Source organism: Suillus discolor, assembly GCF_016758755.1.
Source record: "Suillus discolor strain FC423 chromosome Unknown F5147scaffold_27, whole genome shotgun sequence".
NCBI lineage: Eukaryota > Fungi > Basidiomycota > Agaricomycetes > Boletales > Suillaceae > Suillus > Suillus discolor.
This window is the reverse complement of record NW_024541274.1, coordinates 1-111,629: the sequence shown is the minus strand read 5'-3', so window position 1 is coordinate 111,629 and position 111,629 is coordinate 1. Positions and strand designations below refer to the sequence as shown.

The 111,629-nt window shown below is 47.0% G+C and overlaps 40 protein-coding genes across 40 annotated transcripts; 22 read left to right on the top strand and 18 right to left on the bottom strand.

Annotated features, from left to right (window-relative positions):
• Nucleotides 1-1,037: 1,037 nt before the first annotated feature.
• F5147DRAFT_524150 (uncharacterized protein) lies at nt 1,038-1,451 on the top strand (the record flags this gene model as incomplete). The annotated part of the gene is made up of 1 exon (XM_041429959.1): nt 1,038-1,451. A coding segment is annotated over one exon (414 nt), but the record flags the coding sequence as incomplete, so codon positions are not given.
• Nucleotides 1,452-4,860: 3,409 nt separating this feature from the next.
• Nucleotides 4,861-8,436, top strand: F5147DRAFT_652772 (uncharacterized protein; the record flags this gene model as incomplete). The annotated part of the gene is made up of 15 exons (XM_041433677.1): nt 4,861-4,871; nt 4,922-4,966; nt 5,160-5,302; nt 5,442-5,573; nt 5,630-5,639; nt 5,673-5,801; nt 6,965-7,103; nt 7,178-7,225; nt 7,382-7,431; nt 7,700-7,830; nt 7,911-8,080; nt 8,154-8,160; nt 8,214-8,230; nt 8,289-8,324; nt 8,353-8,436. 15 exons carry the CDS (start codon nt 4,861-4,863, stop codon nt 8,434-8,436), a joined length of 1,152 nt encoding a protein of 383 aa, XP_041292837.1.
• A 3,931-nt stretch (nt 8,437-12,367) lies between these two features.
• F5147DRAFT_576953 (uncharacterized protein) lies at nt 12,368-13,634 on the top strand (the record flags this gene model as incomplete). Its single annotated transcript, XM_041431362.1, has 2 exons — nt 12,368-12,825; nt 13,181-13,634. The coding sequence occupies 2 exons, from the start codon at nt 12,368-12,370 to the stop codon at nt 13,632-13,634; spliced, it is 912 nt and encodes a 303-aa protein (XP_041292836.1).
• A 217-nt stretch (nt 13,635-13,851) lies between these two features.
• On the bottom strand, nt 13,852-14,855 carry F5147DRAFT_652770 (uncharacterized protein; the record flags this gene model as incomplete). The annotated part of the gene is made up of 5 exons (XM_041433676.1): nt 13,852-13,965; nt 14,016-14,078; nt 14,205-14,591; nt 14,766-14,794; nt 14,843-14,855. 5 exons carry the CDS (start codon nt 14,853-14,855, stop codon nt 13,852-13,854), a joined length of 606 nt encoding a protein of 201 aa, XP_041292835.1.
• A 5,270-nt stretch (nt 14,856-20,125) lies between these two features.
• F5147DRAFT_652769 (uncharacterized protein) lies at nt 20,126-21,143 on the top strand (the record flags this gene model as incomplete). The annotated part of the gene is made up of 6 exons (XM_041433675.1): nt 20,126-20,133; nt 20,202-20,225; nt 20,289-20,422; nt 20,474-20,710; nt 20,762-20,809; nt 20,995-21,143. 6 exons carry the CDS (start codon nt 20,126-20,128, stop codon nt 21,141-21,143), a joined length of 600 nt encoding a protein of 199 aa, XP_041292834.1.
• A 522-nt stretch (nt 21,144-21,665) lies between these two features.
• On the top strand, nt 21,666-21,863 carry F5147DRAFT_576896 (uncharacterized protein; the record flags this gene model as incomplete). The annotated part of the gene is made up of 1 exon (XM_041431356.1): nt 21,666-21,863. A coding segment is annotated over one exon (198 nt), but the record flags the coding sequence as incomplete, so codon positions are not given.
• Nucleotides 21,864-23,451: 1,588 nt separating this feature from the next.
• Nucleotides 23,452-24,033, bottom strand: F5147DRAFT_576725 (uncharacterized protein; the record flags this gene model as incomplete). The annotated part of the gene is made up of 1 exon (XM_041431343.1): nt 23,452-24,033. One exon carries the CDS (start codon nt 24,031-24,033, stop codon nt 23,452-23,454), a length of 582 nt encoding a protein of 193 aa, XP_041292832.1.
• Nucleotides 24,034-25,784: 1,751 nt separating this feature from the next.
• F5147DRAFT_652766 (uncharacterized protein) lies at nt 25,785-26,780 on the top strand (the record flags this gene model as incomplete). The annotated part of the gene is made up of 5 exons (XM_041433674.1): nt 25,785-25,806; nt 25,954-25,979; nt 26,037-26,303; nt 26,324-26,483; nt 26,527-26,780. The coding sequence occupies 5 exons, from the start codon at nt 25,785-25,787 to the stop codon at nt 26,778-26,780; spliced, it is 729 nt and encodes a 242-aa protein (XP_041292831.1).
• Nucleotides 26,781-27,487: 707 nt separating this feature from the next.
• Nucleotides 27,488-29,127, top strand: F5147DRAFT_652765 (uncharacterized protein; the record flags this gene model as incomplete). The annotated part of the gene is made up of 3 exons (XM_041433673.1): nt 27,488-27,796; nt 27,847-28,279; nt 28,328-29,127. 3 exons carry the CDS (start codon nt 27,488-27,490, stop codon nt 29,125-29,127), a joined length of 1,542 nt encoding a protein of 513 aa, XP_041292830.1.
• Nucleotides 29,128-29,899: 772 nt separating this feature from the next.
• On the bottom strand, nt 29,900-31,240 carry F5147DRAFT_694785 (uncharacterized protein). The gene is made up of 6 exons (XM_041437328.1): nt 31,071-31,240; nt 30,963-31,025; nt 30,690-30,902; nt 30,534-30,575; nt 30,236-30,426; nt 29,900-30,178 (listed from the first exon to the last, which is right to left on the bottom strand). Exons 3-5 carry the CDS (start codon nt 30,742-30,744, stop codon nt 30,239-30,241), a joined length of 285 nt encoding a protein of 94 aa, XP_041292829.1. The 5' UTR covers nt 30,745-30,902; nt 30,963-31,025; nt 31,071-31,240; the 3' UTR covers nt 29,900-30,178; nt 30,236-30,238.
• Nucleotides 31,241-32,105: 865 nt separating this feature from the next.
• F5147DRAFT_652764 (uncharacterized protein) lies at nt 32,106-33,935 on the bottom strand (the record flags this gene model as incomplete). Its single annotated transcript, XM_041433672.1, has 11 exons — nt 32,106-32,195; nt 32,313-32,398; nt 32,515-32,568; nt 32,891-32,993; nt 33,028-33,183; nt 33,240-33,292; nt 33,402-33,409; nt 33,485-33,521; nt 33,567-33,600; nt 33,662-33,745; nt 33,780-33,935. The coding sequence occupies 11 exons, from the start codon at nt 33,933-33,935 to the stop codon at nt 32,106-32,108; spliced, it is 861 nt and encodes a 286-aa protein (XP_041292828.1).
• Nucleotides 33,936-35,569: 1,634 nt separating this feature from the next.
• F5147DRAFT_635815 (hydrophobin) lies at nt 35,570-36,188 on the bottom strand (the record flags this gene model as incomplete). The annotated part of the gene is made up of 3 exons (XM_041432901.1): nt 35,970-36,188; nt 35,714-35,918; nt 35,570-35,654 (listed from the first exon to the last, which is right to left on the bottom strand). Exons 1-3 carry the CDS (start codon nt 36,094-36,096, stop codon nt 35,570-35,572), a joined length of 417 nt encoding a protein of 138 aa, XP_041292827.1. The 5' UTR covers nt 36,097-36,188.
• Nucleotides 36,189-38,319: 2,131 nt separating this feature from the next.
• On the bottom strand, nt 38,320-39,187 carry F5147DRAFT_694755 (uncharacterized protein). The gene is made up of 5 exons (XM_041437327.1): nt 39,146-39,187; nt 38,873-39,027; nt 38,769-38,814; nt 38,675-38,715; nt 38,320-38,613 (listed from the first exon to the last, which is right to left on the bottom strand). The coding sequence occupies exons 1-5, from the start codon at nt 39,146-39,148 to the stop codon at nt 38,484-38,486; spliced, it is 375 nt and encodes a 124-aa protein (XP_041292826.1). The 5' UTR covers nt 39,149-39,187; the 3' UTR covers nt 38,320-38,483.
• A 16-nt stretch (nt 39,188-39,203) lies between these two features.
• On the top strand, nt 39,204-41,369 carry F5147DRAFT_694745 (glycosyltransferase family 22 protein). The gene is made up of 9 exons (XM_041437326.1): nt 39,204-39,285; nt 39,340-39,459; nt 39,519-39,641; nt 39,694-39,777; nt 39,830-40,014; nt 40,070-40,520; nt 40,575-40,720; nt 40,769-40,955; nt 41,009-41,369. The coding sequence occupies exons 1-9, from the start codon at nt 39,279-39,281 to the stop codon at nt 41,287-41,289; spliced, it is 1,584 nt and encodes a 527-aa protein (XP_041292825.1). The 5' UTR covers nt 39,204-39,278; the 3' UTR covers nt 41,290-41,369.
• Nucleotides 41,370-43,247: 1,878 nt separating this feature from the next.
• F5147DRAFT_576740 (uncharacterized protein) lies at nt 43,248-44,181 on the top strand (the record flags this gene model as incomplete). The annotated part of the gene is made up of 3 exons (XM_041431344.1): nt 43,248-43,475; nt 43,538-43,722; nt 43,773-44,181. 3 exons carry the CDS (start codon nt 43,248-43,250, stop codon nt 44,179-44,181), a joined length of 822 nt encoding a protein of 273 aa, XP_041292824.1.
• Nucleotides 44,182-44,371: 190 nt separating this feature from the next.
• F5147DRAFT_773589 (uncharacterized protein) lies at nt 44,372-44,963 on the bottom strand (the record flags this gene model as incomplete). The annotated part of the gene is made up of 4 exons (XM_041441484.1): nt 44,372-44,395; nt 44,446-44,540; nt 44,599-44,700; nt 44,750-44,963. 4 exons carry the CDS (start codon nt 44,961-44,963, stop codon nt 44,372-44,374), a joined length of 435 nt encoding a protein of 144 aa, XP_041292823.1.
• Nucleotides 44,964-45,427: 464 nt separating this feature from the next.
• On the top strand, nt 45,428-49,920 carry F5147DRAFT_694726 (DNase I-like protein). Its single transcript, XM_041437325.1, has 25 exons — nt 45,428-45,701; nt 45,848-46,020; nt 46,071-46,193; nt 46,254-46,319; nt 46,373-46,547; nt 46,606-46,763; nt 46,826-47,043; nt 47,097-47,213; nt 47,266-47,539; nt 47,643-47,743; nt 47,798-47,865; nt 47,919-47,972; nt 48,027-48,162; nt 48,218-48,351; nt 48,401-48,449; nt 48,499-48,547; nt 48,598-48,629; nt 48,689-48,851; nt 48,904-49,067; nt 49,114-49,167; nt 49,220-49,396; nt 49,446-49,478; nt 49,526-49,622; nt 49,682-49,806; nt 49,870-49,920. Exons 1-24 carry the CDS (start codon nt 45,508-45,510, stop codon nt 49,783-49,785), a joined length of 2,913 nt encoding a protein of 970 aa, XP_041292822.1. The 5' UTR covers nt 45,428-45,507; the 3' UTR covers nt 49,786-49,806; nt 49,870-49,920.
• A 970-nt stretch (nt 49,921-50,890) lies between these two features.
• F5147DRAFT_773587 (amidase signature domain-containing protein) lies at nt 50,891-52,816 on the top strand (the record flags this gene model as incomplete). The annotated part of the gene is made up of 6 exons (XM_041441483.1): nt 50,891-51,001; nt 51,055-51,244; nt 51,304-51,321; nt 51,380-51,745; nt 51,796-52,524; nt 52,578-52,816. 6 exons carry the CDS (start codon nt 50,891-50,893, stop codon nt 52,814-52,816), a joined length of 1,653 nt encoding a protein of 550 aa, XP_041292821.1.
• A 240-nt stretch (nt 52,817-53,056) lies between these two features.
• Nucleotides 53,057-53,617, top strand: F5147DRAFT_169515 (uncharacterized protein). The gene is made up of 2 exons (XM_041428375.1): nt 53,057-53,185; nt 53,249-53,617. Exon 2 carries the CDS (start codon nt 53,274-53,276, stop codon nt 53,538-53,540), a length of 267 nt encoding a protein of 88 aa, XP_041292820.1. The 5' UTR covers nt 53,057-53,185; nt 53,249-53,273; the 3' UTR covers nt 53,541-53,617.
• A 4,290-nt stretch (nt 53,618-57,907) lies between these two features.
• F5147DRAFT_635797 (Metallo-dependent hydrolase) lies at nt 57,908-60,426 on the top strand (the record flags this gene model as incomplete). Its single annotated transcript, XM_041432900.1, has 13 exons — nt 57,908-58,127; nt 58,177-58,223; nt 58,286-58,642; nt 58,700-58,738; nt 58,791-58,900; nt 58,950-59,082; nt 59,135-59,234; nt 59,295-59,493; nt 59,543-59,620; nt 59,673-59,685; nt 59,736-59,861; nt 59,919-59,984; nt 60,041-60,426. The coding sequence occupies 13 exons, from the start codon at nt 57,908-57,910 to the stop codon at nt 60,137-60,139; spliced, it is 1,587 nt and encodes a 528-aa protein (XP_041292819.1). The 3' UTR covers nt 60,140-60,426.
• A 1,706-nt stretch (nt 60,427-62,132) lies between these two features.
• F5147DRAFT_168989 (amidase signature domain-containing protein) lies at nt 62,133-64,431 on the bottom strand. The gene is made up of 8 exons (XM_041428372.1): nt 64,077-64,431; nt 63,832-64,021; nt 63,767-63,784; nt 63,371-63,715; nt 62,829-63,321; nt 62,638-62,777; nt 62,539-62,586; nt 62,133-62,487 (listed from the first exon to the last, which is right to left on the bottom strand). The coding sequence occupies exons 1-8, from the start codon at nt 64,215-64,217 to the stop codon at nt 62,252-62,254; spliced, it is 1,611 nt and encodes a 536-aa protein (XP_041292818.1). The 5' UTR covers nt 64,218-64,431; the 3' UTR covers nt 62,133-62,251.
• A 692-nt stretch (nt 64,432-65,123) lies between these two features.
• On the bottom strand, nt 65,124-66,022 carry F5147DRAFT_169044 (uncharacterized protein). Its single transcript, XM_041428373.1, has 2 exons — nt 65,364-66,022; nt 65,124-65,307 (listed from the first exon to the last, which is right to left on the bottom strand). Exons 1-2 carry the CDS (start codon nt 65,850-65,852, stop codon nt 65,206-65,208), a joined length of 591 nt encoding a protein of 196 aa, XP_041292817.1. The 5' UTR covers nt 65,853-66,022; the 3' UTR covers nt 65,124-65,205.
• A 4,992-nt stretch (nt 66,023-71,014) lies between these two features.
• Nucleotides 71,015-71,626, top strand: F5147DRAFT_773583 (uncharacterized protein; the record flags this gene model as incomplete). The annotated part of the gene is made up of 1 exon (XM_041441482.1): nt 71,015-71,626. The coding sequence occupies one exon, from the start codon at nt 71,015-71,017 to the stop codon at nt 71,624-71,626; it is 612 nt and encodes a 203-aa protein (XP_041292816.1).
• Nucleotides 71,607-72,948, bottom strand: F5147DRAFT_694687 (uncharacterized protein). Its single transcript, XM_041437324.1, has 2 exons — nt 72,267-72,948; nt 71,607-72,207 (listed from the first exon to the last, which is right to left on the bottom strand). The coding sequence occupies exons 1-2, from the start codon at nt 72,565-72,567 to the stop codon at nt 71,636-71,638; spliced, it is 873 nt and encodes a 290-aa protein (XP_041292815.1). The 5' UTR covers nt 72,568-72,948; the 3' UTR covers nt 71,607-71,635.
• F5147DRAFT_694679 (peptidyl-prolyl cis-trans isomerase) lies at nt 72,949-74,625 on the top strand. Its single transcript, XM_041437323.1, has 7 exons — nt 72,949-73,185; nt 73,236-73,323; nt 73,373-73,410; nt 73,460-73,545; nt 73,600-73,714; nt 73,778-74,047; nt 74,098-74,625. Exons 1-7 carry the CDS (start codon nt 73,062-73,064, stop codon nt 74,493-74,495), a joined length of 1,119 nt encoding a protein of 372 aa, XP_041292814.1. The 5' UTR covers nt 72,949-73,061; the 3' UTR covers nt 74,496-74,625.
• Nucleotides 74,626-77,821: 3,196 nt separating this feature from the next.
• Nucleotides 77,822-79,308, top strand: F5147DRAFT_612533 (Chloroperoxidase). Its single transcript, XM_041432465.1, has 4 exons — nt 77,822-78,317; nt 78,374-78,577; nt 78,633-78,846; nt 78,902-79,308. The coding sequence occupies exons 1-4, from the start codon at nt 78,095-78,097 to the stop codon at nt 79,128-79,130; spliced, it is 870 nt and encodes a 289-aa protein (XP_041292813.1). The 5' UTR covers nt 77,822-78,094; the 3' UTR covers nt 79,131-79,308.
• Nucleotides 79,309-80,539, bottom strand: F5147DRAFT_694668 (uncharacterized protein). The gene is made up of 6 exons (XM_041437322.1): nt 80,433-80,539; nt 80,345-80,381; nt 80,230-80,295; nt 79,738-80,183; nt 79,580-79,687; nt 79,309-79,530 (listed from the first exon to the last, which is right to left on the bottom strand). The coding sequence occupies exons 1-6, from the start codon at nt 80,460-80,462 to the stop codon at nt 79,384-79,386; spliced, it is 834 nt and encodes a 277-aa protein (XP_041292812.1). The 5' UTR covers nt 80,463-80,539; the 3' UTR covers nt 79,309-79,383.
• A 924-nt stretch (nt 80,540-81,463) lies between these two features.
• Nucleotides 81,464-82,778, bottom strand: F5147DRAFT_745710 (ClpP/crotonase-like domain-containing protein; the record flags this gene model as incomplete). The annotated part of the gene is made up of 9 exons (XM_041439776.1): nt 81,464-81,719; nt 81,771-81,852; nt 81,900-81,944; nt 82,000-82,071; nt 82,193-82,244; nt 82,304-82,436; nt 82,491-82,512; nt 82,560-82,631; nt 82,685-82,778. 9 exons carry the CDS (start codon nt 82,776-82,778, stop codon nt 81,464-81,466), a joined length of 828 nt encoding a protein of 275 aa, XP_041292811.1.
• A 771-nt stretch (nt 82,779-83,549) lies between these two features.
• F5147DRAFT_694657 (uncharacterized protein) lies at nt 83,550-84,535 on the bottom strand. Its single transcript, XM_041437321.1, has 6 exons — nt 84,469-84,535; nt 84,408-84,420; nt 84,333-84,354; nt 84,231-84,280; nt 83,764-84,179; nt 83,550-83,698 (listed from the first exon to the last, which is right to left on the bottom strand). Exons 1-5 carry the CDS (start codon nt 84,514-84,516, stop codon nt 84,049-84,051), a joined length of 264 nt encoding a protein of 87 aa, XP_041292809.1. The 5' UTR covers nt 84,517-84,535; the 3' UTR covers nt 83,550-83,698; nt 83,764-84,048.
• On the top strand, nt 83,620-83,903 carry F5147DRAFT_773577 (uncharacterized protein; the record flags this gene model as incomplete). The annotated part of the gene is made up of 2 exons (XM_041441481.1): nt 83,620-83,698; nt 83,764-83,903. 2 exons carry the CDS (start codon nt 83,620-83,622, stop codon nt 83,901-83,903), a joined length of 219 nt encoding a protein of 72 aa, XP_041292810.1.
• A 118-nt stretch (nt 84,536-84,653) lies between the features above and the next one.
• F5147DRAFT_168701 (BRO1-like domain-containing protein) lies at nt 84,654-87,936 on the top strand. Its single transcript, XM_041428371.1, has 5 exons — nt 84,654-84,938; nt 84,992-85,503; nt 85,552-86,700; nt 86,753-87,054; nt 87,102-87,936. The coding sequence occupies exons 1-5, from the start codon at nt 84,752-84,754 to the stop codon at nt 87,832-87,834; spliced, it is 2,883 nt and encodes a 960-aa protein (XP_041292808.1). The 5' UTR covers nt 84,654-84,751; the 3' UTR covers nt 87,835-87,936.
• Nucleotides 87,937-88,037: 101 nt separating this feature from the next.
• On the bottom strand, nt 88,038-88,516 carry F5147DRAFT_576845 (uncharacterized protein; the record flags this gene model as incomplete). Its single annotated transcript, XM_041431349.1, has 4 exons — nt 88,038-88,248; nt 88,303-88,323; nt 88,383-88,417; nt 88,469-88,516. The coding sequence occupies 4 exons, from the start codon at nt 88,514-88,516 to the stop codon at nt 88,038-88,040; spliced, it is 315 nt and encodes a 104-aa protein (XP_041292807.1).
• Nucleotides 88,517-89,696: 1,180 nt separating this feature from the next.
• F5147DRAFT_745706 (amino acid permease-domain-containing protein) lies at nt 89,697-92,349 on the bottom strand (the record flags this gene model as incomplete). The annotated part of the gene is made up of 13 exons (XM_041439775.1): nt 89,697-89,846; nt 89,896-89,933; nt 89,966-90,107; nt 90,157-90,364; nt 90,420-90,599; nt 90,645-90,822; nt 90,870-90,942; nt 90,996-91,168; nt 91,216-91,390; nt 91,446-91,680; nt 91,732-91,839; nt 91,892-92,110; nt 92,294-92,349. The coding sequence occupies 13 exons, from the start codon at nt 92,347-92,349 to the stop codon at nt 89,697-89,699; spliced, it is 1,935 nt and encodes a 644-aa protein (XP_041292806.1).
• Nucleotides 92,350-93,289: 940 nt separating this feature from the next.
• F5147DRAFT_612514 (uncharacterized protein) lies at nt 93,290-95,140 on the top strand. The gene is made up of 7 exons (XM_041432464.1): nt 93,290-93,518; nt 93,570-93,633; nt 93,691-94,034; nt 94,087-94,263; nt 94,317-94,664; nt 94,718-94,891; nt 94,944-95,140. Exons 1-7 carry the CDS (start codon nt 93,339-93,341, stop codon nt 95,055-95,057), a joined length of 1,401 nt encoding a protein of 466 aa, XP_041292805.1. The 5' UTR covers nt 93,290-93,338; the 3' UTR covers nt 95,058-95,140.
• A 262-nt stretch (nt 95,141-95,402) lies between these two features.
• Nucleotides 95,403-96,053, bottom strand: F5147DRAFT_576834 (uncharacterized protein; the record flags this gene model as incomplete). Its single annotated transcript, XM_041431346.1, has 2 exons — nt 95,403-95,789; nt 95,844-96,053. 2 exons carry the CDS (start codon nt 96,051-96,053, stop codon nt 95,403-95,405), a joined length of 597 nt encoding a protein of 198 aa, XP_041292804.1.
• A 1,291-nt stretch (nt 96,054-97,344) lies between these two features.
• F5147DRAFT_168611 (uncharacterized protein) lies at nt 97,345-98,885 on the bottom strand. The gene is made up of 7 exons (XM_041428370.1): nt 98,727-98,885; nt 98,548-98,674; nt 98,308-98,499; nt 98,014-98,257; nt 97,791-97,963; nt 97,616-97,741; nt 97,345-97,529 (listed from the first exon to the last, which is right to left on the bottom strand). The coding sequence occupies exons 1-7, from the start codon at nt 98,808-98,810 to the stop codon at nt 97,465-97,467; spliced, it is 1,011 nt and encodes a 336-aa protein (XP_041292803.1). The 5' UTR covers nt 98,811-98,885; the 3' UTR covers nt 97,345-97,464.
• Nucleotides 98,886-99,735: 850 nt separating this feature from the next.
• On the top strand, nt 99,736-101,702 carry F5147DRAFT_612507 (uncharacterized protein). The gene is made up of 9 exons (XM_041432463.1): nt 99,736-99,844; nt 99,893-99,978; nt 100,030-100,241; nt 100,293-100,723; nt 100,776-100,793; nt 100,852-101,025; nt 101,080-101,169; nt 101,224-101,274; nt 101,322-101,702. Exons 2-9 carry the CDS (start codon nt 99,935-99,937, stop codon nt 101,640-101,642), a joined length of 1,341 nt encoding a protein of 446 aa, XP_041292802.1. The 5' UTR covers nt 99,736-99,844; nt 99,893-99,934; the 3' UTR covers nt 101,643-101,702.
• Nucleotides 101,703-103,234: 1,532 nt separating this feature from the next.
• On the top strand, nt 103,235-103,543 carry F5147DRAFT_547935 (uncharacterized protein; the record flags this gene model as incomplete). The annotated part of the gene is made up of 1 exon (XM_041430354.1): nt 103,235-103,543. A coding segment is annotated over one exon (309 nt), but the record flags the coding sequence as incomplete, so codon positions are not given.
• Nucleotides 103,544-106,033: 2,490 nt separating this feature from the next.
• F5147DRAFT_773568 (uncharacterized protein) lies at nt 106,034-109,117 on the bottom strand (the record flags this gene model as incomplete). The annotated part of the gene is made up of 9 exons (XM_041441480.1): nt 106,034-106,602; nt 106,818-106,931; nt 106,983-107,439; nt 107,495-107,519; nt 107,641-107,816; nt 107,866-107,995; nt 108,047-108,275; nt 108,325-108,526; nt 108,584-109,117. 9 exons carry the CDS (start codon nt 109,115-109,117, stop codon nt 106,034-106,036), a joined length of 2,436 nt encoding a protein of 811 aa, XP_041292800.1.
• Nucleotides 109,118-109,693: 576 nt separating this feature from the next.
• Nucleotides 109,694-111,536, top strand: F5147DRAFT_652739 (uncharacterized protein; the record flags this gene model as incomplete). The annotated part of the gene is made up of 9 exons (XM_041433671.1): nt 109,694-109,880; nt 109,987-110,233; nt 110,311-110,398; nt 110,502-110,641; nt 110,694-110,753; nt 110,834-111,025; nt 111,071-111,218; nt 111,308-111,437; nt 111,487-111,536. The coding sequence occupies 9 exons, from the start codon at nt 109,694-109,696 to the stop codon at nt 111,534-111,536; spliced, it is 1,242 nt and encodes a 413-aa protein (XP_041292799.1).
• Nucleotides 111,537-111,629: the final 93 nt, after the last annotated feature.

Here is a 111,629-nt window from a genome sequence, read left to right as displayed (position 1 = left end):
TTCGGTTTGACTAAATGATAGCAAGGCTTATTACATGTATCTGCATATTCTGTTCCACACATATTTTCATTACATATTACTTATCTGCTTTGTTTTCATTGCTACAGTTCTCGCCTACAGGTTCTGGATGCTCACACAGTAGGATAAAATCTCATGCTGTAGAGATACAACAATTGCTGGGCACTACACAAAGTAAATGACCAGCAATATAAAAATGTGTTGTGGTCGTGCACAGCCTAGTCTGCTATACTTGTAAGACAAGTGTGTTCGACCTGAGGGGCTTGCTGTTTGGTATTAGAATAATCAGTTATATGAAAAGGAAGATAGTCCGAAGCACGGGAAACAAAGTCCGAAGGTATAATTACGAGTCTGATGTCAAAAACGTCGGGTCCGATGTTTTCGGGTTAGCGTGTTTCGTCGGGGTTGTGTCGGGTTTGCATCAGGAATATAGCAAATGTTGGGGATAGCAAATGTTGGATGTTTCAGAGTGTTTCGGATAAAGAAAGGATGATATTTGTGGAATTCAGCTAAGAACTACTAAATATTGGATGACCTCCTCCTACTCGGAGGTAGAAAGGTAAGTAATAGGTAGGAGGTATGCAAAATATATAGTGTCTATGTAGAATTTCGGAGTGCTATAGGCGAAAGTAGTAGCACTGATTTTCGGGTCTGATGTCCTATGTAATAAGACATGATGTACTGCGGACATGTAATAATGTGTTCTACGATGTTAGTGATGTGAAAACAAGTAACTGCGCACCTAGTGGGGATAGATATGACAGGACAGAACATAGGGAGGAAAAGTGTGCGGGAAAATATTGGGTCCGATGCGGCCAAAATGTTGGGTTCGTCGGACTAGCGTTGGGTTTCGTTGGATTAGCATTGGATTAGTGGATTAGTGTCAGGTTTAGTGGATAAACATCGGATTGAGCGAGTAAGTGTCAGATAACATTGGAAGTGATTCGTGTGCAATGGGTGTTTGACATGCATGGGAAAATAGCTGAATATGAGCCTAGTGCGAGCTCAAGTGCTACAGCGGGATATGTTATTGCTGCACAGCTCTCCATGCTCGTGGTCGGGTTACATGTAGCACCATAGCATGTCTAGTGTGCGACCTCCCAGCAGTGAGAAAGGCCGCCCAGCTAGCAGGGCCAACAAGCCATTTTTATTGCACTGCCTGCCATTGCTGGCACAAGTCGACTTCCAGTAGAACAGATATTGAATCTGAGGATTGGGGACTTCAAGACAAGAGTGAAGTGCGCCAGTATGCCAAGCTCTGGAAGAACACCAGAACTTTGGCTGAGTGTAACAAGTTATTCATATCACATGGGGTGTGGTGGTCTACACTCTGGAGGTTATCTTACTGGGATCCCTTTCATCAAATTGTTGTCAACATTATGCATTGTCTACTGGAAGGCCTTGTGCACACTCATTTTCGTGAATTCTTGGGTCTCACAGCTGATTCTGCACATCGCAAGTCTGACACCATCTCTGCTTTTGATCATCCATCCTTCAACATTGATCTCAACAAACCTGAAACATTTACTGAGAAAGATGTTAGGGCTGTCAAGTCAATTCAGAGCCTCCTTACAGAAGCAGTTCCCTACCTCAAAGGAAATGACACCGAGCTTATTGAGCACCACATTTTTGAGTTAGAGAAGAAACTGATGTCAAAGAAGGTCGTATATCTTTGGTTCATGTCGGAAGGCTTGGGCATCAGGCCAGATGTCGCACACCCTGGCAAAAAGGTCTACAAAGCACACTGGGTTAATTGCTTATTGGCTGGGTAGATATTTTATTTATTGGTGTTCTTTTACCCTCTCAAATTGCACTTTGTAGCGTTGAACACAGCCTTTTATTCCTAGGCTGTCAAAATTGCACATTGCTACCTCAGAAGTCATGCGACGTATTGCTGATGTTATTCGGGACACTGATATGGTACCATTCCAACCTGCCTGTCAATGATAGAATTCTTACACTGCCTCCTTGCAGGTCAGCAAGAGTTGACTCTCCTCCACTCATACATCAAGGCTGCAAAGCTCAAATACTGGCTGAACTGACCTTCTTGTCCTCCTGTGTTTAGGGAGGTGAAGTTGCTATTTGACAGATTCGTGTCTCTCCCAATCAATGCGACTCCTAGTGATGTATCTGAATGTCGCCCAACATCACTCAGACCAAAAGGTGTGATTCCAGAAGACCTCTCTCAGCTCATTAAAGTTCAGTGGGCAGTCTTACATGCTCGCATACTCCACAATGACTCAACCTACACTTGCAACTCTACCCATGCAGGCAACAGCCTAATTCTCTATTATCCTGGCAGTGTCAAGAGCATGCAACCAACACCAGGTATTATCAAGTTTATTTTTGAGACTCAGCAAGGAGTAGCTTTTGCCATGCAATGTCACCTTCCCCTGCACTCTTACCCAGATTCTTTCCGCCACTATCCTCACTTCCCAGCTCATTTATATTCATCAGTGCTCTCTGACCATCTTGAAATTGTCATGCCTGAGTGGGTTGTATCTCATTTCGTGCAGTGGAACTTCTCTGTGCAGCATATTGTTGCAGGTGTCTTTGTGCCGGGTGTGTCCTCCCCTCTTTGACATGTTATAACAATGGTCTGTCTCACAATGAATAGGATTGAGTTGCATCATTTGCAAACATTCCGAAACTTTGTTATGTAGTCATTCACCATATGAGATGGTGTAGGACTTGGAGTCCTTGTGGCCTCATAGAGGTCTATTTTCCGATGCATGTTGAAATGCTAATCATTGCCCAAATCATTCCCTATCATATCCGACTCAATATGCACCAAACCCGAAAAACATTGGACATCAGGTATCAGACATCAGGTTTCGCATCTGCCTATCGGATATTGCGCACACTCATCCTACCTATGTCCAGTCTCATTGCGCTAGCCCCACTAGGTGCGTAGTTACTTGTTTTCACATCCCTAACATTGTCAACCGCATTATTACATGTATTCCCATAGTCCGCAGTACATCATGTCTTATTACATAGGACATCGGACCCAAAATATTGCGCTACTACTCTCGCCTATAGGGTTCCAGATTTCTATGTATCTACATAAATATTGGACTCCTGTTAAGACCATGCACAAAGGGTAGGACTGATTCCGAAGGGCTTGGCTTCAGCTCGTGCGCTGCGCCCCTTACCCGAGTATGTGCCCTTGATTGCAGATGACATCCGGAGGAAGTCCAAGGAAGTCCTGTAGGACTTCCGAAGGAGCGTGGGAAAGTCTGGAAGGACTGTCCGGATCCGGATGAGTGCGAGAAACTTCCGGAGGGGTGCGGAAAAGTTCTGGAGGAACTTCCGGAAATTACTATGAGGTTTTGTCCTGGTACAGATATGTGTAATGGCTACTCAGGATGAATCCTGAGTAGAATGGAGACAGAGGAAAGGCTGCAGGGACAATGTCCGAAGCAGAATCGGTCTGGAGGACCACGGGAAAGTTCTGGAGGAACTTCTGGAAACTCAGAGGAATGGAGGATCGGAGGAGTGGAGCTCTGGCCTAGGGAATTCCTCCCTAGGCCTGAGATAGATATTGACTAAGTCGGAGGACTAGAACTAGTATGAGGACTTAGTGTGAGGTCTAGTGCGAGGACTAATATGTGTAATATTCAGACTAAGGAAATACAGGAGTTTCTACAGGGTTTATATACTATGGAGGACATAATGGAGAATCAGTCAGTGCAGTCTGAAGCTATGTGAGGCTGTGGACGGAGGATGTAGAAAAGTCAAACACTAGTCTATCAGAAAATAGTACATTAAGACGGAAATGAGAACATAGGAAAATAAAGGCGGAAATGAAATGAGGTACGGAAAATGAGTATAGACTAACTCGAGAAGGAACATACAAAGGGAAGAGGCACGGAAGATAGACACGGGTCGGATCCGGATGTCCAGAGATGTTTGGATATGAGGGAGTGATTGGTCCGGGTCCGGAAACAGGTAATTACCATAAGGGGATGAGCGCTGATTTAAGGTTTGGGTTCGGATATGAAGCATAGGTCGGATCTGGAGATCCTGAGAAGTGGATATGAAATCAGGTGTCCGGATATCAGATCTGGATGTGTGGATATGCAAAGGTACAGGGATTCGGGTGTATAGACATCTGAACAGATAAAGAACATGGACAGGGGATCCGGAGGTCCGGATGAGGCGTGGGAACATTGTTGGATGTAGGTCCGGAATATGGGATATGACAACTCCCCATAGCATCATCATCATCTGAGTAGAGGAGAATCATCTCCAATGCTTAGGGGTCAAACCCAATATTTCATAGTTCTTAGTTGACATTGCGAATATCATTGTTCTTTCACCATCCATATCCGTCATTGTTATTATTGCGCACACCGCTCGCTTTCCTGACACTCACTATCATGTTACTATCAGTTTCTGATACACTGAACCCAAACCTGATAACCTGAAAAACATCGGACCTGACACTTTTGCATTGGACATCGTAATTATACCTTCGGACATTGTTTCCCGCACTCAGATTATTGACCTCACATCACTCACCGACCCCCAAAACTATTACCAGACTGCAGACCCCTGGGTCGAACGCACTTGTCCCGCAAGTATAGCAGATAGGCAGTGCAAGACCACAACATAAAGATATCATTTTGGAGCCATCTTTGTATAGCCCTACTCTGTGTTGTATACCTACAACGGAACAATACCCTTTGGAATAACCCTACTCTATAATGTAACTTGATGTTCAATTGTAAGTTTAGGAGCTTTGAATAAAGCAATGTAAAGTCGACCTGCATAGCAGCATCTTGAATGAGCTTCTGCTCATTCAATTAAGAGTTAGTACTGTTGTGTGCCCGCAGTGCAATGGCACTTCGGTAAGCATGCCCTTGATTAGCAAATATTGTAATTTACTTACGTGCTTCAGGTTCAGTTCGGCCCTGTCATCTACATCCAACGTGCGGTTCATCCTGTAAGTGCCGACCATCATTACTTCCATGTACTAACTACTTTGACATGACCTGTAGTTTTATCTATTGAGGAACACATGTGAAGCATCGTGCCTGCTTGATGTGGAGGCATCTAACTAGGTACATCCATCTTGGATAATGACACTGAGAACTAACAATAGAAAACTAGCATAAATATTTGAACCCAACAACCAGTGATTGCTACTCCGGTCTCAAGACTTCTCCCTCGCATCCAGCTACATATGCGCCAGGTGCTATCACTCATTGTTTTTGGCATCAGGAGGACACGCCTGGTAACAGAGATGAGATGCGAGCCTCACCAGATGTCCTTACTCCAGGTTCATCATTGCCTGCAGTCTACTCCGATATCTGCTTTGTGCTCACTTTTCAAATCAATCATTCTTGGTGTACCTTAACCATCCATGGCTTGTGAATTTGCATGATTGGTACTGCAAGTGCATTGCGACCAACTTATAGCAATGCCCAGTGAACACACTGAGCTTTTCCCTTACTTTGAGGGTTATTGTGGCACCCCCATCTCGGCATTAGCACCGTCGCAGCAAGGTGGTGCTGTCCATAACATTGCATATTGTTGTTGTCCAGTCTCAGGTAAGCCTTTGAAAAAACCTTGAACATGGTTAATACAAGTACTAATTCTATTGTAGCTGTGAATATGTGTCAATAATGCATAACCCACTATCTCCACAGGCAGCCCACCCCTCCTGTTGATGAGTTTGCAAGTCTGTCGTTGACAGAACAGAAAGCACTGTGTTTGCTTGCTGATGGCAAAGGTATCCGCATGTCATCTGACGAATGGCAACATCGAAGCTGGTGTTCGTAAGTTTTACTTTTTTCTGTTCCTTCAGTTAACACTCATGATGGTCAATGTTACAGGGATCTGTAACACCTACTAGAGCCCCAGCTCTCCCTACGCCTGCCCCCGCTCTGCTAGACTCCCCGCGCGGCGGTGCGCCGCCCGCGCCCAGAAAGACAGTGGTCTGGACCGCTATGACCCCGCCTGGCGCTATGACCCCGCCCCTGGCCTAGAAGGCCTTGTACCTGTTCTATGGAGGCTGTACGCCTCATGGACACCCTAGATCAGCGCATGTATACCACATGTCGCTTCATGAAGATCCGGAGCGCGCTTGGCGCTTCCTGTACCTGCCTGTACCTATGCGCAGCTGCCCTTGGCGCAGCATGCTTGATCAGAGGTTAAGCCTCATGTACTTATCTACACCTCATGTCTGGTTATCATAGATTCACGATATACTATTGATTACAGACTGAGCTAGAATACTTGTAGTACTTCCCTATAAGTAGACACAGATTATTGTACTTAGACTTTACTTTAATCTACTAGGTTCATCCCCAGAACTTGCTCATCTAAGCTTAACTGCTTCCTTGTGTGAGACCGCACTTCTAAGTCGCCCCCATACGACTTAGCACGTATCCGCTAGCCCTGCATCTCGACGAGCGCCGTCTTACCGAGATCGCCGGAGGAATCCTTGACGTTCCGTCAAGGCCAGACCACGCTCAGCTTCAGTAGACTCACTCGAGTCGTCGCTGAGAAGACCTATCCTAGTTCGCACACGCCGACCTACAGTCGACGTAACAGTCAATAGATTTCACGGATGTGTCTCACTTTGTCCACCCGGAGACTGCAATGGATAGCAAGGCTGCTGCTCGTGGATCTATGGTCTACCTTGTTGACAAGCACATTGACATGTTACCCACACTTCTTGGCACGAACCTGTGCTCCCTTCAGACCGCATGTTGAGCAATTAGTGTTCTCAGTTTTTCTATGTTGGGCTTATCTAACTGATTTTGTAATAGGAAATGACTGAAAATACTGAAATAGTAGACCTTAAGAAAATTTTATGAAATCTGTTATCACATCCAAAGCTGCATTTGAGTATGGAGAGGCGCAACTCCAAAAAGATGACTCATAAGTGAGACATCTCTCAACCTATTTTCCTATAACGCTAATGACTCAACTGCAGAAAAATAAATGATAAGCGCATTCGACTGTTGAACTCCCTTGCGCAGCAACTGAAAGCCAAACTGATAGCAGCTGGCATGCTCAACCTCGCATTGCCTGAGGTCAAAATTCACCTCGATAGCTCCAAGTCATCCGATCTGGTAGGTGTGGAACAAAAGGCGTTATATGAGACAAACTCTCTGGTTGAAGAATTCATGTTGCTGGCCAATACCAGCATAGCAAGAAAGACTTGAGAATATTTCCTGCAAACATCAGTACTGAGGTATGCTTCTCTTGTCTGCTACATGTATTTTCTCAGCCTTTCACAGACGGCATCTACCATAACTTGACATCTTCAGCTCGGGTGCACTAGCAGAATCCCTCGATAAATGCTTGGTACATTGTTTGTGCGATCCTGCTGATCATTCCACTGCCTCAGGATCCAACAGAACCCGCTTTCAACACATTAGTGCGCATCATGGCGACAAGGTGCATGCTGTTTGTGGAATACTCCAGCTCCAGCAGTATCTCACAAGATACATTTGGACATTACAGTCTTGCAGGGCCAATTTTACCAGTCCTATTTGTCGCTACATGGGTACATGGCCTGTACAACACTTGACAGAATCCCTTGTATTACATTTACATTTCTCAGATGTCCTTGTGTGCCATCAGCTCGCTGCCGCCATTAATTATACACCACTACATCCATCTCTTCCCAAATGCACGTTGAGCGCATCATGGAAGTTGTTAACAGGCATCACTGGATGGCACAGATGGCAGGTCACGCTAGCATCAAGTTCTATGTTGAACTTGTGCTAAAAGGTCGAAATGAGAGGGAAAAGAAAGTGACCGAGGATGCCTTTGTCATTAGGACATTCCGGAATGGTCTTGGGGTGTACATATCTAAGTAAGTTCCCATTCATTGTTAGTCATTGAAGGCGTCCGGAACTGACTTACTGTTCCAGTGATGTTCAAGTGGGACACTCAGTTTGACGCAGAGAACTACACCATCAGTGTCCCTTTGTCCAATACTGGGCGACCGGATGTGACAATATCTGTTTTCGACAAGGTCATTGTGAGGATTGAGGTTGATAAAGATAAGAATACTCAGAGAGGGCAGGTTAAGATGACGCTTGTCAGTCCTGTAGATTCAAGGGCATTATAATATTAAATGTCTGAGTTGATAACCTCGCTTATTTGATGAATAGCTTGCATGTGAGTATTTCTGGTCTATTGCTATGATACTCACCCTATGTTATGTGGTGTAGATCCACCACTGTCCGGTGTAGGTTTACAACTCAGAGTGGTGCTATAGGCTCCAAACTGATATCTTTATGTTGTAGGTCATGCACTGCCTATCTGCTATACTTGTGAAACAAGTGCGTTCAACCCTAAAGGGGAAGCTAGTGCAGCAAAGGTCTAGAAATGGATGCAGAAGGTGCCACTTATTGGCCGATGCAGCGCGGGAAAGCGGCGGGTGCACACGCATAGTGCAGGAACATAGCAGCGGGTGAAAGCCGAAAGTGTGGGAATAAATGCGGCTGTGAAGCGGCCGATGCACGAGGGGTTCGGATGATAATAGAGATCAAGGACAATAGAAATAGATGTAGAGTGAGGCGATAATGGATACGATAAGAGCGATAAACGGATACTGATTGCCAATAGCTACCAACTGTAGGCTAATGGGAGTTGCTACTGGAAGGTCTGGAAAACAAGCTACTGAATGATATATCCTGCTAGTGCTTAAGTATTGTGCTAAGCGCTGTCACATGGAACCGAGCTGACGCACTACCGAGTTAGTTATGTAAAGCTATATGTAAATAAAGGTGGTGCGATGCGAAAATGGTCTGATATGTAAATATAATCATGAAATAACGTACCATTGGGTTGGTTTTGGACTACGGATGGTGTGGAATGTCGGCTGATGAAGCGCGAGAAAAGCGGCCGCTAAGTGCGGCTGTGCGGGCACACAGGAATCTTGTGGCCATCGTGGGAAAGTAGTGGCCACTATGTGCGACTCATGGGAAAGCTGCGCTTCATGTAGGAAAGTAATAGGGTGCTGAGGGATACCACAAAAATAGCCTCTATGAGGCTGTAAGGACTTCCAGTCCTACACCGGCTATAGGATGCAGCAATGGGGAAGCCATTGGGTGAGCCCTTCCAGAGGCACACACATTGGGTTTTTTTAATCTTGTTCTCGCTGGATGGTACTCGCATCAAAAACCTACGGTGTTTGGGAACCCATACTACATAACACCTTAACCACGTTAAGAGAACACACTATCTACATTCTTCATAATCTGGCGCAGACACTGTGTTTCAGATATGCTCTAAACCTAGGAGGCGCTCAATGTCATTCAGCTCCTGCCATAGTCAGACCAGTACATCACATTTATCTGCCACCATTAGAGCAAGGAGGCATTTGTCACGATGCGACATTAGGATGGCGGGGTGATGGGGGCACGGAGTGTGTGGCTGAGTCTGCATATGCTCTAGATTATCTTGCACAGTTTGATATGCATAGTTCCAAAGAGCCTAGTACATATTGTAGTTAATGCGCAACTATGACGGTCACGGACTTGCCATCACGGATGTCATTACTGCAAAACTTTTCCCTTGAGCTTGATCAGCCTGCTGCCCCTGACAGATGATGCTGTCAGTTCCTGTACATCTAGTGGACCATTCTGATGCACGATGTCGGCTTCAGCGATCTGATGTTTTAACATTAGGATATGCGCAATTCAGATGATATGTACTATGACTTACATTGTTTAAGTTGCCATTAACTTGCTGCACAGACGGCTTTGTCAATCCTCATGAGAATGCACGGACTATCGACAGCAACTTACATTGTTCATGTTCTAATTGGCTTCAGTCATAGTGTTTGATCAATGAGATGCTCAAAGTTGTATTCCTAACCCTAGATTATTCTGTGCCAGGCTCACACACTGTGAGAAGTTTGCTGGTCATTATAAATACTAGTAAATATGTCCCATTGCCCAGTGAATACCCACTGAATGCCCAACCAGTGCCCATATTATTGTATGCTTGCTAAGACTTCACATTTTTTATTCACATTTTGCCTTAGGCAAAATTTGAATTTCCCTGAGGTGAGAAAATGTTTGTCATTACATAATATTTTGCAGAAGATTTTTCTGCAGGCAAAATGTTGTATTTACTATTGGACAAAATTGTATTACAAAATGTCATATTTGTTACATCATTGTTCATATCAAAAAAATTCCAAGTATTTTATACATTCCCCGAGGCCCAAAATTTGTATCAAAATGTGTTATTTCGCTTTGTCATTGTACCACACGTCTAAATATGACATTCTTCCAGTGTCAAAATTGCAAGTGAAAATACCTAATTTGTCAACCACATTTCAATTCAAATCTTGCCTAGGGGAAACTTCGAAACTGCCGCTGTGTTAGTGCATAATGGCCAAACATCAGCAAACTATTAATTTTGTGACAGGTGTCACAGGTCTATGGAGGGAGCGACTGGACAATTAAATTAAATCAAATTTTTCATGAAAACTTTGCTCATGGCACAAAACATTTGGCTGTGTGACAAAAACATTTGCCATGCGCCGAAAAACTTTACTGGTATGACAACTTATTGGGTTTAATTTTATCTATACTAAGCTAATGGGCTGCGTGATATCTAGCATCGTTGCGAGCAACGTGTTCTTCTGTTTGAGCTTGACTCAAATATTCACTCTCAGTGGGTGTGCTCGGTGCTTGTTTTGGTGGTCGCACCTTTCACGTGTGCTTAGGATTAAGTCAATCCTTTTTCAGGCACCGTCCTCCTATGGTGGAGCTATGCTTACTTAGCAGGCGGTGCTGTGTTAGATTGAGCTTGCCCTCTTTCTTACCTTTTCCGTCACCTTGCTTGGTGAGCTCATTCTTAGTTTGTGTGAATACCTCTTTCTTACCTTTACTGTCACCTCGCTAGCTATATTATGACATCGTAGCGGTGCCAAGTGCCAGTCACAGTTGACTTGCAAAATCCACACTTTCTTTGTCTCACAGAGTGCACACACGAGAGAAGGAGTATAATGTGCACCATTTGTTTGATCCTGGATCAATCATCATATGACACACTACCGATCAAATGACCTTCACAGCTCACAGAATTCCCATGACCCCCATAACTTGCAAAGTTCTTATGAGCCTTGCAATTCTCAGAACTCCTATGACCACCGCACTCACCACAGCTCACAACCATCATCTTCCTCGTTTAATCCAGTGTCATGTGCGTCACACTCGCACTCCAATTCTCGTCTCTCCACCGTGTCTCAAGCCCACACAAATGAAGAGTCTGCCTGGGTTGATCATTAGCAACATACCCTTTGCACTCGATCCCCCACTTGAAGCCTGTCATCATTCGCTATGTTTGATGAGGAGCGGGAAGATAATGACAGAGACCGGGGGCGTGGCCAGCAGAGGTGACCAAGCCTAAAAAGTAAGATCACAGATACATTCCGGCCATCACACCACAGGACGCGATCAAGTTCTGTCAGAGCCTCAGAGTTCTGAGCTCACTGGCACCAAGTTAGGAGCCTGTCTTCTCTCCCCATGAGCAACACCAAATTAATAGGTATGTCTTACCTCATGCTTGTACGATCCACCTTAATTTGATTCTCACAGTGTGCGGATCCTTCTAGCGGATGGAGTAGCCAAGATCTGAGTCATCGAACTCAAGCTCTCCCGTGCGGAACATATTTCTCAACTTGGGAGTGACCAGGTATGCCTTATGTATCCAATCCAACCATTGGTAAAATCTTGTTTCACATGCCTTCCTGCAGCCACGCTGGAAAATAATGCCCTGGATCCTCTGTCAACTTGCAATGTCGTGTCCTCGCACTTGCTGGCTTCGGTAACCATAGATGGAGTAGAGGCTAGCCAAAGCGATAGGAGCTAGATATACTGAGATGTGCAGAGCCTAGGTGGTGTATCAATAGCTCACACCATAGAAGGAAGACTGTATCGCATCTCTCCTTCAACCACTGTTACTTGTAAATTAACAATGGCCCATGTTAATGCTGAACTACCTCTTCCATTCCAAACAATTGTGACAGCCTTTTCGCATCTTAAAGAAGCAGTGCATATTGCCCTACAAACACCACTCGGCGATGAAGCGTGATTGCAGGAGCAGATACAAGTCTGCCTGCAGTTACAGCAAAGCATCACACAGGTGCATAATCTGATTTTCAGAAGTAACCATGTAATGGAATTCTTGTTTGTCCTAGCACCATGCTATTATTCCACCCATGGATAGAGATATAATGGAGCAAAGTATTCAAGATATGATTGCTGACCTGGGGGCAGCTAAAACTGTGTCTTCAGATGTCCCTGATGTCGAACCAATGGCTCACACTTATGTTGTGCATGGGATTGGTTGAGGGCGTCCAAGAATGATGATAGACCCAGAGGTGCTTGCAGTGTCTTATCAGCTCCAAGGGCCCACGGAGCTTGGTGAGATATTTGGTGTTTCTGCTCGAACTGTCCGATGCAGGGCCCTAGAACAGAAGTTAGTGCAACCAGGGGAACCTGTTTATATCACATATGTCGATGAAGATGGTCAAGCTCATCGAGTGTACCAGTCATCAACTGGTTCACAGTCTACACTCTCAGACGAGGAGCTTGATGCTACTGTATTGCACATTCTTAATCTCTTTCCAACATTTGGTAGACGTATGATTGATGGGCACTTGCTGCACCTCAGGCAACATGTCCCCCGCAGCCATGTCCAAGCTTCTTATGCTCGTGTCAATGGACCCCCTGTGGCAGCATTTGGAGTGTGCCGTATCTCACGTAGGGTGTACAACGTTGCTGGATATAATTCCTTGGCACATCATGATGGCCAGCATGGTGAGTATAATATATATATATAGGGTGACCATACTGTGCCTATACTTATTTTAATTGCTTTCTAGGCCTGATCTGCTACAAAATTGTCATTCATGCCTTTATAGATGGTTTTGCTAGGTTTATCACTGGGATTCGAGCCAGCAACAATAATCATGCGGCAACTGTATTTGACTTGTTTCTTTCATTGATTGAAAACCATGATCTACCATCTCGAGTACGCGGTGATCATGGTGGCAATAATGTTCTTGTTGCTAGATATGTGGAGGAACAGCGAGGTCAAGACAGAGGGTCATATATCTGGGGGAGGTAAGACTCAAATTCATTTCACTCTGAATCAACGTAGTTCAACATTACTGCAGAAGTGTGCATATTATCCGCATCAAGTGGTTGTGGGTGGACTGGACCAGCATGGTCGGGTCCAAATGGAAGTCATTCTTCCAAGATCTTGAAGTGACTGGTGGACTCAATCCCGATAACACGGCCCATATTTGGCTCCTACATCACCTTTTCTTACCTTTGATTAACCACAAGGCGATACAATGGGCCAATGCATGGAACATGCATAAGATGGCCTTACCAGATGGACAGCAAAGTTGTTCACCCGCTGATCTTCGGTGGTTTAGCATTCTACAAAGTGGAGCACATGGATTTGATGCTGCAAGCTTTCAGCCGCCCGAAGAAGATCTTGATGTTGATGAAATTGATGAATATGGTATCAACTGGGAGGCATATGAAGATCAGCACATACAGGCACATCATACAGAGGGTAACCAGCCAGACCACCTAGGTCACAATCCCTTTGTTGCTCACTGACCTGATCATTTCAACATTGTCCCCTGTCCCCCCAGCATCTCACTATCTTACATCAGTATATTGTAAATATCCCCGACTCTACCATGACAGAGAGGAAGATACTTTGGATGGAGTCGATGCAAGTGTGCACACAGTTTGTTTCATAAATAGAACTTTTGTACTTCAAATGTTGAGGTGTATCTACTATGCTCATAATGTGCAATGAAACATTTAAAAATTATTTTTGCTTGAGTATATCCATCATAGCGGAGCTTGCGCACCAGTCCCTGACTCCTGATACCGGGCCACTCTGTATTGCTACCCATTGCTCTAGCGCCAGATGCAAGGAATCCTTCAAGTGATATGAGTGAAATTTCAGATAGTACATGACCAGACACACACCTGACCCTTGCATTCAGAGTCAATAGCATTAATTGCAATACTGGCTTGCAATGCATTGTAAGACTTTGATTGAGATCCATGTAAATGGGTGTATGCAGCATGGGAGCTTCTTCCTCAACATCTTCAATCCTGGATAAGATAAGCCTTATGGTCTCTAGCAATATACAATGTGGCTAACCTGTGACAGACCATGACCATATCCATGATCTGACTCAGTACTTTGACTGCGCCTACGCGAGGCCCATGAGGATCGCAAAGAGGTGAAGAGACATGGCTACCAGACAGTTTCAGATCAGAATCAAACTGGGGAACGGCAAGAAAGTCACTAATCATTGCCCCGAGTTTTCGCAAGTTGACGTAGTCATACGTCCCCCATTCCCTGACTATGTTCCTCATGCTGCTATCAGAAATTGAAGAGGTAGCGGATGCAGAGCAATCTGTCATAGGAGGTAATGAGTAAGTGCTGTCAATGCTAATGTCATTTTCTATGTCCTCATCCTGCTTGCGGCCCAAGCCCAACCCTAGTATATTTGATGTCGGTGTTCCAGTTACAATCCATTTACGCTCAATGCTTAGCTTACGAACGAAGTAATTTAATGTGGCAGCCAAGTTTCCTGAGGTATGAAGCCTCTTTCAGAGGATTTGAAGAAGAGGTAAGGCAGCTGGATTGCTGGGACAACAACAGTTTAGTATACGGCTGCCAGTAAATGGAGCACAAGTGCAGGGTTTAAGTTTATGCAAATGAGCAACTTTGTTGTTCACCAACTCCCTGCGAAAACCTGAATGTAATAAATAAGCACTGAAAAACATGAAGTATTGAAACGCACGACTATCCATCATAATAATGATCAACTTGCATATTTACAAATTAGCAATCCAGTGTCGGTGCAGATACAATGCTGCGTACATCATAATCAGATGCCAAAGCCTTTGAACTTGGGATTTTTATTGTCTGTTGGATGATAAGATATCTCAACGTGCTACGACGATGTTTCAGAATTTTGCTTTCCCATTGTCAAAGTGAATTAATGGGCATAACAAGTGTTGCTGTTGTTAGGTGCATTAATTTGAATTGATACCTCGTAAGATGTTCATCGCTCGACTGTCCTCTCAATGGACGTGGCATGGGCAATGAGGAGAGTTGGCGCGCACAGTTGTCGCCTTTCTGTGGGTAATCAAAGGATGAGTCCATGTCAGGTGAATGCTCTCCAAAGAGAGGTGATCCTGGCGAGCTGGTCAAGTTGGGGGAGAATAGTCCTATGGAAATGCTTGAAAGACTCGTTGGATTTGATGGTGTGCGCGTTCGACCGAGCACACTGGGACTGGAGGAGAAAGACAACTAATTGTGGTTAAGTTCAACGGGTGAATATACATAGAAGGAGTTGTGCACTTCTGAGTCACTAAGAGCAGGCTAAGATCCACTATCAATACTTTTGCATCTGCTGGCAGGCGCAGGGCGCTTTGACCAGCTTGAAGGGGGCTGTGTGTCCAGCGGGATTGTGTCAGTTATCATTGGTTTGGAGCATGCTTGCTGAACCGGTGATGGCGAACTGCCCTGTATCTTGGGCATCTATGAAAATGAGGAAGGTTAGAACTTAGCATAGTGAAGCAACATAAAAGCACACGATACATGCACCTCTGTAACTTAGAAAAAGACGCCCACAACCCCTCGGCCATGCGCAACACCATCAACCTCCAATAAAATGTCAGGCTCATTTTGGCAAGCACCACACTCATTCGAACTTTTGAAGATCATGAGGGGCACATAGGGGCAGTCGCAGTGTTCCCCAATAAGTGTCGACCTTGATGTGGCATAGCGTGTGGATGTTGATATTAGTACAGAGAATGTGAAGATGTTTAAGAAGAACTTGTCATGGTGTGAGTGGGACTTGACCTAGCCTAAACAAGGCTTGACGTGGTGGTGCAGAGTATAGAAAGTGGATCAAACTTGACAGGGTGAGGTTATGGCTTGATATGGTGAGACTGTGTCTGAAAACCAACATAGATGAATGAATCAGAGGTAATACAACAATACAGGACGCGCATGAGACAATGTTCAGAAGTTGTTTCAATTGAAAGTAAAGATATCGGAGACATAGGGTAAACATGTTCAAGCCCTGACATGAGCGAGCACCAAGGACTATACAGCCGTCAAGGTACAAATGGAAACTACTCGAGAATCTCTGCATTTCAACCTATATGAGCAACCGCTCACTGCATGCGTGCCAGTTCCATGGGAAGCATAGAGCATGTTTCAATCTTACCCGATGTAAGACCTATGGTCTTTGCAGCCTCATATAGGCCTTTTTGTGTCGTCCCTCTGGTTCTAATTGCAGTGCGTGCAACCTTTGGTATAGCACGCATGTCTTATATCGTCGGCCGATGGCCGCGGCTCCCGCGCGTGCTTCAGCTAGCGTCGGCTTCTCTTTGGATCCGTCGCACGTCCTCCAACCATCCTATCCATATCCTCTGCTGGTTCATTGGTGCGTATATTACTTAAATTCCCACTAGACTAACAACAATTCCCAAGCTATTCCAATTATATTTTCATTAAATGTGTCATGGACCCTATTTACATACATCTCGCTACCTACTCGGCTCCGAATATCGCTTATGTGCACATACATATATTGGATACTTAGAATTTTCATGTAACTACTCTCTCCCATCAGAATTTATCACCCGTTTACATGCAAAAGTTATAAGCCTTGACTAAAAGTCTAAAATCTTCGGTACTCTCTCACGCGTGCACTTCTATCAGCGGCAATTGTCTTGCATTCACGTATCTATAATATCCAATGCTCTCGGCACTCCTCATTGCCCGGCTCCGCCCTTGCACCTTCAGTACCTCTTCGCAACTCACCTTCAACTAAACCGCATGCTTTCGCATTTCGTCACATTGCGGCCGCTCGCGCTCGCATCGCATCGCATTTTATCGCATCTTATTGGCGCTTCATCTATGCATATATCACATCACATTCCCAACGGCTCGCTCACGCTCGCATCACGTCAGCTTCGGCTTTTGTGTTTTCTTTTAGTCTCAGTCACCCCTTATTAGTTTCTATGTTTCCCCTCACACTTTTACTTAGAGGAATCATTCTCAGTAGCAATCCCCTCGGGCCGAATCTATACTCGCGTCCAGAGGTCTATTTGAGTTTTTACCCCACTTCCCCCTTTCTCCCCATTTCACCCCTTCTCATCTAGCTATCATTCCTCACACACACCGAGAGCTGAGTGAAGTGCAGTTGATGGTTGTAGACGGAGAGACAGGGAGATATTATTGAACTTACCAGTGAACCAAGCACACAAGTCAGCCTTCATATCCTCATCAATCTTATCCATCATGGACTGATACAATTCGACGGCTTCTCCAAAACTACCTGCTCGAAAGAATGCGCAACACTGTTGTTGGTTCGCAGTTTACCACAAGGACTTGAGGTCCCAGCCAAAGAGCTGTGGAAAAGACATAGTAGAGCTCGAAAAAATATTCAATTAAGTCATATCAGCTCACCATGACAAATTCATTGTACGTCAAATGAATTGGTGATTTGTAAAAGAAAGTGCTAGCATTGACAAACAGCAGTGAAGCATTCAACAGCTTCATTATGGTGTGTGCCATCCAAGGCAATGTCTCCCAGTTGGACGCGTAGATGGGCCTGGTGTATGGAAGGCAATAATCAATGACCACACATGAACCTGGTGTGATTGAGCTTATCTCCACGATATGACAGGATCGACATTGGGACACGCAGCTAGCTCTCAGATGCGCAGCATTGCTTCTTGATGTTCATTTGCATTGAACAATGCAATGGCCTGAAAACTGCAATGAAGCACAGAGTATGTTGAAAAATATTACCTGCTTAATCAAGAAAAGGAAGTGGTCAGTCTTTAAATTTCGGTTCATGAACATGGATGCGAGGTCAAATGATATCCTCACAGCCAGAACCTGCTATTTTCCAGAGAGGGCAATATTAATGCCCTTGGAGATATGGCCTGCCAACAATGGCTGAATGCTGAAGCACGGACAGACTATGCCATCATCAACGTTAACTTTTGTAAGGATGTCATGATGGGTCGAGTCAGTCTCACCTGAATTGTGTCTTGAAATGCTTGGTTCCAGTCGCATTTGCGTGCCATAACAAATGCACAATTGGCATAGGTGGTGTGATTGTCAGCGTCAGCATCAATATCTGTATTCAGCATTTTTAGCAGTATGCCAGTCCCCAATTATGCATGCGTTGCGGACTGTCGAGTTCATAGTGAGGATCATGAGGGGCACATAAGGGCGATGAAAAGGAACACTGTTAGAATATCAATTATTATGACAGATCTAACATAAAATATACCTACTAAGTTATATGGACAGAGTAACAGTTGAAGTGGTGAGGTTTGATGCAGCATGTGACAGTTGTGACGCAGCACAAATGAAGTTTGACATGGCACTGATAGTAGACCTTGATGCAGCATAGAGTGTGGATGTTGGTATTAGTACAGAGAATGCGAAGATGTTTGGGAGAAGTTGTCATGGTGAGTGGTACTTGACCCAGCCTAAACAAGGCTTCTGATGTTACGACACACGGTCGTGTGCGACTAGGATGATCTAAACAGCGACAACCACGACAGTGGTACCGAGTGCTGAGAGTCATCGGCCTTTACAGACAAGCAAAGGTTGCGTACTCGAACGTAGCTCGTGGTGGTTAACGAGGGGTTATGCTGAGATGATAGTGGTTTACAGACAGTGAGAGGCGTCACTGAAGGTACGAGTCGATGTCGAGCAGGTAGCTTTAGCGGGACAAGGAGTTCAAGGGTAAACCTAGTAAGATTAAAGTAAGGAACATCTACTTTAATCTTCGACCTTATATAAGGCTACTCTTCGTATCTAAGCTCAGCCTAAAGCTGGGTTCTAATCTGCTTATCTACATGAGTCAGAGATAGCGTCCATGAGGCGGGCTTCTATCGTAGATAGGGTCTATGCTGGCACCCTTCTATCAGTACATGAGGCAACACGAGGCTTGCCTTCTATCTTGATAACATAAATAGGTCTTCTAGACCTATGTCGTCATGTGTCGTCATATGCGGTCCAGACCGCTTATCTAAGCCGGCAGTTGCCACTTATCGTCTATCATCATCTATCGTCATCTATCGTCATAGAGCTGGTGAGACTCCGGTATCGTCTATAGCCGTGCGGTGGCAGAGGGCTGTTCTGGTGGCAGGGGACTCATGCCATGTTACTGTAACATCTGACATGCCATGGTTGGGGCTTGACGTGGTAGTGCAGAGTATAGGAAGTGGATCAAACTTGACAGGGTGAGGTTGAGGGACATGGTCATGGTCACGTGATTATCGAAACCAAAATTTCACTCTTTTGTTCCTTAGTTAGTACTTACCATTGGGTGCCCACCCATTCCAGAGGCCAATACGAGCACAATGCACGGCTCCCCCTAGTGGGACACTTTCAACTGCTTAGGCATTGATCCATGACCATCCGCCGTTAAGTTGTGCCACTTAGGTCCCTGGGAACACTCAATTATTTTATTTGACTGCTGCAGGTGAGGGCTCTGCTATGGCTGGAGGTCTCCATGTGGGCTCAATGACCCTGTGGCAGTCAATGTACTAATCATATGCTTTTATTCTAGTGTTATCTTTGACTTGGGTGCTCTCATGGGGTGTTAGCACCTTGCATGTGCACATGTTCATGTGCTCCACTTCTCCGTCTTTTTTTGGTGAGCATCCTTTTCTTTTTGGTTTGATTATACTCCCCTCCCTACGAAGTCTGGTATGGCCCACTCCCTCCCTGAGACTGAGTGGTGGAGCACCACTTCCCCTTCCACCACATCCACATATTTTGACCATTTTTTTGCTCACTCTCTATCTAATTTACGTCCTGACCAGCGACTGCTGCTACCCAGGTCACGAGGTGAAATCATCCCTTCAATTCATCTGCATCACCAACACTAACATTGTCTTCTCTTTCAGTGTCATTCCAGCGCCAAGAACGTGTTCTGTTCATATCCGACTAACACTGTTTTCCCTCTCTTTCCCTCCCTCACTTGTTCTCAGTTCTTCTCTTCTCTCCCTCTCGTCCTAGAGCCATTTCTTTCAGAATACTAATGAAGCTGTAAGTAAATGATCTTGTCCTGATCCGTTTGGTTTTGCTCAGATTGTATTAGCATGTCCCGGCCCCAGGTACACTGGTACCCTTGCATACACGTAAGTTTCTAAGTTTCTGCAGCTCAGGGATGAATTCAGACTGACAATAATTTCTTATTTCAGTCCTCTCACCACCACCGAACCCGCATCCTACTACTGGGGTATCAATGAGAGCATCACTTATGGCACCACGACCACCTTGGCCGAGATGGCTGGTATCGTTGACACTGGCACCACCCTCATCCTCCTTGCCAGCAGTACATATCTCGACTTACTCTCCTTAATGGTCTAATAACTTCTTCCCATAGGTCATGAACTATCCATCTATCATCTCATTTGCGATCAGCCACAATGCTACAGGGAGCCTCAAAGACATGACTGCAAACCTGAAGAACAGCCAAGGATGGGTCTTGATTTGATCCCTTCGCCTCGCTTCACGGTCGACCATGTCACCCGCGCCGATTGCTGGCAATGGCTTCTGACACCAGTCTTGACTCCTCTGCCAATACCTCTGATTGTCAAATTTCACCATCCCATTTTTGCAAGTATGTGATTGTTTTTTATTACTACTAAATGACCTGATGTACTCTTCAAAGCACGGACACGACGATTCAGAGCTACATCAATATTCTGGATGGTCTCATGTGAGCAGCTCATGACACCATTGTGATTGTCCACTATGGGTAAGAGAAGCTTTCGGGTATATTTGAGCTTGATCTGACATTCCACGACTCCTGGCATAGCTGAGAGTCTGGACCTCACAGGGATGGAGTACGCAATGGACGCCAGATTGAATACATCTAAATGCTGTTTGCCAAATACTCGGAAGACCTTTTGAAGGACATTCAGAATTGGATCAGCAGCACCGAGGAGGGTGCTCCACACCTTTCATGGTTGTCTGGCACAGCAGACAAGGGTAAATCGGCCGTTGCCCATACAAATGCCGACTGGTATATTAGTGGTAGTCAGAGTGGATAATTTTGAGGTGATTCAGTGTGTGATTCAGAAAACGATTTTGGATGCTGAGAATCAGATTTTGTGTTGAATCATGCTGAATCGTCGAAGTGCCTCTGGAGGTGCTTCTTGCGATTCTGAATCGGATTTCAGACTGTAAACAGCTGTATTTCTCTCATTTAAAAATACAAATATCTAATTAAATATACTTGTCCTGCGTGCAAGCAACTGTGAGCACCCTCTCTGCACTAGAGCAGCATGGCACCCAAAGGAAAAGGTGTCCAATCTTCGCCGAAAGCTCATAAGAAAACACCCATCAAAAAAGTCAAAAAAGCGCAGCAAGTGGGTACCAAAGTCGAAGTCGGAGATACCACGAAGGCTATTGAGAAGGCTGAGAACGAGAAAAATGATGAGGAAGTCCCTGACATCGAGTGCATGAAAAATATCAGAAAACAGATGAAACATAACTCACCTTGAGCTGTCAGTTGGACAGATACTTTGACCTGGTCCCTTGTCAGTGCCGTGACATCTGATGACACCATCTGAAAGGGCTTGTACCCTGAACCAGGTGCAAATGCATCAACTAAAAATGGAGGAGGTGCGAAGAAAACAGAACACCACTGGGCACTCTGTAAGGTTCTGTTTGATGGCCATGAGGAGTATGGCAGTGCGTTCAAAATCGTACTTGGCAACCCAAAAGAAAAAGCCTTACGACAAGCATGGGTGCAAAAGATCAAAAACTGAATGCAGACGTATGTCATCGTTTTGTTCTGTGATGTTTTAATACTGACCCTTTTGGCAGTTTAGAATGAAAAACACTCACATATGTCAAGGAGATGGGAACAACAGGAGCTGGCATTGAGCGTGAGGAAGATATCGACATGAGTCAGGTTAACAGCTTCACTACAAGATGAGGTAAGTGCCACTAACTCAGTCATCATTTTCCGTCCTGACACAACTTTACCAGCGCAAATTAAAGAAGAATTTCCGTGGTTCTTCGAGATGTGAGCTCTTGTGGCTAATCATCCTAGTCGGATTCCTACAGGTGTTGGTAACATGGATTCAGCTGCCGACCTTTCAATTCTGTTACTGAATGATAGTGAAGAGTTCTATGAGTCACAGAGTGAGCCTGCAGGATTGTCTGATGTAGAGCATGATGAAGAAGACTCTAGTGTTGATGACACAAAACCTCCAAAATGTCGGCATCCAACAAAGGTTGAAGATCCCGCCGATGAAGATTGCAAGCCTGCAAAGAAGTTAAATGTTGCAATGAGCACTAAACCATCCAAGACAAAATCATTCCTAGACAGGTATGCCGAAGTGGCTGAGCAGGAAAAGCTGACTGTGCAGAAACTGGGCTGATGCACTCATGGCCAAGGCATCACTTGCTGTTGTCAAAGCAAAAGCCAAGGCTCAGATCAAGCTGGAGAAGGAGAGACGCGAGACTGGAGAAGGAGAGGAGGAAGACTGAGTATGCTTTGAGGAAGCTGGAGCTTGAGCATCAATTTTGCATGGCTCAATTGCCTCGCATTGACCAGGCTGGCCCTTCACAAACACACTATCGAACAAATGATGATGATCCATATGAACTTCCAATTCTCCCACAACCAGAGTACTCCAATGGTGGAAGTTCAACTAGCTATCATAATTACTAGACTTGTGACCGATGTTGAGCTCTTTTTTGTTTATATTTGAGTAATGCACCTTTCAGCTGCTCTCAAAACCTTTTGGCTGATTTTAAACGTTGCTGCCATCCATTTTGTGCAACTTCAAAAGAGTTATCTTCTGAGTCCGAAGATGATAAGAGACCTTCCTCAATGAATGGATCATGTGTTGGTGTGTCGTAATCACCATCCTCCATCTCATCTGCCTCGCACATCATTGCAAAGGCATGCAAAGTAATGCAGGCCACAGTCCAGTATGTGGCAATCCGGTGAGTTGCTTTGTCCTGTATTTTGACACGAATACCTTTGAGTGAGTGAAAATGCCCCTTCAAGTAGCCAATGGCATGTTCCGATTGGATATGAACCATGGAAACATGGTTGTTAAACATCCAATTATCAGGCTCCTCCCGTTCCAGCATCTTATAAGGTGCAACCACCCAAGTTTGTATCTGGAGCTTTATGGTTAGTCTACTCAGGCTTCAGCGAATAAAAACTCTTACTGGGTATGCAGAATCTGCCCAAATGAATTCCCCATCTTCGAGTATGTCATCGTGGTTCTGAGCAATGAATGTCTCTTGCCAAGCGCTTGCATCATGAGTGCTCCCAGTATGCCCATAGCTAAAATCAATAATCTGGAGATTTGGGAGTGAGACGATCTATTAAAATCATCAGCTCAAATATACTGAGTTGCAGATAAAATATATAAATATAAATACTTGGACATTCAATGAATAATTTGACTTTCGGTCAAAGTAGCTTTCTCCATACCAATGAGGTCGGTCATAAAGAGGAATGAGTGTGCCATCAACTAGGCACCACCCGTTCCTCCATGCATGACAGGAGTGAGCTTCAACCCAGGACTTTGCAAGTTCTTTTTCATCTGCAGTGGGAAATTGAACAGCAGATTCACGGAAAGATGGGCGAAGGACAGCTGTCATGACTCTGCGGGTGATGAGGTGAACAGTTCCCTTGCCAAGCCCAGCCCAATCTGCAACTGCCTGCATGCTGGCTCCATTACCATCATGTCCAAAATGATATAGTGCAACTGCGAGTTGGTCAGCAAGGGGAATTTGTTCATTCTGGGAGTTGTTGGAGAACACAGGATCAGGTGCAAGTTTGGTGCAGATTTTGTCGAAGGTACATGGGGATACTCGAAAACTCTCACGAAACTTGTCAGAACGTTGTGGCTTCAGGACATCTAGCACATGGCGCATTTGCGATGGGCCACGAGGAAGCTGATTGCGAGCCATCTGGTAGCGGTGTGAATAAGAATCACGAATGAATTCACACACAAGCCGGCCCAGGTGTGCCTCCGCTATTACAGTGGGTGAACTGGGAGCAATATTGTCATCGTCGTCGAGCTCATCATCAGCCTCAGTGCCTGAGTCAGGGTGCAATACTGCAGATTCCAAGTCAGAGCCCATGTCCAAGTCAGTACTTGAGTCTAGCCCTGACACTGTACTGAAGCTGGATGGATCCAAGTATACTGATGAGTCGTCCAAAAATTCGTTGGTGTCTGACTTGGAGGCAGAAGACGAGGATACTATGGTGCCAGTGAAGGAACTCAAATGGTCAGAACTCATGGACATGCTGGTATCAAGGTCCGAGTCTGAACCGGATGTTAATACTGAGTCTCCATCCTCGAGAACATCATCTGAACTGTTGAATTCATGTCCTGTCAGGCTTTCAAGCCTCAGTTGGTGACGCAAGCGGATTTGCGCTCATTTTTTCTTTACCTGCAATGCAAACATAATTAGATTCTGTACTTGCACTTGCCTTTGTGTCCGTCATGGCATCTTAAGTGTGTGTAGCAGCAGTCTGCGTCACTGGTGTGCTTGAAAGAGATATCTGGTAATTGCATGTATAACCTGTGAGGTAGCTTAGCATACATATATAAATAATTTACGAATCCGACGAGAATCGCATTGAGAATCTGTTCTGGTTGTGGGGTGTTCAAAGTGGATGGTGATTTTCACGTGATTTTGAATTTTGAATCATCTCGTAATCACACACTGAATCACCTCAAAATTGTCCACTCTGACTACCACTATTGAAAATGGTGGTCTTGGCTCATGCTTCTGCTTCGATTGTACAGCTGCTTTTTGTATATTAGCAAAGTCTTTCAGAATGATGAGGTGTGCAAGATACCTGTGAGACCTTGCGAAGTTAGTGAGCCAAATGCGCAGATGTTTCATTGTGGCATCTATGATGAAGACCAGGATCCTTGCGATGGGTTACGGTTGATGCTCAACTCAGTTTGAGTTGTATGGTCAAGATCTTGGCACTGTACCATGATAAGATGGCATTTTATGTGGAACAGGCCTCCTTTAGTCTGCCTTCACCTCAATGATGACACTAACATAGACTGACAGGTACATGGATGAACCTGTTGTCGAGGAAGAAGGCACCCAAAATGATTTATTGAAGAGAAGGTACCGGTGGGAGTACACTCATATTTGGAATTTGGGTCGCCTCCAAGAGGCATTGCCATCTCATACACCTTCATACCATATGGTTCACTTGCTTCTCATCTTCTCTGCTTGGTTCCACTGCATGTTAATCCTCCAGCATGTCACCCGATCACCTTGGTACTGTTTTTGCAACTCTACTGAGGTGTGTACTACATCCATTGTATCTTGTACCATTTTGTACTGACTCATACCCTAGCCTCTGCCAGGTGCTTGATTGTATAGTATTGTTCATGCAACTCTACTGAGCCTCTGCTAGTGTACACAAATGGGTGCTTGAAGCTTTATCACAGTGCATATTAAGGAACTTGTCAGTTTTATAAAGAACTAAGAAGGTAATACCAATCTGGCACCAACCCTTCCGATCGCTCACTGGCACTAGAAACTGGCGGGCAGGTGAGCAGCATCTCTTGTCTCTTTTCCCCCCACCTCCACATGCCCACCTGCCTACAGCCCCTTTCACTAATGTCTACTAATTCTGTTGTCCCTGCCAGATGCTGTGTGTGCGGTGATGATTGCGCTGTCTATACACCATGTACACCATCAGATTCACAGGTAAGCTATGCCTTGGAGGTTGATGCCCGCTCACTGGTGTTTTCTAGTCTGATTGCTATTGTGGTCATAGACTTACCCAGCATCTGCTGCCAGCTCCCAATTTCCCTCCCCATGGGGGTCTTCAAATCAACAATATTATGTGCCTAGGTTACCGAACTGTATGCAATGCTCCAGTGAGTTTCCCACTTTCTTGCCAGAACGCTTCAATCCTAAAATTGGGCGGTCACTAGATATCAGATTTCCGTCAGCCCTGCACTGGCTGTACAATGGGCTATAACGCACACAGCCCATTAGCTTCTACACCTCCTGCTGTTCTATCCACCATGTCCAGACCCCCATCTGCCAGTACTCCAAATTCTCATAGCACTTCTGCATTTTATCAGCCTCCATCTGCATCTTCACAGCCACATAGAGCCCTTCTGTTAAGACCATGCACAAAGGGTAGGACTGGTTCTGAAGGGCTTGGCTTCAGCTCATGCACTGCGCCCCTTACCCGAGTATGTGCCCTTAATTGCAGATGACATCCGGAGGAAGTCCAAGGAAGTCTGTAGGACTTCTGAAGGAGCGCGGGAAAGTCCGGAAGGACTATCCGGATCCGGATGAGTGTGAGAAACTTCCGGAGGGGTGCGGGAAAGTTCCGGAGGAACTTCCGGAAATTACTATGAGGTTTCGTCCTGGTACAGATATGTGTAATGGCTACTCAGGATGAATCCTGAGTAGAATGGATACAGAGGAAAGGCTGCAGGGACAAAGTCCGAAGCAGAATAGGTCCGGAGGACCACGGGAAAGTTCCGGAGGAACTTCCGGAAACTCGGAGGAGTGTAGGATCAGAGGATCGGAGGAGCGGAGGAGCAGAGGAGCAGAGGAGCAGAGGAGCAGAGGAGCAGAGGAGCAGAGGAGCAGAGGAGCAGAGCTCCGGCCTAGGGAATTCCTCCCTAGGCCTGAGACGGATATTGACTAAGTCGGAGGACTAGAACTAGTATGAGGACTTAGTGTGAGGTCTAGTGCGAGGACTAATATGTGTAATATTCAGACTAAGGAAATACAGGAGTTTCTACAGGGTTTATATACTATGGAGGACATAACGGAGAATCAGTCAGCGCAGTCCGAAGCTATGCGAGGCTGTGGACGGAGGATGTAGAAAAGTCAAACACTAGTCTATCGGAAAATAGTAAATGAAGACGGAAATGAGAACATAGGAAAATAAAGGTGGAAATGAAATGAGGTACGGAAAATGAGTATAGACTAACTCGAGAAGGAACATACAAAGGGAAAAGGCATGGAAGATAGACGCGGGTCGGATCTGGATGTCCGGAGATGTTTGGATATGAGGGAGTGATTGGTCCGGGTCCGGAAACAGGTGATTACCATAAGGGGATGAGCGCTGATTTAAGGTTTGGGTTCGGATATGAAGCATAGGTCGGATCCGGAGATCCTGGCAAGTGGATATCAGATTTGAGTGTCCGGGTTTCGGATCTGGATGTGTGGATATGCAAAGGTACAGGCATCCGGGTGTACAGGCATCTGGACAGATAAAGGACATGGACAGGGGGTCCGGAGGTCCGGATGAGGCGTGGGAACATTGTCGGATGTAGGTCCGGAATATGGGATATGACACCTTCACTTTCCCCCTATTACTGGGTCACCTCTGGCACAATTTTCTCGTCCTGCACCTCTACTCATGACTCGCATGCCTGCTACTTCATCATCTTCCCAGCCTGCTATATCTTCTTTGTCACCACCTGCATGTTCTTGGCCATCTCTTCCGCATTACACCCCAATCACTACTCCATATTCTCATAATCCACGCTTCAGTGCCACTCAAGTTTCACCCAGTTTTGGTGTACCTCATGCAGGCATTCCGATGTCTACTACAGCTGGTCACAGTCATGTTCATTCTAATAGGAAAACTGCCATGCCATGCCATATCACCAGATCAGTGAAGCAGGTCTCCAAGAAACAGGTCAACATTGTCATTTTCCCTAATGAGGTGAGTCTGCCGGCAAGCAGTAGTTAATGCACACTGACTTGTATATCTAGATTCATGCTGCACCTGCCACTCCTGACAGTGTTGATGACATCTTTGAGGATACTTACCTTTGTTTTCCCCGCTGCATTCATGTTGGGGAGCGACTTGCCTCTGATCTAAATGGCCTGCAAGATTTTGGCCTTGTCCACTGCATAACTCTTACTGCATCCTCACGCAATGAAATCATAATGAACCAAGTGTATTTTCCACCAGAGCCTGAATGCTCTTTTGATCTTGATGCATCTGCACCCAACCGCGAGTTTCGGATCCAGTTTCAACATCTTCCATTTCGCCTTCTCAAGATCAGTTACCAGATGCCTAAAGGGCACTATCTGTCCTTCAATGCTACTGAAACATGGCAAGACTACGCCTTTCATGCACTATCCAAATGTGTCAATCAAATCCAGCATCCCACTGATCCCAATGTCGGACTGCTTATTATTTGTATGTATAATGCTGTTCGCTCCACGTGCACTTACTGACTTTATGTAGGTCCTAAGTATGGGCCTCTCATTGGACCTATCCAGCAGCACAGCACCCAACATCACATGTGTTTTGCTGATCGAGCATTCAAAATCCTCATTGATGCAGATGAGGAGGAGTTAGAGTATCAAGGCTTGGAACCTGGCGACACTGTTTCTGTTGAGTGTAAGGCATTCTGCCCATTGATGGCTGGCACAAGCCGACGTTCTCAATGGGCTCCTGCTTCAGTCCCGAGTCCAATTGATAGTGATGGAGATTTTTATGCACCTCCAACAATTCTCAGTACTCCTGACAATCAGCCCTATGCGCTTCCCAATCTATCCTCTCCAGCTACCTCGCTTTTGTCTATCTCAAGTCCTTCACTTAATTCTCTGCCGGCCCTTGCAAACCCTCAAACCTCTTTCCCTACTGTCATCGACCTGACCATGTCATCTCCCAATAATTCCTCACGCCTCCCACACTCACCCCTGCACTCGCCCATCATTCGCCGTGATTCCCCACACCTTCCGCTCCCACCCCTGCAATTGCCTATCGTTTGCCATCAATCTGTCTACACATCACCTACTCCACCTCCTTATGAGACCTTACTCGAGGTTGATGATGCCATAATGAGGGCCTTTGGCAGTGAAGTTGAGCATGGCATGGTCCATGTCCGTGGTCCAACTGTCAAAGCCTGTGCAGAGGGCTTGATAGATTTTTATGTCAGTAGCGATGCAATTCCGACACTCCATATGCACATTCCTACCATGTCAATGAGCGATTTTCTATCCGGCCCCATACTCAGAAGCTGTCTGACAAGATCTATTTGACTCTGAGTGAAATAGGACATGTGTTAAATAAATTAGTTCATCATTCTATTGCAATTATGTGATGTTACTGATGTAGTTGTAAATAGAATGGTAGTGTTGTGGTGATAATAACTTGACTAGATTGACTTGATGAAATTTTCGCATTTTTGATATGTGATATTGGGATATATTGGTATTATTGTTATGATATATAAAAGGTCTTGTGGCCTAGTGGTAATGATGATGCAGTTATAATTGCTGCAGGTTCTTTGGTTCAATCCTCACCAATTGCAAAATATCCTGTGTACCACAAATTATCTGATGTGACATGTGACATAACATGGTGCCATATCTTTTGGTATTTGTGCTTCGAAATCCACAAGCTTTACAAGGTGCCTTGTACAAGCCTGCACAAGGGGGACTTAGCTGTAGGTTCTGTGAGTCTGTACAAGCTTGTACAATGCTGTACAGACCCCCAGTAGTTTGCTGATGAAGTCAATGTATTATCTAGGATATGCATAACTGGGATGTGCATTATTGGGATATGTACTGTATATTGTATCATAGTAACACTTAGACAACACAATCATTCAAAAATAAAAGACATAGAACTACTTGTTAACAATGCAGGACCATTTAATTACAATAGACAAAAATGATTCGTGATAATTTGCATGTGCTAGCTCAAAAGCACGAACTCGTGGGTATCTCATTCCATGCAAGGCAAGGTTGCCAACAGATCTCTCTCTATAGGGTAGATCTTAGGTGGCGGTCTGCTGGCATTGCAGACGTTATCTGTTCGAAATGCAATTTCAGGTGGATAAATTCTCACTACATTGTCATGAAGATCAATACTCGGCACATAAAAGCAAGTCGTCTTCCCACTATCACCTTCAGACTTACTCGATCTCATACCACATCCTCACAAAAAATGCGTCTCTCCTTTGTCCTCGCAACTGCAGTTGCTTTGACAGCAGTAATATCTGTCAACGGGGATGAAGACTATCCTCATTGTCCTTGGTTTTGCCGGCATAGTCACGAATGCAAGGGCTGCTACTTGGCACATCACTGCGTGAGTATGAGAAGTTCGTGTCCTGGCATCTATCCACATGACTCACCGGCATTGTAGATCCTATTTACGTGCTGCGATTAGCGTGGCAGTGGTTCGTGTTTCTGCCCTCACATCAGTGCAGTATGGTCGATGGCACGCTGCGTGGAGCCTCGATCGGTTGCCCGACAGTTGGGGTGGACAAGGACTGTCGAAGCAGCGGAGGAGGCGTAGTTTGGGGCGACCGAGTAGTGAATTATTTGGAAAGGAAGCTAGAGAAATCATGTGGTATCAGAGCCATAGCTAGCATATTGTACAGAGCCGGTTCTCTATGAGCTTGCTTGGCGAATTATGATTGTGAAGGGATAGGATTGCTTACCATAAATAAATATGGGTGCAATGGGGACAGGTTGTCGAGCGGCTGTACGATTTCATCAGTTCGGCTTTGAAAGAGCGGGATGCCCTGTGGCCTAGTAATTACTTCAAGTTGAAGCATCGAGGCACATAGTGCGAATAGGATAATTGGGCTACATACAAAGAGCCGCATAAGTAACAATTTGTACGAGGTGCGCGCACCATGCTAGTGGCATACGTCTGTGTTCCTATCGCCTCCTACCATTGCTAAGCAATGCAAAGGAACACGTGGTAAGGGTTGTACAACTGTGATACAAGACTGATGCCAAACGGACAACACCGAATACATGGTGCAGTTGATGGCGTCGGGGTTTGCATGGTCAGGAGATACATTCTAAATCTGTAGTCGGTCTGGTAAATATATGATGCCATCCGTGATTCCTACATAGCTCACCATGTCCTCCGAATTGTATAACGTTCTATACCGCTATGCAATCAGTCGGATGTCTGCACGTAACTGCGCGAAATGGATAATGGGTGAGCAACAACCCAGACACATTACCTTCGGTGTCGGGAGCAGGGTGCGAGGTGCTCGCTTGCTTGCAGTAATCGATCGTGTTTCACCATCTATTGGACTTCAGGTTGCAGTTCAAGAAATGGAATGGAGTAGCATATAGAAAGAAAAAACAAGAAATTCAGGTAGCTCTAGCCAATGCTGATGCTGATGAGCGAAGGACCTGGATGATTTGGTTCGATGTGTGCCGCCGCACGCGGCCTTTTTCAATGATGACTAATCGCAGACCCTCCTGCTAATATTAAAGGCCTAGTGACTGTGTCTATTTGCAGAGACGAATGAAGGACGAGATGTTCATGTTAGGCTCGAGACCAGGATGGTTTATACACCACGGACGACTCAAGTTGCGAAGCCAGGCTCGGTGGTAGGGCAAAGCGAGGAGTTTGAATTTTAGCAGGTGCCGGTCGAGCCGACCGTGACATATCCGATCGCCGTACAACTTCAAGTTGGCCATTGTGCCTATATATGTTAACATCTAACCTTTTGTCATTAATACTGTCCCACCTTCTTTGTATGCCACTATCGACAATCTAACATTTTACGAGCGCCCTCTTGACGAAACAAAACCAGTAAACGTAAACTTCCGAGGCTTTCGCACAACTCAATTTTATTTCGCGAGGAGTCCATCTAACTTGAAGCATCGAGCAGTCATTAATATCTTCCTGCATGACTTTGATCCTGCAGTACGTGTATGCAGGAGCTTTTCGTAACCTCCGATTGTTGCACCCGACTCGAAGCGGATCATTATTTTCCCCGAAGGACATATTCCACGTCTCACGCTGACTCGAATTCGAAGTTCGTCATACAAATAGTGTTCTTCTTTATTGACGAAACATTTATTGTCACAGTTGTATGTATCAATATTCGGTACTGCTTCTCGATGCATTATGATGTTTGAGAGGCATATCATACAGCAATTTGCACGATGTAAACGAAGAACGTTATGTTGTCGACCGCTGTACGATTATCCAAAGCAACGCGACTGACATGTGGCAGATTTCAAACGCCTCTCACGCGACTCCGTCAGACGCTAAGCACTTTATCAGCATCTCCGAGACATAGTAAGACTGGTGACGAGTCTGTGCTAATACTGTATTTCCTGATCATGAGTTGCTACTGTACAATATCATATATCGTCGAGGAGGAGTGATATTTTGCTAAGAAAATACAACAATGATGTGTTTGAATACTCTCTGTAGCCGTCGGAATCCTCCTCTTTATCGATAGCACCTTCCCCGTCTCATGATCAACCTCGCTATCATCGTCATTTTCATCCTCCTTCAAATCTTTCGCGCACTCGTCCTCTAATTCTGAACCTGCATCTTTATCAGCTTCATCATCCAAGAAACAAACTGATCAGTCCTTGCGAGCTGGGATTATTGAACTTACTTTGCAAGGTAATGTCTCATTCCATGCAAGATTACCAACAGACCTTGCTCCTTAGGGTAGATCGTAGGTGGCGATCTGCTGGCATTGCAGACGTCACCTGTTCGAAATGAAATTTCAGGTTGATAAATTATCACTACATTGCCATGAAGATCATTACTCGGCGCATAAAAGCAAGGCGTCTTGCTACTCTCACCTTCAGATTGATTTGATCCCATAGTACCACATCCTCACAAAAAATGCGTCTCTCCTTTGTCCTCGCCACTGTTGTTGCTTTGACCGCATCAATATCTGTCGACGGTGCTGACAGTGAGAACTGCCCTTATTTCTGCAGGCATACTAGAGAATGCAGAGAGTGCGAATTTGCAAACCAGTGCGTGAGTATGAGTGGTTTGTGTCCTGGATCTATCTACATAACTTACCGACATGGTAGATCCTCTTTGTATGCGACAGTTGGTGAACAGGTAGCTGGATGATATGCAGATCGTACAGAGCCTGTTTTAGTATGTGGGCTTGTTTTGCGAACTAGAATTGGGAAGGGAGGGGACGGGATACTTACCATAGATAAATCTGGGTGTGATGTAGACAGGTTGTCGAGCCACCATGTAATTTCATCAAATGGGCTTTGAAAAAGCGGGACGCCCTGTGACCTGGTGCTTATTTCAAGTTGAAGCATTGCGACACAGTGGCACACAGTGCGAATGGCAGAATTGGACTATATACTATAAAAAGCCGCATTGATCAGTAACGATTCATATGAGATGCGCGCACCATGCACGGTAGCGTGTATGTTCTATCTGTGTTCCTATCGCCTTCTCCCATTACTGAGCAGAATGCAAATGAATACGTGAAGGTTGTGCAACTTGGAGTTGACTTAGAGTGTAGTTGTCCTGAGTCTTGACGCGGCATGCATGTGACGCAGTTGTGACGTACCAGCTAAGCTTCATAATTAGGTAAACTAGCAGTGATGTGAAATTCGAACTGTTTGTTTTCAAAATAGGCGTCGCGGAGCTCACATAGTGCCAAACACAACCGACAGTACTTCCTCTTCGCCTCAGTGTGAACGAGTGCACAGTTGTCTTACTAGTATCGACGTACCAAATTGGTTATTTCCCGTCGAGAATGCATACAGCTACAGCAACATGATTGCCGACGAGTGGCTCTCTCCTCAAACACCGCAAGATAAAACTCACTAATTCAATCATACAACACCTGCCAGTGTAGCACGGTGCACCGTCATACGATCCGAGTCCCATCCATGGTTTGCAGTAGTGGTCCTAGCCCACCCACGCAGGAAATGGCAGCACTCACTACTCTGTGGACCCATCCTGCTGCCCATGGACCGTACTTCTTGCTACTGGTACGTTTCTCAGCTTGCGATGCAAGTCCAGCAATTGCAAGGTCAATGAATTCGTCCTCGGCATATGAAAGCTGACTAATAGCCAAGCCTTCAAGCTCGAAAGCCATATGTGTTTGAAGGGCGGAACTTCAAAGCTTCACGACGGAGGCGAGTCTAGACTCCAGATTTTAGCGCTTTAGCGTTCAAAAACTAAGGGCAGCGGCACGAACTCGGCATGTTTTCTATTTCAAACTCCGGCCTAGAGGACGGACGAACTCAATTTGTTTCTCGGACGCTGTTTGTTTGACAGTTCGTGAGAATTCGTACATGAAATGGACGAAATAAACTGCAAACCACCTCCGCCCATACCGAGTGCTTGCATGGCACAAAGGCACGCAATCTTTTGGTGTTGATATTGTTGTCCATGGGAGCAACGTGCAACCATTTGCAAGGCACAAAGGCACCCAATTTCCTGGTGTTGATATCATTGTACATGGAGCAACGTGCAACGGATGTTCATCACAGTTTGTCTATAACGGGAGAGAAATTAGTTGGACCTGCAGGGCAGTAGTCAACTCATCACCGAGGGACCGATCGTTGATCTGATCCGGGCCAATCTGCCCGACCCGGTTGTTCTGGCGATACATAGTGAGTACGACTCATCTAACAAAATGACTGGGTAGATTGCAATGCGGCGGCCTGACGGCAAGCGCCACGGTTCAACAACAACTGGGCCGGAACGCCTTGAGAGTATTGATACCTAATGCAACCGCTCGGCCATGGCACGCACAAGGCAACCTTGACTGCGTGCTACTAACCGAGGATTCTCAGAATCGAACCACGCGGTTTGATGGTACTGGCCTCCTCGCAGAGTAGCACGCTGTCAGTGGCGACTTTGACGCGGTTCCTCTTGAGTTCTTAATATGGGCTGCACGTCATGATTGTTCTCATGAACATGCACATCTGTTATGTAAATTCCACATTCTTCCATTGCGGCTTATTGAATCCAGGCTAATCCAGGCCGCCTTACAATGGCATATTTGTTTGATGTATTGAGTGATCCAACTATTTATGTCAATATTGTCGGCTCCATCGATATTATCCTTTCCCACTCAACAAGAATTTCCATCAGGTTAGCCCTTCGGACCTCTTCGTCATCATATCTGAATGATAGATATGGAATGCGTGGCTAACTTGATGGGTTGGACCGCCCTAGGTGCGATTCGGCGATTCTCGCCCTAACCCGCATGGACACAAGTTTGAGCATGAAAGAATATTAATCTCATCAAAGTACTGTTCGGATTAGCGACACGCAGGATCTGAGCAGTCCGTGATACTGTTACAACGCTTTGCGAATTAGCGTGATCGACTCGGAATTTCTCGTGACGCTTCAATTGGCACCTGTCATGATCGTGGATCATGATCACCGTTGATTAGTAAAATAGCGGAAGAAATAACAATGTTTGCAGTCACCACACCAGCTAGCGTTTGATCCCAGTCACTGTACCAGTCCATTACAGGAAAAGCATAGCCATAAGCGACCACTGCACAAGGTAACAAAAACGCAACAAAACAATAACGTAGGCTATGCCTTGTGAAGGTGAAAAAAGTCCAAAGCCGCGGACAAGCGACTTATATGCGTATCAAACGGAAAAACGAGTGGAACGTGTGTAGGCATGGAACCGAACACCAAGCGCGGTGATTGTTTTACCAGTTGCTGTTGACTGATGGTTGCAGGGGTAAGCACATGGATACAAGGGCATCAGGGAACAAACGTACTGGGCGAGCAACCAACATTCACGAGGCCATTGTAAGAATTGTCTTCACAACAAACGGGTTGTTGGTTGCTGGTGGTTACAATGAACGTTAATTCTAGCACGATGAAACGCGCACCGTAAGAACTTACCAGTTACCGCCCTGGCCACCCCCGAAACCGCTGAAGGGGGAGCAGTTTTGACCACAAGGGGTATTATGAGGGACTTCAATTTTCATGAGAGACAACAAGTCGTCGAGGGAGGTGCCATAGCCAGAGTTCGTAACAGAATCGCAACACTGGGTAGAGCCAGTGTTGCACTGGCCACCACCTCCCGAGGGGGTGGTGCGCTTGGCGCCTTCGGAAATAATCAGAACGCGTCAAGCTACAGGAAAAATAATATGCTTACCCTCGACGGGCGTAGCGCGACGAGCGGGGGCCATAGGGGGAAGACCACGCGCCATTCTTCCAGCATTGGTCTCCGCGCTTACAACAGTAGCGGCCACGGCAAGAGCAAGGACAGACGCGAACCTCATTATGTTCTTTGTGTCTTTGGGGATCTAAACAAGACAAAGAAACTTAAGGAAAGTTGAGGAAGGACAGGACGGTTTGAGAATAAGAGAGTTTTATAGGGAGTGAAGCCAAATTGCATTATATATGAAAAGAACCACCGGTTACCAGCGGTTACCAAATTCAGCACTACCAGATTTGAGTTTCCGATCACCTCTCTAGGATAACTAAAAGTCTTACTCAGATCAGAGTTTTCCATGCGATCCTTGTACACGATATGTATAACAACAAAACCTGTGGTGAATGCAAGGATCACAAACCCTCCACAGTACTGTCTCACCCGACGATGATATCCAGTAAATATATATTCAAAATCATCTTTATTCGAATAATTACCCGATAAATTGCCTGGACCCGTTCTATCTCCTTTCGAGTTTTCAGGGACTCTGTGACTTGTGCCGTCAAGAGTCCACTAAGATAGTTTCCAAAATGGCGCCCATGCAGGGAATGAAGGGGAGTCTAAGGATGCCGTTGACTCTGTCTGATGTCACTATCCCTAGCCAGCGTAAGTCCGTGGCGCACTTGCGCCGAACATCATGTAACCTCGACCGGGGACGGCTATTCGGCAATCTATGATTCATGGAGGATGTGGCAGATACATAGAAGCTTCTCTACAGCATGCACATCACACACGTTTCTGATCTGGTCAGGTCAATCTGATTCGAGTTGGGGTGAATGATCAAGTGCCCGTCGGGTTGTCAGGAGCAGCTTCACGTCTCTACTATGGCCCGGGGTCACGGGATTCCTGAGGTCTCCGTTCATGTCGCGGTACTATAATAATCCTGCACCATACAGGCTACTACTTCCCTTAACGATGGATTCATCAATCACAAAGCAGGGGTCTTCGGTTTCTAAGTACCTTGCCCTGTCGCGTTCATAGTTCTCGGGCCTTGAGGTAACATTATTGCCAATATGGTTTGACCATAGGCGGCCCTCCGAAACGGACGCTTCCTCGCCAAAACTAAGGTGCATGGCAAAGCGCCATAGTGGACGAGATGAAGGGGAGCACAAGGACACGTACCCTGAAGACGTGAAGTCCGATTGCCCGTCCTATAGTTATCTCCGGTCGGTATCGGTGCACGGTGTCCCGCACGACGTCTGGCGTCCCTTTGTCAGCCACCGATTCCCTTTGCAGTTCACAGCCTTCCATCAGCATCTATCATCAGGTTCAAATATAATCACATAATAAGCCACTATCGGGGTTTTCCTTGGGGCCCTTGTGCGAGTTATGGGCGCTGCAACTAATGGTCAGGAGTAAACATTGACAGTTCACTGTTCGGGTACGTACTAGCTGCTGATTCACCAACATAGCAAGATGCCGGCACCAGGTCAGGGTCGTGGTCGTCATGTTTGAATACAGGGCGCGTCAACGGGGTTGGCGGGGAAAATGAAAGAAGTCGAAAATGGAACAGAGGACACGTAACGTTTCTTCGATAAAGTGCCGCGGCTTGACGCTGACTCCACATGCAGATCACATCGCGCGACGTTCAAAGGTGGGCGCTTGTCTCTGGTTGACGAGTAGCACATTAAATTACGCCCGTCGTGACTTCTTTGAGGGCCTCGAAGACTGTGTTGTTCTCTTCCCTTCACGAAACACTTCTACGGGTAGTACTTACTCCTCGAGGATGGTGTATCTTTTAGTCAATATAAAATGAGCCAACGAGCAGCGAGGAGTGAATATGCCCTTACGTCGATTGCAGCAACGTAATGTTTCTCGGTTGCCACGAAAGACTTCTACAAGCCTCGAGGACGGTATTATCTCATCAATTCACTTTCCGATATGAAACGGGCAAGTAATTCCAAACCTCAGGTCGTACGTCCTCAATTCGATCGTAGGTTAGTCTCTTCGCCGAGCGATGAAACATTCCTACAAGTACAAGAAATGTAGTCATGAAAGGGCGATGGTGCACCAAATTTGCTGGCTGAGGGAGATGACCATCGGCATTGCGGGACCGAACTGAATCAGCGATAGGAGATGCCCGCAGCCAGTCGGGCTGCCTGCTCCAAAGCCCCGAGTGCATGACGATTAGGAAAGACCGCATGGTAGTGGGAAATGATTGTGTGGAGAAGACCACACGGGGCCCGCATGGCCCGCATTCCGTCATTTTATCTAACATCTCTCAGCGATCGTTTGGAGCGTCGAGATAGTCAAGGTACAACTTTGGAAACCATCCAGGGCACACCATGGAGGCAGTAGGACATTTGATTTAAATCTGAAAATACTAGACTGGCCCCTGGGCCTAGGTCATGGCGTCACAATGGTTGATGATGGTAGGAAATAACCGATTATGAAGGGAGATAAATTACAGATTGTGCGAAATGCATGCAATTGATAACGATTTAGCTGTAAGTGTCAGGAGGTGTCAGGTCGATTGTCCTGCGGGAGCGAAGGATCCGTGAAACTGTGGTTACACTTGGTACACACGAAGAACAGAATCATGCGGGTTTCCTTCCGTTTTGACTGATCCTGGTAGAAAACGGCGCTAGAGTGGAGTAGGAGGTATGGTTAGCAAGGGTAAGCTGTATCGTATTGACATCGCGTACTCGTCTTGGCCACAATGCGGACATGTAATATTTGAGTGCGCCTGATATCAGAATTAGATAGGGTAATGTAAGATGACGCGGAGCGGTGACGAACCAATGTGGGATCCGATCCGAGGTCGGTAGTAATTCCCACCTGTTCTCTGTTTGATTTAAAGGTTAGTAAGATGGCACAAAAATATTTCAGCTTCAAGCACTTACTTGGTGACCGTTAGTAAATCATTCCTGTAGACACACTTGTTCTCGCCGATCTCCTCTTCGCTACATATTCGGCAAGCGTAAACCATGATGCGGCGCCCAGTGTCAGCCTTTGGGTAAAGCAAATTATTGCACTCTGAGCAGAAGTGAAGTGATGCCTGCATGTGGCAAGGACGACCAGAGTATAAGAACGGTTACATGAATACGGCACAGATATATGAGGACGAATAGAAGCCTTTAGCAGTGAACTGCAGCACAAGAGATTAAAAGACAGACCATAGCAGGGGTGTTGAAGATATCAACCTCAGTACAAGATGGATTTCAATCTCCGACAGCGTGTCGTGCCCACTCTGATCCGTCCAAAAGTACTCGACATTCAAGTCCAAGTGCAATACTTGGCAAACTATTTATGATCTGTTAGGTGCTCAACAAGTCCTACACGAGCTTTGCTTATTGAAACGTGGTGTTAGCAACACGTACGTTCAGATGGATATATGTGGGTCTATGGACGTTACGGATATGCTTTGCGCTTCTTGGAACTGGGTACATTCACCCGGATGAACACATGCAAAATGGAGAAGTGACCTCCGGTGAGTCTGATCCTCGTGTTTCTCCTCCCACTCTAATCCCAGAATCTAAATTCTTTAAGGTGATCTCATACCTTACCATACCATCCGTACTTGGGAATGGTCTGCTGTACTTCCCGTCCGTTCCATAGTACCGGCATTTGCGACAACTGGAATCCCCGTCTGGTTTGCCAAGGTCCTCAGCAGTGAGAAATTTTGTGCTAGAACTGTCATGTATGTCTTACACGGCCTGTTTAGAGAAACACTTGATACAGGGAGTGCATCCAATACTACTCTTTCGACTAGAACGGTCCGCCTTCTTGTTCTTATCCGGGCTGATCGGTAAATCGTTGGAATGCATCTCTGCAGCTTATGAAACTCAAAGCATTATTAGATTACAGCTTGATGAGTTTGGTGCCGACGCCGAGTGCCCGACGCCTTGGTCTTCTGCTTCTGGCGTCGTCTCATGTCATGAACACGTTCCAGGTTCGGCCCTTCTCGAATTCTATCGAGGCAGTCCTTGTTTCTTTGAGCCTGTTGTTCTTGCGCAAGATACGTTCGGTAAAGATGCTGGATAAGGTCCGTTTTGGCTATTCTCGACTTCTTGAGGATCTCGATTCTAATCTACCGGCAGAGTTATTATGTCCACTTGCTAGCCATAACCTTCGTGACTGGTATATTCACTCGCCCAACCTTCTTGATATTCGGGGCGCCCATCGCATTTCAGGTTGCACTTGGAACGTTTATACATGCCAGAACTGTGACCAGGTGGCTGCGACTTGTCGTCCCGCCGTTATTCACTGCAGCAGGGACATGTACCGCATTTTTGGTGGTGGACACCCTCTATTTTCGAGGCACCCTTGACGACATCGTGGTGACACCTTTTAATTTTCTCATGTATAATTTCGCGTCCCAAAATCTGGCAGAACATGGACTTCATTCACGCTGGCTCCACGTTTTCGTGAACCTTCCGATGTTGTTCGGCCCCTGGATCACTTGGCTAGTAGTGCGCGCGATTGTGGACAGCGCCACATTGTTTAATAAGAAAAATGACAAATCATTTGAAGTCGACGTTCTTCGCCCGAGTAAGGGCTTGTATATTGACAGCTCGTAACCACTCACATTTTGTCCACTCACAGCAATCATACAAATGATCATTTTGTCATTGTCTGTCCTATCTGTGCAACCTCATCAAGAACCTCGCTTCTTGGTGCCTCTTTTGTTGCCTATTATTGTCTTGATAGCAAATACCGGACAATTGGCCCATGTTGGCAAAGCATTTTGGGTATGTTAACACATTGAAGTCAGCCAGAGGCTGCTAACAACTTTATAGGTATCCTGCTCCATCTTCAACTTCGTGCTTGCGGTTCTATTTGGAATTCTACATCAAGGGGGCGTAGTACCTTCCCTATTCCACCTCCATCCCTTGGTTGCTAATGCTTCCCTCGGCACGCGGACAAACATAATCTACTGGAAGACGTACATGCCACCGCTCCACCTCCTTGGCGTTAACGAACAAGGTTGCTCCCATTTCCTCGATGCAAGCAGGTTCAGCTGATGTAGTATCACTCAGATGTTGCAACTGGCTTAATTTCTTTCGTTGATCTCGCCGGGGCGTCCCAAGATGATCTTACTGCATCCTTCAGTGTCGATGATTACGACAGAACATTTGTTGTGACTCCCGTGGCCATGCGATACACGCTACCTGCTGCAATTACGGGCTGTATGGAACTAGACCAGACCATTTTTCCGCATCTCGATCTTGACCACATTTCGGAGAGCATGGATGTAGGCGTACTTGACGGCCTTCGTTTAGGGGTGTATACCTTGTCACGTAACTGTGTCTTTGTTTGAACCACTCATGGACTTTAGCGAATTGAGCGGTAATGCTGAGAGAATTGACCGTTGGTCTCCATCTCTTATAACCATTCGGCACCATCTAAACATTATTTTCTTTGCGATTTGTCAACCGGTGAGCCTGAACATCGTGTGCCATAATGTGATAGAATAATTCAACCACGTCACAATCTGAGACTACAATATCAGAGTGCTGACTCGGCTACTACTGACAGATGTGGCGGTCTGAAAGTCTCCCGTTCACAAATTGCAATATGCAGTAGCTGCAAGCGTTACCATAGTCTCTACCCTTCGTGGTTCCCCAATATCTGCAACACGGGAAGATGAACTCCATCAAAGACGTCGAAAAACTTGCACCGATCATCATGAAGAAGCCAGGAGACATGGAGGTAAGGGAGCGTGGTTGAATGGCCTTTACTGCTAGAGTGTGGTGCAAATGCATCCACTACAACAGTCTCCAGATGCGAGAAATGGAGCGATAATCCTGGCAAAGGGCTCTGGAGGTGGAGATGACGTAGACTGGGAAAAGGTCAGTCCACAGAAATTTGGCGCATCGAGTTTTGGGAGAGTTGACTGGTAACATTCAAAAGTCCTCTGTTATGGTGTATTTAACTTATCCCATTCGTATACACTTGACACTCCAACTGCCGTTTTCCAGCGCCTCCTCTGAAAAAAAGATCTTGATCAGGCGAGGATCAGCCTGTGCGAAACACAACATTTATCTGGTTATAACGCAGCATCCTATTTTGAAACGGCTTCGGTGGGAAGAGCGATCAATGCGGATGGAGAGGTCTACTTCCATACCGGGCGAGCCAAACCTGCAAAAGAGACAGAAGGAACGACTTGAGTGCTTCGGCGAGTTGTCTGGGAAGCGAAATATTGATGCGGGACCAGATACTTGTTATTGAGCTGGCAAAGACTCCCCATTGGCGGCACACCCGTGTGAAGAGTAGGTGTGTGTCGGAAGCATTGACTGAAATGGTGGTTCGTGTCACTGAAAAGATGCCGGAACATTCTTGAAAACGATGATGATGAACAAGATACTTCCTGTAGAAGTGATAGGGGAAGCCTCCGAATGGAGTTGGGTTCAGGGTAGTTCAAGTTATCATGTGAAGAAAGCATCGTTCTATGCACGTGCGGGAGCTTTGATGTCGCCGAATAGACCAGACTGGATGTTTTTGATGTCAAGAAGGGCTTGTCGCCGAAAGCAGATGTGGTCTGACAGCACGTGACTATGCATGTGCTAAATTTACAAAGTCCGCGCGCCGCGACCGCGACTCCGTCCGCCGGGGGCCCATCTTTGGCTAAGACTCCCTAGTCCGCGTTGTGATTTTCATTCATAAAATGATATATGAAATAACTTCAGCAAGACGTCGACACGGTCATCATTTTGTTTACGCCCGAACTAATGGCCTGGGGTAGCAATTAGGATTTTATCTGGCGACACTTTGTCATTCAATCGTACCCTTTTTAGCCAGTTGAAGCCTTTATGCTCATGGTCAAACATCAGGACTCTCGGAGGTTAACACTGGGTTGATGGTTATGTTCAAGCCAGAGCTGTGACACATGTGGTATGTACATTGTGATCGAATGTTTATCTTCTGTGCTACTTTCAAGTTTGCTTCTGAGAACTTGAATGCCGTGACATCTTCCAACGATGTATTGGTCACCGGCCACTTGGTTCTATGTGCGCATGCCCCACTAGGAGCTGCATGCTACATGTTCAATGAAAAGCACGCGGATCAAGCATGCCTCGTCATAACGTGGTGCGCAGTCTGCCACAGCTCGAAGATATAAGTAAGACGCTCGACTACTCCTACTTCAAGTCAACCAACCCGACAACACAAAACATCATCATGAGCTGGAGAAGTCTCGACAGTACCCCAGAATTCTCTCACCCAGTATTGGCAGTCCCGTATCGTGTTCCGTCATCGGAAGGCTTTGCCTCTCGTGCGATGAGCCCTCTCTCAGCCTCGGCCTCTCAACTATCGTTTGGCTCACCAGTTTCCCGGTCTTCACGGTCGCCGAACATAAGACTTCCTGGACTCCTCGGCCAGTCATCCGTTGTCGCAAGCCCGGTCGAGTCCGTAAGAAGCATTGCCTCATTCTTTACAAAGCTGCGGCCTGGTTCTCCGCCGAGACACTCCGAGTTTTATTTGCAGGATCAATTATCTGTCTTCCTGGTAGGTAGTCCAAATCTCTACATTTCTGAATTTTCACATTAAATATCATTGTGATTCAATAGGTAGACGGGGTGTTATTCCGCGTACATCGCTTTTTTTTGCAGCGCGAGTCGGATGTGTTTCGCACTATGTTTGTGTGTCCTCCAACCCAGGACGGCCCTGAAGGACTCACTGACGACAAGCCTATCGTCCTGCCTGAAGTTACAGTCACTGAGTTTGAGGCTTTGCTCAAGTTCCTATACGATGGGTATGCCTCTCACACATCACCGTACCTCGTATCAACTAACTACCTCTCAGGGGTATCTCACCATCACCTTTCTCGACAGCAGATGAATGGATCAGACTGCTGTCGATTGCAACCCGCTATGCAATGGAGCGTATCCGTGCGAGAGCGCTGCATGAACTAGAGTGCCTCCCACCGCTCGATCCTATCCAGAAGATTGCCCTGGCGCGGAAGCACGACGTGCGGGACTGGCTGTTGCCCTCTTACGTAGCGCTTTGTTTAAGGCGGGAGCCTTTGAATGTGCTCGAGGCAATAGAACTTGGGCTGGAGACCATGGTGCTCATAGCGATTGGCAGGGAAACCGTGAGGGACTCTGGTACTCTGAGAGATTTCGAAGACTTGAGGCAGCCACTGGGATATGAAGAATTTATGACAGCAATCGTTGCTAACATCTTTGGAGATGGGGAGTTCTCGGGTGCTTGAAATACGTAACGTGGAGTGCGCAGTATGGCAAAGATCCGAGGGGAGTGTATTTGACATAATACAATTCAACGGTGACAATACAATTTGTACAATTACAGGAACAAGCGTGTTATGTATGTTGTTTTGCGGTAATTTTGACGTAAATCGTCAACACGAAGTGAAATGTTGAGCAGACAGTTTCACATCCGCTTCATGCTGACCTTATGCTGGCAGTCTGACACAAATATGTTGGGTCCTCTGTCTGGCGTCAAAAAAACGACGTACCTCCGCACTGCCAGTAATGGAGACCGGAGGCGACCTGGTGGGTGGAGATGTAGACGCAGCGGAAGAAGTGCGCGCAATCATAGACAAATCGAGGTCTGATAGACAAGATAACAATTAGCTGTTGCATGTGTCACATTCCACACAGTGACCGACCTTGTGCCTTGAGTGCGTTCTTCCTAATCTGCCTAGCACTCTCCCTTTCTTCCTCCGTGAAGGAGTTGATCCGCTTCTCGAGTTTGGGCTTCTCGTGAACGGCTAGAGCACCGTGATGAGCGTGGAGCATGACAGTGCAGTCATTACGTACAATTGTTGCGTTGCCGGCCTGTGGTATCTTCCTCGAACTGTTCCTCCTCCTCGTCTGCAAGTGCGGCGGCCTCAAGGTAGCGTTCATCGTTGATACTACCCCAATTGTGTTGACCACTGCCATTCTTTCGAACGGATTTGTCGAGGCCGGACTTGGACTCAGAGCGATCCCGCAATAAAGCACGAGGGAAGCCAGCGCGTTCTGTGCGAGTCATGATGAGCTTTGGTAGTGATGAGGTCTGTTGGGGATCAAAGTGGTCGTGTGTTGGGAAAATAAAATTGGATGTAAGAAATCGGAAGACGTAGTAGTCTGCTTTTATAACCTGCAGTGCTTTGCCTCACGCCACCCGTGACTATAACTTACAAAGGTAAAGATTCGAGACAATTCTACGATCGATGAGGCTCGTGACCGGCACAACGGCTTTTTGTTAGTTTTTGTTCCATCTAGGGCACGTCAATCAATAGGTTGTACCTTTCTGGTTTCACTACGGTGCTGCGGCCGTTCGTGCTAACCTGATTGTTTATGACAGACCTCAATGCCGTCTGACGCTCACTGAGGCTCTGGACAGGCTGCCTATCCCCAGTTCCAAAGAAAGAACTTTGTGGGGAAACGTGAGAATATCATTAAGACGTACGTGGTCACATCAGTCACATGGCTCCACGGTAGCAGAGCTTTAATCACACCTTTGTACTTACAATAACCCTTTGACAACAGGTGAAGATTTCTTTAGGAAGTGAAGTCGTCTAGACCACCCACCTATGAATGGGACAATGGAAGCCGCAATTCAATCCCTTCTGCGATCATCTGAGAATCTCCAGGCGGCACTCGAAGTCGAGGTCACACAACTTCAAGAACGCGGTGACCTTTCAAGTTCTTCTACAGATGACCGATCCAGACGCATTCTGGCCGTTGTATCGCACAGAAGGGACTACGTGGGAGATGAAGAAGGCAGGTGTGTAACTTGCTTCCTGTGTCAATGGTTCTCGCGCAGGATCTGTTGTTTTCATGCCAGAAGCGGAATACGTCAGGGTCCTTTTCCTGCCGTACAGATGCTTCTACTAAGCTCCGCTCGTTCAACTTTGTGCTGACTCTGAGAAGTGTTCTGATTTTTAAGCGCACGCCGGGTCGCTCCATGGAGGACTTGAGTGTTGAAGTTGCGTATCCGATCTCTGGAAGTTTTTCGTTCTCTGTTGCACAAGCAAGGCGAAAAACTTTAGACCTTCGCCCATCTGGGGGAGAGACTGGTGCTTCGCTATGTCAGTCGAGATCAGGTGTGTAAATGCGGCTGATTCGATAAGCTGCATTCTCATCGCATCGACAGAACTTACTTTGACCATAAAGTATGAGCTGGCTACTGAAATACGAAGCCATACTTTGATCGCACGAGATACGCGGAAATTGCAGTCCTTCACCGCAGAATGCAGACGTTTGAAGGACATGTTCAGTCAGCTGTCCTTCTTTTACGTCCCCTATATTGACTTACCAGTGTATCTACTAATTGTAGCTAGACATGAATTCGATGCTGATTTCTCTTGGCTATCACTTTACACACAAGAGAACTCTTTGAAATGTACGATACCTCCGATCACGTAAATGTAAATACACGAACTGACTCGATACTAGCCTTTTCATCTCCTGTAGATTTGCGCATGGTCAATGTACCGTTGCATACGCGACTTTCGCCGGCAAGTGCGGGTCTGCCAGGAGACGATGCGGACGATATCAGCATTGTTCGCGAAAATTGGATCTATAACAAAGCTATTGAAGAAGCTTTCACTGGGTCATCGGCGCGCCTGCTGTATGCTCGCTAATACTGCTCTTGAAATATTTTAACGGGCAACTTCGCTCATGAACAGCATCCGCACAGGGACATTCAATGTCAATGGAAAAATGCCGTCGCAGGACCTATCTCCCTGGCTCAGACCAACGAAGCGGAATTCAGAGATATCTGGATGGATCTCGCCTTTGAAAGCCATATCACCACTCGACATACTTCCAAACCCAGTTGATGAACGTCAGTGACGTTTTTGTCACCATGTCAATTTGTCATTGATTGCACCTTACTCCTTGATTAAGAGATGACCACCAGCCTAGGAGCTTCTTCTGCCACATTAGCCCATGCAAGTTTGAACAACGACGCAAAGGTCTCTGATCCAGATCTCCTTGTACTAGGCTTCCAAGAACTGGACCTTTCAACCGAAGCCCTTTTGTATGCTACCAGTACCGTCAAGGAAGATGCGTGGGTGGAAGCCATCTTGGCTGGGTTGGGTGAGAGAGGGATTCTCTACGAGAAGGTATCGTGTTTCATTTATTTATCTACCGCAATACGATATATAATGTCCGTCAGCTCGCTTCCAAACAGCTGGTTGGCATGCTGATCGTAGCAATTGCGAAGAAGTCGCGTCTGTCATGCTTTAGTGACATCAGATTCAGCACCGCTGGTGCAGGAATCATGGGCATTATGGTACAGGCATGAACATGATTTCCGTGGCATTTAATCAACATTCATCCTGCAGGGCAATAAAGGTGCAACAGCGATACGGATGTCATACACACCTTTAGCCCAAGAAATCTCCCCAAGTCCCACAGTACTCACTTTCGTTAATGCACATCTCGCAGCATTCGATGAAATGGTAGAGAGGCGAAACTTTGACTTCCACGATCTTTCCAGGCGTCTAGTCTTTGATCAGCCTGACGAACTTGATTCTAATTCTTATGCGAATACCGCATCGGAAACTTCGAGAAGGCCTGTTGGGTTGTTTGAAAGTGACGTATTATTCTGGATGGTGCGTTGTAACTTGCCCTCTCCATTACCTCACTTACACTTTTGGAACTTCAGGGAGGTTGGTTGATTATTACCTCACGAGATGAATGATTGATTTGGCCGTCACAGATTTGAATTACAGGATAGATCTTGCGGACGGGGACGTCAGAGAACTACTAACATCTTTTCCAGGCCCGGGTAACGTCCCACTTTTGCTAAAATATGATCAGGTTAGATGATGACTGACATAATCGATCACCGTGCTGATTGTATCGAGCACTTAGTTGAAGATGGCTATCGCAAGCAGGAAAGCATTTGCCGGGTTCTCGGAGCATGCAATCACACATATGCCGTGCGTAGTTTCCTGCCGAATAATTACATAAATTCAATCGCTAGGCGTGGTAGTTCGTACAGATATGCGTCAAATACATCAGAAGATTCTCTGGGATATGATCGAAAGTGAGCGGTTTTCGCAATTGGCTTACTATTGGAGCAATTGACTTATCCTGCTAGGCGCAAACCCGCATGGACGGACCGCATATTACATATGTCGGCTCCAAGTGTTCCAGTCACCCAACGTTCATACTGCAGCCATCCTCAAATAACATTGAGTGATCACCGTCCAGTGTCAGCTGATTTTGATTTAAACGTGTGTTTTCTGTTCACAATGCCATGGGGATCCATTCATGCTCGATGTTTATCAGGTATCAATTGTTGACAAGCAGAGACGTGAGATCGCCGCCTCTAAGCTGTATCGGGAGTTATGGGGCGTGGAACATTCTTCAAAAACACCGAAAATCAAGCTGCAGCCAATGAAATTGGACTTTGGAAAAATCTAGTAGGTTCTTGCACCTCCTAGTTGGTGATGACTGAAGTTTGGCTCAAAGCTACAGGCGTCCAATCAGACAAACGTTATCCATTCAGAATAATGGACAGGCAAGTTGACTCAGTAATTTGCGCAGCCTTTGATGATTATGATTTCCAGATCCCCTGCGTTTACCGATTTGTCACTGCAGATGCTGAACAGCCAATCTGTAAGTAATACCTGAGCTCTTATATCAGCAATTGATATGTTGTATTAAAGGTCCACAATGGCTTAAGATTGATCCCGTGGCGGTACGAGGCATCCTCATACTGTCAAGCTAAGGCTAAACCGCAAACTTCTTTCTTTGCAGGGCCTACTTCGTCCGGGTGAATCGTCGACTATCACCGTCACAGTGTTTGTCGATAACTCGTCTGCGTCACGACTGAATCTTTTACCGCCCCGCTTGGATTTTACCCTCATATTGCACACTGCTCTAGGGAAAGATCACTTTATCTCGGTCACCGGCGAATACCGTACGTCCATTCCTGTTCAGCCTGATACACTCACTGGAGATGACGAACACAGAACATACTTGCTTCGCAAACAAGCTTGCCAGACTTACACGACTTCCCTGTCCCGTGCGATCTATGAAGTCTCCGAACGATCAGGTACCTGCACAGCAGTTAGTGAACGCTCCGAGGGAGGTCATGAGATTGATCAATTGGTTGATGACCTATGTCACCGATCCAGTTCGTGCCATAAAGGTTCTAACTGCATGTCCTAACGTCGCTCTAGAGTGATTTATTCAATGGTCTTATTGAAGAGAGCATATGCATAAACATCAGAGAGGTGTTTGCGAGTCATCTTCGACATTCATGCATTTGTTAATAACTGTTTATAGTGTCTTGATACAGGAGATCAATTTCCATCCCCCCAGTCTGGAGGAGAACACGGTCCGCTGACGACTGCCATTGTATCTACGTTGGTACAGTTATTGGACTCGTTGGTAGATCCTGTGGTGCCCCCGTACCTCCATGCGCGGTGTCTGCAAATGACAAGTAGAGACGAAGCATTCGAGGTACGTTCACAAACTCCAGCGTCTCGAATAGTCTTTACGCGAGTCCCAGCTGCTGGATGAATTTCCTCCTGAATCAGTCAATGTAAGATTCCACACATAGTGCACACGCCTCTCGTTAACTCTTTCTAGGTATGGATCTCGCTTACTGCATTCCTCCATTATATGTCCCTGCAAAAACTGTCGTCACAATCATCGACGAATCAAGCGGAAATGGCAGAAAGGCTGGGTGCGTCTATCATGTATTATACAGAGTTCATTAGAATATCTGCTGAACGAGGTCTATAGCGACTGTATTTGCATCAGTATTACTGCGGGACGACTCAACAGGGCTTTACACTCCCGTGTCTCCAATCGGAAAACGGAAGTTTTTGCTTCATTTTGTTGGGTGACATACACGCGACATCCCAGAGGTCCTGTGGATATATCTCAAGCGCTTTGGATTTGTAGTGACCATGAATTCGATACAAATATAGGCAGGACAATACATGCAACTAGCAACAATGAAATTTATAAGATATCGGACGGAGAACAAGTTCGAAATCAGTTGGAAGCAGAAACAAAAGCAGCTGCTTTCGTGTTGTCCGGCGTGGACAATCCCTAGGCGTATGCCGGGATTAGAGGAAGGAGAGGAGAGGGGAAACATAGTCTTCGTTGCGTATCAGGATATCACCATAGCACCCGCTGTAGTGTTTCATTATACATGGATGTAGTAGGGAACTGTAACGGAACCGTCAAATCAACTGGATAGCAAATAGGTTGAAAAACACGTCTAGTGGACGAGGCTCATCGGTGCGAACCGCGTCCGTACCAGAAGAGGAGGGAAGGAGCTTGCGTAGAAAGTGAAGAAAACATGTGGGTCACTTGTAGACAAAGGTCTAGGTGGGCGAGAGGTGTTAGACATGCAACAGGTATTAAGAGTACTAGACCATAGATGGTACCGGTGTGCCCTTTGAAAGAGCTCCGACAGTCTTGAGTGACTCATAGATTGTCGTGGCGCGGTCATCCATGATTCATGAAACTGAATGCAGTTACGATGGTTTTGTCTTTTATTATCCAGGAAACCAGCGCAGATGTCCCCCTAGCCAGGCCTCAAGAGCAGAATGACATCCGCTTGGACATCCCACTGGGCCACACCTGAAGGCACTGTGTCATTACCACGGCCAGCTTCCGAGAGTCTTCCGAGAATCGAAGTGCTAGTATGCCAGGATAAGCGTCATAATTTTGAATGGACCAGCAACGAGTTAGCCTGTGTCCAGGCTCTATAACAGCCTGCTGTCTGTGGAGACTGCGTGCCTTCATCATGAAATGTTCTCACGATCCTCTCAACTCAAGGACCCGTGACAAAAGACAGTCATTCCTTTACCCAGGATTCATATTTGGGTTATCATAACTGTCGGGTGTCCGTGAATGTGACTACCTAAGTTATCTTTGACCGTTTTCCCAAAACAGCGAACCTAGTAGGTCTGGCTCTTATCTTTCCTCCACTCGAATCTGATGAGTTTCAAGGCATCCAGTGTCGCTTTGCCTGATCTTTACGAGGCTTCAATCGTAGAACTTCAAGATGGTCTAGTCAAAGGACACTTCACTAGTGTTCAACTTGTCAAGGTAGACTCTTACTGTTCCAGTACGTATCCGATGCAGCGTCTAATCAATCACAGGCCTACTTGAACAGAATCGAGGAAGTCAACTTAAAGGGTCCTGCATTACATGCGGTCATCGAGACTAATCCAATAGCCTTATCACAAGCTGCGGCCCTTGACGACGAGCGGAAAGGCAAAGGCGGCCGTGGGCCATTGCACGGAATACCATTATTATTGAAAGATAACATTGCTACGCTGCACGAAGAAGGTGAGATTCTCTGTGTTATATGTGTACATGCAGTACTAATAAGTCGATATCCGAATAAGGAATGAACACGACTGCAGGTACATTCTGTGCTTCTGCCTGCCATTTTGTAGATAACAGCTTTTGGGCGTATCCTAGGTTCCTACGCACTGCTGGGTTCTGTCGTTCCTCGGGATGCATTTGCTGCCGCACAATTACGTGAAGCTGGGGCTATATTTATAGGAAAAGCAAACCTCTCTGAGTGGTCCGGTATGAGGGGCGAGTGGGGTCGTTTAAAGGGACAAGTTCCCAATGGCTTGTCAGAGCGCGGGGGACAAACTCTTTCCCCCTACTACCCGAATGCACATCCGTCTTCTTCGAGCTCCGGAAGTGGCGTTGCGATGGCCATTGGTCTCGCAGCTGGGTCACTTGGCTCAGAAACTCATGGCTCTATTGTCTCTCCAAGTAGCAGGAACAATGTTGTGGGCATCAAGCCCACCGTCGGGCTGGTATCTCGCTCAGGCGGTAAATTTTTTAGTGGTGGCCTTTCTGCCCTGACTGATTATGAACGCCAGTAATACCTATCTCATCTCATCAAGATACTCCTGGCCCGATGTGTCGTTCTGTCACTGATGCCGCGCTATTGTTGAATTTCATGGCTGGGCCTGATCCTCGAGATGAAGTCACTTTACATCAGCCCGGACTAGTCCCAGACTACATGAAAGCGCTCGACAAGAACGCCCTTAAAGGTGTTCGTCTTGGAGTGCCTCGTTCCTTCATCCGCAATACCAAGGCCATAGAGGAGACCTTCAACTCATCTCTTGACGTCTTTCGAGCTTTGGGCGCGGAGATCGTTGATCCTGCGGATTTCCCTGATACAGAAGAACTACTGACATCGAAGGCGGAGAAGCGGGTACTGGACGTGGACTTTAAAGTTGATCTTAACAAATACCTATCAGAACTTGTCGACGTTCCGACAGGCGTCAAGACTCTCGCTGCATTGATAGAATTCAGCGAGAAACGTGCGGACCTAGACCTTCCACCACCATTTTACAATGACCAATCGCAGTATGTCGGCTCACATCTCATACGCGATATGCTTTTAGCCAGGATATCTAGATTCAAGCAATCGGAAGCCTCTCAAGTTGATGACGCCTACTTTTCGGCACTAGCCGAGAATTTCGACTTGGGACGTACGAGAGGAATTGATGCCACTCTGGCCCAGTTCAATCTCGATGCTATAATTCTACCAACCGAAAATGCATCGGGACCCACGGCAATCGCAGGGTATCCGTTAATTTCAGGTTAGTACTTCTCACTGCAATCTCAACCCTACTCAAATACATCTGATATTTAGTGCCCCTCGGATTCCAGCCAGATGACGTCGAGTTACTACCTGTGACGCCATCGCCAGTTTATACGCAAGCCCCAGGACTTCCTTTTGGAATTGTTTTTATGGGAACCGCGTATAGCGAGTTCAAGCTCATCGGCTATGCGTATGCGTTTGAGCAGGCTACCCATGTGAGACTTCAAAGGAGGGCCTATGATGATGCGATTCCTAGAACCCAATTAACGGACGTTATGTCCCAGCTGTGAACGTGGCTTTAACAACACACTGTCATACGATGCTGATGCAGATGTTCGAGCTTACCGTGAGTCTAATAATAGACACTCTCAAGTCATGTATTCAAGTTTTTGAAATATCTCTCTATCCTAAAATCGTTATTGCTCGAGCAGCAGTAAAATTTGTTCAGAAGCAAACATTTACGCCAATTTTCCGCGACAAACTGATTACGTGTGGTAAGAAGACGGCTGCATGCTACTACCACGCGCCACGCCAAAGGCTCCAGAATCAAGAATACAGTAGTAGCTCGTCTCTTTTCCCACTCACCTGCTCCCCATGGTCATCCTTCTCGCCCACATAGGATTCCCCTTGTAGACGTCTTCGCAACACAAAGCAAACATGTAGGTTTCCTTAACCTTTCGACATTCATCTCGTGATGCTGATATTTCCTCGCACCATGCTAGTGCCTCAGGCAGCAGCACACCAGCAATGTTACAGATCAGAAGCATCGGTACAGCAGTAGGCCCCTTTCGCCGTTGGATGAACATGTTCCAGACACTAGCTGCTTTGCAATTATCACGAGGTGCTTCCTGCGTCTTTTACGCACCCGACGAACAAGTCCTTGACGAGGAGGGCCACGAAGATGAGGACTATGAGGATGAGCCTCAGACCCGAACAGTCTACGTACTACTCCTCTCCTGTATGGTGGACGATAGGTTACGGTTCGATTTGCCGATTTGCCGCGACTTATTTTGAAGTTCGATCACTGTTCGTTCTAGTCTTTTGAACTATTTGTTAGTACACCTCAAATATTGCCGTCACAGGAGGTAATAAGCGGTTGTGTACTTACAATAGACATGGTTTGACCGCTCCAGAACTTGAGTACCAACCGATCGACCCCAGCCTGACTCAGACGGACTTAGAGACGATGGAACGAAGCCATGGTTCAAATATGCAGCATCGGTAAGCCAGTTAGAACTTGAAGAGTGCAACTTGATATACTTCTTCAAGAACAGTGCACCACTGCTTCGTTCGCGGTCCGCTGAGTCAGGCCTATGTATAAGCAGTTAGTATCCATTCAATGATAGGAACTTTGTTCACATGGAACAAATTTCGGCAGAACCTGCGGGAGCGTATTCGATTAACAACGACCATTGAATCATAACCTGCCTGCAGGCATCAACAATTCTCCGTGATGACGTACAACAGATATGCCAGACAAAGAGCCGCCCTCCGGGCTGAGGCCGGCGCCCAGGCAAGCCAACTACAATTCCTCCTCAACACCCAATACGGAAACAGAGAGCTTCTGAAGTACATCGCACGTACCAGAAGGATAGAAAAGACCTTCGGAGATGTCACACCCCCCGAGCCAAAGGAAGGATGGAGTGGCTCAACGTAGAACTGCTCCCACACATACCACCCTAGACCCGCCTTCAGTTGGCGTCCCCGTTCTCGCGTTTAAACGCGCCTGAACCATTATCACGGTCACCCCCTCGTACTTTAAATATGTATATCACTAGTTACTTAACGCATGTACTGTCTAGTATAGGGCTTCGCCCCAACGGACAATAAACTTCAAGAACACAAAAAACAAAACAAAACAAAATCTTCTTCGTAATGACAGAACCCTCGCTCGAATCACCGGCCTCTCGTCCTAACCCCTCACTCTTCGCTTCATCATTTGAACCTGCACTGACCCTGCCAGTGCAACGACAAAGTCAAGAAGTTAGCATCATTCTCGCCGATACTTACAGATCAATATTAATTAATCTTTAGTGAAGCTGGTATGAATGAGGCAGTGGACACCAGGTCGCAGAATGAACCGGTTGTTCTTTCAAGACTAGCCGCAGCACGCAAATAGCATGAGTGGAGAAATTTGTATTTCTGAATTGCAAAGAGTGGAGTGCTGCCAGAGATGGTTCAAGCGAGTGATTTATGCGAGAGAACTCACTATCATGAACTACTATACTAGGGCTATGTCCGACATAGGGTCACAGACCCCAAAGGACAAAAAATTGGATTTAAAAAATAAAATAAAAACTACTATACTAATTATGGCCCCAGTGATGGCAGGTTGTGATACAAGGGTCGTAATTGAACACGCTCCTGCAGGTTCTACCGAAATTTCTGCCGTCTGACCTGAGCCATAACAATTCTGCCAGATTGATCAGAATCGTGCCCATAAGTGTATGCAGGATATAAAAGCTGGCCGTCGTCCTACAGTGTCCCCCCAACCTCAGAGATACTATTCAAGATCCCCTCAGAAGATTCCATATCACCTCGCACAGAAAATGCGTTTCTCCTTCATCGCCATTGTTGCTGCTTTGACAGCATCTATGCATGCCAGTGCACAGTGTTTGGACACACCTTGCAAAACAATTGCGGACTGCTGCACAGGCATGACTTGTGGACTTAATAACGTGAGTATGAGCAGGTCGCTGTGCAACCAGGATTCAACCGCATGACTCACCTGCGCGCCTTAGGATGGAAAAATGTCCTGCTTGATTGTCAGTTAGGTTACAAAATCGAGCCGGCAGTACGAAGGGCACGCGCGGACAGTACTAAGTCATGCTTCTGCTTTCGCTTTGGTACCATGGTTGACAGTGCAATGCCTAGTCAATCAGTACAGTTGTTTTGGGACAAGTTTTTGTATTGTTCGAGCAATGTGGATGTCGATTGTGCCTAGTCTTACTTGTGGTTCACTGAGCTTCAAGTCGAGTTCGAGGGGCTGTCGAAGGTTCAACAGAGCTCCAGCTAAAGCCATTTCTGACATTATGGTTTGACCGGTCAACGATGTTAATTGGCTGACTACGCTACTATCCCTTCCATGGACCACTGCAATCGACATCCCCGTTGCAACGACAAGGGAAACTAGGAGACGAGCAATTCATAGTCAGCCAACTAAAATGACAATACTATCCATGGGACCCACAAAATTATTAGCACATCTAAGCGTGATCTGGTTGGCCAGCACCAGTAAATGTCTCTCTGCCTTCATGCCACGCTTGAAACCCATCTGGAATCGATTGCATTTCCGGCGCATTCGTCGATAGGTATGTGGGGATGACCGATTGCTCCCAGGCTGTTCGCTTGAAGACTAAATAGTATTCGCGAAGCGAGAACACTGTGCACAACAATCTGGGGTCTAAAATGTCGAGGGCCAATCCACATGGCACAAACGCGGCGTTGGTCAATCAGCATAAACGGGAACAACAAACATTGGAATGAATTAAAGCGCTAGTACTAGTCAGTGTCTTCGTTCTTCCCCAAGGCAGCAGAACATGGACATACCTGAACCCACAAGCTCCAGCCTAGTGAAAACACTCCAATTCAGGAATACAATAACGAGAATGGCAGTTGTCCAGCCCTTTGTTTGTGTCCAAAGCAACAGACTCAGTGGTCTCCATGATGCCATCTGACAACGAAGGCTAGGATCCCTAAACGACGACACTGGTACTGAAGACTGAACCAGATGGAGGTGCGCGCCCGCGGCTGTTTTCGTTGATTGGAGACTGCATTGCATCATTTGCATGTTGGTTAAAATAAATATAGATAGTCTACGTACTACTTTTCCAACAGCCTCTCCTGCAGAAGATGCCAACAGGTGGTCCAGTACGATTCGCATGAGGGGTATAACTTCAATTGTCGACTTCTTCCACGAAACGGGTTCATGGAATACGTTGTTGTCCTTGCTTGATGGGTCTCGCACGCTAGGAGGTAAAAATAATATTAAGCGCACTCTTGACGCACGACTTGAGGCGACTGTCCTCACGACTCTCTAATTGAGCGAGGCATTCAGACTTTGAACACTTTCTTATCACTTGCACGGATTTCCCCTCTGCGTCATTCTGTCAACCACCCCTTCATACAACATTGTTCTCCCGACAACCATCCCAACATCACTTCCGGAACTCGAAGCAAACGGATCAGCGTTCGGATAGTACGGACAACAAGTCTGCCCCCCATGCCCTGAGAATCTACGAGGAAGTGGAATAGGCCTCGCGCCAGCCCATACGTAATTTTGCTGCTGTAGCAGATGCGTCTCGAGAAACAGGACTCGGCAATGCGTAGGAACCAAGAACGGAGCCACAAAGATTTTGGGATGTAGCCAGTAGGGCGGGATGTACCTGCAGTAGTACTCAGTACTCATTCCTTATCAAGATCAATCTATTGGTGTTGCATATGTGCATGTACATGTGTGCAACGCGAAGTGTGACCTCACCTTCAACTTCGTAGTACAACGTAGTCATGTTGTCTTTCAACAATGATGGTATTCCGTGCATTGGCCCACAGCTGGCTTTTTCTTTCCGTTCATCATCAAGGGTCGCAGCTTGTGTAAGGGCCTTCGGATTGGTCTCTATGACTGCATGCAAGTATACGGTACGAACAAATGATTAGTGTCCGAGTTGAACAGGTTTGAACAATAACATCGACTTACCCAACACGGCACAATCGGCAACTGCAGATTTCAAACTCCGTGCCTCCCCTGATTTCGAATTCAGTCTACCTCAGGTGCCTACAGTGATCCCAACATGTCGAGTCTACCCAATGATAGTAGTTTGTGTATTTTCTTTTTGGAAGACTCAATCCTCTGCGACCTCCACCGCAGACACGTCACCACTGCCATTGTTGGCCTACCTGGAAAGTCCGCTTTCCCATATTGAACTCTGAAATTTGCTTTTTTTTAGACACAAATATTGATCCTGTGTATCATCGCTGGCCTGCTGTGCCCGATGTATCATGGCCTGTGGGACACTTTCCTCGCTGTATCTTATTGCACACTGGCAGGTCCTGGACCACTCATGGTGGCCATGTAAGTTGAGGTTCCTCTGTACATTCCAACCTTAGTTGAACAGTCCGGCTACTAGGTCGTATACTATTAACTAAGGCGGTGCTAAGACAGATGGCCAATGCACACTTGAGCCACAATTCCAATTGGTTTATCACACTATTCTTCTGTGGGTCCTTCCATGGCCCGCCATTGTTTTTTTTTGTGCAGGCGCCTTGACATCGACAATACGCCAATGGATGTTGATCCAAGCCAGTACCACCAAGGGCCACAAGCGAAATCATTTATAAAGCCATCGAATTCCTGTAAACTGCCATCATCCTTCTCTTCGCCAATGTCCCCCTCAATGCTTGCTGACTATTTACAAAGACGTGAGAAACTTATCACAGAGGACCGGGCGTTGCGAACAGACCATGTTCGCTCGAATTACACTGCAGCTGAACTGAAGGCAGATAAAGTTGTACGCTCCATCCGTGCTAAAGAAGCTACCACTGTTTGGGGGATTGATCACGAACACGTCGCTCACCCCTACCCAGGGATGGAATTCTTGAATGGTATGGTGCTTGGCTCGCGCTTAGCACTTCTTCTCACATCTGTGTACAGGCAAAGACCTCATTTTACAGACGAAACTCTATGAAATAGTCTCCAAAGTAAGCGTAGCGAATTACCGTGTTGCTCGTCACCGATCATCTCGATCGCAATTTCCCCGTAGATGCCAAAGGGTGGGCTATTGCATGTGCACCAGAACGCCTCGGTGGAGGCAAAAACACTTCTTGATCTGGCACTGAGTCATCCCGCGATACATATCCGCGTCCTGGGTCCGTTGGACGCAGCTTCTCTCGAAACTGTGCTGCCTACAATCCAGCCAATCCCTGTGGAACAGTATCCTGCTACCGATGTAGTTGGTATCACGGATGTTTTATACACCGGTGACTGGGTTCCCATCAAGAAGGCGCGAGAGCTGTTCGATCCTGCACTAGGCGGCCCTGCCGGATTTGATAAGTGGGTGCTCAGCGCCTTTATGATCAATCCCAGTGATGCGTACGATACGTACAATACACCGATGAAAGTGAGCTCCATATTAACATACAACCTACTGAACACGTCCTCAATGCGAGACTTGCAGATCTGGATGAAGTTTGGAAGTACCTTTGGCGTGACTGATGTGAGCTTGTGTACTGGAAATCGAGATGTGCGCCTGTTCTGATAAAACTTAGCCCATTATCCGTTTCGTGCCGATTCAAAAGGAATACTTGCGGATGTTCATTCGCTCATCAATAAGTGATGGCATCTCGTATATTGAGGTACGAACTAGTTTTTTCAAAAAGTGAGTCAGAAAGACGTGTCTATGATTGAGATACCTGACGTTTCGTCAGGTATATACTCGCAGAGGATGCGAGGACCAAACTTGAATTACGCGAACTACTCTTGATATTCCAGGAGGTCACGAACGAAATCAAAGCGGAATTGAAGGCGAAAGGTCGGGAAGACGATTTCGCTGGGTTGAAGGTTAGCTTAGTCTCGGCGAACCTCCTCAAGCTCAGACTGATCTTTTTCCTAGATTATCTACAATACCCTGAGAATTATCTCCTCCGAGGAATTGGAATCGGAACTAGAACAGTGCAGCAAATTCAAGCAGGAATTCCCGGACCTTATTGCTGGTAAGTCCCGCGGGTTTGTTGTAAGTCGGCAGACCCAGATCTAACAGTTTTATCTGCCAGGATTTGATCTCGTGGGCCACGAGGACGGGGCGGAGTGTAAACCACTCATTGATTACGCAGAGCCACTTTTGCGTTTCGCCGAGCAGCATCCGGACATCCCATTCATCTTCCATGCTGGTGAAACTCTAGGTGATGGCACTGCAGCGGACATGAACCTGTATGATGCCATTCTTCTCGGAACCAAGCGAATCGGACACGGGTTAGGTGCATTGTACGATACAAAGCGCTCGCTAACTCATATCGCACAGCTTTTCGCTAGCTAAGCATCCAAAATTGATGCAAATCTGTCGAGAGAAGAAAATAGCAATCGAAGTCTGCCCTATATCGTGAGTGAATCGTGCAAGTAGACACCTTCAATTAATTTTCATCTTTCGATAGAAATGAAGTATTGGTAGGTTTTTTGTATGTTGCCTCGGATTACCTTGACTCAAGAAATGATAGCGTCTTACCTCATCGATGCCTATGCACCCCCTCCCGGTAATAATGAACCAAGGCATTCCTGTGGTACTGTCTTCCGACGATCCTGCGATGTTTAATAGCATGGGGCTGTCCTTTGATTTCTTCCAGGTGACCCTCTTCCTTGTTTGTCTCCTGCGGGCAACCAGACTCATCAGTCGCTGACAGGTACTGGTGGCAAGTGAAGTTACGGGACTCCTTGCTCTTGGCCACATGGCCCGTGACAGTATTACGGTAAGTCATGCCCTTGACAGGCTTGTCTCTTGCATTGTCTTATGTTCCCTGGGTAGTATTCCATGCTAGATGAACAAAGCAAGCGCACCGCTATGGATGCATGGGAAAGACGGTGGGCCAAATTCGTAGAAGAAGTTGCGGCGATGGATCCGTGATCCAGTAAAACTTTGGCTCTCCGAAATACAATACAAAAATTAGCTTTGTAATGGATATTGTAGAAATACGTAAACTTATCAAACCTTAAAGTGCGGGTGCTCCTTATGACGCTTCCACCCGAACACACGGAATCATACTATCAGACTAAACCCCTACTATTTTACCGGTCTCGTGCAATCGCTAGTGATTCAGGGACTGCTGCATACCATACCTGCTGCTATTTCAGTCTATCTAATTGCGTTTCGGAGTACGGAATGATTGAAAAAGTGATCGACTTCTTTCAAGTCGTTGGTTCAACTTGAATATAATGACTGCAACCGCCGTGAGTTCATTTGACTACGAACTCTTAAAATTACTCGTGATATAAGCTGACGCTGAACTATATATATGCAGGACAGCATGCTGTTTATCGCTGAAACCTTTATTATTGTCAAAGGTGTTTCTGCCAATATCGAATTGTTATTTCACAACTAGCAGCTGGGGCCACACTTGCCAGACCATCTGCCAGAAGATCAAGGGCTGCATCAGTAACTTGCATGTTCCCTTACCGCGAAAGTGTGTATAGTGTACGAACCAATCTTACTGGAATGTCTGTTATTTGGGTTCTAGGAACCGCTTACAACTGCAATCCTGTAGCTCACTGGACCACGCACATAAACACATACACAGACTGCCACGCCGGTGAGTGATGGGGTCAGATCCTGGATGAAATCTAGTGATACTTATGCCACCTTCATATAGGTTATTGTATACTTTCTCGCATACACTGCCTTCACAGTAATATGCAGTTGAGCCGGAAGGGATAGTATAGTCACCGTCAGCACCGAGAGACTTCGACGCTCAAATTGAACGGCGAGGACGATCGAGAAACGCTTTGTGAGTTGTGGCTTAGAATTATGAAAATAAAACTGACGTGGAAAGTAGGATGACGACCGCTTGCTTTTATGTCCTAGATCCTTGTGTTTTTTGCGAAACATATCCACCTGAAATAATCCTTAAAACAGGTATTTACAATGCCAGCTGGTTGCCAACAGACCCTAGATTTGACTTACTCAGTCCCCAATATTCTATTGATGGAAAAATACTAGGAAAGGGTTACGGCATACGGTAGGTGACACGTAGTCTCCTGTAGTCAGACAATAAGACGTCCGTTCTTTCTGTATGAGGACTGACATGAGGAGCCCAGGCAACAGCCATCATAATGGTATCCGACACTGAGCGCCTTTTTGACAGTGTGCGATACCGACTGCTAAATGATTATCAAGTTTCGTTCTCACTCATGTAAAGATCAGGCAGCTTTTCTGGTGCGCTGCGTAGCCAACTACAGCTGTGCAACCATTTGGGGATGAAATACACAGACCGGCCGCTCAGACTCTGATTATTATGGCATTCTAAGTGTGGTCTTCGAGCCGGTTGCTATTGCTTACCATGAACTCGTTATGTAGGCTAGTAAATCGCTAATCGTAGTTATTATAATCCTAATGGCAAAATTTAGTGCTTTCCTGTGCTTTCTCTTCGCCTTTATGCTCCTGATATATGAAGGATGCAACACCGTCAACTTGAAGTTCGCCTCGATATCTTATACTTTCAGCTGCGATCGACTCGAGGAATGGTTTGCATGAACCGCCAAACGAGTTGCGCGATCCACGACAGCTCACTGCCACAGTATAGTCTAGATTTGATCGAGCTCGGGGGACGCCTCTGATCCCCGGCGATAATTCAACATATGGTGATCTGGAAGCCAAATATAAAGATGTCGATGACTCCTCGATCGTGAATCGCATCTGCAAGTCTCGGCAAAGTCTTTACGGGCCCCGTCACGACACTTCCTCATGTGCAATATTAATACAGATCCAGGTGGCATGGCATGGGACTCGGATGGCTAATTTCAGGCGTCTCCTCGGGTTGACGCGGGCTTGATGAATCCTGTGATCCATGATGTTTACGCTTGACTTCAATTTGAAGTCCATTCCACGGACTACCACTGGTGTGATGCCTCGTGCTCATTCAACCGTATACAAGGCCTGGAACAGTTTCACGATGAATCCAAGTATGGTTAGAAAAAAAAGTACATAATTGTTGTACGCGCCAGTCATATATTCCTTCCTTGTTCAAATAGAAAGCACATCCTTAATCTGCGTCGCAGGAATTGCTTCAGCATAGGCCCTTCTCTTCAAACGGACCTGCGTAGCCTGTTCAAACGCATAAGCGAAGCCAATAAGATTGAATTCGCTGTATGCGGTGCCTATGAAGGCTATCCCAAACGGAAGGCCTGGAGCTTGTGTGTGCAGTGGTGCAGCGGGAACTGGCAATACCTCAACATTATCTGGCTGGAAGCCCAGCGGAACTAAGTATTCGATTTGGTCAAATGAACCGTCATGAAAATGGGCGTTCGCACCTGAGATTATAGGGTATCCGGAAATCGCTGCAGGTTTCGAGGCAGTCCCTAAGGAAGTTTGAGGTCCCGAAATTGACGCAAGCATATGATCGTACGTACCATCAGTAGGAAGAATGATTGCATCCAATTTGAATTTTTGGAGAGTTGCATCAATGCCTCGTCTCCGGCCTAATTCGAAATCTTCAGCTAAAGCTGCATAATATGCATCATTCTTTTCCGTCGCTTCGGCAGCAATAAACCTTGTAGCAGAGTAAGCAACCCCCCATAGCACCACCAGCTCGTGAACCCACCTAGATTGATCGTCGTGGTATGGTGGTATAAGCTCCAAGTCTGCGTGGGTATTGTTGAACTCGATCAAATCTGCGAGGTTCTTTACGCCAGTAGGAACCTCAAGTAACCCCGAAATATACTCGGTCAAATCAACCTTGAAGTCTGTCTTCAGCACGAGTGTTTCTGCCTGTGACTCCTTCATCTCCTCGGCACAGGGGAAATCAGCCGGATCTACGATCTCCGCGCCGAGAGCCCGGAAGGTGTCTAAAGAAGCGTTGAAAGCTTCCAGAATTGCTTTATTGTCGCGCAGGAATATCCGCGGCACTCCCAGTCGCTTGCCTTTCAAAGCGTTCGGATCGAGCGCTTTCATGTAGTCAGGGAGAACACCGGGTTGGTACAACGTGGCCGTGTCTCGAGGATCTGGTCCTGCTATAACGGAGAGCAGAAGGGCCGCATCTGTAACTGACCTACACATAGGTCCAGCTGTGTCTTGATGCGATGAGATAGGTACAACTAAAGAGACTCAACCGACTGTCAAGGTGTGATTGATAAAAGTAGCTACCTCCAGCTCGAGAAACCAACCCTACAGTGGGCTTAATGCCCACCACATTGTTCTTGCTGCTTGGTGAAACAATGGAACCATCCGTTTCCGAGCCCAGAGAACCAGCAGCAAGACCGACGGCCATCGCAACCCCACTCCCAGAACTCGATCCAGATGCATCCCCGTTCGGGTAATAGGGACAAAGAGTCTGACCTCCACGACCTGAGAAGCCGTTTGGAACCTTTCCGCGATAGTTTGCCCATTCAGAGAGGTTCGCCTTTCCAAGAAGGATGGCGCCGGCTTCGCGGAGCTTAGCAGCGACGAATGCGTCCCTGGGAACGATGGAACCCAGGAGAGCATAGGAGCCTAATCTCGCCAAACATTTAACCTAGAACTAGAAGTTCTTGGATATCGTACCAGCGGTAGTATTCATGCCTTCAGGAGGATCAGCATCCTGAACATGCATCGTTACAGTTACGCACCTTCTTCATGCAGTGTAGCAATGTTGTCTTTCAGTAGTAAAGGGATGCCGTGCAGCGGGCCTCTGCTCCCTTTAGACTTGCGCTCGTCATCGAGTTTTTTAGCCTGAGATAAAGCATTCGGGTTCGTCTCGAGGACTGCGTGGAGAGCTGCGCCCTTCAGATTGACCTCATCAATCCTTGCAAGATAAGCCTGTATTCGCGTAAGTCGTTATGCAATAAACCAATTTTGATTGATAGTAAGTCACCTTAACGAGATCAACGCTCATAAAGTGCCCCAGCTCAAGACCCTTCTGAAGGTCGAGAATTCCGGATTCATACAAATCAGGGAACACGTTCTCAGGCTCCGAGAGGACCGTGACACCGCGACTGAGCATGTCTCCAGGCATTGTACACGGCAGGCGCCAAGAGATCTAAAGAGGTAACGAACGGGTTGGGGCCAGACAAGTTGAACTGTTGTCTATTGATAAAGGACTCGGACTTCCGACCGAGTCTCTGACATACGGACCGCGGCGGACTAGCTAAAATTGACTCGCATAGTCACGAGGGTACTTGAGGCTGAGAGATAGGCTTCGATGCGGCGCCCAGCGGCAAGACCAGAAGTATTATAAGAAGGGCATCGCTGGGAGTTGGCACTACCGCCGTGACCCGTCACTGGCACTTCCATGGATCCACTGGCAGGAGTCCAGGACCATATCATGATATGATAGAGACTACACCGCTGTAATCTTGTAAGTTGACTTGGCACACCGCACAGGCACGTATCGACCCTATGATATGTTTATTGTACGGCTTGCGCGAACCTCGGGTCAACGTTTCAACACTGATCATCATTGATGCGGCAGATGGTCATCGGATACATATGCATCTGTTCAGATCCGATAGGCCGATGGAATGGAAAGATCAAGGTGTAGGACATCTGACTCGATGTGTGGCTCGGAAACATGTTCTTTTGGTTGGCATGTGGGATAAGTACGGATCCTTGACAAACGGCGAGCCGTCTATGTAATGATAATGGTATGTTCACGGAACAAGGACTAAATGATAGTAAATGATAAAAGGATCGAAAGAATAAAAAAGTATAAGCAAAGCAAAGTTCGAAAGTATGTCCAGTGTGTACATAGAAGTCAAGAGCCGTTTTGTCGTTGGTTCGTCTTGCCTTGATTACGTAAGTCCAATCATAAATAAACACGTAGGTGCCGTGGTATATCATCAGGGCTCATGCCAGTGGACTATGAGTACTTGAGTGACCAGTCCGTTGAGATTTGTTCGTGGATTAGCGTGGGTGAGTTATAATTTATTTCCAGCCAGGATAGCTCATCCACACGCCCTGAAATGCGGTGTTATTTTGGCGCGGGAATGAAATACTATTTGGGTTTATGCTATGGAGTGGAACAGCTGGGAGGTGGGCTGTGGCGGACGGGATGAGGATGCAGTGGACAATCTTCGTGGCCGGTTTGGATTGGGGCGGCGAAAGGTCTGAATTGCACAAGGCGTCAGTGATCGTAACTACCAAGTGAGGAGGCACTGCATACGTGTCGTGACATTATCAGCTTTGCCATGGAGAGAGGCGCAGGATTTTGGTACACAGCCGGTGCTATGATGCAATAGGTAAGTAATGGAGAACAGAAACCGATAGAATTTTCTGGCTCACGTGGTGGCTGGAATTGAGGAGCTGGTCGACACAATTGCCAGTTGCCGGGGAGAGATTCAAGAGTTTTATGCGAAAGTCCTACGCCTGCCCCTGTGCCAACTTCAGGTGATGGTTTCTCCGGGATGGTCAACGAAAAGGGTAGTGACGCTGGGAGAGCACGCTGCAAAGACCGACTCCAAGTGTTGGTTAGCGACAACAAAGAGGACCAAGCGGGGGTCTTCTCGTCGGTCGCTGTTGATAGAGAATGGCAAGACCAGAGACGCATAAAGACATACAATATGCGTGCAAGCAACAGACAAACGAAAGATGCAAAGCAGGCAAGCATGACAGCAGCAACGCTAGGAAACTTGGTGGGTACAAGGACGCTCATAGTAAGAAGCAGTCAAGGGAGTACACCCTGCTTGTTAAAGGAAAAGCACGGAGATTGAGACCACGAAGAACGAGAAAGAAAAGGACGTGCTGGGCAAGGCACTAGACTGGCTGGCTAACAGGACCGAGCACAGCTCAAATTGATATTCAACATGGTTTCTTATAATAATATTTCGCAATTTACTTTTTGGGCGGACGTAATTCATTTCGGAAATACATATGCATTTTTTATTCCCACGGCATCTTGTTCGCTTCCTCAGTTACGTCCACCTTTCCGTCGATCAACACCATGACCCCAACGCCTGCAGGACATTAATCTTAAGAATCTGTTCAGGCTCGTCATGAAGGATGCTGCGCGGCACTGTCTTATCAGCCCTTACCGCGTCGCCGCCACGACACGTTTATAGATCACGAGGATCCCTGGCGGCGTCGTCTAGTCCTTTTTGTCCGCTAGTGCCGCCGCATCATGAGAATGATCATATTTAGTAGTAGTTTCTAAATGGGAAATTAAAATACCAAGTGGTACTTAACTAGTTTGTGCCCTGCTCACGATAATTTTGAATCACGGAATGGACACGATCAATCACGAACACATACGAAGCCACACACGACACGGAGCCATGTCAACTTGAAATGTGAAAGTATCATAGGGTTTGGGGTTGAATGTTGCCCCAGATTGCGCTTACCCGATGACGATCACCCCACGAACCTAACCTAAAAGATAAGTTCTTCGCGCCTGAACAAGCCCTCAAGCGCGCTTTAATCTCTTCTAGATCGTGGGCGAGAAGCTATATGACGCTCAGAGTGTAGCTCATGTAAGGCTACGCGCATGCTTCGAATGCGTGCTCGTGATAGGCTTCCTGGGGCTCGTTAGCATGCAAGATCGTTTCCTTATTAATGAGGTCGCGTACCGGCCGCAACTCAAAGGCCCTCGTGTCCGCTATGCTTCCAGACACCACGTTGTCCGCCTTCATCGTCCAACCCAAATAAGGGCCCGACTCTCTGCGCAACTTCATTGTCGCACATCAGCCTCACGCTATCATGCAGGTTACCAAAATTGCAAATTACCTCCGCCTCCGGTAGAACAACGCACATACACCGTGGCAGGGGTGACTGCGTCGGCTTGAAGGTCCGTTCCACCATTTAATACCAGGCCACATGTGGTGAAGTGCCCAACCTAATTAGCTTGATGCCAGTGTCCGCGGGGAAATATTTAATTCTTTCTGCCGCTCTAGGTATACGAGAACTCACTGATATATAGACCTCCGCCGCGTTCCAAAACCAAGCGCTAGGACAGACACCCTCAGGGGCCAGATTCGGGAAGTCGCCAATGTAATTGACTATTCTTGTAGTAAACAATTGTGGTGGGCCGAGAACGTAAATGATGTCTACCTGCATGTCCAGCTGATTACGCATGGCGCGACACAACAAATGTGGAAGAACTTAATATACTGCTTGGGGTAAACGTGAGGAAATATTGGAAGGAGAACTAAACTGACATGGTCACGTCAACGTCATGGTTGCATAGACTCAGCATGACACCATAGGAAACCATGCACTGAAAATAGGGGCATTATTCTTTCGATAGACAAGTATCACTATACCTTCACACCAAGATCAAGATATAGGGATCGGGGGATGCTGCTGCTGTAGCCGGGCGCAAGGACGATGTGCTTGACCTTTGAGAAATGTCACATTTCTTCACGATCAATGACCACATCCCAAGATTTTGTGACGTCGTCATAGACTGTTTCCCCAGATTACTCGACGATGGCCAGACGATCATGTCCAAGAAGTGAGCATAGCCTTCAAAACAATTGAAAATGGAAATGGAATTCAATGAACTTTTCATAAAGCTTGCTGGGGGACTTACTTTGGATGCAGGGCTGAAACATGGCCGAGTGAAGGGGAATCTGCGTGTAAAATGAGCAAAAGAATAAGCTAGTGAAGGAACATTACCTGAAATAAGCCGTGTGATTAAGATTTGTACCACAGGGCGGACAAAATGACCCTGAACCTAACAAATCACGCACTGATTGAATTGTGCAAGATGATGATCTGCGTCAAGTTCTTCGGTGAAAGGGACACGTGAAGTTGAATGAGATCGTGAAGCTTTGAAGAGACGTGCATTGTCTCCCACCCGCGCATCACATCCGATCACTAAGGCGGACTGTATTTCAAATGTGCAACGACTTGCAAACCGCACTGGCTATGTAGCTCCAATAACACGCTGATCTCCGGATCGCTGCTAGGAAGATTTTTCGTTTCTCTTCCCAGGCTCCGTTGAAAATCGCATGACTGCGAAAGATGCCGGCCTTGAAAGAATGTAAACGTATATCAACAGGCATGCACACAAGGAGGAATACGTTTGAACCAGCACGTAAGTCAAAAATACTTTCAGCGTATCAATGTGTTGACAGAGCATGTGCTTTCCAGGCCACTTGGGGGCCCGGTCCGCTTGGGGTTAGATAGTAAACACTACCTTTCCCATAAGGTGCCATGAAAGTGAAAGTGAAACGAATAAACACTAGGTCTGAACGCGGCACGATATGAGCAGGTATTTTGCGTACCTCACTCAATTGGAGATTTATTCGCCTCGAGTCGTGCGCCAAGAAGGTGCCTGATATCGGTTTTGCCTCCTAGCCTGCGAAGGTTCCAAGAAAGGGTACACCGACAGCTCTCCCAGGAACCCACTTCGTGGAAGATATCGAAAGTTGAAGTTATGCCATTCGTGCGAACAGCGTCGATAAAGGCATTGAACTATTTTTGACCTCTTCCATAGGAGAAGCCGCCTCGAGAATGGCTTCGGTGGTGTACAGGGAATCAAAAAGTTGGGAGAAATCTTGTACCAGCAGCCAATACAAAAACAAGATCCAATATTGAGGTACAGTTCCGAGTCTCACATGCATACACATGTTTGGTCCACGGCCAAAAATATACCCAGACTATCACGGCCCATGGCATATCAGTGAAAGCAGTCACTGCGGTTTCAAAATGACACGAGGCTGCTTTTGTGAGTCCCCGAAAAAGAGCTAAAGGCAGGCGTCATCACAGCTTCCGATCGGATGAAATTCGTAAAAGTTTCTCGTTGAATTTTATCAGGGCAGCGAGTCTTGACGCCCGTCGGAACGTCGACAAGTTCCGACAGGTGCTCGTTGAGGGAAAGTTCACGTCCAGTAGCCGCTTCTCCGCCTTTGATGTCAGTAGTTCTTCTGTATCCAGGAAATCTGCGGGGTCAACAATTTCCGTGCGCAAAGCTCGGACGATGTCAAGAGATGAGTTGAACGCCTCTTCGATTATCTTGACATCGCAGATGAAGAACGAGGCATTCCAAAACGAGCGCCTTCAAGGGCGTCTTTGTCGAGCTTTCATGTAGTCTGGGACTAGTCCGGACTAATATAAAGTAATTTCATCTCGAGGATCAGGCCCAGCCAGATTTTGCTGCATCAAATGCGTCCCAAGGAACGACAGAAGCCAGCAGAGCGTAAGAACCTAGGATAGTCCCAAAAGCTGTGATCTGCAAAATGGCAGGCAGTGGCCGTGTAGCACAGAATGTACCTGCGATCGTGTCCATTCCTTATCCGGATATCGATTTATTAGCACTGCATGTACATGTATAACACAGAAAATCACACCTTCTTCGTGCAGCTATCTTTCAACAATAATGGTATTCCGTGCAACGGCCCGCGGCCGCCTTTGTCTTTCCGTTCATCGTCAAGGGCTGCAGCTTGTGATAAGGCTATTGGATTAGTCTCGACTCCCGATGACCGCATGTAACGCAGGACCCTATTTCCTCGATTCTGTCAAAGTAGGCCTGTGATTGATTAAACTTCAACACTGCATGAGATGTGTACTGGAGCAGAATTCTACCTTGACAAATTGAACACTAGTGAAGTGTCCTTCGACTAGACCATATTAAAGTTCCACAATTGAGGCCTCGCAAACATCTGGCAAAGCGACCGTGACATTGGACGCCAGTTGAAGGTCATCAAATCCCAGTAGATGTAATGTAAGAGGCCTCTGTTAGCCGTTGTGGGAGGACGGTCAAAGTGTCTGTATTACTAGTGCCTGGGAGCTGAAACCCTTTGAATGCCCGTCCGAAGTCACATCAACTTTCTGCACACCAGAAAACCGGTTCGCAGTCCTTTGGGTGCGTTACGTTGATGCTTAGCGCTGAGCCTTTACTAGTACGTCGTTTTAAAGATGAAAATAAAGAATATGCTCTGCATATATTGTCATGTATAATGGCTTGGTGGAGGGACGATGAGCCAACATTAAGTTATACAACGCACGTGCCTTTTCAAATTCAACGCGGTCACTGTCCTCGTGTCACTGCACCAGGCTGCCAACCGTTACTCCCTGCAATCACAACTCGGACTGCTCTTCTGCTGCTCATTTCAACTCACTGGCAGCCTGAGGCTCTGTACTCCGCACTGGGTTCAAAACCGTCAACTTTCAACGACAAGTGACTTCAGCCCGACTTCAAGTTCAACCGTCACTTTTTTTTACTGTCCGAGTCCCTGAGTCCGCCGGGTCATTGGACTCCATCTCACCCGCTGGCAGGCTACAGTACAGTTGGAGCCCGAGCCCCGCTGCTGTGAAGTCACGGTTCCCAGTGTATGGCAGCTCCGAGTCGTTCAACTACTGTGACTAGTGGTACAGTCAGCCTTCGAGTCCAAGTCGCGGCCGCTATCATTACTATAATCGTATTCTGCTTACTGTCACGGTAACCACTGGGCCGAGTCCAAGTCCCAATGGTTGACTCAGAACATTACCATCCGCTGTTCTGGCTGCGCCTGAGGAACATCACCGTATCGCGCAAGACCAACGAACATACGTGTGGTTAGGTGACTGGCTCAATGATAATCGGGGGGATCCAGCATTCAAGGTAATCACTTAAGTACTTCTGGCATTGGCTCGATGCTAACAAACAATTAGAATTCTTGCCACAACTCAAGACACATCTTCTTGGGCGTCTCAAAGGAAATGAGTATGTTGGCGAGGAACCGACGTTCACACCGCACGAGATCGACGAGGTCGGGTTCCAACACAACCGTGTTTACAATCATGCCACCGCCAGTATCAACTATACAACATATGATGTTCGACGTGATCAAGACAATTCACATACACTCAAACAATTCACTCGACTGATCTGCAATCATGGTCGCTTCTCATGAGACCGCAGATGACGGTGTATCTCCCCATCCATACTGGTATGCACGGGTGCTTGGCATCCATCATGTCATGGTTGAACATCCATCCATACGCAAAGCTACTCGAATGGAGTTTTTACGTGTGAGGTGGTTTGGTCGTGATCCTGACTGGGCGAGTGGGCCAGGGGCTCTTCGCCTTGATCGCATTGGCTATGTGCCGGACTCAGATGACGAGGCATTCAGATTTCTTGTTCCTAGTCATGTCTTACGTGCATGCCATCTCATTCCTGCTTTTGCGCTAGGGAAAACGATGGATTTGCTTGGACCTTCAAAGTATCGCGACTCGGACGAAGGGGATTGGGTCAATTACTATGTCATGAGATATATCGACAGAGACATGATGATGCGCTATCTGGGGACCGGCATTGGACACATGCATCCTCCCGGGTTTCCGAACGAGACTCAGTCACTCCAAATTGTTTCCGAAGATCGTTATGTGCCTCCTGCAACAAGACTCGACAAGCGGACAATTTGTGATGTCTCCGAAGACTCTGACTCGGACGCGTGGAACGAAGATGGTTCAGAGAAAGACTTTGATGAAAATGTATATGAACTCTGATACATGGTGTTACAACGTAGTCCAGATGGTAGTTATTGATTCCATAGGCTTCTTTAGCCACGTTTCAAAGACATTCTCTTCTGCGACGACATCAGGATGAACATAATATGAAGCAACAGGCGTAAGTAAAGCCTGTGCAAGTACCCAGTTGTCCAGGTGTGATCGCGAGGGTCGTGTGCTGGATTCATGACGTGCCACTAGTAAAAAGTGGCACTTGAGCGTGCAGCATGTAGGCGCATCTACTTTGAGCCACTGGTCGAGGCGACCTCTGGGCTTACGGCGGGGCTTGCCATCCTTATACCGAAGACAGACCCAGATGAAAACCCAGATGAATGATTCAGCATCGTGCCGGTACACGTGTTTAACTACGCCATCGATGGCCGATAGTGTGAGCAGTTTGATCGCCATGAAAGGCACCGTTCCTGTGCGCTCATTGCCTCTGGCACAATCATCTTGAATGGAAGATAAATCATAGTCGTTGAGAACGCCTATTACACGACCGCATGAGAGCCGATAGTACATGAGTTTGCTGGGGCTGATATCACGGTGATAGACACCACCTTCCCAGAGTATACGATGACCTAGAGTCACAGTTAATGGAGTCTGGACAATAGCTAGAACGAAATCAACGAACACCTACAATTAATGATTTGCCACCATGCATCGCGAAACTCGGGCCCACTCAGGTCTGTGATCGGCTCAAGCTTCCTGAATACGATGATGTAAAAGACCCGGCTGCCCTGCGTATCGTGATTCATTCCTAATGCCTTTCTGATGTGGGCCGTGGATGTCTCATCAAACATATGGAACCAGACCGTGTCTGGGACATGGCCCTTCACCCGCAAGTCACGTTCAGCGATCGCATGCACTTTCGCGAGTATCTCAGGCTCGCTCGAGCGCGCCTCTTCTGGCCAGAAGACTTTGGCGACCATTTCGGTCATTGTATTATGAGGAGGACCAGGCGGGTGGGTATCAGGAGGAGTAGGGTCGACGGCAGATGGTTCATTGGGATGCTCGCGTGCCCGGAGGCGGCGAGCCAAATAAACGCACGTGCCTCAACGTTCAACAGTCACTTGTCCTCGTGTCACTGTACCGTGACATGTACACTGCTGAGATCAATTTCCAACAGAGTTGGCGCCATCCTGATCACGCGCAATCTCGAACCAGACGTTCTAGGAAACGCGTGAGTTACATAGGAACTGTGCTCGCATGAATGGCCCATCTGTAGAATGCGGCCAGAAATTCTGAACTTGCCTTGGCACTAGCAGAAAAAGTTGAAATTGATGTGATCACATCTCATATGGACAGTTCTCGAACCTGCCAGAAACACTTGTTCGTCACTCTTACAGCACCCGGCCCGCTATAACCCTCGTCCCCAAGCGCTGTGCAAAACCCTACTGAATCCTGATCGTTCTTGTTTGCCATCGAACGCAACATGTCTGAAACACCTGCAGAGCGCCCTATCGCTTACTTTGATATCACTATCGGTGGAAAACCCACTGGGCGTATCGTATTCTCGCTCTATGCGGACTCGGTGCCCAAGACAGCTGAAAACTTTCGTGAGTTCTCAGATACTCTGTCAATCGCGTCATAGTTTTGACGTTTCCAGGTGCATTATGTACGGGTGAAAAGGGTATTGGAAAGTCTGGCAAACCCCTCTGTTACGCTGGATCTGGCTTTCACCGCGTAATCAAAGGGTAAGAGCTTTCACCTGATATCACAATGAAGGCTAACGCAGTGGATCAGGTTCATGTGTCAGGGTGGTGACTTCACGGAGGGCAATGGTGCGTCCTAAAGCTACATCCAAATGTCACAAACTCATCGTCTACATAGGCACTGGGGGGGAATCAATCTACGGCGAGAAATTCGAAGACGAGGCGTTCCTCGTGAAACACACGAAACCTTTCTTACTGTCAATGGTAGAATCCCCTCTCAGTTTCTATTCAGGAGAGTGGTGTTAATCGACTTTTCAGGCGAATGCAGGAAAAGACACTAATGGCTCGCAATTCTTCATCACCGTGAATCCAACATCCCATCTTGATGGCAAGCACGTGGTTTTCGGTGAAGTGATCAAGGGCAAATCAATAGGTATGATATATTGCCCAAGCGCTATCTTCCTTTTCCACGAATTGCTTACCGTGCTATGTGTAGTCCGTACAATTGAAAATTTCCCGACTGCTTCCGGAGATGTTCCCACTTCCCCTATCGTTATATCTGCTTGCGGCGTTCTCTCACCGGATGACCCCTCCCTCGTGACTTCCGAGACGACTATCGGTGATGGCTACGAGGACTACCCTGAAGACGACGATTCCGATGTGCAGAACCCCGAAGTTGCGCTTGATATTGCGCGTAAAATCCGTGAGATCGGTAACAAGCTCTTCAAGGATGGGCAAATAGAACTCGCACTCAAGGCGTACCTCAGTGAGCAATCCCGCAAACATTTCTCGCCTGCATTGTTAACAAGATGTTAGAATCGATAAGATACCTAGACGTCCATCCCGAATTGCCGGAAAACTCTCCACCGGAGCTCAAGGACTCTTATGAATCGCTTCTTGCACCCCTCTTATTAAACTCAGCACTCGCTGCGCTACGCACACAACCAGCAGCGACTGAAACTGCGGTGAAGAATACCACGCGAGCTTTGGACCGTCTGCAGCTGAGTAACCCAGATAAAGCCAAGGCCCTTTATCGTAGGGCGTCAGCGCATGTAATTCTGAAGCAGGAAGATGAAGCTGAAGCGGATCTTGTTGCTGCTAGTCAGCTTGCACCCGAAGACCCGGCGATCCTAGGAGAACTCGCGAAAGTGAGGCAGAAGAAGAAGGAAAAAAGGGAGAGGGAGAAGAAGTCATACAAGAAACTGTTCTCGTAGACTGATCAATATGGATATTAGAAGAATACCAGTTGACTAGATAGTTTAGCATTTCCTTACGTTACTCGTGAATGCCTGAATTCTCACTGGAATCCACATTATATCAATATAAACTTCGAATAATCTCCACATATTCGTTGCTCAAGGACCGCGAGGCAGGAAATACTTCTGCCATGGCGCCCAACCAGGCTGTAATTTGAACATCAGCGCTCAGCACTAACTTAACATTATCGTTGAGCAAAACAAAGTAGAATACACGAAGGCGAGTGTGATTCCTTTGATCCTTCGGGGGCTGTATAGCGAGGTGGATTGTGCCCTTGTAGTAAGTACCCGTACAAACTCGTGTGTCCCATCAGCCGGACAGTGTTTGTTGTACTTTTCGGTTCATGGGAAGCTAATCCACATGAAGTTGTGAAGAGTAGAAATTCAAGGAAGTGCCAGTGCTTATCACTTGAGGAACCTAGCTATTTGATGTGCTCAACAACCATTCAATATTTACTCACTGAACGTCTTATTAAGAGCGACAAGGTCATGATTGCCGACCAGCGTGCCCCCATGGCTCTAGGTTGCATGTTTTAAGCCTATGAGGGCCAGTCACGATCAGGGGAGTCGGGACGATCCTTGAGCGCAACAAGTTTCGTATTCGTCCGGATGAGACTCAACATATTGAATTGGTCGTATTTGTTAAACTCTGCGATCTCAGGGAGAAGAGGATGGATTGCCTCTGGGTGTTCTCACGTAGAAATTGACTCGAAGAACATGAGCTTCATCAATGAAAAATGATTTTCTGCTCACTGTGTGCAGAGACTCTGCCATCTACATCTTGCATTCAACTGGCTCGCGTGAATCAAATATCCATGTGCCAAGTGGGACATAACGGTTACGCACCCGGGCCGTGTATTGCCAGAGTCTATATCCTTCAAGTTGAGAACCCGGTGCGCCAGTGGCTTTGAAGGCGCGGAGGGCAGGACCGGGTTATCACACATATTTTTGGCTGAATAGAAGTCTCCGGCCAGACCTCCTTCGATACGATCCACTGATAAGTGTCAAGACGTCAATCACTAGACCGTATGACTGACTCTATTTGTAAAAGACTTGAGTTAGTAAACGGATCGAATCTATGTAGTATTACCATTACCAGACCGTAAAGCCTCCGCGAGCGATGGCAAAAATAGCATAAAGAAGGAGTTCCCGGGGGCACGTGACAGAGATGCTGCAACAAGCCTGCTGCAAAGGAGAATCACGCAACCTTGAAGTGACTAGAAGTCAGACACGCTCCCGACTTTGGAAGATCTAGTTCGGGTACGCTGTCTACTAGTAATTGTCTACTAAATATAAACGGCCGTGGATTTCTTTCTACATGCAGCTAAGCTACGCGCCATGCTTCTGGTTCGGCCTATCGCGCATGGCACGTATGTACTGCAAGTCTTCTTGACTGATCAGCACGACCTACCGTAGCGCCGAAAAAAATCCGATCGGTACGGTTCTCTTGCTTTGAGGTTACATGGACTACGACACAGCATTGGTTGTTCAACCCCTTAGTGACTATTGGGGCGCGCGGGGGGCGAGGGGTTTGATGTTTCCCTAGCGCTAGCCAGCAGCGTTTATAGGCCATCCGGAGGGAAGCAGAAACCTCGAAGTTTCGGATCTTTCATTCCTTGAAAAGTTTGGGACTGCGGACTGGCCGCTTCATGGCTGTGTGAACACGCTGTCAAATATCTTAAAAGTCCCTTGGGCTTTGATGGACACGCTCCAAACTCCACTCAGGCCCCCACTTACACGCAAGCAGGGGATTTCGCCTCATGTAGCCTTGGCGTATCTACAAAGTTCATGTGTTAGGAATGATTTACCGTGACATCATACAAATTTCATACCAGATAACGACAAGTGTGTGATAGTGGCCAAGCTGGCTATCAACTTGAAGTACTAGGATCACGCCTTTGGGGGGTGGGGGGTCGCAGCTGTTCGAAGGAACCGATTTGGCTGTATATCTTATCGGCTCATTAGTATTCTAAAATAGATCAGCTTTATAGCTATTTTTCAGAAACCATCTTACCATTCCAAACCCTACTGACAGAAATCTGGTTAGGCTGGGACACGACAGCAACCAACGGCACTCCGAGCAAAGTTTTAACTCCGCTTGATGTTTTGAAGCCAATCAATCCCGCCAATGCGCCCACCGCCGCCCACTGCCCATTTTCTTTTGTGCCTACCAGTTCTTTATCCGCCCCCTGCCTGGTAATAACCGCCAATATATCTTCGTTACAACAAAGACGAAAATAATGTGTACTCGTGTACTCACTAGTCCTTTTAGTAGCAGCCGCGCACTATACACTTGGCCTCCCGCGGGTGATCCGTACCACCTACGGGTTGACCGCACCCGTGATGCTCTGACCCGGGTGGGTACGGGTAGGTCTCTGGAAACTTCAGTACCCGCGGGACGGGTGGGGGTATAACCCGGGCAAGCCTTACCCGTGTCATACCCTAGAGACTAACTTTGGCCCAGACCGGCCATTTCAGAGGTGCCCTCAAACCCTAGTGTATGTTGGATTGTGACAGTCAGACTAGGCTGCTAGCAAGCCTCGCGAGGCAAAACATCGAACAGCAGAACAGGTACGTACGAGGGCGGGGCCTAGGCCTAAACGTTTAACGTTTGACTTTAGGGTCTTTGCCACTGATGCGTTCAGGGGCTTGTGTTTCCCATCTCGATCTACGTCGGAATGTACAGGCAGACCTCCAACACCGCTTGGTAAGGTATTTTCCGCTCGTGTATTGATGTTGAACAACTCAGTGACAGAGTGACTGGTCACTGGTGTTATCGGCGGTATAACGTAGAGTGAGTTTGGCGAAGGGAAGACGGGCTTTGGCGGAGAAGGATGATGGTGACCATAAGAGGGGTGGGCACCAAAAGCGTCAATCACCGGAGAAGGCCGAGGGTAACCGGTAATGGACGAGTATGGTGTACATATGTGCACTGAAGAAATTTGATATGGGAGTTAGATGTTGGCACCGGGTATTCTGGAGGCAATGAACAACCCGAGTTGAGTTGCTATAGGCGGCGACCTTCGTGTACACTAGACGACCGTTCACGTGAGCAAATATTGCCAGAAAGTTGTGGTCAAGAGGTTCTCGAAGTTCGAGGTTTTCGGGAGCTTGACGAGCCGAAATTAATATCGGAATGGCAATTGCTGGGAACCGATTAAATACCAATAGGGTGGTACAAATCGGCGGCCGAATACCCGTTCCGTAGAAATTATTTAAATATTTGATATTTGATTTTAGGGGTCGCACGGTAAACAAGTTAAAACAACTGCCAGATGCGGCCCGTTGTTGTGCTGTATCAGGCCTATTAGGCGTTTGTTAGATCAATCACGAGCCTCGAGGCCTGTATCAGAGTAACCCTGTATACGGCGCATCGTGTTAATATTACCCTCTATGATCCTCCGAGTCGGCAAAAGGACACAAGGAGTTCGCCTTGAGGCACCACCTCTTCCAGTTATACGTAACCTTCCCAGACCATCCTATAAAGCCATCATGGTGCTTGGGCCTCATGCTAGTAAAGAAGTCCCTCAACCCGAGATTCACGTCCTTGAAGCAAAATGGGTTTCTTCTCCAGCGTGTCTAACTTTTTCTTCGATACTGGGATCATGTCTTGGGATGTGCTCCTTACACTCTCCAATCTCGTGAGGAGGAAGCGCCGCATCGGGCACGTCACGCCCGAGGGCCACCCAGGTTATGGAGGGTACTGGCCCGAGTTCAAGCCTGCTCAGGAAGGTGACTCTCGTTGCTCATGCCCAGCACTCAATGCGATGGCCAACCACGGTTAGTCTTGATTCCCCATACAATAAGGCTCATGGATCTCTTACATTGAAACGCAGGCATCCTCCCACGCAGCGGCCGCGACATCTCATTTGTCGAACTTAACCACCAGATCCGGACAACTTACAACTTCGGTCCTTCCTTCTGCTCTTATGTGCCTCATTTCGCAGCTCGCATGCTCAAGAAAAGCTACAGTAATGATACCTTTGACTTGGAAGAACTCGACCTGCACAACGGTATCGAACATGACGCATCTCTTTTCCGTGAGTAATCTCCCATACTTGTATGGCCCTCGCATGTTGAATAAATCATCTTCAGGTCTTGACACTGCCCTTGAACCAAACCAATCGACGAGACACATACCTTTCATCGAGGAGTTACTTGCCGCACATACCGGCAAGGACCAGTATGGCAACGAGGTACTTACCACCAAAGATCTCTCGAGCATTCTCGGCAAGCGTCGCGCAGTAGCGCGTGCAACAAACACCGAGTTCTCGCTCAGCTTCTTCCACAAGGTCTTCGGTAGCGCCAAGTATGTGTCATTACGTAATAATTCGTTTACAAGCACACTCAACGTTTTGCAACAGTTCGTCAACACTGCTCACAATATTTGGAGGCCGTGTAGAGGACCTGCGCAGCATTGTTCTTCACGAGCGTATTCCAGAAGGCTGGGAGTCGCGCGTTCGCGAACCCTATGGACTGACTTTAACACACTTCAACAAGACCGTGCTGGCAGTTGAATTCGGTGTGCGCGAGAAGGATTGGGCGAAAGTAGCAGAGGAAGCAGCAGCACGTCAACGCACTGCTTCGGTTTAGGATCTCCTAAAAGACGTTGGATCGTGTCATCATTATTCCCCACATTTCTCCACTGACGACATTACGTTGCGTTTATGACTTGCTGCTAGCACATGCTCCTGTATATTGGATAATGTATGTTGACACCCTGGATACTTCAAATACCGAATGCTGACGATCGTTGCTATGTGATCCGCTCTTTGTCGTTTCACGATATTTGTGAAAAAGATTATGTATTGCAACGAAACTAATCAAAGACCAGCGCAGCTGCACTTCATATAAATCTCCGTAAGGGGTCTGCTCCAGGCCCAATATCGTGCACAACGTAGTAGCTGAAGAACAACACCTTGAAAGTCAACGCTAACGCTGCATGCAGTACGCCGACCACAATTATCAGTAAACGAGTGGCTTTTGCATCGGCCTAAACAGAGTTGTCAACAATCTCAATCAGGCGAGGGATATGACCATACCATCGCCAATATTGGGTACACGTTCGCTACCAGGAAGTACCCTGATAAGCAGAACGCAAGTCCCACCAGAACCCAACGTAAAATAGAGATGGGTATGACGCATAGTATCTGCAGGACAACGGTTACTCAAAAACGGTGCACCTAAGTTGTGTCCTTACCGAAACCGGTATCCAAACAAACAACGAGTAACCCCAGACACCAAGTGCTTCCGCTACGCCCCATTCACCAACGCCAAAGTAGCGTAGCGCGAGCCACAGGAGAACAGGTACTGCAAACGTGTATATATACACGATCGTTGCTGCCAGACTGAGTAGGCCAAAGTCATACTCATACGCAGCTCCCGGGTCAGAAAGGTAAGACGAGATGCTTGCTGCAAGTGACGAAGACAGAAATAACGCCAGTATAAGCGTGGTTGGGATCCAGAAAGGGCCGTATAGGTCAGCGCTGGGTGTAAGAATTGTCAGGTAGGAAGGTGAAGTGGGGAGGAGCGTCGTATAGCATCGTTTCAAGACGGTTGAAGTATCAACGTCAAAGTATGGCTGATAGTAATCGACTGTCCAGAACCCAGATGAACCTTTGTGCGTGGTGTGATCTGTAAGATATCCTGGATACGCGTCAGGGGAGAAGATGCGGCTGAATTTTCGACGTACCTCGGTCAAGGTTTGAGGCCCCGGACTGTGTTCGTTGCTCTGCTCTCGCGTCTGTCCCAAGGAAAGCTGCTTGGGTTGAATATCTGTTTACGCACTATGAGACAAACGTGCTCACATTTGAACTCGAGACCCTCTGGTCCTTCTTCTAGTCGCTATGGACCATTAACATGGTGAGAAATTTTATAGTAGTAGATGCTACTCACATCGTCTGCATCGACAGCGACATAAGCCATGGTGCCTCACGTAGAAAAGCGCAGAATGGATGCGAGAGAGGGTTAGTATGTCCAGGGACTTCTGGAGCAAATTGACGAGGACCCCGGAGATCTCCTCGTTGGCACTAGGGTCCTATACTTGCATTTTGGAACGAATAAAATTAAATAGAGTAAACTGAAGGGGGGACAGAGACACCCAGGCCAGGGGACATCTTTTATTTTATTTCGAATACATGCGGCGCCTTTTATTCTATAGACCATCGCGGGACCGCAGAGTGAGTCCAGGATGCGATATATATATATCACTATTTGGCAACACTGATGGTGAAGAAGAGAATCATCGCATTGATGACATGGTTGAGCCCTTCGATTCCGGCCAGGGTTACGCCTGACCGGAATGAGAAGGTTGGTTCTATGAATTAGCTGGAAACACGGCATGACCCATCAACGTTTCAACAATGAAGGGTGATGCTGCTGCCCCCGCATGCGAGCCATTGGCGACCAATGATAGTTGTTAGAAAGTGGATAGATTGAAAGTACCATTACAGTTGCATTCTGATCGGAGTACTTGCTGAGCGCTGAAGCGTTGATGCCCCAAGACTAATTGCAAATACGCACCTGAAATAGCACACGAAGATACGAACCAATGTTGACTTGGTAGCTTTGGGAATCATTTTCTTCAGGTTCTATGCCTCTCAAGCCGTAACTCGCCATGCGGATGTGTGTAAACACCGCAGTGGTTGACATGCTCCAGAATCCAAGAAAGGCCAAGAATTGTGATATCTATGCGCTTAGTGGCAGACCCACTCAGGCTGCTGCTGGTCACGATAGTCTCGAAGGCGGGAATCACAATCGCTGCAAAAATCTTGAAGACAAAATCATGCAAATATATTACATCTTCTCGGAATCTTCTTGCGTACAAATCACCACATTCTCGTTGGAAGGGGGTAAGCGACTAGAATAGTCAGGGGCGCTGGTCGGTAACATGGCTTGCAAGATAAGGGCAAACGTACATACATAGATCACAATTTATGCTTGATTTCTTTTTTGGCAATCTTGCTGAAGCGCTCAGCAGGTATTCCACTACTAAATCTCTCCGCTTGAGCATAACTTTCTCGCAGATTCACGGCGTGGAAGTCATTTTTCTCGTTCAAACCAGCTTTGATGAGGGTTTTGATGGCGAAGATAGAGGCGGGAACTAAACCATCGAGTTCCTTCTTGAGGTGTTGGTGAACCGCAGAGTGGAATTCTTCTGTTGATTTCGATGGAAAAATCTTGCTAAACCATTATCAGGATGGAGAAGGAAAAGTCGGGTGCGGGAACGCGTACTTGACAAATCCGCATTCAAGCATCTCTGATGCACTAATCTTCTTGTTAAGAATAAGAACCTCGTTTGCCTTGGCGATTCCCACTTGACAATATCATAAGAAAAGGTCGTATGGCAATGAATTCGCTTACTGCGGTTGACAAATGAAACACTGGCCCCTCCTTCCGTTGCAATGCCTGGGAGGGTGTAATTCTCCGGCGTGTATCGAAGAAAACAATCAAACGCACATACCCAGCAATGACATTCCAACATTCAACCAGGCCTCTGGCACGGCATATATGAAATCAAAGTTACCAAGGAAAGCTACGAAGAGCGATTAGAGATGGCGCGCATAGAATTTATAATGAACGTACCAGCTGTTAAGCCTAAGCTCGAGGTCGTCACTTGACCCGGTTGCGAGACATTTAGAAAGGAAGTTGCATACCTATCACCGGCCCATTCAGTGCTGCAACAAGAATTTTGCTGTGACTATAGATCTTTCATGATAGGATTAATCGGTCGGCGACACTATGAAAAAGTAAGGATTCCAACATACGGCGTGTGTACAATCCGTGTTAGCAGCCACTACCTCATGGACGAGGTAATCCCTCATCGAGTATTGAGTCAGAGTGTTCGGAACGTCACGGCTCCTGCCTGTCGTTGCCACCGTTTGCGTCAGGTCCGAGCCACTTTCCGAAACAGTAAGCACTAGAAGTAACGAAACGCTTGCTCTGTGGACTTACGCACAGAACCACTTCCCATTTGCTGTGCAAAGATAAGTTGGTGTAAGAAACTTCTGAAAATTTGCTTGCCTTGCCATACAGTTGCTACCACATCTTCTCTTTTATCGATGGCCCGTAAAGAGTTGGCAAATGCGTCATAGTCTGAAAGTTGATGGTTACTCAATCAACGTAGTTTGCTCAAGCACACCACAAACCTTCTAGTGTTAGCGCATTCAGATGGCGAGGTTCATTCAAGGTTATCGTTGCGATGCCCTGAGAAACGTTCACCAAGATTTTACCTGCAGGCATGGTTAAGATGGCGTCTAAGAAAGCGAGAATTATCCAAAGACAACTCAACTGCGATATATCGTAATATATAGGAACAAAATTCGTTACATGAGCATATAAAAGCACTGCAATCAGCATAATCGCTAGCAATGACTCTGATGGCCGTGTCCCGAATACACATGCAGGGAATGAATAATCGGTTTCATCGATAACCGTCAACCACGACGACTATCGTACCTTTGCCGTGCGTAGCTCGTTCAAAATCTACGGATGGGCCCCTCGTGGCAAGTTTTATGTGCAAGCTTGAAACGATGGTATTTGCATTGGAAGCCAGTTGTCCGTCGTACATTGATATTGGAAGATAAGAAGGCACCGCTGTCCCTGTGGCAAGTGCCAGTGTCAGACCAGATTCGGCTCATCATAAAACGTCCAAACAAGTAGTGCCTAGTATAGAAACACGTAAGTATGCGAAAGTGGTCAATACGGGGGATCCGTAAAGTGCAGGAGGGTACTAGTAGTAGGGAACAGGGGGGCTGGACGACGGAGCCGCAGCCCGCGGTAAGATTATGTCGCGGTGTGAGTGGTCCTAAAACGCAGTGTGAGTTTATTTTCGTTAAAATACTCTGTAGCGGGGACCTGCCAGTGAGGGGGTAGACCCTTGATTCAACCTTGATTAGACTGGCGACTAGCCCGTATGAGGCGAGCTGTTGATCGACGGACTGGTAATTCTGGGTTTGAATCTGGATATCCAGACTCCCAGTAACGTGACGTATAAGCCTTTTTGGGGATAATGTTTCTTTCTGGACAAGCTTCACAACTACCATGAATCGGTACTAAGTACTGCAATCTAGAAAGTTACACAATGCCACAGAAGCTGCCTCCCCAAGCTCGCAGGCTTCGCACCATCATCGTCACGGTTCCCATTATGGCAGCAACAGCATGTTCGTCATTCTTCGATGTTTCAAACTTCATTCCGGTCACTCATATTACCTTCAATTGCCTGCAGACGTACTCTACGAGCGTCTCGTGCTCGGAAAACCTCGAAGAACACTGCCTAAGGAGGCACCACAACCTCTTTCTACAACCAATGAATTACTGCCCGAAGGCTCTCATGCCGGAAGTGAACGCTGGTCAAAAGGAGAATGAACATTCGCGTTGTGAACTATGGAAGGTGGAAGGGTGTGCGAAGGCGCTCTATGTAAAATAATGCCAAGTCCTTGAGGCTCACGATCATATTGTTGGCTCTGTGCAGTGCTCTCCGCAATACTATCGAGTGATATGTCAAGCAAGATCATTTGCTCTCGTCTGTCTGAGATATTATGCGTGTTCCCGAGACGCGTGCGGGGTTGAATGAGCGATCGCAGTCTGCGTATGCTGCACCTATACCGAAGCCTGTTGAAAGAGCAATAGGCCATGTTCGTCCTGTAACGTGTCGAGTTAGAACATGTGGAGAAAACAGAGCAAGACACAAACTTCGGAAAATAATGACGGATGCAACGACTCCAACGCTGAAGCCTACACCGCTGCACAATTTTCAGATATTCATACCAACTACAGATGAAAAGCAAGACTCACGCCTTCACCAAGAGATCGGCCACTTGCGGACGCAGTCAGTCGACTCTTCCAACTCAGAACAATAAAAGCACATACGACACCTGTCATACTTGAAAGACCATTAGTTTCGAACATTGTGTTTGACTATAAAACACACCTTCTGGCTAACAATGTTTTCGCTTGATGACGCTTTTTCAGACGACATGGCTTTGGTATGAGATGACGGTCCCGAGCTCTTTGCCACAACCAGCGGACGGAAACGGCAAAGGCATAACCCCTCTCGTGGGGGTCGAAAATCCATTATTGCATTGCATTCGGAGCGAGCCATATGCGCAGTTTCATGGAATCATAGCCTACTGGAACACGATCCGCCCTTGTCTAGACTCTGCAGGCTCTGAGTGTACATCTAGGAAGACTCCAAGGTATATTAGTTCTCAGACATGGCGCACCAGTCGCCCATGATAGCGATCCCCAAGAAGACGACGGGGGACGTCGATTGGACAGCTCCCATACGCAATCTCATTGCCAAGTCCTTCGGCGAGAATCCAGACAACTACGCACAGGAGTGCCAAGCACTGCAACGCTGCAGGCAAGACGCTGTAAAGGGAGCAGGCAGTGATATGACAGGTTCGTCGCTCAAACAATCACGATCTTAGGGCATTCACAACTTTACTTCCCAGGTCGTGATCTGCTCTACAAGTACTTTGGGCAACTCGAGATCCTAGAGATGCGCTTCCCAGAGATACGAGTCAACTTCCCGTGGAATGATGCTTTCACGAACAAGCTGACTACGCAGACAGCTATTGCGTATGAGAAGGCCTCTGTTCTATTCCAGATCGCAGCTACGCATTCCGCCATTGCCGCTTCTCAGAACCGGTCCGATCCAGAGGGGCTCAAACTAGCCTTTTACTACTTCAAGACATGCGCAGGCATGCTCACATATATTAACGAGAATTTCTTGCATGCACCCTCGACTGACCTCAGCCGGGAGGTGATCAAGTTTCTGGTGGGAGTCATTATGGCGCAGGCTACAGAAGTATTTTTAGAAAAGTGCATCGACGAGAAGAAAGCACCTGCATTGATAGCCAAGATTGCATCCCAGTCTGCTTCCATGTACACCTCCCTGAGCGAGGAGGTGAAAGATTTTATGGGTAAGGGCATATTCGATCGCAACTGGATCACTCTCATTCAGGTATTTTCATATTCCGAAACACGAGATTAATATTGACATTTTACGCAGATAAAGTCCAAACACTTCGGCTCTATCGCACAATACTATCGCGGTCTAGTCGACAATAAAGCGGGGGCCCACGGCGAGGCCCTCGTACGGTTCACCCTTGCTGAATCTCTAGCAAAAGAGGCTAATCGCTCTGCTGCATCATTTTCTGCTTTATTTGCGCACGTATCACCTACGCTTCCCGCAGATGCTGGGCCTTCCATCTCCGAACGTACAAAGGTACAGCTTCAACTGAGCACAGACCGCAAGACCGAAGCGCAGCGCGATAATGATCTCATCTACAATGCTGTCCTTCCATCTGCCGATGCACTGCCTGCTATCGAAAAAGCGGTTGTCGCTACGCCTATTTCCATTCAAGAGGTGTATCGCGCACCAGACGTTCAGAATGTTATAGGCGCAGATATCTTCGTCAAGTTAATTCCGTTGAGCGTGCACGAGAGCGCCAGTGTGTACTCTGAAGAGAAGGCAAAGCTTGTGCGCAAAGAGGTTGAGAACGCAGAAAGCGCCGAGGTCGAGGTGCGCAGTGCACTGGAAGCGATGGGAGTGCAGGCGGGACTTGCCAGGTTCAAGGCGATGGCTGAGGGTAGCTTAGGTGGGGAGGAAGAGATCCCACTGGATGTACGCCGCTGGCGAGAGGATATCAACGTCATGGAGGACCGGGAGGGTATCGACATACTTTTGCAACAGATGGCTCGTCTCAAGGAGACTGTCAAAACAGAGCTGGACAGTATTTCGCGGGACCTTGATGTCGAATCAAGAGAGTGCGAGACGATGCGGGTCAAGTATGACCACCTGTGGACACAAGAGCCATCTGCATCTTTTACCAAGTCTATTCGGCAAGACTTGAAATCTCATCTGGGCGCTTTAGACGCTGCCGCCGTATCCGACCAACAGGTATCGACGCTCTGGGAATCGGTCAAATCTGACATTCGACTATTGCTATCACCTGACGTCGAGGATGTCTTCCGCGCTAGCGCCCAACGTGATGCCCCTTCAGAAAGTCTGCTAGATCTTGACATCGGTGCCGAGGCGCACGATGAAAAGGAGCGAATCAGAATCAGACAGTATACTACCGAAATCGAGGAGCGACTGGGACGGTTGAAGAAAATGGCTTATGAGCGAGGTGAAGTACTCAAAGAACTAAAAGACAAGGTAATGTACACAATAATATTATTTGGATTCAACTGATATCATTCCCACATAGATCCAAGCTGATGACGTTTCGCACCTGCTGCTTTTGAATCGCCGTAACCCTGGCGCTGAGCAATCGCTGTTCGCCGCAGAACTCGAGAAGTTCCGCACATACCAACAACGTCTTGGAACCACTGTGCACAATCAGCAATTCGTGTTGAAGGAGATCCAGGGACTGTGGAAGAACTTACGAGACCTTGCTGGGCGTGGACCTGGTGCAAAGAAATGGGATGAACGTGAGCGGCGGAAGAAGGACACCGTACGCAGGTTCTCGAATGCGAGAGATGGATATATGGAGGTCAGGGATGGGTTGACGTATGTGTACTCTTTTCCCCATTCATCGTATCTGAAATTTGGTTCAGGAAAGGACTGCAGTTCTACATACAACTTACTGACCTGAGTGCTACACTTACTGTTAGTGTTAAGTCCTTTATCACCGACCGTCGATCGGAACGCGACAGACTTGTTGGGCAAGCGGATGTCCAGCAGCGACTTGCAGTACCCCAGACACCTGCTGAAAAACCTCCCTTACCACCGCCGCCGCGGCGTTCTGCCCCATCTCTGGACTCATCCTTCGCGTCTATGAATCTACAAGGAAGTCAGAATCCAGTATCTCCTCCACCAAAACCACCACAGGCGTCGTACTCCACATTCCCTCCTCCACCCCAGTCAATCAATGCATATTCGAATCTCCCGCCACCTCCACAACAACCTGCACGCCCAGCGTACACAAATCCAGTGTCGCCAAACACGCCAAGTGATCCATATGCAAGTTTGGGGGCGTTTGGGTCTCAGTTTTCTACTCCACGCGCCGCCCCTCCAGTTCCACGGCAGCAAACGCATTCGGCTTCGCCACAAAGGCAGTCTTCCTTTTCCTTACCACCACCACCTCCATCACGACCGCAGTACGCTGCGAATCCACAGATTCCACAGACGTATGGCCAGCAAGCTCCGCCTCCACCACAGTCATGGCGGCAATATCCTCCTCAGACACAGCCAATCCAGCAGGGTTCACAATACCAGAACATGCCTCCGCCTCCGCCACCTTCACAAGGTCATGACACTCAGCAATATTACCAAGGTTATGGAAGATGATAATTTACGTAGATTCTGATAGAACTGAAATGTGTATGCTTGGAAGGAAGGAAGTTTCATTGGGGATGCAAAGTAATGGAGTGCGGGGCGCATGTCGCCGGAATATAATTTGAGCAGATTGCTGGCGTCGAAATTTCTAGAAGGGACGACTGACAATATTAATCCATCGATTAGTCTAATGCCTGGCCTGATGGGAGTTGGTATCATGAGTCGCCACCGTACAAAACTTTCTTCCCCAACTCCACTGCACGCTGCTCCCACCGCCAGGCGGTTCCGAATAAACCAGCAACCTCTTCGTTCCACTTGGATTGAATGAGTGATGTTAGCGGATGGTGCGTTATACGCATGGATGCAGGCGGAGGAGAGGGAATTGTAGTCGAGGCGTTAGCGATACGCTCCGAGAGGACATGGATACTGTGTAACATGTTTAGTTGGCGTCAGAGGCAAAAAGCTGGGATATGGACGAACTCGGCACGATGCTGGGCAGTTCTATAATATGAACGATGAACAGGTTTGTCTTGAATTCTTGCAAACGGATGGTTGCTCACCTGGTTTGCACCAAGTTTGAAAACCCATGGTAAATCTAAAGGAATGGAACGGTTAGACGAAACCTAATTTTTGGGACAATACGTACACCACCCATCACAAGTGCACCAGCGAGGGAGCCAGCCACGAATGACATGACTATGATGAAAGTTAGAGTGTTAGTAGTATTACGGTTGTTTGTCGGTGCAAGCACGATCGTCGAAGCCAAATACGTCACGACAACCATTGGAAGCAAACGACGACAACGTTCAAGTTGGCAAAACGATGATGAGTCCTCGATAAGCGGCGGCGACAAGACCCTCCAGGAGACAGTCCATGAAAAACGATGACCCGGTCAATATAACGGAGTATTCACCGCTCCTTGACACACCTTCTTCATGACACTGCAATAGGCCATGATAACATCCACAACTCCGAGTTCGTACGAAGTCGCTGTTAACGCCGAGGTCCGACTTCTTAGCTGCTCAGGTATATCCATTATGAACGGGGATTGAAGGCTCTCGCTGCTGGCAGCCACCATTACTTCTCAAGAAGGCCAATGGCAACATCGCTCAGGAAACGTCAGTCTTCTACTGCCGCGGTGGACCGGTTCTTCTTGAGGCATCGGGCCGGTCCACAAGTGCCTATTTGACCCGGGAAGGACTGTTTCTATGAACATGCTAGGTTTTACCTCACTGTTCAATGCGTCAGAGCCGTTGTTGACAGCGGGTGCTCTCAAGGAGCCTTGCGCTCCGAATAATGGCCGGTGAAAGTCAGGGAACTCAGGCTAGCCACTCTGGGGCTATTCCACGTGGACTCTGGGGGTAAAGCTTGCATCGAACAACCCTAGTGCGGTGATGTCTCCGTATTGATATAGGCATTGCTGCCAATCTCAATTATGCTTCCTCGGAGCCTAGCGGCGAGCTAGCTGATTGGTAAATACGACTTCTCCAGTTCTGTCCGAGGTTTTGCTACCCCTCAATATCCAATATTCAATTTCCGTATTTGTGTTTGACGACAGTCGAGAACGTATTGGTTACTATTATGTTGTGCAAATTTCAGAGCAGTATTCAGCTTTTTGGCCCTAGCGTACGTTGATAACATGGCACTCAACTTAACGAGTCACGACCATTATAACAAGCTCTGCAGATATCATAAATGACTTATCGATATATTTCTATACACTGTTCACAAATATATCCATACTGTGGCCCAGATCAAAGACAACTGCCCCTACTGTACAGCAGACGATCTACAAGTATCAAAAAAAGTGCTTGTTATCCAAGGACGGCGTCCTATCGCAGCACCGAGTTCATGTTAATGCGATCTGTATGATGCTAGATCGAAATAATGCGCGTTCCAAGCTCTGCCACGGAATACCGAAAATTTTGACCTGGGCTACTCATGAACATGAGGGACCGTGGAATCTTCAAATGGTGTGCTAGGGCGGCCAGATTTTTTGGATCAAATTGACCCTCCACAAACATCTGCCAGAGGTCAGACGTTAAACGCTAAGTAAGACCATTTTTCGCGCACCAGATCAACAGTGATTTCAGGAAATGCTTCATCCAGAACTAAAAAAAACCAAGCTGTCAGGATCATGGACAGAAATGTAGCACGATATACTTGCTTCTCGCATTGGCCTCCATCTCCGAAGGTATGTCTCCGCTATGAAAGTGCACTATCTTCAGATGTGATGTTTCTTCGTTACGTCGGACGTAAAGAATCATATTGAACAAGTTGTCGATCTTCAGAAATAATTTTAGTAATATTCATCCTCTACTTCGGTGCACGTACCTCGTCGCTTTTAACAAGCAAACAAACCTCCTGCCTACGCAGGCTTCTCATATGCCGGATCAGACTGTCACCCCACCCTTTGGTAAACTGCTGTCTATGTAGCCAGGGAAGCTGGTCATATGCCCAGTATACCCATCGCAACATAGTCACCTTATTTTGCGACATGTAGAATAAGACGAGAAGGATGATGAGGTACAGAGCAAACCATCTAAAGCAGTAATTTAGCGAAATATCGCAACAAGGTATAGGTATAGGTGCCTTACCCTGCTATGGTAGGATCTATGGCCACGTTGCCTGCCGTTACTGTTACAGTGACACTGATAGCACCAGCAACGACAAACAGTGAACATTGGGATGCACGCGGAAGTCGAGGTCGTGAGAAACGGAGGAGTAAGAGGGAGACTGGGAAGAGCGCCATAACAGCCAACCACACCATTGCAAACCTGTTCAATGTCAGAATTTTGATACTGCTGAATTTGAGGACACACATCTGGGATATCACAGTCAGGTTTGCGCCTGTGCTTGCATATACTAATGCACTGAATGCAATGAATGAAATGATCGCGACATAAGGGGCGCCTGTCGCTGGAACCGTAGCAAGAAATACGCGAGGAAGGATGAGATCACATGATAGCTTAACAAGGAGCTCGCAGGCGCTCAAGATTCCTAAAATACAACATGAGTATGGATCACGACGCATAATGTTCACGAACCTGTAAGCACACCCGCACAAAGTACAACAACGGCGTCAACTACGACCATTATTCGTAGCCACCGCCCTGCAACCTAGTCATTCTTCAGCATCACGCGTAGTCATCGAAAATTGGAAGGGTACACACCTTTTGAGCCAACAAACTGAGGATATTGTTGCCACTTTCGACCACGTCGAGAGGCAATAATGCCATAACAAGGAGCATCACCCCGCTAGTGAGGACAAGTGCAGATAAATGCAGGTTGCGCAGAACCTTGGGATAACGGTTCTTCTTCATCTTTGACGTATATGAGGGTGCGCCTAAGCTGTATTACATTACACTGTAGGTTGCAAGTGAACACACTCACATTCAAATCCAGTCAACCCTAGCATCCCTATACATACGCCATTGAACACCTGTCGGGCTATAGCTGCTGGAGACAATCCGACGTGCCCCAACGACCAGTTGGATCTGAACTGAGCCATCCCACCTCTGCCCCAAGCAATGACAGAAGCTACGATAAGCATGATCATTACTACAGCCTTGCTCCGACATATGATCAAAAGTAGGTAGACGGTAAGAAACCTCAGGACTCACGTGCATCGCCAGTACACCAGTTGCTACGCGAGCACTTTCTCTCAAGCCCGAAAGGCTGACGACAGTAAATAAAACGAAAACAAGGACAGCACCGACATAGACTGGAAATGGTAGCGAGACTTCGCCTGCAAGATAGGATGTCGCAGTTGCAGCCGAAACTACTGCTGTGGCTGAAAAATCCAAGAGAAGGAGGGCGGCCCCAAAAAGAGCTACAGACTTTGTGGATACATTGAGCCTGGTGGTAATTGGTCATAAATATTTCTATTCAGAAGCAAAGACGACATACAGATAGGTGTAGGGAGCCCCGCTAATCGGAAGAGCAGAAGCCATTTCTTCCATGACGGGACGCCAAAGGAATAGAGTCAGAGCTGCCACAAAAAGCGAAATAGGGGAACTGGAAGTAGTTGAGCGTGTTCAAATGTACATTGATTGCGAAATTAGCTCACTAGACACCAGCGAGAGCGACGACGCTTGGCAGAGTGTAGAATACACCGCCGAGTATGTCATTGGCTGCAAGCGCACTGGCTGTAAACTGCCCAAGAACCTGCTGTTCTCGGAATGAAGTCATTTCAACATCACCCTGATGTATATCTTCGGGTACGAGGGTGAGATGAGAGATAGAACCCCAGCCAGCAAACTCAAAATCATTTGTGAGATTCAAAAATCTCGAGGGAACAGCCGTAAATTTTGGCTTTCCTTCTTGACGAGAATGCTGCCGCCGGAGAACAATGTCAAATTGAGACTGGTTGAACAAGGGGGGTGTGGCAACGGGCGAGCCAAGGTTTGTTCGGGAGTCTTGTTGGCTGTCAGCGAGGTCACTGAAACATCGGTTCAACGATGCCACTCACAGTTCGTACGAGATGAGGAGTTTTCGCTGGAATGCAGAGGCACGAGTGAGATGCATTCCTTTTCAGACATCTGCATCGCGTTTACAGTAATGAATTGGCGAACGGGTCTCCTATTTAGCCTGACTGCGACAGTGAAGCAGACAGAGAACTGACCCAGTACTAGTATGAGTAATGCGGCAGGTGCCCTAGATGCGCTGGTGAACAGGAATTAAACGCGACACGAACAGAACTTGAAAGAGCTTCGGTCGTGAGGTGACCCTTGTTCTTCTCGATTTCATATATACGGCAGGCTTGAAGTAAGTTAGGACAAATGTTAAAACACCCAATGAACTTCACGGTATAGTACTAAGCCATACGAATCACGATCATCTTCAACGCATCCGGGGTTTTGCGCGGGCTTATATTTTATCCTCATCCGTGGGTCCCTTGTTTGCTAATGCAATGCTCGGCTCCCGTACAAAAATTCCCAAATTCTAAAATTGCCTTATCCGAACACTTTCCCGCGCCACAAACGACGCGGTGCGATGGACTCGCAAGTTGAAATTCTTGAACTCATACAGTTGTGTGTTATTACCATCAATTCAATCAGTTGTCTGCAGACGTCAGGGTTAGTACTGACTAAATTGGCAGCTACAAGGTCAGCTGCTCGCTAGTGATCCGCCACCATTCTTGTTGTCAACTTCTAGATAAGTGGCACACTGGCACCTCATGGCAAGGCCACTAAGTATAGGTAAACGCTGGTGACCGGTAAATTTCTGACTTCCCATGAATATGGGAGGCGGATGTATGCATGGGAACCGGACTGGCCAGAATTTCAGCCAAGTTTCAAAGGCAATAATATCTGCGAATAATGAAACAACAATACCAGTCGAACAAATGGGTGTATAAGGCTGGGAACTATTGTGAAATTTGTAGTCCTGCATGTGATCTGCGATAAACGATAAACGATTTTCATTGGCGAAGTTGAAGCCGCTTTTAATTACATAACGAAATATACACCAGTATACTGCCAGTGACTGCCGCTGCCGCTCCGCTCCTACTACATATGACCCTCAGCTTTGATGACATCCCTCTCGAACTATTGCCTATAATATTTGATTCCATAGTCAGAGCCCAACATCTTGCATTCTTATGTCTGGTCAATAAGTCATTCAACGAGTTTGCGATCCAAAGGCTCTATCGGCGCGTTTACATCTACGCATGGCACACAAAGGCCAAGTCAAAGGTGGATCCAATGTTTATAGCATATAATTGGTGTTGTTCATACTCAGAATAGGTCGTTCTGCTGTTCCAGACGCTTTCAAATTGTCCTCGTCTTGCACGTTATGTTTCACGTCTCGGTGGGCGCAGACTAGTTGATAACACCAACCAGCGCAGTTACTAACCTCTTTATACAGAGATAAGAGCCTTCCCAAAGGCACTCCCTTCTTCTTCCTACAGTGACCTCCTGGATCTTTGTACAAGAGGAATACGGAATTGTGTCAACCTGAGATCGTGTGCCTGGACTCGAGATGGCTCATTGGAATCGGTGATTCTCCTGGCTCTCCAGCAATGCCCCCAACTTGAAGAACTCGAGATCAACGGAAAGGACAGCGGATACTATGATCCCAACATACTTACACGATTCTCCAAACTGGCTAGAATATCACTCATAATGCCGAGCGCGCAAGTTATTGAAATTCTTCCCTCCTGGATATCCGCTACAGGTCCAACCCTTCGGAACCTTACTATGATCTGTCAGGTATGACAAGGATCAGAGCGACTGAACAATTTGATCTCATTCCCTTTTGTAGACATCGAGTCTAATCACCGATACCTTACTGGAATCTCTCGCTCCTAGCATGACCGAACTGGATCAATTATCAATCATTGGATGTCCAAAGGTGACACATAGAGGCATTGGTGAAATTGTATCAACCAATCATAATGGCCTCACAAGTATCGGACTCGAGAGGCTTTCCCCGGCGTTTGTGAGTCTTCAACCTTTCGCCATCGCTACGCGTCTGCTGACTGTATCGAGCAGGATATGACCAGCTTCAACCGCATCTGCAAGGAACACCGGGCATTTAGGCGTCTCAGATCAATCACTTTGGCAGTTCATATTGAAACACCCTTTCAGACATGGACGGATGATGTAACGGAACTGCTATCCACCGCGCCATTAGAAATATTACAAGTTTATGCTATGACGCCAACCGCTAAAGTGGTTGTCCCGGACAATTTTTGGAAAACCATTGTCACGATGCATGGGTCGCGCCTCAAGCGATTCTCTATTGACCGGATGACAATTAGTTTGGGTGCATTACGCGACATATGTTCCCGATGCTCCGTTTTAGAGCAACTGTTTGTCGTCACCACGCGGCACAATCTGGTGCGTAGCTTGTGTTTTTTTTGTGAGTTGAAGTTCTCATCCACACCTGTTAGGATGATGTATCCAGTTGTTTTGCTGCTGCTCGTAACCTCCGCGCGATTCATGTCAACTTTTATCATGAACTGAATGAAACGCAAGAGCGGTCTATGATGAATGATGCTCTGCGCATCGTCCGACAATGTCCTGCAACAGTGACTCAGATTGGATGCGATACAAGGGTTTGGAATGTGAGTTCCTTTCTAGTCAAAACAATACCTTCGTTGTTCACTAGAGCACAAGGTACGACGTGAGGTGCGGATGAACGACAGGGCTGAATTATACACCTTACCTACCCTCACTCGTTACGAGAATCCGGATATACCGGAACAATTTCTTGTCGCTCGAGGGGCGTAAATAAACTGCCTACTGTTCACCTACCACACGAAAAGGATGCTCACGAACTACTTTTGAATTTAACATTGGTATGCAAACATGAACTTGGTTGAATCGAGAGAACAGACAAACATGAATTGAACATGAAGGTACATTATATATTTACAATACGTCAGCGCAACCTGTGCGATAACATCCAGACCTCGAGCGTTAGGCTTCGTTTCTCATTCCACGCAGTCGTGGCCCTACACTGGCATTTGGAGGAGGCGTCCAAGTTGGGTATGATCCCGCAAAAATACGACCTTGTTCGCGCTTGCGTGCCTGAATAATGTGAACCATCCAGCCTTCAATGATATCAAAAATTTTCTACAAAACATTTGTTGAGACATAGTTGCACCTACAGTAAGTCCTAATGCTTACCTGGATGAGGGCTTGGGAATGTGGTACGGGACCCCACAGACACAAGTTAGTTAACGGATCGACGACGCGCAACTTTTCTTTGAGCTTGAGTAATACTGGCAGATTTTGTGGTTCGCACAATCTGTGGTCTGCGTATGAGAGGAGGGCGTGTATGGCGCACAGACGGTCAAAGTGTATGTCTTCTAGTAGCATGAACAAGCAAATGGCGATGTCTTCAGCTGTGACGATATTAGCAGAGAAGAGTGATCCAAGAAGGCCAGCCTTGTTTACGCCCGTCAGTGTGAGGGCAGAGTATTGACCGGTTGTGGAGCATATGTTCTTCCAGTTGCCGTCCTGCGAGTGACGTTTAGTGCCCCTGTTTTATCAATCAGCGGGGAAGGACTCAACTGATTTCCAGTGTAGGCGAAAAATGTTCATAGCGCGCACGCGTAAGATCCTCTCGAGACCTTTTATCTGTTTCGGCGATTCCTTCGTCAGTTTGATTAACATCGTTTGTACTACCATAGAAACAAGCAGCGCCGAGTCAACATTCTGCACTCCATCGGTCAGCAGACTTTCGACAACGAAATCCAAGCCATGAACTCGGAGTTCTGCCATTTTGGCTTCGACAATTTTTCTAAACCCTTCCGCATAGATCGAGGATTTGCCAGATTGCGTGACACGACTGTTTTCGGTATTTGCGGAATAGTGCTGGTCGTTCGGAGACAATGCGTTTTGCTCAGGACAGTTGGTTTTGAGTGAGAACTTTCCATCTGTCTTAGGCTGATAACGTCCAGTAACCTTGCTCGAGGAAACATCGTTCGTGCTGCATGTGTGTGAAGTAGGAGTGCAAGCCTCACGTATAGAAGATGAAGTATCATTGACGACAGTGAAAGAAGCGCCCATGGTGGTTGGTGGCGTGCGAAGAGACATGACATCCCCGCGCGCCTGCGGCGGGATCGTGCCGACTTTCTTGTTGGGCTTCAGATTCCAAGCGTTACGAGTAGTAGGGCTTGGCGGGAGGAGATCACCAGGGTTATTCGCAAAGCACTTCATCATGTTGCGTCTCTTGATCTCCAAGTCAATTTCAAGGAGGTGCCACCGAGAGTTCTTCTCGAACGGCTTGGGAAATTGGGATGAAACGTGGTATGGTAGCGTGTTGAGCGACATGATTTGACGAGGCAATCGACAGTAGGTGTGATGTTGGAAAGACCATGAGTATGAGCTGTATCGCGGTTTATATGTTTGAATGGTATGGGTGTGGGTGTGGTGGATTGGTTGGTTGTGGATCGGGCATCGTGGAATGAGGGAGGAATACAAACACGAGGCACTGTCAAACCTGGTAGTGGTAATGAGAATGGGACACAACAGCACTGCTTGGCTCGTGGCTCAGCTCGCACACAATGCGTAGTGCAGTGGCGAGTCAATGCTGTTATCAAAGGAGAGATGAACCCACGCCACACAATGAGATGACATGGAACCACACTGAGGTCCACTGCTACACCACAAATTTGACCTCCAAGTTAGATTGTGACTGAGCGAAACGAACAAAGACGGTTTGATCGAGATTGCATGGATTCTGGATCCCAGGACCTTATTGTTCTTTAGGGCGATATACTAAGCATATTCAATAAACATACCCGAACACGGATTATTTCCTGACCAGTGGACTGTTCGATGCAGAGTAACTGTCGAACATTCAGGAAGAAGATGCATGTACGGCGCAGCGCCTGAGCAAACTTTTGCGAAAGAACATCAAATATAGAGACCTGTTGCTCCATGCATAACATTAGGTACTAGCAGGTGTCCCCTGCAAAAGCTAGGAACTTGCATTAGACGGGGCCGTAGATGCGCGTTCAAAGCTATTCTGGAGCTTTAATATGCAACAGTCAAATTGCAAGTCGGGAATCACTGTAGAGGGACTATCAAAACAGCGCACATTCAATCAACCGAGAACAACGTTTAACAACTTGAACTGTGAAAACCGACTCAAGACCTATGGAGTCGATCTTGATACAGACGAGTACTTTCAACCCTGGAACGCGACACCTGTCTTCTTCGCTTCTGCAATGCCGCCTCCTGCGAAGCCAGTGCCTGACAATATCATGATCAGAATGCGGTAAAACAAGACGTAGTCCTTTTGCTCCACAAGGACCTACGCGACCCAAACAAACACGCACCTTCTCTCTTTAATTCGATCATGTCTTTATCATCAAGTGTATGGTCACAAACGATGCACTGCTTCGTCACCCGCACCAGCTTATCAACACATACTTTGCACACAACATGGGAACATGGTTTCATGACTACGGGTGGTCAATCCTGCAAGCGATGTCAGAGGCATGGTGGACTCACGAAACATCATCCTATTATTGTGAAGATTACTTTTGCACGCCGGACAAATCGGAACTCCATCATCTTCTAACTTGGATTTACCCTTTTCACTCTCCACGGGAGTAGAATCTGACGATTGTGACGCCGAAGCAGCGGGTAGTAATGTAAACCCCACAGGCACCAATGACTTCAGGCTTAAAACGTCATGAGAAATTGTTTATCATGACAGATCATGTATACTGACCTTATTGGGTGGGGTGGATTCCCTCCCCGGCAGGTTGTTTGAACCTTAACATCCTTGAGAGAGCTCGGCAAACCGCTTGAGGTATATGTAGGAGTTAGCGAAGGCAGCCAAAAGTCCGGTAGTTTGTGTCGTAATGACTCCGCCTGCTCTCGTTCGATCTGTCTTAGAGCTGCTTCTTCGGCTTCACGGGTAAGAGTTTCAACTGTTGAAGAGTCGAAGTCAAGCTTCCGTTTCGATGATCGGGCTGGGAATAATTGAGCATTACTGGGAGAAGTGAATGGACGAGATACGCACAACCTTTTGCTCCGACGCCAGATGCAGATGCAACAGATGGCAGGTTCGCAGACAACCCCAGTTGACCCTTCTCGAAATCACGAAGTACACGTTCTCTGGCTGCCTCTCTAGCTCTCTCTTTCTCTTCTTCAGTTTCTTTCTTCAACTGCTCAAGGCGTTCCTTCTGCCGCTTAATATCCTTTTTCTGTGTCACTGGATACTTAATTTATATGAAACTTGTGCATGCCATTGTGAACTTACGTAGGTCAGTGTACGCACACTCCCTGCAGAATAAATGACCCTGATCGCATGCTATCGGCTCCCTCGCTCGCTGCAAGCACAAAGAACATGCGTCAAAATTTCGCATTGATTCATTACCCAGGCGTTGCTGTTGTAGTACTTGGTGAAAAGCTTCGTATGATGTAGCTGAGCAGACGCACCCGTTTCGTACCATACTCCGCCTTCTGTCTCTCGGCGTAAGAAAATACCGAAGACGCCGTATTATTTTTACTATGCTTCGTCATGGCAAGGTGTAGCGACAAAAGGTATCACGGTTAACTGTCAGTGACACTGATATCTTGATTCTTGAAGTAACTTGTTCAAAGTCAATATTGTGGGAAAAATATTCATAGGTTGTGTTTATGTAACTGGAAATGACCCCACATGACCCACAAAAGCTCACTGCGCAGTGCGGATGGCTAGCGCTACGTCGGCGACGTGAATGTAGTACAGGATACTTATAGCCGATCTGGGTGTACGTGCATGTCTGACTCCAAGTCTGTGTCTGGGATCAGGCCTAGGTCTGAGTGATTCAAGCGGAGTTTAGATGGCGCTATATTGCTCATGGCATCACCCTACACCGTGACCACGCCCCCCGCCTGCTTGAAGTGCCCGCCGCCGAGGAATGCTGATTTCGGGCTCCATCCCAATCGGGCAATGTCAACGTCTTCCTCCTTCCCTGTCTTTTTCTCTCCTCCATCTGCCTACCCCGGCCAGCGCTTGGTGTGCCGCAGCAACACGATCCGTGCTCTGTGACAGCGGCTGACATCCCGCCACGACAGTCAGCCGCTGGCAACTTCAAACTCCGCTACCCGTGTCGAACGTGCACAGTGCACTAGGCTAGACTTGGTCGCAGATATAGACCTGGTATCTGTGCTGACCGACAGATCGGCTATTTCAGACTCGTCCTCTCGACGACGGATGTGGCTAAAACCTTTTCATTCATCGTAAACTGGCACAAGATTTCATCGGCAGGGATAGCTATTTTTGCTATCCATCATGCTGTCGCACTTGCAGTATTCAGTCCGCTGATCGGCCAAAACTACCTTAATCTTCGCCAAGCGGCAGCTAGAATACTCATTCTCTTCAGTCATTGTGTGGCCCGATGATCGTACCACGTAGCTAATCGTAAATTTCCTTAGTTAAACAGACATATTCCGACCCTACGGTTCTACGCAATGCGAACTCAAATATCTACAGTCAAGCAGGCGCCAGCAAATGCCAGCTCTTCGGTTGTGATGATACACTTCTGCTTTTTCTGGGACGCAGTTCCTGACTAGTCAGTGGTCACCCAAAAATGTATGTCGACTTGACTTATAAAATGTAGCCACTGCGGCCATCTTATAGCACTTGTAAAATTCAAACTATAATGCCACTCTCATCAGCCGATCCCAAATTTCGAGTAGCAATCTGGTGAGTCGGATAATCCCTCAAGAACGTAACGCAGACGAATTTCCTGTGCAGCGGTGCAGGCATAGGAGGGCTTGCTCTCGCTGTCACAATCGGGAAGTTTGCAGATCAGGATATCCACATAGACTTGTATGAAGCGGATGATGGTACCACGACTGGTGGGGCCGGAATTGTACTCTCGAGTCGTACAATAGAGGTCATGAAAGAACTCGACATGTACGAAGAAATCTCCCGCGTTTCGACAAAACCCCCTTCTTCCAGTCAAGGTCTGTCAGAGTTTATTTGACAGCCGTATGTAACTTAATTCATACCGACAGCGCTAAAAGTCAGGAGGTCTGATATTCCACAGGGTGGTTTTGAATGGCTTCAATCACCCCCCACAGTCTCATCTCATATGAACCGTCAGCATCTCATGGAAACCCTCAAGCAATATCTCCCCTCGTCGTGCAGCCTTCACTCTAATAAACAACTCACTCGATATGACAAACAGTTATCAGGATCACTCATCCTTCAGTTCGCTGATGACAGCACCTCAGCTACGGACGTGTTAATAGGAGCAGACGGTATCCACTCCTCAGTGCGGAAGACGCTTTTTGAAACATTAGACGAGGATGTCGTAGACCCAAGTAAGATAAGACACTACGTTGATCCATCTTGGACCGGAACGCTCGTCTATCGCACTGTATTCCCGGCAAAGAAGCTCTCGGAATTGGATCCAGACCACATAGCCTTGACGAATTTCATGATAGTGAGTTTGCACAAAGCAGTCGTGATCATTGTGATTAACTCCCATTTTGTAGTTTTGCGGAAGGAGAAAGGTAGATTGTTGCTATCAGCCTATTACTGGCCTGATTAATCTACATTATAACTTCATAGCACGTCGTTTCATACCCAATTTCACAAGGAACACTAATCAATGTTGTGGCACTTGTTACCGACGAGGACAAAACTGGCACACCTTTTGAGGGCCATTGGACTTCATCTGTGTCCCATGAAGAGGTTCAGGAATCATATGAGGACTTTGAATCCAGTGTTAAAAACCTACTGAAAGTGAGTCTTTGGCTGTGTTCCTCATGCCGTCCTCGACTGACGACATTTCTGCAGTGTTTCGAAAACCCCTCAAGATGGGCGCTCCATGTAGTAAATGAATTGCCGTTATCTGCTTATGACAGAGTTGCCCTGATAGGTGATGCGGTACGCTTCTCCTTGTGACTATGTAGAAGATCTTTTGACAAAATCGGGCTGTAGTGCCACGCGATGACACCTCACTTTGGTGCCGGAGCTGGCCAGGCAATAGAGGTAGGTGTGATCTTTCGTCAGACTATGTGATCTCACTTCGTACGAAGGATGCTTTTGTGCTTGGTCGCCTTCTTGCTCATCCACTCACAACATTAGATAATTTGCCCGCGGCGCTGAAGGCATACCAGGACGTTCGCCTCCCATTCGCTCAATTTGTAGCACGGGAATCGGAACGTAGAGGACGTATGTGGGACTTTGAGCTGTCTAGTACAGCTCGAGGAGAAGTGCAAGAAGAGTTGGAAATTCAAAAGGAGAAGCTCTTAGCCCAATGGGAATGGGAAGGCAGGGATAGGCCTGTCGCCGAATGGTTGGAAGCAGAAAGGCAATTTCAGGAAAGCATAGGTGTGTCGAACGGGCTATTAACGTGAAAACGATGTATCACTATCAGTATTTTCTCCCCAAGTTCTACTATATGCAATGATTATGTGCACGATAAACCTTATGACATAGACTACTGAAGTGACTAACCCCTTCGTTTGTGTGCCGCCGCCGTTGTCGTCGTCTCAGCAAGTCCGTTCGCGCTGTTCATTTCTTTTCGCATTCTTTTCGTTCTCCGTCCCTTTGGGCTCTGCTTGGCGGCGTGGTGGCAAGTACTGATGCGGCTGACGAGGCTCCTGGCTTTGGCCCTTTGCGGGTGGATCTACGTGAGATCCGGGTGCGCCCCGTTGCCATTGGGGGTGGAATCAGTGCAGGTGTGTTGTGCCACGTCCACCATGCTAACCAATGTTCGATGCTTTCATTTCCGAACGCTGGTGTCGTCAGCACCATCTTTCACTCTTTTCGGTCTGTTCTTTTCTACCTATCTACTTTCATTCAATCCGGTATGTGTCCTTCACTTTGGCCGTCCTTTCCGCTTTGACCATTGTTCACAGTGTTACATGCGGTCGTAGACATTTCGGCACCATATCAATTGTCTGGTCTGATCCTTTTGTTCTTTCACATCTGTTCTCTCGCCGAATCCCTTTGCTCCTTTGGATCTGTCCTGTGGTGCAAGGGCATCGCATATGCTTCGGTAAGTGTCTTCCAGTCCTTGCAGTCTGACCTTTTTTGGAGTCTCAAGTGCACTGATACCGTGGACTTTCAATGTTCAACTTTCACCATCCACTGTTATCTCAGAGATGTGTTTGGTCCGACATGGAAATCGGGTCTGACAGACTGTAGGAAGCACCAGAAAGTGCTGCCAAGGATGCTGGCGCCCTTCATAGGGAACTGTTGAGGTGTGCAAAGTATTAGCCATGCTGATTTGATTCAGGGAAACTGAGCCGCTGTAAATTTATATATAGAGGTTTACAAATGGCGGCCAAGTGTTAGCGCTTCAGTTGTGATCCCTTGTGATGCCCCCAGTGGATATTGAATGGAAATCTAATTTGTTTAAGGCCCAATGACCATTGCCCACTGAATCTAATCGCTGCCTTCGGGTTGGGTATCAATGCCAGGTTGCAATGATTGCGAATCGTAGCAGCAGATAGAAGCCTACAATTGGAATAGTTTGGCAACATCAGCTCCTAAATTGAAGGCATGTGCTTCATCGTGCATTGCACTGGGCGCCTTGAGATGATGCCCATTAGTACTAAGATACAAATAGTGAACAAAACACATACACCCCAAAGTAACATCCAATAATGTGCTCACTATTTCCATGTATCTTCCTCTACTTCATTAGAGCAATCCAAGCTGCACCTACAAATAGAGTATTGTTGATGAACATTAACATTGGACAAATTATCGGAACACAGAACTTTGAAGACACCAAAAGGTAAATTACGTAGATCCTGCATTTGGACAGTGGACACATGTGCAGTCATCACCCTTTCGGATTAGGACAACTGCTTCAACCTTTCTTTGCGATTAGAACAGACACTCACATAGACACATTTAGTTTGCCCGGACTCTCGTTACCATTCTGAAGTACTTTGGCTCCCAAATCTTGGGAAGAGTAAGGCACATAGAGGGCCTCACTTTCATGCTCTATGTGGATGGGAAACCCTACCTTACTCTACGATCTGATGACATTCTCAAACTGATACGTGACGGGTACATCGACTTCCCTACCCTAACAGCAATGCAGATCCACGACAAAAGCAAAGGAAATGTGATATCAAAAGGATTGGTCATGCTTCAAGTGGCCTGGTTTGTTATGCAGCTCATCACCTGTGCCATCTATTGCCTCGAAACCACCCAGCTCGAAGTTGGGACACTCACTTTTGCGGTTCTCAATTTCTTAACTTATGCTGTGTGGTGGGACAAGCCTCTCAATGTGCAATGTCCACATCCAGTGTACTTGAAGTCGACCGAGTTAATGCCAGCGGATATTGAGTATGTATGTACCTCAACAATTGTACAGCTGCTCATTATATCTTTCTTAGTCTCAGTGACAGAGGCCCACCCGATGGGGTCTTTTATTTAGTGCTCAGCCCAATCATGGAACTGCATCAGGAAAACCACCAGCTGCTTTTCTCACTTATTTTACTTAATTTTTGGTGAAGGTTACTTAATACACTGCTTTTCCAACTTAATTCACTTTTGCAAAAGTGAATTAAGGGCGCGCTCACGTTCACAAGTCTAAACCGCAAAAAAAGCAAAAAAAGTAGTATTAAGTGCAATAAGTAATACATGGTAGTATTAGCCTAAGAGTAAGATGGGTGTGAGGGGAACGTCAAAGCCAAACAGAGGATGGCGTCAAAACAAGAAGCACACGCAGGTGCTGCGAAGACACCACTTGCAGAACCAGTGGCCAAGCACCTCGATGTTTGTGGTGCATGGTAGTACAGAGCCGGCGGTACTACTACTTGTCGTCCAAAAAAAGAAGTTGCCAGGAGACGCCGATTATCGAGCAGTAGTAATATCAGTACAATCTTGATGTTGAGACTTAAACATTGTCTACTCACCTATAACCACGAAGATTATGAACAAGATGGCTCCTATGGCCCCTGTAAGTAGCCTCCATGCTGTGTATATCGCTGATCACTGACGTGATCGATAGCGAACCGCCGCATTCCCAAGACGCCGTCAGCCACCAACGGCACCACAAATCTATGGACGAGGACGAGAGTGGCCTGTCGTGGTGGATCAGCCAGAAATGCCAGCAGATGTGGTGGTTGGGCAAGATGTAGCTGGAGGGGTGAGGGTAGGGTTCTGGAGGAGATTGAGGGGGTTTTTGAGTTGCCGGGATCGAGTGTCGCTCGAGCATATGCATGGTGCAGCGTAATCCTTGAATTACTGCAGACGGGCAAGGTAAGGAGTATATCTCATATATGACAAGTTAGGGACTTACTTGTTCATGTTAGATGGTGTTTTGAAGCGTTGTGAAATGACTCGGTGAAGGTTCAACGATACAGCGAGGCACGAACAATGCTCCTGACTGTATCTATAAATGTTGTAAGGTCGTGCATTGCCTAGTCTGCTATACTTGAGACGACAAGTGCATTCGACCCTAAAGGGGAAGCGAGTACAGCAAGGATCTAGTAGTTGGCGCCGAAGGCGCTACTGGTTGGCAAATGCAAAGCGCGGGAATGTGCGCGCGTGTATGCGGAAACAAGAGAGAGTAAGAGTGAGTTTGCTTAAGTGATGATTAGGCACTAGACAAGAGGTGAGAGATGCAAGCTGAGAGATGTTATATGCAAGGTTCCAAGTAATAGATTTCAACTATGCTCTGCTGGGTAGTAAATGGGTATTGTTGTGGTTCAGTCCTCTGTCGTTCTGGTGGGAGAGTAAGTGAGTAATAGTATGTACTGCTGGCGCTTAAGTATGGCGCCTAAGCGCTGTCATGCGGAGCTGAAGCGCTACCGAGTAAGGTATGTAAAGATATATGTAAGTAAGGGTCCATGATAAAAATAAAGATGGAACGATAAGCAAATGTGAGAAATGGAAATATACGCACTAGGGAACTTGGTGGACAGTGGATGGATGCTTCCGGATGGCTGGTGCTATAGGGCGCTCAAGCGCGGGAAAGCGCGCGCGCATATACATTGTGAAGCGCAGGAAAGGTACGCGCGCAAGTTGCGCGTTGCGTGGGAAAGCTGCGCCTCATGTAGGAATAGCTGTAGGAAGCATACAGAGTGATGCTACAAGTTCGTGCCATGTACTCCCTAGTGAAAACTGCAATATTGCACAATGAGAGGCACAAGTCTCTACATTGGTCTGCTATGTAAATTAGTGTTCTATGTAAATGACTTGCAATGATCTTCTGACGGCAAACAACGAGTGTAATCTTGGTTGAAGGTCTTCTCAATAATAAGACATGGCCCGCATAAATTCAGAGCTGTGAACTATAGCAGGCATGTGATATTTCCAATAACTGGAGGGCACATGGTCAAATTTGGTGAGCGTCAAAAGTCCGCACCAATCACAGGTCAATGACTTGTATGGAGGCCGCCTAGACAAGTTTGGCGAGCGTAACAGCATAAGAGGGCGCTTAGACGAGTTTGGCGAGCGTAACAGCATAAGAGGGCGCCTAGATGAGTTTGGCGAGCATAGGAAGGTGCAGGGACGAGTTTGGCGAGCGTAGGAGGGTGTAGGGACGAGTTTGGCGAGCGTAGGAGGGTGTAGGGATGAGTTTGGTGAGCGTAACAGCATAAGAGGGCACCTAGACAAGTTTGGCGAGCGTAGGAAGGTGCAGGGACGAGTTTGGTGAATGAGTACTGCTGTGTGCCAAAGTGGAGGGTGCATGCACCCATCTGAACGATTCGTCCGAGATGGCCATTTGTCTGTTTGACTGCGTCAAGTTAGTATTATACGAGTCAGAGTCAAATAGTCCTACCTAGGATGCGATCTCAAATGCATGATGATCTGCAAACTTGTTAACATAGAAAGCTCGGAAGGCGTCATATGAGTCATAGTGCTTGAGGTCCCGTGGGATGGCATGTGTTCCGTAGATTAGGATGAGGTGTGCGGCCCAGTAAATAGAATCAACATGGATGATCGCAATCGACGGTGAATGGCCATCATCATACGAAGGTTTTATGATCCACATCCCAGTGTCCTCGTCGGGTCCGTCGTCAGCTTTGTCAAACCAACGCACTACAGCGCATGGGTATGAAACTTCCTCAAATATGAAAGAGAAAAAACACATTACACAAGCTATGTCCATGCCTCCCATCCCTTCGACACCTGCATCTGTGTTCACAAATACACAGTCATACCGGGGTGCCTCATTTCTCCATACAGGACAGGCACAAATATGCTCCCGGCGCATGCAACCAATCCCACTATGGTCGCTGGGTGCATAGAATATCGAAGAAGCAGAGTTGAAAACTTGGATTTTACCATCGAATTGTGGACAACTTGCAAGCAGGACTTCAGAGGGAGAGCACTGGTCATCTGGGTTCACTTGTTCGAATATAAATCAGTGGAGGATGTTATAGAGATGGAGACGGGGGATAGCGAGTTCTGCAGATAAGTCAGGTATAGTTTGTGCGTGTAGGCGTTCTGCACGATGTTGAAAATTATATAAGGTATTCACTGTCAAATATGAGCTGGCTTATGCTGTGTCTTTGCCAACTGAACATGGGCCTGCACCACTATTGGGCCATCGATAATTTCACCCTCTTCATTGTCACCCCGCGTAGTAATGTTGAGGTCAGGGAGTAGTGTAATGTTATTCTCATTAGGTTGGTCGGGCTGATTGGCATCAGGCATACTATTTAACCACAAACGCTCTAGTATAGGTTTTAAGCAAACGATAAAGATGATAGCACTATAACACTCACTCAATGCCCGAAGCGTTTCTGACAGACAGGTGCCATTCAGCATCCCATGGCTCTTGAAATCAATACGCGAAGCTGCAAGTTTATCGAGACGCTGGTTTGTCACCAGCATTTGGCTGAGGGCTTTGTAGCGACTTGAGCACCTCCATGGTTCCTTGACAGCTTTGATGTGCTTTGTCTCAGTGATTGAGGAACAAAGGCCATTGGGTGCACCAAACAGTCGGATAAGGAGGATGTAATGGGAACAAGAATGTTGTCGAGGGAGGGAGAATGTAGGTACAACACCTATGGACTCAAAGACCTTCCTGTAATGATGGAATCGGTCGAGGGCGTCCTGGATCTGAACCAGCATAGATTCTGTAACAATATTATGCCGGACAAGATAACAGAATTCAAGAAATGCACGAAATGTGCGCACCACATCCGTTGGGACGTGACCTTCAATGGCAGGTAGATAAACCTGAATTGTTGTTAGTCTGGCGATCACAATGTACTAGAAATAATGTTGAACTTACCTTCATAAGCGCTTTCGAATCATCCCTGGTCCACTGTTTGAATCCTCAACCTTCTGGGAAATGTCGAAGACCTGAGAATGAGGCAACCGCGGCGATCCTTCAATGGCATAAGCTTTGAAATACTAAATGAACACAAAAGGACGTACCTTCTATCTATCTCGTCTTGAATTTTCTCTGCTCCTTTCTTTCCATGCACATGGAGCAGATATTTTCCAACCCACTCACCTAAATGATCCTTGAAGGTTCCTTTAATCAACTGATGTAGGATGTCTGGCGCGATAAGTTGGTTTATATCAGCTCGAGGAAAATCATTTGTAAATGGCTATAAAGGATTAAATTTCAACCGTAGTACTGCAAGACGTGTGACTTACGATGAGGTCATGGATGATCCCATATTCGTCCCACAGGTCAGTAGATGATACTTCTTTGATGAGTGCTTCTGTATGGTCACGAGTATGATGCAATGACTTGGCATCTAAATTTTTGCAGTGTGACATACACCTGTAATAGCGGTAAGGCAGAAGGTATTTAAAATTACTCCTAGGAACATACCTTGGACACCAAGAGCGCACTATACATGCTAATAGAACCTGTTCTTCGTAATCTGCAATATATGGTCCAAGCCCATAGATAACGTGCCGATAGTGCCCATCGCCAAAGCGCACAACCTCTGGTTTGGTCATGCCAGGCCTTAGGTTCTCAAGAATCTTTGAGATAGACGAATGAAAGAGTTGCCGGCGATATTTCTGATATGTGGGGCAGGAGGCATGCTCCTTTGTAGCTGCTCAACTGTAGTTAGCGCAGAACAATAATGGTAGGGTGATGATTACTTTGTGGCATAGCTAGGAAGCCAATGATGGCAACAGCATCATGATGCGCACGTCGGACATTGTTACAAACATTTCCGATTGATACATACAGAGGATAGTAATCATTAGCGCCAGTTGCCACTGAAACTGTCATCTTGTCGCTTCCGAGTATAACCGGCACGAAGGTCAAGCCAGTTGTACCTGGATCTTTGGAAATGATATCCTACTGAAAATTGTAAGTGTGAATAGCCACTGCATAAATCAAGGAAAGAGAACATACAGCTTGGTTCCAAGCCCAGTCACCAGACATGAAGTCCTGCCATTGACGTGTATTGTCATCAGTTGAGAACTCGCGGTAGGGCTGGTAGTCCATCTCTGTTGCATAATCTGGGTTTGCCAACATGTTCTGAATGACCTCATGGGGGTCTCGATACCAGACATCGTGAGATTGATCCATCCAGGGTGGAACATCATGTGCCGGCTTCTCCCCTGTATACTGGACCTTGAAGGATTGCCATTTGACATCACCCACTGGTGTACTGTCAATGGTCTTATGTAAATCATGACAGTCCGCAAATGGTGGCTTGTCGTTGTGTTTCAGGAGGGTCGCGGCCCAAAGATCCAGTAAGATGTTGATGTCCCCAGTGGACATTTGGTTGCGAGTGTACAGGAATTCTGCAGTCTTGAACTCAACACGATCCCGGTATGGAGTCCAGTCATCAGGCAATCTGCTTGGAGGTGGTGTTGGGGGTGCTCCATCTTCAAGTAATTGACCTGTCGTGTCACAAGGACGAGCTTGTATAAATACTTGCATTAGTTGCAAGCAGTCGATATAGCTTTGAGAAATTTACCATTTAGTTTTGGGTGATAGTTGCAGTATAATCTATCATTCGGCCCCCAAAACTTTGCGTCCAGATTGTCAGGATCATCCTGACTCGCGTCAGATAAATCTGTGGGGAAATTGTCATGACCTGCATGGAAGTCATTGTGACCTGCGAGGAAATCGTTGTGCAGTTCTTCAGGCTAGTCTTCAACTATGGCAGTATGCAAGACCCTGGTGGGAGAAGCTGGTTTGAATATTGGGTGCGAAGTATTCCAGTGCTTTTTACACCCTGCCTGAGTCTTGAAGTAGCGTTCACAGCGCAGGTAACCACATGGAATCTGGAGGGCGCTGTGGTCCCTGCGAGGACCCGTAGGCATCTTAGCCATAGAAAGAGGATGGTGACCAAAGCGTAATCCTAAGTTCGATATGCTAAGTAACAAGGTCCAATTAGTGTGTCGATGCTTGTTTGGGGAGGGGGGGGCTTACAAGTATTTCAAACCCACCTTGCTATTTTCTCACTCCAGCAAAGTTTTATCCTTCCCAAGTCATAACCTCATTTCCTCAGTCATGTCTACCACAAATGCTCCCCGTCGCACCCGTCCGTCAAATGCAACCACCTGGCCTGGCCAGGTAGTCCTCGATGCGCAGGTCAAGAGGCGTACCAAGGCGCAAAAGAACGCTGATGACCTTGCCCTCAAGAAAGCAAAGGAAGCAAAGGAAGCACAGACCCAAAAGGGACTGGAGCGCCTGGCTGGTATGCAAAATGAGATGGAACAGGCGCAGGAGGAATTACTCACAAAAAAAGCGGCTCCCGTTCAGGCCTAAGCCAAGGGCTCGTAAGGCAACAAAGCCTGTATTAGGGAATGGTGATAATCATACTGACAGCCTAATGGACGCCAATGAGGCAGACAGCCACCAGGAGGCTGTCAAGAACATGGAGGATGAAACTGTAGGAGCAAAGAAGAAGAAGGTAATGAAGAAAGGTGGAAAGCCGTTGATAAGGGACGCTATCAGCAACATGCAAAACAAGATCAGTGAAGCATCATCGAAAGTGGAAGGTGATAACACCATGACACATGTATCTGATGGGAAAGATACACTAACACTGTAAGGCTTCCTTCTCTCACCATCCATGATGTTGCTCCTCACTGAATCAATGTTGTATTCCTTAATCTTACTTCCAGTATCAATGCGAGCACCCAGAAAATTGCTTTAGGTGGGCGTAATAGCCAATGGGCTTCAAGTGATCACGTCCGAAAAATGAGAGCCAAGGTCCGTCAGGCACCACCCACTGGCACCAGTTCAACATCTAGCGCCCTCCATCAACAATTTTCTCACAAGCACGGCCTACACTACGGCGACTTCTGATCTACAGATATCGATTGGAACGTCCTGTGGCGAACGTCTCAAGTACAAGGCAGGAAGTCCGTATCGGAAAAAGCCTTTGAAGATGACATCGCAATACATTGGGGAGCGTGAGGCCTTACTATCGCACAAGGCAAAGGGAAATCCAAGGTAATCGGCCATTATTGTTTATTAGTGCAGTATCCGCTAATTTGCTTCACAGGTTGCCTCCATATTTGATGACAACTCGGACTTCGGACGAGCCTATAGCTCCAGTAGCGCAGTGAGTCGGATGATGATCTTGCGACTTCACCCGCAGAACGCGAACAGTACTCACTTGAGCCTAAGGCTCCATTTACACAGGTGGACAACCCTCTCAAGCGGAAAGCTTGTGTGGGATGAGTTCATAGATGACAACGAGGAGTCTGTGGTGTCCGACTGGTCCATGGACAGCGAAGGCCTGGATCTTGAAGATGTGATCGAAATTTCTGAGGACACTTCTGAGCCCGAAACCTGCGGTAGTGAAGAAAGAAGGTTCAGCGTACAACATCTTCGGTAAGGACACTGAACTTACTAGCGTTCATTCTGACACTCATACAGACATCTGTATCTGTTGTTGGCTTCTGTCACTGACAGCAAGCTGCCTCCTCATAAAAAGGTCAAGTCAAGCCATCCGCCACACGTGCCCATGGTGCTCCTGCCATCAAACTCAGCTGAACGTGGCTACTACGCCAGACCACATGAAACCGTAGCTCCTATCGCAATGTTGACTTACCTGCCATGATGCAGGTGGACCAACGCTGGACAAAGAAATATCTCCCCACTGTCATGTTGTAGGCTGGGAGTTACGACGATATCTGGAATATCCCAGATGAAGTCCTTCTCCTTCATGCCCAGCTAATTTTTAAACGGGTATACAAGGACCTCAAACATTACCATCGTTCACGGTGGTGTGATACATTCCCTGGTAAGTCCATTATTTTCTGTCGAGCTTGACTAACTATAGTTGTAATTAGACTGCAGTGTATATCCGAATGGCGCAGCAATTTCGGCTCAACAGGCATAGTCATTATCTGGACTTCTTGACACGAAACTCCGATTGCGATATGGTTCAACTGCCAAATCGTTGATTGCAGGTTATGCATTCTTGTTTGAGGAC

Coding starts and splice junctions, on each gene's coding strand:
- F5147DRAFT_694785 (XM_041437328.1), bottom strand. CDS start 30,744: ATGCCACTAGCATGGTGCGCGCACCTCGTACAAATTGTTACTTATGCG. Junction 30,576..30,689: donor TGTTACTTATGCGGCTCTTT/GTATGTAGCCCA, acceptor GAAATCGTACAG/CCGCTCGACAACCTGTCCCC. Junction 30,427..30,533: donor TGCACCCATATTTATTTATG/GTAAGCAATCCT, acceptor TGATTTCTCTAG/CTTCCTTTCCAAATAATTCA.
- F5147DRAFT_694755 (XM_041437327.1), bottom strand. Junction 38,716..38,768: donor TCGGATCGGATCCCACATTG/GTTCGTCACCGC, acceptor TTCTGATATCAG/GCGCACTCAAATATTACATG. Junction 38,614..38,674: donor CCGCATTGTGGCCAAGACGA/GTACGCGATGTC, acceptor ACTCCACTCTAG/CGCCGTTTTCTACCAGGATC.
- F5147DRAFT_694745 (XM_041437326.1), top strand. Junction 40,015..40,069: donor CGGTAAAGATGCTGGATAAG/GTCCGTTTTGGC, acceptor ATCTACCGGCAG/AGTTATTATGTCCACTTGCT. Junction 40,521..40,574: donor AGTCGACGTTCTTCGCCCGA/GTAAGGGCTTGT, acceptor GTCCACTCACAG/CAATCATACAAATGATCATT.
- F5147DRAFT_694726 (XM_041437325.1), top strand. CDS start 45,508: ATGAATGGGACAATGGAAGCCGCAATTCAATCCCTTCTGCGATCATCT. Junction 46,764..46,825: donor TCCAAACCCAGTTGATGAAC/GTCAGTGACGTT, acceptor TCCTTGATTAAG/AGATGACCACCAGCCTAGGA. Junction 49,623..49,681: donor GGAAATGGCAGAAAGGCTGG/GTGCGTCTATCA, acceptor CGAGGTCTATAG/CGACTGTATTTGCATCAGTA.
- F5147DRAFT_169515 (XM_041428375.1), top strand. CDS start 53,274: ATGTTACAGATCAGAAGCATCGGTACAGCAGTAGGCCCCTTTCGCCGT.
- F5147DRAFT_168989 (XM_041428372.1), bottom strand. CDS start 64,217: ATGCCTGGAGACATGCTCAGTCGCGGTGTCACGGTCCTCTCGGAGCCT. Junction 63,322..63,370: donor GTTGGTTTCTCGAGCTGGAG/GTAGCTACTTTT, acceptor GAGTCTCTTTAG/TTGTACCTATCTCATCGCAT. Junction 62,587..62,637: donor AATCATTCTTCCTACTGATG/GTACGTACGATC, acceptor AAACTTCCTTAG/GGACTGCCTCGAAACCTGCA.
- F5147DRAFT_169044 (XM_041428373.1), bottom strand. CDS start 65,852: ATGAGCGTCCTTGTACCCACCAAGTTTCCTAGCGTTGCTGCTGTCATG. Junction 65,308..65,363: donor AGCTGATAATGTCACGACAC/GTATGCAGTGCC, acceptor TGTGCAATTCAG/ACCTTTCGCCGCCCCAATCC.
- F5147DRAFT_694687 (XM_041437324.1), bottom strand. CDS start 72,567: ATGACCGAAATGGTCGCCAAAGTCTTCTGGCCAGAAGAGGCGCGCTCG. Junction 72,208..72,266: donor ATGGTGGCAAATCATTAATT/GTAGGTGTTCGT, acceptor CTGTGACTCTAG/GTCATCGTATACTCTGGGAA.
- F5147DRAFT_694679 (XM_041437323.1), top strand. CDS start 73,062: ATGTCTGAAACACCTGCAGAGCGCCCTATCGCTTACTTTGATATCACT. Junction 73,186..73,235: donor CAAGACAGCTGAAAACTTTC/GTGAGTTCTCAG, acceptor TGACGTTTCCAG/GTGCATTATGTACGGGTGAA. Junction 74,048..74,097: donor CGCACTCAAGGCGTACCTCA/GTGAGCAATCCC, acceptor ACAAGATGTTAG/AATCGATAAGATACCTAGAC.
- F5147DRAFT_612533 (XM_041432465.1), top strand. CDS start 78,095: ATGGGTTTCTTCTCCAGCGTGTCTAACTTTTTCTTCGATACTGGGATC. Junction 78,318..78,373: donor CAATGCGATGGCCAACCACG/GTTAGTCTTGAT, acceptor ATTGAAACGCAG/GCATCCTCCCACGCAGCGGC. Junction 78,847..78,901: donor AAGGTCTTCGGTAGCGCCAA/GTATGTGTCATT, acceptor GTTTTGCAACAG/TTCGTCAACACTGCTCACAA.
- F5147DRAFT_694668 (XM_041437322.1), bottom strand. CDS start 80,462: ATGGCTTATGTCGCTGTCGATGCAGACGAT. Junction 80,382..80,432: donor TCGCTGTCGATGCAGACGAT/GTGAGTAGCATC, acceptor AATGGTCCATAG/CGACTAGAAGAAGGACCAGA. Junction 80,296..80,344: donor AGAGGGTCTCGAGTTCAAAT/GTGAGCACGTTT, acceptor CAACCCAAGCAG/CTTTCCTTGGGACAGACGCG.
- F5147DRAFT_694657 (XM_041437321.1), bottom strand. CDS start 84,516: ATGTCGTCTGAAAAAGCGTCATCAAGCGAAAACATTGTTAGCCAGAAG. Junction 84,281..84,332: donor GCCGATCTCTTGGTGAAGGC/GTGAGTCTTGCT, acceptor AAAATTGTGCAG/CGGTGTAGGCTTCAGCGTTG. Junction 84,180..84,230: donor ATCCGTCATTATTTTCCGAA/GTTTGTGTCTTG, acceptor GACACGTTACAG/GACGAACATGGCCTATTGCT.
- F5147DRAFT_168701 (XM_041428371.1), top strand. CDS start 84,752: ATGGCGCACCAGTCGCCCATGATAGCGATCCCCAAGAAGACGACGGGG. Junction 84,939..84,991: donor AGCAGGCAGTGATATGACAG/GTTCGTCGCTCA, acceptor TTTACTTCCCAG/GTCGTGATCTGCTCTACAAG. Junction 85,504..85,551: donor ACTGGATCACTCTCATTCAG/GTATTTTCATAT, acceptor CATTTTACGCAG/ATAAAGTCCAAACACTTCGG.
- F5147DRAFT_612514 (XM_041432464.1), top strand. CDS start 93,339: ATGACCCTCAGCTTTGATGACATCCCTCTCGAACTATTGCCTATAATA. Junction 94,035..94,086: donor ACCTTACTATGATCTGTCAG/GTATGACAAGGA, acceptor TCCCTTTTGTAG/ACATCGAGTCTAATCACCGA. Junction 94,665..94,717: donor TCACCACGCGGCACAATCTG/GTGCGTAGCTTG, acceptor CACACCTGTTAG/GATGATGTATCCAGTTGTTT.
- F5147DRAFT_168611 (XM_041428370.1), bottom strand. CDS start 98,810: ATGACGAAGCATAGTAAAAATAATACGGCGTCTTCGGTATTTTCTTAC. Junction 98,675..98,726: donor CGGAGTATGGTACGAAACGG/GTGCGTCTGCTC, acceptor GTACTACAACAG/CAACGCCTGGGTAATGAATC. Junction 98,500..98,547: donor GTGTGCGTACACTGACCTAC/GTAAGTTCACAA, acceptor TTAAGTATCCAG/TGACACAGAAAAAGGATATT.
- F5147DRAFT_612507 (XM_041432463.1), top strand. CDS start 99,935: ATGCCACTCTCATCAGCCGATCCCAAATTTCGAGTAGCAATCTG. Junction 99,979..100,029: donor AAATTTCGAGTAGCAATCTG/GTGAGTCGGATA, acceptor TTTCCTGTGCAG/CGGTGCAGGCATAGGAGGGC. Junction 101,026..101,079: donor GTGTTAAAAACCTACTGAAA/GTGAGTCTTTGG, acceptor ACATTTCTGCAG/TGTTTCGAAAACCCCTCAAG.